The sequence below is a fragment of the Pan paniscus genome, chromosome 14, assembly GCF_029289425.2.
Source record: "Pan paniscus chromosome 14, NHGRI_mPanPan1-v2.0_pri, whole genome shotgun sequence".
NCBI classification, from domain to species: domain Eukaryota; kingdom Metazoa; phylum Chordata; class Mammalia; order Primates; family Hominidae; genus Pan; species Pan paniscus.
The window spans coordinates 7,206,137-7,350,315 of NC_073263.2; positions in this window are offsets into that span (position 1 = coordinate 7,206,137).

Genomic DNA, 144,179 nt, shown 5'->3' on the forward strand with positions numbered 1-144,179 from the left:
ATTCCATTCCATTCCATTCCATTCCATTCCATTTCGTTCCATTCCATTCCATTTCATTCCATTCCATTGCATTCAATCCCATTCCATTTTATTCCATTAAATTCCATTCCATTTCATTCCATTCCATTCCATTCCATTCCATTCCATCCCATCCCATCCCATTCCATTGCATTCCATTCCATTCCATTCCATTCCATTCCATTCCATTCGGGTTGCATTCAATTACATTCTGTTCCATTCCATTCCATTCCATTCTATTCCATTCCATTCCATTCCACTCGGGTTTATTCCATTCCATTCCATTCCATTCCATTCCATTCCATTCCATTCCATACCATTGCAGTCCATTCTGCTCCACTAGGGTTGATTCCTTTCTATTCCATTCCATTCCATTCTATTCCATTCCTTTCCATTCCATTCCACTCGGGATGATTCCATTCCATTCCATTCCATTCTATTCCTTTCCATTCCATTCCATTCCATTTCACTCGGGTTGCTTCAATACCTTTCTATTCCATTCCATTCCATTTCATTCCATTCCATTCCATTCCATTCCATTCCATTCCGCTCGGGTTGATTCAATTCCATTCCATTCCATTCCAGTCCATTCCAGTGGATTCAATTCCATTTTATTCCATTCTATTCCATTCCATTCCATTCGATTCCACTCCATTCTATTCCAATCCATTCCACTCCAATCCATTCCACTTGGGATGATTCCATTCCATTCTATTCCATTCCATTCCATTTCATTGCATTACGTTCGATTCCATTCCATTCCACTTGGGTTGATTCAATTCTATACTATTTCATTCCATTCCATTTCAGTCCATTCCATTCTATTCCATTCCATTCCATTCCATTCCATTCCATTCCATTCCATTTCATTCCATTCCACTCCAGTTGATTCAATTCCATTCTATTGCATTCCAATCCATTCCATTCCATTCCATTCCACTCAGGTTGATTCACTTGCATTCTATTCCATTCCATTCCATTCCACTCGGGTTGATTCATTTCCATTCTATTGGGTTTCACTCCATTCCATTCCATTCCATTCCTTTCCGTTCTATTCCATTCCATTCCATTCCACTCGTTTTGATTCCGTTCCATTCCATTCCATTCTATTCCATTCCTTTCCATTCCACTCGGGTTGATTGAATTCCTTGCATTCCATTCCATTCCATTCCATTCCATTCCATACCATTCCATTCCATTCCGTTTCATTCCATTCCACTCGGGTTGATTCAATTCCATTCTATTTCATTCCATTCCATTCCATTCCATTCTATTCCACTCAGGTTGATTCACTTCCATTCTATTCCATTCCATTCCATTCCATTCCACTCGGGTTGATTCATTTCCATTCTGTTGGGTTTCACTCCATTCCATTCCATTCCATTCCATTCCATTCCATTCATTTCCACTCATGCTGATTCAATTCCATTCTATTGCATTTCACTCCATTCCATTCCATTCTATTCCACTCGAGTGGATTCCATTCAATTCTATTGCATTCCATTTAATTCCATTCCATTTTGCAAGAGTGCATTGCATACCATTCTAATGCATTCCTTTCCATTCCAAACCATTCCATTCCCTTCTATTCCATTCCATTCCACTCGGGTTGATTCAATTACATTCTACTGCATTTCACTCTATTCCATTCCATTCCATTCCATTCCATTCCATTCCATTCCATTCCATTCCATTCCATTCCATTACACTCGGGTTGATTCAATTCCATTGTGTTCCATTCCATTCCATTCCATTTCATTCCATTCCATTCCACTCCGGTTGATTCCATTCCGTTAAATTCCATTCCACTAGGGTTGATTCCATTCCATTCAATTCTATTCAATTCCATTCCATACCATTCGATTTCATTCCATTTCATTCCATACCATTCCATTCCATTCAATTCCATTCCATACCATTCGATTTCATTCCATTTCATTGCATTCCATTCCATTCCATTCAATTCCATTCCATTCTGATTGATTCAGTTCCATTCTATTCCATTTCATTCCATTCCATTCCATTCCACTCGGGTTGATTCATTCCCATTCTATTGGGTTTCTCTCCATTCCATTCCATTCCATTCGATTCATTTCCACTCGGGTTGATTCAATTCCATTCTGTTGCATTTCACTCCATTCCATTCCATTCCACTCCGGTTGATTCCATTCCATTCCATACCATTCCTTTCCATTCCATTCCATTTTAATTGGTTCAATTCCATTCTATTCCATTCCATTCCATTCCATTTCATTCCATTCCATTCCATTCCAATTCTCTTGGATTGATTCAATTCCATTCTTTTCAATTCCATTCAATTCCATTCCATTCCATTACATTCCATTCCACTTGTGTTGATTCCATTCCATTCCATTCCATTCCATTCCATTCAATTCCATTCCATTCCACTCTGGTTGATTCAATTCCATTCCATTCCACTCCATTCCATTTTATTTCATTCCATTCCATGCCATTCCATTCTGTTCCCCATTCCATTCTATTCCATTCCGTTTCATTCAATTCCGTTCCGTTCCATTCCATTCCATTCCACTCCACTACATTCCATTCCATTTCATTCCACTCCACTCCATTCCATTCCATTCCATTCCACTCGGATTGATTCAATTACATCTCATCCCATTCCATTCCATTCCATTCCAATCCACTCCAATAGGGTTGATTCAATTCCATTCGATTCCATTCCATACCATTCCATTCCGTTCCATTCCATTGCATTCCATTCCATTCCTTTCTATTTGGTTCAATTTCATTCTATTCCATTCCATTCCATTCCATTTCATTCCATTCCATTCCAAAACATTACATTCCACTCGGGTTTATTCAATTCCATTCTATTCCATTCCATTCCATTCCATTCCATTCAACTCAGGTTGATTCAATTCCATTCCATTCCATTCCAATCCATTCCATTACATTCGATTCCATTCCATTCCATTCCTGTTGTTTCAATTCCATTGCATTCCATTCCATTCCATTCCATTCCATTCGACTCGGGTTCATTCAATTCCATTCTACTCCATTCAATTCCATTCCATTCCAGTCGGGTTGATACAATTGCATTCTATTCCATTCCATTCCATTCATTCCCATTCAATTCCATTCAATCCAACTCTATTCCACTCAGGTTGATTCAATTCCTTTCCATTCCATTCCATTAAATTCCATTCCATTCTATTCCATTCCTATTGATTAAATTCCATTCTATTCCATTCCATTCCATTCCATTCCAGTTGTTTTCATTACATTCCTTTCCATTCCATTCCATTCCATTCCACTCCAGTTGATTCTATTCCATTCTATTCCATTCCATTCCATTCCAATCCATTCCATTCTATTCCATTCCATTTCATGCCATTTCATTCCATTCTAGTTGATTCAATGCCATTCTTTTCCATGCCATTCCATTCCATTCCATTTCACTCCAGTCCAATCAATTCCACTCCATTGCATTCCATTCTACTAGGGTTTATTCCATTCCATTCCATTCCATTCCATTCCATTCCACTTTATTCAATTCCCTTCTATTCGATTCCATTCAATTCCATTCCAGTTCATTCATTTACATTCTACTCCTTTCCATTCCATTCTATTCCATTCCATTCGGGTTGTTTCAATTACATTCTGTTCCATTCCATTCCATTCCATTCCATTCCATTCCACTCGGGTTTGCTCCATTTCATTTCATTCCATACCATTCCATTCCATTCCACTCCACTCGGGTTGATTCCTTTCCATTCCATTGCATTCTGTTCTTTTTCATTCCTTTCCATTCCATTCCACTCGGGTTGATTCCATTCCATTCCATTCCATTCTATTCCTTTCCATTCCATTCCATTACATTCTGTTCCATTCCACTCAGGTTGTTTCCATTCCATTCCATTCCATTCAATTCCATTCCAATTAATTCCATTCCATTCCATTCCAATCCATTCCATTGCATTCCATTCCATTTCTATTCCATTCCTTTCCATTCCACTCGGGTTGATTGAATTCCATGCATTCCATTCCATTCTATTCCATTCCATTCCATTCCATTCCATTCCACTCGGGTTGATTCAATTCCCTTCTATTTCATTCCAATCCATTCCATTCCATTCCATTCCACTTGGGTTAATTCACTTCCATTCTATTCCATTCCATTCCTTTCCATTCCATTACACTCGGGTTGATTCATTTTCATTCTATCGGGTTTCACTCCATTCCATTCCATTCCATTCCATTCCATTCCATTCATTTCCGCTCGTGCTGATTCAATTCCATTCTATTGCATTTCACTCCATTCCATTCCATTCTATTCCACTCGAGTGGATTCCTTTCCATTCTATTGCATTCTATTTAATTTCATTCCATTTTGCAAGAGTGGATTCCATACCATTCTAATGCCTTCTTTTCCATTCCAATCCAATCCATTCCATTCCATTCCATTCCATTCCATTCCATTCCATTCGGGTTGATTCAATTACATTCTACTGCATTTCACTCTATTCCATTCCATTCCATTCCATTCCATTCAACTCAGGTTGATTCAATTCCATTCCATTCCATTCCAATCCATTCCATTCCATTCCATTCCATTCCATTCCAGTTGTTTCAATTCCATTGCATTCCATTCCCTTCCATTCCATTCGACTCGGTTTCATTCAAGTCCATTCTACTCCATTCAATTCCATTCCATTCCAGTCGGGTTGATTCAATTGCATTCTATTCCATTCCACTCCATTCCATTCCATTCATTCCCATTCAATTCCATTCAATCCCATTCTATTCCACTCAGATTGATTCAATTCCTTTCCATACAATTCCATTAAATTCCATTCCATTCTATTCCGTTCCTATTGATTAAATTCCATTCTATTCCATTCCGTTCGATTCCATTCCAGTTGTTTCCATTACATTCCTTTCCATTCCATTCCATTCCAGTTGATTCTATTCCGTTCTATTCCATTCCATTCCATTCCATTCCATTTCATTCCATTTCATTCCATTCCATTCCATTCCAGTTGATTCAATTCCATTCTTTTCCATTCATTCCATGCCATTCCAATCCAATCAATTCCACTCCATTCCATTCCATTCCACTCGAGTTTATTCGATTCCATTCCATTCCATTCCAATCCATTCCATTCCATTCCACTTCATTCAATTCCATTCTATTCCATTCCATTCAATTCCATTCCAGTTCATTCATTTCCATTCTACTCCATTCCATTCCATTCCATTCCATTCGGGTTGATTCATTTACATTCTGTTCCATTCCATTCCATTCCATTCGGGTTGATTCATTTACATTCTGTTCCATTCCATTCCATTCCATTCTATTCCATTCCATTCCATTCCACTCGGGTTTATTCCATTCCATTCCATTCCATTCCATTCCATGGCAGTCCATTCCATTCCATTCCATTCCATTCCATGGCAGTCCATTCCACTCCACTAGGGTTGATTCCTTTCCATTCCATTCCATTCCGTTCTATTCCATTCCTTTCCATTCCATTCCACTCGGGTTGATTCCATTCCATTCCATTCCATTCTATTCCTTTCCATTCCATTCCATTACATTCCATTCCATTTCACTCGGGTTGCTTCAATACCTTTCTATTCCATTCCATTCCATTTCATTCCATTCCATTCCATTCCATTTCATTCCATTCCATTCCATTCCATTCCGCTCGGGTTGATTCAATTCCATTCCATTCCATTCCAGTCCATTCCAGTGGATTCAATTCCATTTTATTCCATTCCATTCCAATCCATTCCATTCCAATCCATTCCACTTGGGATGATTCCATTCCATTCTATTCCATTCCATTCCATTTCATTCCATCTCATTACATTACATTCGATTCCATTCCATTCCATTTGGGTTGATTCAATTCTATACTATTGCATTCCATTCCATATCAGTCCATTCCATTCTATTCCATTCCATTCCATTCCATTCCATTCCACTCCGTTTCATTCCATTCCATTTCATTCCATTCCATTCCATTCCATTCCATTCCATTCCACTCCACTCCATTTCAATCCATTCCATTCCATTCCACTCCATTTCATTCCATTCCATTCCATTTCATTCCATTCCATTCCACTTCATTCCATTCCATGTCATTCCATTCCATTCCATTCCATTCCATTCCATTTCGTTCCATTCCATTCCATTTCATTCCATTCCATTGCATTCAATCCCATTCCATTTTATTCCATTAAATTCCATTCCATTTCATTCCATTCCATTCCATTCCATTCCATCCCATCCCATCCCATTCCATTGCATTCCATTCCATTCCATTCCATTCCATTCCATTCCATTCCATTCCATTCGGGTTGCATTCAATTACATTCTGTTCCATTCCATTCCATTCCATTCTATTCCATTCCATTCCATTCTATTCCATTCCATTCCATTCCACTCGGGTTTATTCCATTCCATTCCATTCCATTCCATTCCATACCATTGCAGTCCATTCTGCTCCACTAGGGTTGATTCCTTTCTATTCCATTCCATTCCATTCTATTCCATTCCTTTCCATTCCATTCCACTCGGGATGATTCCATTCCATTCCATTCCATTCTATTCCTTTCCATTCCATTCCATTCCATTTCACTCGGGTTGCTTCAATACCTTTCTATTCCATTCCATTCCATTTCATTCCATTCCATTCCATTCCATTCCATTCCATTCCATTCCGCTCGGGTTGATTCAATTCCATTCCATTCCATTCCAGTCCATTCCAGTGGATTCAATTCCATTTTATTCCATTCTATTCCATTCCATTCCATTCGATTCCACTCCATTCTATTCCAATCCATTCCACTCCAATCCATTCCACTTGGGATGATTCCATTCCATTCTATTCCATTCCATTCCATTTCATTACATTACGTTCGATTCCATTCCATTCCACTTGGGTTGATTCAATTCTATACTATTTCATTCCATTCCATTTCAGTCCATTCCATTCTGTTCCATTCCATTCCATTCCATTCCATTCCATTCCATTCCATTCCATTTCATTCCATTCCACTCCAGTTGATTCAATTCCATTCTATTGCATTCCAATCCATTCCATTCCATTCCATTCCACTCAGGTTGATTCACTTGCATTCTATTCCATTCCATTCCATTCCACTCGGGTTGATTCATTTCCATTCTATTGGGTTTCACTCCATTCCATTCCATTCCATTCCTTTCCGTTCTATTCCATTCCATTACATTCCACTCGTTTTGATTCCGTTCCATTCCATTCCATTCTATTCCATTCCTTTCCATTCCACTCGGGTTGATTGAATTCCTTGCATTCCATTCCATTCCATTCCATTCCATTCCATACCATTCCATTCCATTCCGTTTCATTCCATTCCACTCGGGTTGATTCAATTCCATTCTATTTCATTCCATTCCATTCCATTCCATTCTATTCCACTCGGGTTGATTCACTTCCATTCTATTCCATTCCATTCCATTCCATTCCACTCGGGTTGATTCATTTCCATTCTGTTGGGTTTCACTCCATTCCATTCCATTCCATTCCATTCCATTCATTTCCACTCATGCTGATTCAATTCCATTCTATTGCATTTCACTCCATTCCATTCCATTCTATTCCACTCGAGTGGATTCCATTCAATTCTATTGCATTCCATTTAATTCCATTCCATTTTGCAAGAGTGCATTGCATACCATTCTAATGCATTCCTTTCCATTCCAAACCATTCCATTCCCTTCTATTCCATTCCATTCCACTCGGGTTGATTCAATTACATTCTACTGCATTTCACTCTATTCCATTCCATTCCATTCCATTCCATTCCATTCCATTCCATTACACTCGGGTTGATTCAATTCCATTGTGTTCCATTCCATTCCATTCCATTTCATTCCATTCCATTCCACTCCGGTTGATTCCATTCCGTTAAATTCCATTCCACTAGGGTTGATTCCATTCCATTCAATTCTATTCAATTCCATTCCATACCATTCGATTTCATTCCATTTCATTCCATACCATTCCATTCCATTCAATTCCATTCCATACCATTCGATTTCATTCCATTTCATTGCATTCCATTCCATTCCATTCAATTCCATTCCATTCTGATTGATTCAGTTCCATTCTATTCCATTTCATTCCATTCCATTCCATTCCACTCGGGTTGATTCATTCCCATTCTATTGGGTTTCTCTCCATTCCATTCCATTCCATTCGATTCATTTCCACTCGGGTTGATTCAATTCCATTCTGTTGCATTTCACTCCATTCCATTCCATTCCACTCCGGTTGATTCCATTCCATTCCATACCATTCCTTTCCATTCCATTCCATTTTAATTGATTCAATTCCATTCTATTCCATTCCATTCCATTCCATTTCATTCCATTCCATTCCATTCCAATTCTCTTGGATTGATTCAATTCCATTCTTTTCAATTCCATTCAATTCCATTCCATTCCATTACATTCCATTCCACTTGTGTTGATTCAATTCCATTCCATTCCATTCCATTCCATTCAATTCCATTCCATTCCACTCTGGTTGATTCAATTCCATTCCATTCCACTCCATTCCATTTTATTTCATTCCATTCCATGCCATTCCATTCTGTTCCTTTCCATTCCCATTGATTCAATTCCATTCTATTCCATTCCCTTTCATTCAATTCCGTTCCGTTCCATTCCATTCCATTCCACTCCACTACATTCCATTCCATTTCATTCCACTCCACTCCATTCCATTCCATTCCATTCCACTCGGATTGATTCAATTACATCTCATCCCATTCCATTCCATTCCATTCCAATCCACTCCAATAGTGTTGATTCAATTCCATTCGATTCCATTCCATACCATTCCATTCCGTTCCATTCCATTGCATTCCATTCCATTCCTTTCTATTTGGTTCAATTTCATTCTATTCCATTCCATTCCATTCCATTTCATTCCATTCCATTCCAAAACATTACATTCCACTCGGGTTTATTCAATTCCATTCTATTCCATTCCATTCCATTCCATTCCATTCAACTCAGGTTGATTCAATTCCATTCCATTCCATTCCATTCCAATCCATTCCATTACATTCGATTCCATTCCATTCCATTCCTGTTGTTTCAATTCCATTGCATTCCATTCCATTCCATTCCATTCCATTCGACTCGGGTTCATTCAATTCCATTCTACTCCATTCAATTCCATTCCATTCCAGTCAGGTTGATACAATTGCATTCTATTCCATTCCATTCCATTCATTCCCATTCAATTCCATTCAATCCAACTCTATTCCACTCAGGTTGATTCAATTCCTTTCCATTCCATTCCATTAAATTCCATTCCATTCTATTCCATTCCTATTGATTAAATTCCATTCTATTCCATTCCATTCCATTCCATTCCAGTTGTTTTCATTACATTCCTTTCCATTCCATTCCATTCCATTCCACTCCAGTTGATTCTATTCCATTCTATTCCATTCCATTCCATTCCAATCCATTCCATTCCATTCCATTCCATTTCATGCCATTTCATTCCATTCTAGTTGATTCAATTCCATTCTTTTCCATGCCATTCCATTCCATTCCATTTCACTCCAGTCCAATCAATTCCACTCCATTGCATTCCATTCTACTAGGGTTTATTCCCTTCCATTCCATTCCACTTTATTCAATTCCCTTCTATTCGATTCCATTCAATTCCATTCCAGTTCATTCATTTACATTCTACTCCTTTCCATTCCATTCTATTCCATTCCATTCGGGTTGTTTCAATTACATTCTGTTCCATTCCATTCCATTCCATTCCATTCCATTCCACTCGGGTTTGCTCCATTTCATTTCATTCCATACCATTCCATTCCATTCCACTCCACTCGTGTTGATTCCTTTCCATTCCATTGCATTCTGTTCTTTTTCATTCCTTTCCATTCCATTCCACTCGGGTTGATTCCATTCCATTCCATTCCATTCTATTCCTTTCCATTCCATTCCATTACATTCTGTTCCATTCCACTCAGGTTGTTTCCATTCCATTCCATTCCATTCAATTCCATTCCAATTAATTCCATTCCATTCCATTCCATTCCATTCCAATCCATTCCATTGCATTCCATTCCATTTCTATTCCATTCCTTTCCATTCCACTCGGGTTGATTGAATTCCATGCATTCCATTCCATTCTATTCCATTCCATTCCATTCCATTCCATTCCACTCGGGTTGATTCAATTCCCTTCTATTTCATTCCAATCCATTCCATTCCATTCCATTCCACTTGGGTTAATTCACTTCCATTCTATTCCATTCCATTCCTTTCCATTCCATTACACTCGGGTTGATTCATTTTCATTCTATCGGGTTTCACTCCATTCCATTCCATTCCATTCCATTCCATTCCATTCATTTCCGCTCGTGCTGATTCAATTCCATTCTATTGCATTTCACTCCATTCCATTCCATTCTATTCCACTCGAGTGGATTCCTTTCCATTCTATTGCATTCTATTTAATTTCATTCCATTTTGCAAGAGTGGATTCCATACCATTCTAATGCCTTCTTTTCCATTCCAATCCAATCCATTCCATTCCATTCCATTCCATTCCATTCCATTCCATTCGGGTTGATTCAATTACATTCTACTGCATTTCACTCTATTCCATTCCATTCCATTCCATTCCATTCAACTCAGGTTGATTCAATTCCATTCCATTCCATTCCAATCCATTCCATTCCATTCCATTCCATTCCATTCCAGTTGTTTCAATTCCATTGCATTCCATTCCCTTCCATTCCATTCGACTCGGTTTCATTCAAGTCCATTCTACTCCATTCAATTCCATTCCATTCCAGTCGGGTTGATTCAATTGCATTCTATTCCATTCCACTCCATTCCATTCCATTCATTCCCATTCAATTCCATTCAATCCCATTCTATTCCACTCAGATTGATTCAATTCCTTTCCATACAATTCCATTAAATTCCATTCCATTCTATTCCGTTCCTATTGATTAAATTCCATTCTATTCCATTCCGTTCGATTCCATTCCAGTTGTTTCCATTACATTCCTTTCCATTCCATTCCATTCCAGTTGATTCTATTCCGTTCTATTCCATTCCATTCCATTCCATTCCATTTCATTCCATTTCATTCCATTCCATTCCATTCCAGTTGATTCAATTCCATTCTTTTCCATTCATTCCATGCCATTCCAATCCAATCAATTCCACTCCATTCCATTCCATTCCACTCGAGTTTATTCGATTCCATTCCATTCCATTCCAATCCATTCCATTCCATTCCACTTCATTCAATTCCATTCTATTCCATTCCATTCAATTCCATTCCAGTTCATTCATTTCCATTCTACTCCATTCCATTCCATTCCATTCCATTCGGGTTGATTCATTTACATTCTGTTCCATTCCATTCCATTCCATTCGGGTTGATTCATTTACATTCTGTTCCATTCCATTCCATTCCATTCTATTCCATTCCATTCCATTCCACTCGGGTTTATTCCATTCCATTCCATTCCATTCCATTCCATGGCAGTCCATTCCATTCCATTCCATTCCATTCCATGGCAGTCCATTCCACTCCACTAGGGTTGATTCCTTTCCATTCCATTCCATTCCGTTCTATTCCATTCCTTTCCATTCCATTCCACTCGGGTTGATTCCATTCCATTCCATTCCATTCTATTCCTTTCCATTCCATTCCATTACATTCCATTCCATTTCACTCGGGTTGCTTCAATACCTTTCTATTCCATTCCATTCCATTTCATTCCATTCCATTCCATTCCATTTCATTCCATTCCATTCCATTCCATTCCGCTCGGGTTGATTCAATTCCATTCCATTCCATTCCAGTCCATTCCAGTGGATTCAATTCCATTTTATTCCATTCCATTCCAATCCATTCCATTCCAATCCATTCCACTTGGGATGATTCCATTCCATTCTATTCCATTCCATTCCATTTCATTCCATCTCATTACATTACATTCGATTCCATTCCATTCCATTTGGGTTGATTCAATTCTATACTATTGCATTCCATTCCATATCAGTCCATTCCATTCTATTCCATTCCATTCCATTCCATTCCATTCCACTCCGTTTCATTCCATTCCATTTCATTCCATTCCATTCCATTCCATTCCATTCCATTCCACTCCACTCCATTTCAATCCATTCCATTCCATTCCACTCCATTTCATTCCATTCCATTCCATTTCATTCCATTCCATTCCACTTCATTCCATTCCATGTCATTCCATTCCATTCCATTCCATTCCATTCCATTTCGTTCCATTCCATTCCATTTCATTCCATTCCATTGCATTCAATCCCATTCCATTTTATTCCATTAAATTCCATTCCATTTCATTCCATTCCATTCCATTCCATTCCATCCCATCCCATCCCATTCCATTGCATTCCATTCCATTCCATTCCATTCCATTCCATTCCATTCCATTCCATTCGGGTTGCATTCAATTACATTCTGTTCCATTCCATTCCATTCCATTCTATTCCATTCCATTCCATTCTATTCCATTCCATTCCATTCCACTCGGGTTTATTCCATTCCATTCCATTCCATTCCATTCCATACCATTGCAGTCCATTCTGCTCCACTAGGGTTGATTCCTTTCTATTCCATTCCATTCCATTCTATTCCATTCCTTTCCATTCCATTCCACTCGGGATGATTCCATTCCATTCCATTCCATTCTATTCCTTTCCATTCCATTCCATTCCATTTCACTCGGGTTGCTTCAATACCTTTCTATTCCATTCCATTCCATTTCATTCCATTCCATTCCATTCCATTCCATTCCATTCCATTCCGCTCGGGTTGATTCAATTCCATTCCATTCCATTCCAGTCCATTCCAGTGGATTCAATTCCATTTTATTCCATTCTATTCCATTCCATTCCATTCGATTCCACTCCATTCTATTCCAATCCATTCCACTCCAATCCATTCCACTTGGGATGATTCCATTCCATTCTATTCCATTCCATTCCATTTCATTACATTACGTTCGATTCCATTCCATTCCACTTGGGTTGATTCAATTCTATACTATTTCATTCCATTCCATTTCAGTCCATTCCATTCTGTTCCATTCCATTCCATTCCATTCCATTCCATTCCATTCCATTCCATTTCATTCCATTCCACTCCAGTTGATTCAATTCCATTCTATTGCATTCCAATCCATTCCATTCCATTCCATTCCACTCAGGTTGATTCACTTGCATTCTATTCCATTCCATTCCATTCCACTCGGGTTGATTCATTTCCATTCTATTGGGTTTCACTCCATTCCATTCCATTCCATTCCTTTCCGTTCTATTCCATTCCATTACATTCCACTCGTTTTGATTCCGTTCCATTCCATTCCATTCTATTCCATTCCTTTCCATTCCACTCGGGTTGATTGAATTCCTTGCATTCCATTCCATTCCATTCCATTCCATTCCATACCATTCCATTCCATTCCGTTTCATTCCATTCCACTCGGGTTGATTCAATTCCATTCTATTTCATTCCATTCCATTCCATTCCATTCTATTCCACTCGGGTTGATTCACTTCCATTCTATTCCATTCCATTCCATTCCATTCCACTCGGGTTGATTCATTTCCATTCTGTTGGGTTTCACTCCATTCCATTCCATTCCATTCCATTCCATTCATTTCCACTCATGCTGATTCAATTCCATTCTATTGCATTTCACTCCATTCCATTCCATTCTATTCCACTCGAGTGGATTCCATTCAATTCTATTGCATTCCATTTAATTCCATTCCATTTTGCAAGAGTGCATTGCATACCATTCTAATGCATTCCTTTCCATTCCAAACCATTCCATTCCCTTCTATTCCATTCCATTCCACTCGGGTTGATTCAATTACATTCTACTGCATTTCACTCTATTCCATTCCATTCCATTCCATTCCATTCCATTCCATTCCATTACACTCGGGTTGATTCAATTCCATTGTGTTCCATTCCATTCCATTCCATTTCATTCCATTCCATTCCACTCCGGTTGATTCCATTCCGTTAAATTCCATTCCACTAGGGTTGATTCCATTCCATTCAATTCTATTCAATTCCATTCCATACCATTCGATTTCATTCCATTTCATTCCATACCATTCCATTCCATTCAATTCCATTCCATACCATTCGATTTCATTCCATTTCATTGCATTCCATTCCATTCCATTCAATTCCATTCCATTCTGATTGATTCAGTTCCATTCTATTCCATTTCATTCCATTCCATTCCATTCCACTCGGGTTGATTCATTCCCATTCTATTGGGTTTCTCTCCATTCCATTCCATTCCATTCGATTCATTTCCACTCGGGTTGATTCAATTCCATTCTGTTGCATTTCACTCCATTCCATTCCATTCCACTCCGGTTGATTCCATTCCATTCCATACCATTCCTTTCCATTCCATTCCATTTTAATTGATTCAATTCCATTCTATTCCATTCCATTCCATTCCATTTCATTCCATTCCATTCCATTCCAATTCTCTTGGATTGATTCAATTCCATTCTTTTCAATTCCATTCAATTCCATTCCATTCCATTACATTCCATTCCACTTGTGTTGATTCAATTCCATTCCATTCCATTCCATTCCATTCAATTCCATTCCATTCCACTCTGGTTGATTCAATTCCATTCCATTCCACTCCATTCCATTTTATTTCATTCCATTCCATGCCATTCCATTCTGTTCCTTTCCATTCCCATTGATTCAATTCCATTCTATTCCATTCCCTTTCATTCAATTCCGTTCCGTTCCATTCCATTCCATTCCACTCCACTACATTCCATTCCATTTCATTCCACTCCACTCCATTCCATTCCATTCCATTCCACTCGGATTGATTCAATTACATCTCATCCCATTCCATTCCATTCCATTCCAATCCACTCCAATAGTGTTGATTCAATTCCATTCGATTCCATTCCATACCATTCCATTCCGTTCCATTCCATTGCATTCCATTCCATTCCTTTCTATTTGGTTCAATTTCATTCTATTCCATTCCATTCCATTCCATTTCATTCCATTCCATTCCAAAACATTACATTCCACTCGGGTTTATTCAATTCCATTCTATTCCATTCCATTCCATTCCATTCCATTCAACTCAGGTTGATTCAATTCCATTCCATTCCATTCCATTCCAATCCATTCCATTACATTCGATTCCATTCCATTCCATTCCTGTTGTTTCAATTCCATTGCATTCCATTCCATTCCATTCCATTCCATTCGACTCGGGTTCATTCAATTCCATTCTACTCCATTCAATTCCATTCCATTCCAGTCAGGTTGATACAATTGCATTCTATTCCATTCCATTCCATTCATTCCCATTCAATTCCATTCAATCCAACTCTATTCCACTCAGGTTGATTCAATTCCTTTCCATTCCATTCCATTAAATTCCATTCCATTCTATTCCATTCCTATTGATTAAATTCCATTCTATTCCATTCCATTCCATTCCATTCCAGTTGTTTTCATTACATTCCTTTCCATTCCATTCCATTCCATTCCACTCCAGTTGATTCTATTCCATTCTATTCCATTCCATTCCATTCCAATCCATTCCATTCCATTCCATTCCATTTCATGCCATTTCATTCCATTCTAGTTGATTCAATTCCATTCTTTTCCATGCCATTCCATTCCATTCCATTTCACTCCAGTCCAATCAATTCCACTCCATTGCATTCCATTCTACTAGGGTTTATTCCCTTCCATTCCATTCCACTTTATTCAATTCCCTTCTATTCGATTCCATTCAATTCCATTCCAGTTCATTCATTTACATTCTACTCCTTTCCATTCCATTCTATTCCATTCCATTCGGGTTGTTTCAATTACATTCTGTTCCATTCCATTCCATTCCATTCCATTCCATTCCACTCGGGTTTGCTCCATTTCATTTCATTCCATACCATTCCATTCCATTCCACTCCACTCGTGTTGATTCCTTTCCATTCCATTGCATTCTGTTCTTTTTCATTCCTTTCCATTCCATTCCACTCGGGTTGATTCCATTCCATTCCATTCCATTCTATTCCTTTCCATTCCATTCCATTACATTCTGTTCCATTCCACTCAGGTTGTTTCCATTCCATTCCATTCCATTCAATTCCATTCCAATTAATTCCATTCCATTCCATTCCATTCCATTCCAATCCATTCCATTGCATTCCATTCCATTTCTATTCCATTCCTTTCCATTCCACTCGGGTTGATTGAATTCCATGCATTCCATTCCATTCTATTCCATTCCATTCCATTCCATTCCATTCCACTCGGGTTGATTCAATTCCCTTCTATTTCATTCCAATCCATTCCATTCCATTCCATTCCACTTGGGTTAATTCACTTCCATTCTATTCCATTCCATTCCTTTCCATTCCATTACACTCGGGTTGATTCATTTTCATTCTATCGGGTTTCACTCCATTCCATTCCATTCCATTCCATTCCATTCCATTCCATTCCATTCCATTCATTTCCGCTCGTGCTGATTCAATTCCATTCTATTGCATTTCACTCCATTCCATTCCATTCTATTCCACTCGAGTGGATTCCTTTCCATTCTATTGCATTCCATTTAATTTCATTCCATTTTGCAAGAGTGGATTCCATACCATTCTAATGCCTTCTTTTCCATTCCAATCCAATCCATTCCATTCCATTCCATTCCATTCCATTCGGGTTGATTCAATTACATTCTACTGCATTTCACTCTATTCCATTCCATTCCATTCCATTCCATTCAACTCAGGTTGATTCAATTCCATTCCATTCCATTCCAATCCATTCCATTCCATTCCATTCCATTCCATTCCAGTTGTTTCAATTCCATTGCATTCCATTCCCTTCCATTCCATTCGACTCGGTTTCATTCAAGTCCATTCTACTCCATTCAATTCCATTCCATTCCAGTCGGGTTGATTCAATTGCATTCTATTCCATTCCACTCCATTCCATTCCATTCATTCCCATTCAATTCCATTCAATCCCATTCTATTCCACTCAGATTGATTCAATTCCTTTCCATACAATTCCATTAAATTCCATTCCATTCTATTCCGTTCCTATTGATTAAATTCCATTCTATTCCATTCCGTTCGATTCCATTCCAGTTGTTTCCATTACATTCCTTTCCATTCCATTCCATTCCAGTTGATTCTATTCCGTTCTATTCCATTCCATTCCATTCCATTCCATTTCATTCCATTTCATTCCATTTCATTCCATTCCATTCCATTTCATGCCATTTCATTCCATTCCAGTTTATTCAATTCCATTCTTTTCCATTCCATTCCATTCCATTCCATTAAATCCCATTCCATTCCTATCAATTCCATTCCAATCAATTCCACTCCATTCCATTCCATTATAGTAGGGTTTATTCCATTCCATTCCATTCCATTCCATTCCACTTGATTCAATTCCCTTCTATTCGATTCCATTCAATTCCATTCCAGTTCTGTCATTGGCTTTCTACTCCATTCCATTCCATTCGGGTTGATTCAATTACATTCTGTTCCATTCCATTCCATTCCATTCCATTTCATTCCACTCCACTCGGGTTTACTCCATTTCATTCCATTCAATTCCATTCCACTCCACCCGGGTTGATTCCTTTCCATTTCATTGCATTCCGTTCTTTTTCATTCCTTTCCATTCCACTCCACTCGGGTTGATTCCATTCCATTCCATTCCATTCTATTCCTTTCCATTACATTCCATTACATTCTGTTCCATTCTACTTGGGTTGATTCCATTCCATTCCATTCCATTCCATTCCATTCCATTCCATTTAATTCCATTCCATTCCATTCCATTCCATTCCATTCCATTCCATTCCATTCCATTACATTCCCCTCGTGTTTATTCCATTCAATTTGATACCATTCCATTCCATTTCATTCCATTCTATTCCCTTCCTTTCCATTCCACTCGGGTTGATTGAATTCCATGCATTCCATTCCATTCCATTCCATTCCATTCCATTTCATTCGATTCCACTCGGTTTGATTCAATTCCATTCTATTCCATTCCATTCCATTTCATTCCATTCCATTCCATTCCACTCGGGTTGATTCATTTCCATTCTATTGGGTTTCATTCCATTCCATTCCATTCCATTCCATTCCATTCCATTACATTACATTACATTCATTTCCACTCGTGCTGATTCAATTCCATTCTATTGCATTTCACTCCATTCCATTCCATTCTATTCCACTCGAGTGGATTCCATTCCATTCTATTGCATTCCATTTAATTCCATTCCATTTTGCAAGAGTGGATTTCTTACCATTCTAATGCATTCCTTTCCATTCCAATCCATTCCATTCCCTTCTATTCCATTCAATTCCACTCGGGTTGATTCAATTACATTCTACTGCATTTCACTCTATTCCATTCCATTCCATTCCTTTCCATTCCGTTCCACTCGTGTTGATTCAATTCCATTGTGCTCCACTCCATTCCATTCCATTCCATTCCACTCCGGTTGATTCCATTCCGTTAAATTCCGTTCAACTAGGGTTGATTCCATTCCATTCAATTCCATTCGATTCCATTCGATACCATTCCATTTCATTCCATTCCATTCCATTCCATTCCAATTGGTTCAATTTCATTCTATTCCATTGCATTCCATTCTATTTCATTCCATTCCATTCCACATGGCTTTATTCAATTCCATTCTATTCCATTCCATTCCATTCCATTCCATTCCACTCCCTTCCACTCAGGTTGATTCAATTCCTTTCCATTCCATTCCAATCCATTCCTTTCCATTATATTACATTCGATTCCATTCCTTTCCATTCCAGTTGTTTCAATTCCATTGCATTCCATTGCATTCCACTCCATTTCACTCTGGTTTATTCAATTCCATTCAACTCCATTCAATTCCATTCAATTTCAGTCAGGTTGATTCAATTCCATTCCATTCCATACCATTCCATTCCATTCATTCCCATTTCAGTATATTCCATTCCATTCCATTCCATTCATTCCCATTTCATTCTATCCCATCCCCTTCTATTCCACTCGGGTTGACTCAATTCCATTCCATTCCATTCCATTCCATTCCATTTCATTCCTATTGATTAAATGCCATTCTATTCCATTCCATTCCATTCCAGTTGTTTCCATGACATTCCTTTCCATTCCATTCCATTTCATCCCATTCCATTCCCTTCCAGTTGATTCAATTCCATTCTTTTCCATTCCATTCCATTCCACTCCATAACATTCCATTCCAATCAATTCCACTGCATTCGATTCCATTCTACTCGGGTTTATTCCATTCCATTCCATTCCATTCCATTCCATTCCATTCCATTCCATTCCACTTGATTCAACTCCTTTCTATTCCATTCCATTCAATTTCATTCAAGTTCATTATTTCCATTCTTCTCCATTCCATTCCATTCCATTCCTTTCCATTCCATTCCATTCCATTCCATTCGGCTTCATTCAAATACATTGTGTTCCATTCCATTCTATTCCATTCCATTCCATTCCACTCGTGTTTATTCCATTCCATTACATTCTATTCCATTCCATTCCATTCCATACCATTGCAGTACGTTCCACTCCACTTGGGTTGATTCCTTTCCATTCCATTCCATTCCATTCTATTCCATTCGTTTCCTTTCCATTCCAATCGGGTTGATTCCATTCCATTCCATTCCTTTCCATTACATTCCGTTCCATTCCACTCCATTTGCTTCAATACCATTCTATTCCATTCCACTTCATTCCATTCCATTTCATCCCATTCCATTCCATTCTGCTCGTGTTGATTCAATTCCATTCTATTCCATTCCAGTCCATTCCAGTTGATTCAATTCCTTTCTCTTCCCTTCCATTCCATTCCACTCCATTCCATTCCATTCCAATCCATTCCAATTGGGATGATTCCATTCCATTCTATTCCATTCCACTCCGGTTGATTCCATTCCATTCCATACCATTCCTTTCCATTCCATTCCATTCCATTCCAATTGATTCAATTCCATTCTATTCCATTGCATTCCATTCCATTTCATTCCATACCCTTCCATTCCATTCCTCTTGGATTGATTCAATTCCATTCTATTCAATTCCATTCCATTCCATGCGATTTCATTCCATTCCATTCCACTAGTGTTGATTCCATTCAATTCCATTCATTTCAATTCCATTCCTTTCCATTCCACTCCATTCTATCCCATTCCATTCCATACCACTCTGTTAGATTCAACTCCATTCCATTACACTCCATTCTATTCCATTCCCTTCCATTCCATGCCATTCCATTCCATTCCATTCCATTCCAATTGATTAAATTCCATTCTGTTCCATTCCACTCCATTCTATCCCATTCCATTCCATACCACTCTGTTTGATTCAATTCCATTCCATTCCGCTCGGGTTGATTAAATTCCATTCCATTCCATTCCATTCCCTTCCATTCCATTACACTCGGGTTGATTCAATTCCATGGTGTTCCGTTCCATTCCATTCCATTCCACTCCAGTTGATTCCATTCCGTTCCATTCCATTCCACTCAGTTAGATTCCATTCCATTCAATTCCATTCGATTCTTTTCCATACCATTCCATTTCATTCCATTCCATTCCATTCCATTCCAGTTGGAACAATTTCATTCTCTTCCATTGCATTTCATTCCATTTCATTACATTCCATTCCACTTGGGTTTCTTCAATTCCATTCTATTCCATTCCATTCCATTGCATTCCATTCCATTCCATTCCGTTCCAATCAGGTTGATTCAATTCCACTCCAATCCATTCCATTCCATTCCATTCCATTCCAAACCATTCCTTTCCATTGCATTACATTCGATTCAATTCCATTCCATTCCAGTTGTTTCAATTACATTGCAATCCATTCCATTCCATTCCATTCCATTCATTCCCATTCCATTCCATTCCATCCCATTCTATTCCACTCAGGTTGATTCAATTCCTTTCCATTCCATTCCATTCCATTCTATTCCATTCCATTTCATTCTGGTTGTTTCCATGAAATTCCTTTCCATTGCTTCCATTCCATTCTGTTCCATTCCAGTTGATTCTATTCCGTTGTATTCCATTCCATTCCATTCCATTCCATTCCTGTTCATCCCATTCCATTCCATTCCAATCAATTCCACTCCATTCGATTCCATTCTACTCGGGTTTATTCAATTCCATTCCATTCCATTCCATTCCGTTCCATTCCATTCCTTTCCACTTCATTCAATTCCATTCTATTCCATACCATTCAATTCCATTCCAGGTCATTCATTTCCATTCTACTCCCATTCCATTCCATTCCATTCCATTCCATTCCATTCAACTCGGGTTGATTCAATTACATTCTGTTCCATTCCATTCTATTCCATTCCATTGCATTCCACTCGGGTTTATTCCATTCCATTCCATTCTATACCATTGCAGTCCATTCCACTCCACTCGGGTTCATTCCTTTCCATTCCATTCCATTCCGTTCTTTTCCATTCCTTTCCTTTCCATTCCACTCGGGTTTATTCCATTCCATTCCATTCCATTCTATTCCTTTCCATTACAATCCATTACATTCTGTTCCATTCCACTCCGGTTGCTTCAATACCATTCTATTCCACTCCATTGCATTCCATTCCATTCCATTCCACTCGGGTTGATTCAATTCCATTCCATTCCATTACAGTCCATTAGAGTTGATTCAATTTCATTTTATTCCATTCCATTCCACTCCATTCCATTCCATTCCATTCCATTCCATTCCATTCCATTCCACTTGGGATGATTCCATTCCATTCCATTCCATTCCATTTTACTCCACTACATTACATTACTTTTGATTCCATTCCATTCCACTTGGGTTGATTCTATTCTATACTATTCCATTCCATTCCATTTCATTTCATTCCACTCCATTCCATTCCATACCATTCCATTTCATTCCATTTAATTCCATTGCATTCCATTCCATTCCATTCCACTCCATTTAATTCCATTCCATGTCATTCCATTCCATTCCATTCCATTCCATTCCATTCCATTGCATTCCATCCCATTCCATTTCATTCCATTCCATTCCATTCCATTTCATTGCTTTAAATTCCTTTTCATTCCATTCCATTCCTTTCCATTCCATTCCATTCCATTCCAATCCTTTCCATTCCATTCCATTCCATTCCATTCAATTCCATTCCATACCATACCATTACATTCCCCTCGGGTTGATTCCATTCCATTCCATTCAATTCTATTCCATTCCTTTCCATTCCACTTGGGTTGATGGAATTCTATTGCATTCCTTTCCATTCCATACCATTCCATTTCATTCCATTCCATTCCATTTCATTCCATTCTACTGGGGTTGATTCAATTTCTTTCTATTTCATTCCATTCCATTCCATTCCACTCCATTCCATTCCACTCCATTCCATTCGGGTTCATTCAATTCCATTTTATTCCATTCCATTCCATTCCATTCCATTCCATTCCATTCCATTCCATTCCATTCCATTCCATTCCATTCGGGTTCATTCAATTGCATTCTATTCCATTCCATTCCATTCCATTCCATTCCATTCAACTAGTGTTGATTCAATTCAATTCCATTCCATTTCATTCCATTCCTTTCCAGTCGATTCCATTCCATTGCATTCCATTCCATTCCAATCCATACCACTCTGTTTGATTCAATTCCATTCCATTCCACTCCATTCCATTCCATTCCGTTCCATTCCCTTCCATTCCATTCCATTCCGTTCCATTCCAATTGATTCAATTCCATTGTATTCCACTCCATTCCATTCCATTCCACTCCATTCCATTCCATTTCATTCCACTCCATTCCATTCCATTCCATTCCATTGCCCTTGGATTGATTCAATTCCATCTCATTCCATTCCATTCCATTCCATTCCAATCCACTCCGCTCGTGTTGATTCATTTCCATTCTATGCCATTCCATACCATTCCATTCCATTCCATTCAGTTGGTTCAATTTCATTCTACTCCATTCCATTCCATTCCATTCCCCTCCATTTCATTCCCTTCCATTCTATTCCATTCCATTCCATTCCATCAGGTTGATTCAATTCCATTCTATTCGTTTCTATTCCGTTCCATTCGGTTGCACTCCATTCCATTCCATTCCATTCCACTCGCCTTGATTCAATTTCATTCTATTCCATTCCATTCCATGCCATTCCATTCCATTCCATTCCCTTCCATTCCATTCCAATCCATTCCATTCCACTCCACATTACTCCATTCCATTCCAATCCATTCCACTCAGGTTGATTCCATTCCATTCCATTCCATTCTATTCCATTCAATCCCATTCCATTCCACTCCATTCCACTCGGGTTCATTGAATTCCATTCCATTCCACTCGGGTTCATTCAATTCCATTCCATTCCATTCCATTCCATTTCAGTTGATTCAATTCTGTTCTATTCCATTCCATTCCCTTCCATTCCTTTCCATTGCATTACAGTTGATTCAATTCCATCCCATTCCATTCCATTCCACACCATTCCAATCAATTCCACTCCGTTCGATTCCATTCTACTCGGGTTTATTCCATTCCATTCCATTCCATTCCATTCCATTCCGTTCCATTCCATTCCATTCCACTTCATTCAATTCCATTCTATTCCATACCATTCAATTCCATTCCAGTTCATTCATTTCCATTCTACTCCCATTCCATTCCATTCCATTCAAATCGGGTTGATTCAATTACATTCTGTTCCATTCCATTCTATTCCATTCCATTGCATTCCACTTGGGTTTATTCCATTCCATTCCATTCCATACCATTGCAGTCTATTCCACTCCACTCGGGTTCATTCCTTTCCATTCCATTCCATTCCGTTCTTTTCCATTCCTTTCCTTTCCATTCCACTCGGGTTTATTCCATTCCATTCCATTCCATTCTATTCCTTTCCATTACATTCCATTACATTCTGTTCCATTCCACTCCGGTTGCTTCAATACCATTCTATTCCATTCCATTCCATTCCATTGCATTCCATTCCATTCCATTCCATTCCGCTCGGGTTGATTCAATTCCATTCCATTCCATTACAGTCCATTCCAGTCGATTCAATTACATTCTATTCCATTCCGTTCCACTCCATTCCATTCCATTCCATTCCAATCCATTCCACTTGGGATGATTCCATTCCATTTTATTCCATTCCATTCCATTCCATTCCATTCAATTCCATTCCACTATGGTAGATTCCATTCCATTCCATTCTACTCGGGTTTACTCCAATTCATTCCATTCCATACCGTTCCATTCCATTCCACTCCACTCGGGTTGATTCCTTTCCATTCCATTGCATTCCTTTCTTTTTCATTCCTTTCCATTCCATTCCACTCAGGTTGATTCCATTCCATTCTATTCCTTTCCATTCCATTACATTACATTCTGTTCCCTTCCACTCGGGTTGATTCCATTCCATTCCACTCCATTCCATTCCATTACATTCAATTCCATTCCATTCCATTCCATTTCATTCCGTTCTATTTCATTCCATTACATTCCACTCGTGTTGATTCCATTCCATTCCATTGCATTCTATTCCATTACTTTCTATTCCACTCGGGTTGATTGAATTCCCTGCATTCCATTCCATTCCATTCCATACCATTCCATTCCATTCCATTTAATTCCATTACACTCGGGTTGATTCAATTCCATTCTATTGCATTCCAATCCATTCCATTCCATTCCATTCCACTCGGGTTGATTCACTTGCATTCTATTCCATTCCATTCCATTCCACTCGGGTTGATTCATTTCCATTCTATTGGGTTTCACTCCATTCCATTCCATTCCATTCCATTCCATTTCATTCCGTTCTATTCCATTCCTTTACATTCCAGTCGTGTTGATTCCGTTCCATTCCATTCCATTCTATTCCATTCCTTTCCATTCCACTCGGGTTGATTGAATTCCCTGCATTCCATTCCATTCCATTCCATTCCATTCCATTCCATACCATTCCATTCCATTCCGTTTCATTCCATTCCACTCGGGTTGATTCAATTCTATTCTATTTCATTCCAATCCATTCCATTCCATTCTATTCCACTCGTGTTGATTCACTTCCATTCTATTCCATTCCATTCCATTCTATTCCATTCCATTCCATTCCATTCCATTCATTTCCACTCATGCTGATTCAATTCCATTCTATTGCATTTCACTCCATTCCATTCCATTCTATTCCACTCGAGTGGATTCCATTCCATTCTATTGCATTCCATTTAATTCCATTTCATTTTGCAAGAGTGCATTGCATACCTTTCTAATGCATTCCTTTCCATTCCAAACCATTCCATTCCCTTCTATTCCATTCCATTCCACTCGGGTTGATTCAATTACATTCTACTGCATTTCACTCTATTCCATTCCATTCCATTCCATTCCATTCCATTCCATTCCATTCCATTCCACTCCACTCCATTCCATTCCACACGGGTTGATTCAATTCCATTGTGTTCCATTCCATTCCATTCCATTTCATTCCATTCCATTCCACTCCGGTTGATTCCATTTCGTTAAATTCCATTCCACTAGGGTTGATTCCATTCCATTCAGTTCCATTCAATTCCATTCCATACCATTCGATTTCATTCCATTTCATTGCATTCCATTCCATTCCATTCCATTCCATTCCACTCTGATTGATTCAGTTCCATTCTATTCCATTTCATTCCATTCCATTCCATTCCACTCGGGTTGATTCATTCCCATTCTATTGGGTTTCTTTCCATTCCATTCCATTCCATTCCATTCCATTAAATTCCATTCAATTCATTTCCACTCGGGTTGATTCAATTCCATTGTGTTCCATTTCACTCCATTCCATTCCATTCCATTCCACTCTTGTTTATTCCATTGCATTCCATACCATTCCTTTCCATTCCATTCCATTCCATTTCATTTGATTCAATTCCATTCTATTCCATTCCATTCCATTTCATTCCATTCCAATCCTCTTGGATTGATTCAATTCCATTCTTTTCAATTCCATTCCATTCCATTCCATTCAATTCCATTCCATTCCAATCCTCTTGGATTGATTCAATTCCATTCTTTTCAATTCCATTCCATTCCATTCCATTCAATTCCATTCCATTCCACTCTGGTTGATTCAATTCCATTCCATTCCATTCCATTCCATTCAATTCCATTCCACTGTGGTTGATTCAATTCCATTCCATTCCACTGCATTCCATTTCATTTCATTCCATTACATGCCATTCCATTCCGTTCCGTTCCATTCCAATTGATTCAATTCCATTCTATTCCATTCCATTTCATTCAATTACTTTCCGTTCCATTCCATTCCATTCCACTCCACTACATTCCATTCCATTTCATTCCACTCCACTCCATTACATTCCATTCCATTCCACTCGGATTGATTCAATTAAATCTCATTCCATTCCATTACATTCCATTCCAATCCACTCCAATCGGGTTGATTCAATTCCATTCTATTCCATTCCATACCATTCCATTCCGTTCCATTCCATTCCATTCCATTCCATTCCATTCCTTTCTATTTGGTTCAATTTCATTCTATTCCATTGCATTCCATTCCATTCCATTCCATTGCATTCCATTGCATTCCATTCCATTCCAAAACATTGCATTCCACTCGGGTTTATTCAATTCCATTCTATTCCATTTCATTCCATTCCATTCCATTCCATTCCACCCCATTCAACTCAGGTTGATTCAATTCCATTCCATTCCGTTCCGATCCATTCCATAACATTCGATTCCATTCCATTCCATTCCAGTTGTTTCAATTCCATTGCATTCCATTCCATTCCATTCCATTCCATTCCATTCCATTTGATTCGGGTTCATTCAATTCCATTCTACTCCATTCAATTCCATTCCATTCCAGTCGGGTTGATTCAATTGCATTCTATTCCATTCCATTCCATTCCATTCCATTCCATTCCATTCATTCCCATTCAATTCCATTCTATCCAATTCTATTCCACTCAGGTTGATTCAATTCCTTTCCTTTCCATTCCATTAAATTCCATTCCATTCTATTCCATTCCTATTGATTAAATTCCATTCTATTCCATTCCATTCCAGTTGTTTTCATTACATTCCTTTCCATTCCATTCCATTCCATTCCATTCCAGTGGATTCTATTCCATTCTATTCCATTCCATTCCATTCCAATCCATTCCATTCCCTTCCATTTCATGCCATTTCATTCCATTGCAGTTGATTCAATTCCATTCTTTTCCATGCCATTCCATTCCATTCCGTTCCACTCAGGTTGATTCAATTCCATTCCATTAGATTCCATTCCAATCCATTTCTTTCCATTACATTACATTCGATTCCATTCCATTCCATTCCAGTTGTTTCAATTCCATTGCATTGCATTCCATTCCATTCCATTCCATTCCATTCCACTCCACTCGGGTTGATTCATTTCCATTCTACTCCATTCAATTCCATTCCATTCCAGTCAGGTTGATTCAATTCCATTCCATTCCATTCCATTCATTACCATTCCATTCCATTCCATCTCATTCTATTCCACTCCGGTTGATTCAATTACTTTCCATTCCATTCCATTTCATTCCATTCCATTCTTATTGATTAAATTCCATTCCATTCCATTCCATTGCCTTCCAGTTTTTTCCATTACATTCCTTTCCATTGCATTCCATTCCATTCCATTCCATGCCAGTTGATTCTATTCCGTTCTATTCCATTCCATTCCATTCCATTCCATTCCATGCCATTCCATTTCATCCCATTCCATTCCATTCCAGTTGATTCAATTCCATTCTTTTCCATTCATTCCATGCCATTCCAATCCAATCAATTCGACTCCATTCCATTCCATTGCACTCGAGTTCATTCGATTCCATTCCATTCCATTCCAATCCATTCCATTCCATTCCATTCCATTCCATTCCATTCCACTTCATTCATTTCCATTCTACTCCATTCCATTCCATTCCATTTGGGTTGATTCAATTACATTCCTTTCCATTCCATTCCATTCCATTCCATTCTATTCCATTCCATTTCATTCCACTCGGGTTTATTCCATTCCACTCCATTCCATTCCATTCCATACCACTGCAGTCCATTCCACTCCACTAGGGTTGATTCCTCTCCATTCCATTCCATTCCATTCTATTCCATTCCTTTCCATTCCATTCCACTCGGGTTGATTCCATTCCATTCCATTCCATTCTATTCCTTTCCATTCCATTCCATTACATTCCATTCCATTTCACTTGGGTAGCTTCAATACCTTTCTATTCCATTCCATTCCATTTCATTCCATTCCATTCCATTCCATTCCATTCCATTCCATTCTGCTCGGGTTGATTCAATTCCATTCCATTCCATTCCATTCCAGTCCATTCCAGTGTATTGAATTCCATTTTATTCCATTCCATTCCATTCCACTCCATTCCATTCCAATCCATTCCATTCCAATCCATTCCACTTAGGATGATTCCATTCCATTCTATTCCATTCCATTCCATTTCTTTCCATTTCATTACATTACGTTCGATTCCATTCCATTCCACTTGGGTTGATTCAATTCTATACTATTTCAATCCATTCCATTTCAGTCCATTCCATTCTATTCCATTCCATTCCATTCCATTCCATTCCATTCCGTTTCATTCCATTCCATTTCATTCCATTCCATTCCATTCCATTCCATTCCACTCCATTTCAATCCATTCCATTCCATTCCACTCCATTTCATTCCATTCCATTCCATTCCACTCCATTTCATTCCATTCCATTCCATTTCATTCCATTCCATTCCACTGCATTCCATTTCATTCCATTCCACTCCATTTCAATGCATTCCATTCCATTCCACTCCATTTCATTCCATTCCATTCCATTTCATTCCATTCCATTCCATTTCATTCCATTCCATTCCACTGCATTCCATTTCATTCAATTCCATTCCATTCCATTTCATTCCATTCCACTCCATTCCATTCCATTCCATTCCATTCCATTCCATTCCATTTCATTCCATTCCATTCCATTTCATTCCATTCCATTCCATTTCATTCCATTCCATTCCATTCCAATCCATTCCATTTCATTCCATTCCATTCCATTCCATTCCATTCCATTCCATTCCAATCCATTCCATTTCATTCCATTCCATTCCATTCCATTCCATTCCATTCCATTCCATTTCATTCCACTCCATTCCATTCCATTTCATTCCATTTCACTCCATTCCATTTCATTCCATTCCATTGCATTGCATCCCATTCCATTTCATTCCATTAAATTCCCTTCCATTTCATTGCATTCCATTCCATTCCATTGCATTCCATTCCATTCCATTCCATTCCATTGCATTCCATTCCATTCCATTCCATTCCATTGCATTCCATTCCATTCCATTCCATTTCATTCCGTTCCATTCCATTCCATTCCAAACATTCTCCTCGGGTTGATTCCATTCCATTCCATTCCATTGTATTCCATTCCTTTCCATTCCACTTTGGTTGATAGAATTCTATTGCATTCCTTTCAATTCCATTCCAATCCATTCCATTCCATTCCATTCCATTCCACTGGGGTTGATTCAATTCCATTGTATTCCATTCCATTCCTTTGCATTCCATTCCATTCCACTCCATTCCAGTCCATTCCATTCGGGTTCATTCAATTCCATTCCCATCCATTCCATTCAACTAGTGTTGATTCAAATCCATTCCATTCCATTCCATTCCTTTCCAGTCGATTCCATTCCATTCCATTCCATTCCATTCCATACCACTCTGGTTGATTCAATTCCATTCCATTCCACTCCATTGCATTCCATTCCATTCCATTCCATTCCATTCCGTTCCATTCCAGTTGATTCAATTCCATTGTATTCTATTCCATTCCATTCCATTCCACTCCACTTCAATCCATTCCATTCCATTTCATTCCCGTCCACTCCATTCCATTGCACTCAGATTGATTCAATTCCATCCCATTCCATTACCTTCCTTTCCATTCCATTCCATTCCACTCCACTCGTATTGATTCAATTCCATTCTATTCCATTCCATACCATACCATTCCATTCCATTTGTTCAATTTCTTTCTATTCCATTCCATTCCATTTCATTTCATTCCATTTCATTCCATGCCATTCCACTCGGGTTTATTCAATTCCATTCTATTCCATTCCATTCCATTCCATTCCATTCCATTCCATTCCATTCCATTGCATCCCATTCCATGTCGTTCCATTCCATTCCATTCCATTTCATTCCATTCCATTGCATTCCATCCCATTCCATTTCATTCCATTCCATTGCATTCCATTTCATTCCATTCCATTGCATTCCATTCCATTCCATTTCATTCCATTCCGTTGCATTCCATTCCATTCCATTTCATTCCATTCCATTCTATTTCATTCCATTCCATTCCATTCCATTTCATTCCATTGCATTCCAAACATTCTCCTCGGGTTGATTCCATTTTTTTCCATTCCATTCTATTCCGTTCCTTTCCATTGCACTTCTGTTGATTGAATCCTATTGCATTCCTTTCCATTCCATTCCAATCCATGCCATTCCATTCCATTCCATTCCACTGCGGTTGATTCAATTCCATTCTATTCCATTCCATTCCATTCCATTCCATTGCATTCCATTCCACTCCATTCCATTCAGGTTCATTCAATTCCATTGCTTTCCATTCCATTCCATTCAACTAGTGTTGATTCAATTCGATTCCATTCCATTCCATTCCATTCCTTTCCAGTCGATTCAATTCCATTCCATTCCATTCCATTCCATACCACTCTGGTTGATTCAATTCCATTCCATTCCACTCCATTCCCTTCCATTCCATTCCATTCCATTCCATTCCACTCCATTCCGTTCCATTCCAGTTGATTCAATTCCATTGTATTCTATTCCAATCCATTCCATTCCATTCCGTTCCATTCCATTATACTCCACTCCACTCCATTCCATTCCATTTCATTCCCGTCCACTCCATTCCATTGCACTCGGATTGATTCAATTCCATCCGATTCCATTACATTCCTTTCCATTCCATTCCAAACCACTCCGCTCGTATTAATTCAATTCCATTCTATTCCATTCCATACCATACCAAACCATTCCATTCCATTCCATTCCATTCAATTGGTTCAATTTCATTCTATTCCATTCCATTCCATTCCATTTCATTCCATTTCATTCCATGCCATTCCACTCGGGTTTATTCAATTCCATTCTATTCCATTCCATTCCATTTTTTCCATTCCATTCCATTCCATTTCATTCCATTCCACTCAGGTAGATTCAATTCCATTCCATTCCATTCAATTCCATTCCCCTCCATTTCATTCCATTCTATTCTATTCCATTCCATTACATTCCATCGGGTTGATTCAATTCCATTCTATTCCTTTCCATTCCGTTCCATTCAGTTCCACTCTGTTCCATTCCATTCCATTCCACTCGGGTTGATTCAATTTCATTCTATTCCATTCCATTCCATTCCATTCCATTTCCTTCCATTCCATTACAATCCGTTCCATTCCACTCCACATCACTCCATTCCATTCCATTCCAATCCATTCCACTCAGATTGATTCCATTCCATTCCATTCCATTCCATTCCATTCCATTCCATTCAATCCCATTCCATTCCACTCCATTCCACTCGGGTTGATTCCATTCCATTCCATTCCATTTCAGTTGATTCTATTCCGTTCCATTCCATTCCATTCCATTCCATTCCATTCCATTCCATTCCATTCCTCTATGGTAGATTCCATTCCATTCCATTCCATTCCACTCGGGTTTACTCCAATTCATTCCATTCCATGCCGTTCCATTCCATTCCACTCCACTCGGGTTGATTCCTTTCCATTCCATTGCATTCCGTTCTTTTTCATTCCTTTCCATTCCATTCCACTCAGGTTGATTCCATTCCATTCTATTCCTTTCCATTCCATTCCATTACATTCTGTTCCCTTCCACTCGGGTTGATTCCATTCCATTCCATTCCAATCCATTCCATTCCATTCCATTCAATTCCATTCCATTCCATTCCGTTTCATTCCGTTCTATTTCATTCCATTACATTCCTCTCATGTTGATTCCATTCCATTCCATTGCATTCTATTCCATTCCTTTCCATTCCACTCGGGTTGATTGAATTCCCTGCATTCCATTCCATTCCATTCCGTTCCATTCCATTCCAATCCATTGCATTCCATTTCATTCCATTCCACTCGGGTTGATTCAATTCCATTCTATTGCATTCCAATCCATTGCATTCCATTCCATTCCTCTCGGGTTGATTCACTTGCATTCTATTCCATTCCATTCCATTCCATTCCACTCGGGTTGATTCATTTCCATTCTATTGGGTTTCACTCCATTCCATTCCATTCCATTCCGTTCTATTCCATTCCATTACATTCCACTCGTGTTGAATCCGTTCCATTCCATTCCATTCTATTCCATTCCTTTCCATTCCACTCGTGTTGATTGACTTCCCTGCATTCCATTCCATTCCATTCCATTCCATTCCATTCCATTCCATACCATTCCATTCCATTCCGTTTCATTCCATTCCACTCGGGTTGATTCAATTCCATTCTATTTCATTCCAATCCATTCCATTCCATTCTATTCCACTCGGGTTTATTCACTTCCATTCTATTCCATTCCATTCCATTCTATTCCATTCCATTCCATTCCATTCCACTCGGGTTGATTCATTTCCATTCTGTTGGGTTTCACTCCTTTCCATTCCATTCCATTCATTTCCACTCGTGCTGATTCAATTCCGTTCTATTGCATTTCACTCCATTCCATTCCATTCTATTCCACTCGAGTGGATTCCATTCCATTCTATTGCATTCCACTTAATTCCATTCCATTTTGCAAGAGTGGATTTCTTACCATTCTAATGCATTCCTTTCCATTCCAATGCATTCCATTCCCTTCTATTCCATTCCATTCCACTCGGGTTGATTCAATTACATTCTACTGCATTTCACTCTATTCCATTCCTTTCCATTCCATTCCATTCCATTCCATTCCATTCCACTCGGGTTGATTCAATTCCATTGTGTTCCATTCCATTCGACTCCGGTTGATTCCATTCCGTTAAATTCCGTTCAACTAGGGTTGATTCCATTCCATTCAATTCCATTCGATTCCATTCCATACCATTCCATTTCATTCCATTCCATTCCATTCCAATTGGTTCAATTTCATTCTATTCCATTGCATTCCATTCCAGTTCATTCCATTCCATTCCACATGGCTTTATTCAATTCCATTCTATTCCATTCCATTCCATTCCATTCTATTCCATTCCATTCCATTCCATTCCATTCCATTCCATTCCATTCCACTCGCTTCCACTCAGGTTGATTCAATTCCATTCCGTTCCAATCCTTTCCTTTCAATTATATTACATTCGATTCCATTCCATTCCATTCGAGTTGTTTCAATTCCGTTGCATTCCATTGCATTCCATTCCATTTCACTCTGGTTTATTCAATTCCATTCTACTCCATTCAATTCCATTCAATTCCAGTCAGGTTGATTCAATTCCATTCCATTCCATTCCATTCCATTCATTCCCATTTCATTATATTCCATTCCATTCCATTCCATTCCATTCCATTCATTCCCATTTCATTATATTCCATCCCATTCCATTCCATTCCATTCCATTCATTCCCATTTCATTCTATCCCATCCCCTTCTATTCCACTCGGGTTGATTCAATTCCTTTCCATTCCATTCCATTCCATTCCATTCCATTCCTATTGATTAAATGCCATTCTATTCCATTCCATTCTATTCCATTCCATTCCATTCCAGTTGTTTCCATGACATTCCTTTCCATTCCATTCCATTCCATTCCAGTTGCTTCTATTCCGTTCTATTCCATTCCTTTCCATTCCATTCCATTCCATTTCATCCCATTCCATTCCATTCCAGTTGATTCAATTCCATTCTTTTCCATTCCATTCCATTCCACTGCATTACATTCCATTCCAATCAATTCCACTCCATTCGATTCCATTCTACTCGGGTTTATTCCATTCCATTCCACTCCATTCCATTCCATTCCATTCCATTCCATTGCACTTTATTCAACTCCTTTCTATTCCATTCCATTCAATTCCATTCAAGTTCGTTATTTCCACTCTTCTCCATTCCATTCCATTCCATTCCATTCGGGTTCATTCAAATACATTGTGTTCCATTCCATTCTATTCCATTCCATACCATTGCAGTACTTTCCACTCCACTAGGGTTGATTCCTTTCCATTCCATTCCATTCCATTCTATTCCATTCCTTTCCTTTCCATTCCAATCGGGTTGATTCCATTCCATTCCTTTCCATTCCATTCCATTCCATTCCTCTCGAGTTTATTCACTTCCATTCCATTCCATTCCATTCCAATCCATTCCATTCCACTTGATTCAATTTCCTTCTATTTGATTCCATTCAATTCCATTCCAGTTCTTTCATTTGCATTCTACTCCATTCCATTCGGGTTGATTCAATTACATTCTGTTCCATTCCATTCCATTCCATTCCATTCCATTCCATTCCACTTGGGTTTACTCCATTTCATTCCATTCCTAACCACTCCATTCCATTCCACTCCTCTCGGGTTGATTCCTTTCCATTTTTTGCATTCCGTCCTATTTCATTCCTTTCCATTCCATTCCACTCGGGTTGATTCCATTCCATTCCATTCCGTTCCATTTCATTCCATTCTATTCCATTCCATTCCAATCCATTCCATTCCATTCCATTCCATTTCATTCCATTCTATTCCATTCCATTACATTCCCCTCGTGTTGATTCCATTCCATTCCATTCCATTCCATTCCATTCCTTTCCATTCCACTCGGGTTGATTGAATTCCATGCATTCCTTTCCATTTCATTCCATTCCACTTGGGTTAATTCAGTTCCATTCTATTCCATTCCATTCCATTCCATTCCACTCGGGTTGATTCATTTCTATTCTATTGCGTTTCACTCCATTCCACTCCATTCCATTCCATTCCATTCCATTCCATTCCATTCCATTCATTTCCAGTCGTGCTGATTCAATTCCATTCTATTGCGTTTCACTCCATTCCATTCCATTCTATTCCACTCGAGTGGATTCCATTCCATTCTATTGCATTCTATTTAATTCCATTCCATTTTGCAGGAGTGAATTCCATACCATTCTAATGCATTCCTTTCCATTCCAATCCATTCCATTCCCTTCTATTCCATTCCATTCCACTCGGGTTGATTCAATTACATTCTACTGCATTTCACTCTATTCCATTCCATTCCATTCCATTCCATTCCACTTGGGTTGATTCAATTCCATTGTGTTTCATTCCATTCCATTGCATTCCATTCGACTCTGGTTGATTCCATTCCGTTAATTTCCATTCAACTAGGGTTGATTCCATTCCATTCAATTCCATTTGATTCCATTCCATACCGTTCCATTTCATTCCATTCCATTCCATTCCATTCCATTCCATTCCAATTGGTTCAATTTCATTCTATTCCATTGCATTCCATTCCATTCCATTCCATACCATTCCATTCCGTTCCGTTCCACTCAGGTTGATTCAATTCCATTCCATTCCATTCCATTCCAATCCATTCCTTTCCATTATATTACATTCGATGCCATTCCATTCCATTCGAGTTGTTTCAATTCCATTGCATTCCATTGCATTCCATTCCATTCCACTCTGGTTTATTCAATTCCATTCTACTCCATTCAATTCCATTCAATTCCAGTCAGGTTGTTTCAATTCCATTCCATTCCATTCCATTCCATTCATTCCCGTTTCATTATATTCCATCCCATTCCATTCCATTCCATTGCATTCCATTCCATTCATTCCCATTTCATTCTTTTCCATCCCATTCTATTCCACTCGGGTTGATTCAATTCCTTTACATTTCATTCCATTCCATTCCATTCCATTCCATTCCATTCCATTCCATTCCATTTCGTTCCTATTGATTTAATGCCATTCTATTCCATTCCATTCTATTCCATTCCATTCCATTCCAGTTGTTTCCATGTCATTCCATTCCATTCCATTCCATTCCATTCCATTCCAGTTGGCTCTATTCCGTTCTATTCCATTCCATTCTATTCCATTCCAGTTGATTCAATTCCATTCTTTTCCATTCCATTCCGTTCCACTCCATTACATTCCATTCCAATCAATTCCACTCCATTTGATTCCATTCTACTCGGGTTTATTCAATTCCATGTCATTCCATTCCATTCCATTCCATTCCATTCCATTTGATTCAATTCCTTTCTATTTCATTCCATTCAATTCCATTCCAGTTCATTATTTCCATTCTTCTCCATTCCATTCCATTCCATTCCTTTCCATTCCATTCCATTCCATTCCATTCCATTCGGCTTCATTCAAATACATTGTGTTCCATTCCATTCCATTGCATTCTATTCCATTCCATTCCATTCCACTCGGGTTTATTCCATTCCATTACATTCTATTAGATTCCATTCCATTCCATACCATTGCAGTACATTCCACTCCACTCGGGTTGATTCCTTTCCATTCCATTCTATTCCATTCCTTTCCTTTCTATTCCATACCTTTGCAGTACATTCCACTCCACTCGGGTTGATTCCTTTCCATTCCATTCTATTCCATTCCTTTCCTTTCCATTCCAATCGGGTTGATTCCATTCCATTCTATTCCTTTCCATTCCATTCCGTTACATTCCGTTCCATTCCACTCCAGTTGCTTCAATACCATTCTATTCCATTCCATTCCATTTCATTCCAATCCATTCCATTCTGCTCGGGTTGATTCAGTTCCATTCTATTCCATTCCAGTCCATTCCAGTTGATTCAATTCCTTTCTCTTCCATTCCATTCCATTCCACTCCATTCCATTCCATTCCAATCCATTCCAATTTGGATGATTCCATTCCATTCTATTCCATTCCTTTCCATTCCATTCCATTCCATTCCGTTCGATTCCATTCCATTCCACTTTACTTGATTCAATTCTATACTATTCCATTCCATTCCATTCCATTCCATTCCATTCCATTCCATTCCATTTCATTCCATTCCATTCCATTTCATTCCATTCCATTCTTTTCCATTCCATTCTATTCCATTCCGTTCCATTCCAGATGATTCAACTCCATTGTATGCCATTCCATTCCATTCCAATCCATTCCATTCCATTCCATTCCACTCCACTGCATTCCATTCCATTCCATTCTATTCCACTCCACTCCATTCCAATGCATTTCATTCCACTCCACTCCATTCCATTCCATTTCATTCCACTCCACTCAGCTCAATTCCATTCCATTGCCCTCGGATTGATTCAATTCCATCCCATCCCATTCCATTCCATTCCATTACAATCCACTGTGCTCGTGTTGATTCAATTCCATTCTGTGACATTCCATACTATTCGCTTCCATTCCATTGTATTCCAACGGGTTGATTCGATTCCATTCTATTCGTTTAAATTCCGTTCCATCCAGTTCCACACCGTTCCATTCCATTCCATTCCACTCGGGTTGATTCAATTTCATTCTATTCCATTCCATTGCATATCATTCCATTCCATTCCATTCCCTTCCATTCAATTCCAATCCATTCCATTCCACTCCACATCAATCCATTCCATTCCATTCCAATCCATTCCACTCAGGTTGATTCCATTTCATTCCATTCCATCGAATTCCATTCAATCCCATTCCATTCCACTCCATTCCACTCGGGTGGATTCCATTCCATCCATTCCATTCCATTCCATTCCATTCCATTTCAGTTGATTCAATTCCGTTCTATTCCATTCCATTCCATTCCATTCCATTCCACTCCATTCCATTCCATTCCACTCTGGTTGATTCCATTCCATTCCATTCCATTCCTTTCCATTCCATTCCAGTTGATTCAATTCCTTCCTATTCCATTTCATTCCATTCCACTCCATTTCATTCCATTACACTCGAGTTGATTCAATTCCATTCTATGCCATTCCTTTCCATTCCATTCCATTCCATTCCATTCCTCTCTGGTTGATTCAATTCCATTCTTTTCCATTTCATTCCATTCCATTCCATTCCGTTCCACTCGGGTTGATTCATTCCCATTCTGTTGGGTTTCACTCCATCCCACTCCATTCATTTCCATTCCATTCCATTCCATTCCATTCATTTCCACTCGGGTTGATACAATTCCATTCTGTTGAATTTCACTCCATTCCATTCCATTCCATTCCACTCGAGTGGATTCCATTCCATTCTATTGCGTTCCATTCAATTACACTCCATTTTGCAAGAGTGGATTCCATACCATTCTATTGCATTCCTTTCCATTCTACTCCATTCCTTTCCATTCCATTTTCTTCTCTTCCATTCCAGTACACTCGGGTTGATTCAATTACATTCCACTGCATTTCACTCTATTCCATTCCGTTCCGTTCCGTTCCGTTCCATTCCATTCCATTACACTGGGGTTGATTCAATTCCATTGTGTTCCATTCCATTCCATTCCATTCCATTCCACTCCGGATGATTTCATTCCATTCCATACCATTCCTTTCTATTCCATTCCATTCCATTCCATTCCAATTGATTCAATTCCATTCTATTCCATTGCATTCCATTCCATTTCATTCCATACCATTCCATTCCTTTCCTCTTGGATTGATTCATTTCCATTCTATTCAATTCAATTCCATTCCATGCCATTTCATTCCCTTCCATTCCACTAGTGTTTATTCCATTCAATTCCATTCATTTCAATTCCATTCCTTTCCATTCCACTCCATTCTATCCCATTCCATTCCATACCACTCTGTTTGATTCAATTCCATTCCATTACACTCCATTCTATTCCATTCCATTGCATTCCATGCCATTCCATTCCATTGCGTTCCATTCCAATTGATTCAATTCCATTCTGTTCCATTCCATTCCATTCCATTCTATTCCATTCCATTCCATTCCGCTCGGGTTGATTAAATTCCATTCCATTCCCTTCCATTCCATTACACTCGTGTTGATTCAATTCCATGGTCTTCCGTTCCATTCCATTGCATTCCATTCCACTCCAGTTGATTCCATTCCGTTCCATTCCATTCCACTCAGTTTGATTCCTTTCCATTCAATTCCATTAGATTCCTTTCCATACCATTCCATTTCATTCCATTTCATTCCATTCCATTCCAGTTGGTTCAATTTCATTCTATTCCATTGCATTCCATTCCATTTCATTACATTCCATTCCACTTGGGTTTCTTCAATTCCATTCTATTCCATTCCATTCCATTCCATTCCATTCCATTCCATTCCATTCTGTTCCAATCACGTTGATTCAATTCCACTCCAATCCATTCCATTGCATTCCATTCCAAACCATTCCTTTCCATTGCATTACATTCGATTCAATTCCATTCCATTCCAGTTGTTTCAAGTACATTGCATTCCATTCCATTCCATTCCATTCCATTCATTCCCATTCCATTCCATTGCATCCCATTCTATTCCACTCGGGTTGATTCCATTCCTTTCCATTCCATTCCATTCCATTCATTCCCAATCCATTCCATTCCATCCCATTCTATTCCACTCGGGTTGATTCAATTCCTTTCCATTCCATTCTATTCCATTTCATTTCATTCTGGTTGTTTCCATGAAATACCTTTCCATTGCCTTCCATTCCATTCCATTCTATTCCATTCCTTTTCATCCCATTCCATTCCATTCCATTCCATTCCAATCAATTCCACTCCATTCGATTCCATTCTACTCGGGTTTATTCAATTCCATTCCATTCCATTCCATTCCGTTCCATTCCATTCCATTCCACTTCATTCAATTCCATTCTATTCCATACCATTCAATTCCATTCCAGTTCATTCATTTCCATTCTACTCCCATTCCATTCCATTCCATTCCATTCAACTAGGGTTGATTCAATTACATTCTGTTCCATTCCATTCTATTCCATTCCATTGCATTCCATACCATTGCAGTCCATTCCACTCCACTCGGGTTCATTCCTTTCTATTCCATTCCATTCCGTTCTTTTCCATTCCTTTCCTTTCCATTCCATTCGGGTTTATTCCATTCCATTCCATTCCATTCTATTCCTTTCCATTACATTCCATTACATTCTGTTCCATTCCACTCCGGTTGCTTCAATACCATTCTATTCCACTCTATTGCATTCCATTCCATTCCATTCCATTCCGCTCGGGTTGATTCAATTGCATTCCATTCCATTACAGTCCATTACAGTTGATTCAATTACATTCTATTCCATTCCATTCCATTCCACTCCATTCCATTCCATTCCATTCCAATCCATTCCACTTGGGATGATTCCATTCCGTTCTATTCCATTCCATTCCATTCCATTCTACTCCATTACATTACATTACTTTCGATTCCATTCCATTCTACTTGGGTTAATTCCATTCTATAATATTCCATTCCATTCCATTTCATTTCATTCCATTCCATTCCATTCCATTCCATTCCATAACTTTCCATTTCATTCCATTTAATTCCATTGCATTCCATTCCATTCCATTCCACTCCATTTAATTCCATTCCATTTCATTTCATTCCATTCCATTCCATTGCATTCCATTGCATTCCATCCCATTCCATTTCATTCCATTCCATTCCATTCCATTTCATTCCATTCCGTTGCTTTAAATTCCTTTTCATTCCATTCCATTCCATTCCTTTCCATTCCATTTCATTCCATTCCATTCCATTCCATTCAATTCCATTCCATTCCATTCAATTCCATTCCATACCAAACCATTACATTACCCTCGGGTTGATTCCATTCCATTCCATTCCATTCCATTCCATTCCATTCCATTCCACTGGGGTTGATTCAATTTCATTCTATTCCATTCCATTCCATTCCATTCCATTCCATTCCATTCCACTCCATTCCATTTCGTTCCACTCCATTCCATTCCATTCCATTCAGGTTCATTCAATTCCATTTTATTCCATTCCATTCCATTCCATTCCATTCGGGTTCATTCAATTCCATTCTATTCCATTCCATTCCATTCCATTCCATTCCATTCCACTAGTGTTGATTCAATTCAATTCCATTCCATTTCATACCATTCCTTTCCAGTCGATTCCATTCCATTCCATTCCAGTCCATACCACTCTGTTTGATTCAATTCCATTCCATTCCACTCCATTCCATTCCACTCCATTCCATTCCATTCCATTACTTTGCCCTTGGATTGATTCAATTCCATCCCATTCCATTCCATTCCATTCCATTCCAATCCACTCCGCTCGTGTTGATTCATTTCCATTCTGTGCCATTCCATACAATTCCATTGCATTCCATTCAGTTGGTTCAATTTCATTCTACTCCATTCCATTCCATTCCATTCCCCTCCATTTCATTCCATTCCTTTCTATTCCATTCCATTCCATTCCATCGGGTTGATTCAATTCCATTCTATTCGTTTCTATTCCGTTCCATTCAGTTCCACTCCGTTCCATTCCATTCCATTCCACTCGGCTTGATTCAATTTCATTCTATTCCATTCCATTGCATACCATTCCATTCCATTCCCTTCCTTTCCATTCCATTCCATTCAATTCCATTCCATTCTTTCATTCCCATTCCATTCCATTCCATCCCATTCCACTCCAATCGAGTTCATTCTGTTCCTTTCCATTCCATTGCATTCCATTCCATTCCATTCCTACTGATTATATTCCATTCTATTCCATTCCATTCTAGTTGTTTCCATTACATTCCTTTCCTATCCATTCCATTGCCTTCTGTTCCAGTTGACTCTATTCCATTCCATTCCATTCCATTCCATTCCATTCCATTCCAGTTGATTCTATTCCATTCTATTCCATTCCATTGCATTCTATTCCATTCCGGTTGATTCAGTTCCAATCTTTTCCATTCCATTCCATTCCAATCAATTCCACTCCATTCCATTCCATTCTACTCGAGTTGATTCCATTCCATTCCATTCCCTTCCATTCCATACCATTCTGTTCCATTCCACTTGATTCAATTCCATTCTGTTCCATTCCATTCCATTCCATTCCAGTTCATTCAATTCCATTCTATTCCATTCCATTCCATTCCATTCCAATCCATTCCTTTCCATTCGGGTTGATTAAGTTACATTCTGTTCCATTCCATTTTATTCCATTCCATTCCAATCCTTTCCGATCGGGTTGATTCCATTCCATTTCATTCCATTCCATTCCGTTCTATTCCATTCCTTTCTTTTCCATTCCTCTCGGGTTTATTTCATTCCATTCCATTCCATTCCATTCCATTCCATTCCATTCCATTCCTTTCCATTCCATTTCATTCCATTCCATTTTATTCCATTCCATTCCACTCGGTTTGATTCAATATCATTCTATTGCATTCAGTTCCATTCCATTGCATTCCGTTCCATTCCATTACGCTCGGGTTGATTCGATTCCATTCCATTCCATTCCATTCCATTCCAGTTGATTCAATACCATTCTAATCCATTCCATTCCATTCCATCCCATTCCATTCCATTCCTTTCCTTTCCACTGGGGTTGATTCAATTCCATTCTATTCCATTACATTCCATTACTTTCCATTCCTCTCCTTTCCATTCCAATCGATTCCACTCGGTTTGATTCAATTGCATTCTCTTCCATTCTATTCCATTCCATTCCAGTCCTTTCCATTCCACTCCAATTCAATCCATTCCATTCCATTCCATTCAACTCGTGCTGATACCATTCCATTCCCTTCAATTTCACTCGGATTGATTCAATTCCATTCCATTCTATTCCATTTTATTCCATTCCATTCCATTCCATTCTATTCCATTCCATTCCATTCGGGTTGATTCAATTGCATTCCATTCCGTTCCATTCCATTCCATTCCATTCCATTCCATTCGGATTAATTCAATTGCTTTCTGTTCCATTCCATTCCATTCCATTCCAATCCATTCTACTCGGGATTTTTCCATTCCATTCCATACCATTCCATTCTATTCCACTACACTCTGGTTGATTCCATTCCATTCCATTCTGTTCTATTCCATTCCTCTCCATTCCATTCCACTCGGGTTTATTCCATTCCATTCCATTCCATTCCATTCCATTCCATTGCATTCCATTCCTTTCCATTCCATTCCATTCCATTCCAATCCTTTCGGGTTGATTCAATTATATTCCATTCAGTTCCGTTATATTCCATTCCATTGCATTACACTCGGGTTAATTTAATTCCATTGTATACCATTCCATTCCATTTCACTTCATTGTATTCCGTTCTATTCCTTTCCATTCCATTCCATTCCATTACATTGCATTTCATTCCATTCCACTCCATTCCAGTTCATTCAATTCCATTCTTTTACATTCCATTCCATTCCATTCTTTTCCATTCCATTCCATTCCATTCCATTCCATTCTACTCGGGTTGATTCCATTGAAGTCCATTCCCTTCCATTCCATTCCATTCCACTTGATTCAATTCCATTCTCTTCCATTCCATTCCATTCCAGTTCAGTCAATTCCATTCTATTCCCCTCGATTCCATTCCATTCCATTCCGTTCCATTCCATTCCATTCTATTCTATTCCATTCCATTCGGATTAATTCAATTACATTCTGTTCCATTCCATTCCATTCCAATCCATTCCACTCGGGATTTTTCCATTCCATTCCATACCATTCCATTCTATTCCACTACACTCGAGTTGATTACATTCCATTCCATTCAGTTCTATTCCATGACTTTCCTTTCCATTGCACTCGGGTTTATTCCATTCCATTCCATTCCATTCCATTCCATTCCATTCCATTCCTTTCCATTCCATTCCATTCCATTCCATTCATTTCCACTTGGGTAGATTCAATACCATTCTATTCCACTCCATTCCATTCCATTACATTCCATTCCGCTCGGGTTGATTCGGTTCCATTCCATTCCATTCCATTCCATTCCATTCCAGTTGATTCAATTCCATTCTATTCCATTCCATTCCATTTCATTGCATTCCATTCCATTCCGTTCGGGATGATTCCATTCCATTCCATTCCGTTGCATTCCATTCTAGTTTATTCAATTCCATTCTATTCCATTCCATTCCATTCCATTCCATTCCATTCCATTCCACTTGGGTTGATTCAATTCCATTCCATTCCATTCCATTCCATTCCATTTCATTCCATTCCATTCCATGCCATGCCATGCCAGTTCATTCCATTCCATTCCACTCGGGTTGATTCAATTCCATTCTATTCCATTCCTTTCCATTCCATTCCATTCCATTCAACTCGGGTTGATTTGGTTCCATTCTATTGCATTCCATTCCATTCCATTAGATCCCCTTCCATTCTCTTCCATTCCATTCCATTACATTCCACTCGGGTTGATTCCATTCCATTCCATTCCATTCCATTCCATTCCATTCCTTTCCATACCATTCCACTCGGTTTGATTGAATGTCATTCTAATGTATTCCATTCCATTCTATTCCATTCCATTCCGTTCCATTCCATTCCTTTCCATTCCGTTCTGTTCCATTCCGTTGCATTCCATTCCATTCCTTTTCACTTCACTCCATTCCTTTCCATTCCATTCCACTCGGTTTTTATCAATTCCTTTCTATTCCATTCCATTCCATTCCATTCCATTCTATTCCATTCAATTCCATTCCATTCCATTCCACTCGGGATGATTCTATTCCATTCTATTCCATTCCATTCCATTCCTTTCCACTCGCGTTGATTCAATTCTTTCTATTCCATTCCAATCCATTCCATTCCATTCCATTCCACTCGGGTTGCTTCAATTCCATTCTCTTCCCTTCCATTCCATTCCATTCCACTCATGTTGATTCAATTCAATTCCATTACATTGCATTCCATTCCATTCTATTCCATTCCACTCATGTTGATTCAATTCAATTCCATTACATTGCATTCCATTCCATTCTATTCCATTCCACTCCATTCTATTCCATTCTATTCCATTCCATTCCATTCCATTCCTTTCCATTCTACTCGGGTTGATTCAATTCCATTCTATTCCATTCCATTCCATTCCATTTCATTCCATTCCATTACACTCGGGTTGATTCAATTCCATTCCATTCCTTTCCAATCCATTCCATTCCATTCCACTCGGGTTAATTCTATTCCATTCTGTTCAATTCGATGCCATTCCATTTCATTCCATTCCATTTCATTGAACTCGTGTTGATTAAATTCCATTCTATTCCATTCCTTTCCATTCCATTCCATTCCCTTCCACTCCTTTCCACCTGGATTGGTTCAATTCCATTCTATTTTTTCCATTCCAATCCATTCCATTCCATTCCACTGGGGTAGATTTAATTCCCTTCTATTCAATTCCATTCCATTCCATTACATTACATTCTATTCCATTCCATTCCATTTCACTCAGATTGATTCAATTCCGTTTTATTCCATTCCATTCAATTCCATTCGATTCCATTGCATTCCATTCCATTCCAATCCATTCCACTCGGGTCCATTCAATTCCATTCTATTGCGTTTCATTCCATTCCATTCCATTCCATTCGGGTTGATTCCATTCCATTCCATTCCTTTTCATTCCATTCCATTCCATTCCATTCCACTCGGGGTGATTACATTCCATTCTATTCCATTCGATTCCATTCCATTCCTTTCCATTCCATTCCATTCCTCTCCAGTTGATTCCATTCCATTCCATTCCATTCCATTGCATTTCACTCGGGTTAATTCAATTCCATTCTATTCCATTCCATTCCATTCATTTCCATCCCATTCCATTCCGTTCGGTACAGTTCCGTTCAATTCCATTCCATTCCATTCAATTATATTCAATTGCATTCCAATAGGGTTGATTCAACTCCATTCCATTCCATTCCATTCCATTCCATTCCATTCCATTGCATTTCACTCTTGTTGATTCAATTCCATTCTATTACATTGCATTCCATTCCACTCCATTCTACTCGTGTTGATTCAATTCCATTCCATTGCATTCCATACCATTCCATTCCATTCCTCTCCATTCCACTCCATTGCATTCCATTCCATTCCTTTTCATTCCATTTCACTCCATTCCACTCGGGTTGATTCCATTCATTTCTATTCCATTCCTTTCCTTTCCATTCCATGCCATGCCATTCTACTCGCGTTGATTCAATTCCATTCCATTCCTTTCCATTCCATTCCAATACATTCCATTCCATGCCATTCCATTCCACTCGTGTTGATTTAATTCCATTCTATTCCATTCCATTCCGTTCCATTCCATTCGATTCCATACCACTCCATTCCATTCCACTCAGTTTTGTTTCAAATCCATTCTATTCCATTCCATTCCATTCCACTCCATTCCATTCCATTCCAATCCATTCCATTCCACTCGGGTTGAATCAATTCCACTCTATTCCATTCCATTCTATTCCATTTCATTTCATTCCATTCAATTCCTGTCAGGTTAATTCAATTCAATTCTCTTCCATTCCATTCCATTCCATTCCATTCCATTCCTTTCCATTCCATTCCACTCGGGTTGGTTCAATTGCATTCTATTGCATTTCACTTCATTCCATTCCGTTCCATTCTATTCCACTCCATTCCATTTTATTCCATTCCATTCGGGTTGATTCCATTCCATTCCATTCCATTCCATTCCATTCCATTCCTTTCCTTTCCATTCCATTCCATTCCATTCCACTCGGGTTCATTCAATTCCATTCTATTACCTTCCTTTCCATTCCATTCCATTCCATTTCATTCCATTCCTTTCTATTCCGTTCCATTCCGTTCCATTACACTCAGGTTGATTCCATTCCATTCCATTCCATTCCATTCCATTCCATTCCATTCCATTCCATTCCTTCCCCTTCCATTCCATTCCATTCAATTCCATTCCATTCCACTCGGGTTGATTCAATTCCATTCTATTCCATTCCATTCCATTCCATTCCTTTCCTTTCCATACCATTCCACTCAGGTTGATTCATTTTCATTCTAATCCATTCCATTCCATTCCATTCCATTCCATTCCTTTCCATTCCTTTCCATTCCATTCCATTCCATTCCATTCCATTCCATTCCACTCCATTCCATTCCATTCCATTCCACTCGACACCATTCCATTCCATTCCATTCCACTCGGTTTGATTCAATTCCATTCTATTCCATTCCATTCAATTCCGTTCTATTCCATTTCATTCCATTCCATTCGGGTTGATTCAATTCCATTCAATTCCATTCCACTCCATTCCTTTCCATTCCATTCCAGTTGATTCCTTTCCATTCCATTCCATTCCATTCCCGTTGATTCCTTTCCATTCCATTCAAATCCATTCCATTCCTTTCCACTCGTGATGATTCCATACCATTCCATTACATTCCATTCCACTCAGGTTTATTCCAATCCATTCCATTCCATTCCATTCCATTCCATTCCATTCCATTCCATTCCATTCCATTCCATTCTATTCGTGTTGATTCCATTCCATTCCATTCCTTTCCATTCCATTCCATTCCATTCCAATTGATTTCATTCAATTTCATTCCATTCCATTCCATTCCAATCCCCTCGGGTTCATTTGATTCCATTCCATTGCATTCAATTCCATTCCAGGTCATTCCATTCTATTCCATTTCATTCCATTCCAATCCATTCCGTTCCATTCCATTCCATTTCATTCAGTTCCATTCCAATTGATTCTATTCCATTCCATTCCATTCCATTCCGTTCCATTCCATTTCATTAAATTTTTTTCCATTCCACTGCTATCTGGTTGATTCCATTCCTTTCCATTCTATTCCATTCCTTTCCATTCCATTTCATTCCATTCCATTCCACTCAGGTTGATTCTATTTCATTCCATCCCACTCCCTTCCATTCCATTTCATTCCATTCCATTCCATTCCATTCAACATGATTCCATTCCATTCCATTCAATTGCATTCCATTACAGTTGATGCCATTCCTTTCCATTCCATTCTACTTCATTTCACTCTGTTCAATTCCATTCCATTCCATTCCATTCCATTCCAGTTGACTCCATTCTTTTCCATTCCCCTCGGGTTGTTTCAATTCCATTCCATTCCATTCCATTCCACTCAGTTTGATTCCATTCCCTTCCATTCCATTCCATTTTTCTCCATTCCGTTCCAGTTGATTCCATTCCATTCCACTCCATTCCTTTCCATTCCATTACTCTGTGGATGATTCCATTCCATTCCATTCCATTCCATTCTGTTAATTTCCCTTCCAATCCATTTCACTCTGGTTGATTCCATTCCATTCCATTCCATTCCAATCCAATCCATTCCATTCCACTCTTCTTGATTCCATTCCATTCCATTCCATTCCATTCCATTCCATTCCGTTCCATTCCGTTCCATTCCATGTGATTCCATTCCTTTCCATTCCATTGCATTCCGTTCCATTCCATTACACTCATGTTGATTCCCATGCCTTCCCTTCCATTCTATTCTATTCTTTTCCATTCCATTCCATTCCATTCCATTCCATTCCTTTCCACACGGGATGATTCCATTCCATTCCATTACATTACATTCTTTCCCACTCGTGTTGATAACATTCTATTGCATTCCATTCCATTCCATTCCGTTACATTCTTTTGCACTCGGATTGATGCCATTCTATTCCATTCCATTCCATTCCACTTGGGTTAATTCCATTCCATTCCATTCCGTTTCATTCTATTTCATTCCGTTCCTTTCCTCTTCACTGGGGTGGATTTCATTGCATTCCAATCTATTCCATTCGATTCCATTCCATTGCATTGTTTTCCACTCAGGTTTATTCCATTCCCTTCCACTCCATTCCAGTTGATTCCATTCCATTCCTTTCCATTCCATTCCACTCGTGTTGATTCCATTCCATTCCATTCCATTTCATTCTATTCCATTCCATTCCATTGCACTCCACTTGGGATGATTTTATTCCATTCCATTCCATTCCATTCCATTCCGTTGCATTCTATTCCACTCTGGATGATTCCTTTCTATTCCATTCCATTCCATTCCATTCCATTCCATTCCAGTCGGGTTGATTCCAGTCCATTCCATTTCAATCCGTTCCTTTCCATTCCATTCCATTCCACTCCATTCCATTCCATTCCACTCGGGTTGATTCCATTCCATTCCATTTCATTCTATTCCGTGCCATTCCATTTCATTCCATTCCAGTTGATTGCATTCATTTCCACTCCATTCCATTCCATTCCATTCCATTCCATTCCGTTCCATTCCATTTGATTCCATTCCATTCCTTTCCACTCCATTCCATTCCACTCGATTTCATTCCATTCAACTCAGGTTGATTCCATTCCATTCCATTGCATTTCATTCCATTCCACTCTGGTTGATTCCATTCCAATCCATTCCATTCCAATCCATTCCATTCCACTCGGATTAATTTCATTCCATTCCGTTCCATTCCATTCCATTTCATTCCATTTGATTCCGTTCCATTCCATTTGATTCCATTCCATTCCATTCAGTTTCTTCCCTTCCTTTCCACTCGTGTTGATTCCATACCATTCAATTTTATTCCATTCCATTCCATTCTATTCCACTCAGGTTTATTCCATTCCATTCCATTCCATTCCATTTTATTCCATTTTATTCCTCTCGGGTTGATTCCATTCCATTCCATTCCATTCCATTCCACTCGGGTTGATTCCATTCCATTCAATTCCATTCCATTCCATTCCATTAAATTCCATTCCATTCCATTCCATTCCACTTCATTCCCCTCGGGATGATTTGATTCCATTCCATTTCATTCTGTTCCATTCCATTTCATTCCATCCTATTACATTTTATTCCATTCCAATCCATTTCATTCCATTCCATTTCATTCCAATCCATTCCGTTCCATTCCTTTCCATTCCATTTCATTCAATTCCATTCCATTTGATTCTATTCCATTCCATTCCATTCCTTTCCAGTTGATTAAATTCCGTTCCATTGCATTCCTTTAAATTTGTTTCCATTCCATTTCTCTCATGTTGATTCCCTTCCATTGTATTCCATTCCATTTCAATCCATTCCATGTATATATATATATATAATGTATATTTTGTGTACTTGGATATATTATGTACAATATATCATATATAGTTTGTGTGCTTTACTTTCATATTTTATGTAGAATATATAATATATATTTTGTGTACTTTGATATTGTTTGAACAATATATGATACATATTTTTTGTACTTTGATATTTTATGTTCAATAGATGACATATATTTTGTGTATTTTCATATTTTATGTACAATATATGATATATATTTTGTGTACTTTCATATTTTATATGCAATATATTATATATATTTTGTGTATTTTGATATTTCATGTACAATATATAACCTATATTTTGTGTATTTTGGTATTTCATGTACAATATATAGTACATATTTTGTGTACTTTGATATTTTATGTAAATTATACAATATATATTTTGTGTAATTTTATATTTTATGTACAATATATGACACAAATTTTGTGTATTTAGATATTTTATGTACTATATATGATATATATTTTGTGTACTTTGATATTTTATGTACAATATATGATATATATTTAGTGTACTTTGATATTTATGTACTGTATATATTATATATTTTGCTTACTTTGATATTTTATGAACTATGTATATTTTGAGTACTTTGAAATTTTTGTACAATATATAACGTATATTTTGTGTACTTTGATATTGTATGTATAATGTATAATATATATTTTGTGTACTTTGATACTTTATGGCCAATATATAAGTATTTTGTGTACTTTGATATTTTATGTACAATATAAAATATATATTTTGTGTACTGTGATATTTTATGTACAATATATGATATAAATGATATATATTTTGTGTAGTTTGATATGTTATGTACAGGATATGTCATATATTTTGTGTACTTTGATATTTTATATACAATATTTGATATGTATTATGTGTACCTTGATATTTTATGTACAATATATAATACATATTTTGTGTCCTTTGATATTTAATGTACAATATATGATATATATTTTGTGTACTTTGATATTTTATGTACAATATGTGATATATATTTTGTGTATTTTCATATTTTATGTACAATATATAACATATATTTTGTGTACTTTGCTTTGATATTTTATGTACAATATATAATATATATTTTGTGAACTTTGATATTTTATGTACATTATATGATACATATTTTGTGTACTTTGATATTTTATTTACAATATAAGATATTTATTTTGTTTACTTTCATATTTTATGTACAATATATAATATATGTTTTGTGTACTTTGATATTTTACGTGCAATACATAATACATGTTTTGTGTACTTTGATATTTTACGTACAATATATAATATATATTTTGTGTACTTTGATATTTTATGGCCAATATATAATATAAATTTTGTTTACTTTGATATTTTATGTACTATATATAATATATATTTTGTGTAATTTGATATATTATGTACAATATATAATATTAATTTCATGTGATTTGATATTTTATGGCGAATATATAATACATATTTTGTGTATTTTGATATTTTATGTACAATATTAGATATATATTTTGCATATTTTGATATTTTCTCTACAATATATAATACATTTGTTGTGTACTTTGATATTTTATGTACAATTTATGATATATATTTTGTGTTATTTTATGTTTTATGGGCAAAATATGATATATATTTTGTGTACTTTGATATTTTATGTACAGTATATAAGATATATTTTGTGTACTTTGATATTTTATGTGCAATATATGATATATTTTGTGTCCTTTGATACTTTATGTACTATATATAGGATATATTTTGTGTACTTTGATATTTTACGTACAATATAAAAAATATATTTTGTTTTCTTTGATATTTTATGTAAAATCTGTAAGTTATATTTTGTGAACTTTGATGTTTTATGTACAATATACAAGACATATTTTGTATACTTTTATATTTTTGTACAATATATAAGATATATTTTGTGTACATTGATATTTTATGTACAATAAATAGGATATATTTTGTGTACTTTGATATTTTATGTACAATATGTGCCATATATTTTGTGTAGTTTTTGAAATTATATGTACAATATGTAATATTTTTTGTAGTTTGATATTTTATGTACAATATATAATATACATTTTGTGTACTTTGATATTTTATGTGAAATATAGGATATATATTTTCTGTACTTTGATATTTTATGAACAATATATCATATATATTTTGTGTAGTTTGATATTTTATGTAAAATATATGATATACATTTTGTGTAGTTTCATATTTTATGTACAATATATAATATATATTTTCTGTACATCGATATTTTATGTACAATATATGATATATAATTTGAGTAGTTTCATATTTCATGTACAGTGTATAATATATATTTTCTCTAATTTGATATTTTATGGACAATATAAAATATGTAGTTTTTGTACTTTTATATTTTATGTACAATATATGACATATATTTTGTGTACTTTGATATTTAATGTACAATATATGATATATATTTTATCTTCTTTAATATTTTATGTAGAATGTATAATATATATTTTGTGTACTTTCATATATTTGTACAATATGTGATATATAATTTGTGTTCTTTGATATTTTATGTACAATATATAATATATATATTGTGTAGGTTGATATTTTATGTGCAATATATAATACATATTTTGTGTACTTTCGTATTTTTTGTACAATATATAATATATATTTTTTGTGCTTTGATATTTTATGTTCAATATATAATATATATTTTGTGTACTTTGATATTTTATGTACAACATATGATACATATTTTGTGTACCTTGATATTTTGTGCACAATATATGATATATATTTTGTGTAGTTTCATATTTTATGTACAATATATAATATATGTTTTGTGTACTTTGATATTTTATGTACCATATAAACCGTATATTTTGTGTACTTTGATATTTTTTGGAGAATATATGATATACATTGTGTGTACTTAGATAATTTATGTACAATATATAATATATATTTTCTGTACTTTTTGATAGTTCATGTACAATACATAATATATATTTTGTGAACATTACTTTGATATTTTATGTGCAATATAGAATATATAGTTTGTGTACTTTGATATGTAATGTACAATATATAATATATACGTTGAGTACTTTACTTTGATATTTTATGTGCAATATATAACACATATTTTGTATACTTTGATATTTTATGTATAATATATAATGATTATATTGTGTACTTTCATATTTTATGTACAATATATAATACATATTTTGTGTACTTTGATATTTTATGGCAAATATATAATATATATTTTGCAGACTTTATTTTATGTACAATATAGAATATATATTTTGGGTAATTTGATACTATATACACAATATGTAATGTATTCTTTGTGTACTTTGATAGTTTATGTAAAATATGTGATATATATTTTGTGTAATTTGATATTTTATATACAATATATGGTATATATTTTGTGTACTTTGATATTTTATGTACAATATATAATATTTATTTTGTGTACTTTGATATTTTTTGTGCAACATATAACATATATTATGTGTACGTTATTTTGGGTACAATATATAATGCATATTTTCTGAACGTTCATGTTTTATGTACAATACATAACATATATTTTGTGTTTTTGATATTTTATGTACAATATATAATATATATTTTTTGTACTTTGATATTTTATGTGCAATATATAATATATATTTTGTGTAATTTGATATTTTATGTGCAATATATAAAATATATTTTGTTTACTTTGATATTTTATGTACAACATATGATATATATTTCGTGTACTTTGATATTTTATGTACAATACATGATATGTATTTTGTGTTCTTTGATATTTTATGTATAATATATAATGTATAATTTGTGTACTTTGATTTTTTTTTACAATATATAATATGTATTTTGTGTACTTTGATATTTAATGTACAATATATGATATATATTTTGTCTACTTTGATATTTTATGTACAATACATAATATATATCTTGTGTACTTTGATATTTTATGTACAATATACGATATATATTTTGTGTTCTTTGATATTTTATGTACAATATATAAAATATATATGTTTTGTAGGTTGATATTTTATGTGTAATATATGATACATATTCTATGTAATTTGGTATTTTGTGTTCAATATATAATATATATTTTTTGTACTTTGATGTTTTATGTACTATATTATATATATTTTGTGTACTTTGATATTTTATGTACAATATATGATACATATTTTGTGTACTTTGATATTTTGTGTCAATATATCTTATATATTTTGTGTAGTTTCATATTTTATGTACCATATATAATATATATTCTGTGTACTTTGATATTTTATGTGTAATATATAATATATACTTTGTGTAATATCCTCTTTTATGTACAATATATCATATATATTTTTTGTCCTTTGATATTTTCTGTCCAATATATAATATATAGTTTGTGTGCTTTGATATTTTATGTCCAACATATATATTTTGTGTAATTTGATATTTTATGTACAATATATAATATATATTTTGTGTACTTTGATATTTTTTGTACAGTATATAATACATATTATGTGTACTTTGATATTTTATGTACAATATATACTATATATTTTGTGTTGTTTGACAATTTATGTACAAAATATAATATATATTTTGTGTAGTTTGATTTTTTATGTACATTATATGATATATATTTTGTATGCTCTGATATTTTATGTACAATATATGATATGTATTTTGTGTATTTTGATATTTTATGTACAATATGTAATATATATTTTGTGTACTTTGATATTTTATGTAGAATATATGTTATATATTTTTTGTACTTTGATATTTTATGTACAATATATGATATATATTTTCTGTACTTTGATATTTTATATACAATATATGCCATATATTTTCTGTACTTTGATATTTTATGTACAATGTATGATGGATATTTTGTGTACTATGATATTTTATCTAGAATATATGAAATATATTTTGTGAACTTTGATATCTTATGTGCATTATATGAAATATATACTGGGTACTTTGGTATTTTATGTACAATATATGATATATATTTTGTGTACTTTGATATGTTATGTACAATACATGATATATATTTTGTGTACTTTGAAATATTATGTACAATACACAACATATATTTTTTGTACATTTTTTATGTACAATATATAATATATCTTTTGTGTACTTTGATATTTTATGTTCAATACATAATATATATTTTGTTTACTTTGATATTTTATGTCCAATACATAAATATTTTGTTTACTTTTATATTTTATGTACAATATATAACATATATCTTCTGTATTTTGATATTTTATGTGCAATATATAACATATATTTTGTGTGCTTTGATAGTTTATGTACAATAAATGACATATTTTCTGTAATTTGATATTCTATGTACAATATATGATATATATTTTGTGTTCTTTGTTATTTTATGCACAATACATAATATATTATTTCTATACTTTGAAATTTTATGTACAATACATAATATATATTTTGTGTATTTTGATATTTTATGGACAATATATGATATACAATTTAAGAAATTAGATATTTTATGTACAATATATAACATATATTTTCTGTACTTTTTGATATTTTAAGTGCTATTTATTATATATTTTGTGTACTTTGATTTTTTATGTAAAACATATAATATATATAGTGTACTTTGAAATTTTATGTGCAATATATAAGATATATTTTGTGTACATAGATATTTTATGTACAATATATAGTGCATATTTTGTGTACTTTCATATTTTATGTACAATATATAATATATATTTTGTGTCCTTTGATTTTTTTGTACAATACATAATATATATTTTGTGTACTTTGATATTTTATGTGCAATATATAATATATATTTTGTGTAATTTGATATTTTATGTGCAATATATAATATATATTTTGTGTACTTTGATATTTTATCTACAACATATGATACATATTTTGTGTATTTTGATATTTTGTGTACAATATATGATATATATTTTCTGTAGTTTCATATTTTATGTAAAATATATAATATATAATTTGTGTTCTTTGATATTTTATGTACAATATGTATATTGTGTAGGTTGATATTTTATGTGCAATATATAATATACATTTTCTGTAGTTTGTTATGCACAATATATAAAATGTATTTTTTGTACTTTACTTTGATATTATTTGTACAATATATAACATATATTTTGTGTACTTTGATATTTTATATACAATATGTGATGCATATTTTGTTTAGTTTGAATTTTTGTGTACAATATATGATATATATTTTGTGTAGTTTCCTTTTTTATTTACAACATATAATATTTTGTGTACTTGGATATTTTATGTGCAATATAATATATAATGTGTAATTTGCTATTTTATGTAGAATATATAATATATATTTTGATTCCTTCGATACTTTATGTCCAATATGTAATATATGTTTTGTATGCTTTGATATTTTATGTACAATTTATAATATATATTTTGTGAACTTTGATATTTTATGTACAATATATAATACATATTTTGTGTACTTTGATATTTTATACAATATATAATATATATTTTGTGTACTTTCACAATTTATGTACAATATATAAAATATATTTTGTGTAGTTTGATATTTTATATACATTATATGATATATATTTTATGTACTCTCATATTTAATGTACAATATCTGATATATATTTTGTGTACTTTGATATTTTACGTACAATATATAATATATATTTTGTGTACTTTGATATTTTATGTACAATATATGGTATATATTTTGTGTAATTTGGTATTTTATGTACAATATGTGACATATATTTTGTGTACTTTGATATTTTATATACAATATATGCCATATATTTTGTATACTTTGATATTTTATGTACAATGTATCATATATATTTTGTGTAGTTTGATATTTTTTGTAGAATATATGAATTATATTTTGTGAAATTTGAAAGCTTATGTACAATATATCATATATATTTTGTGTAATTTGATATTTTATGTACAATATATGATATATATTTTGTGCACTTTGATATTTTCAGTACAATATATGACATACATTTTGTGTATTTTGATATTTTATGGACAACACATAATGCATATTTTGCATACTTTCATAGTTTATGTACCGTATATAATATATATTTTGGGCACTTTGATATTTTATGTACAATACATAATACATATTTGGTATACTTTGAAATTTTATGTACAATATGTAATATATATTTTATGTACTTTGATATTTTACGTACAATATATAACATATATTTTGCGTATTTTGGTATTTTATGTACAATATATAACCTATATTTTGTGTACTTTTTGATATTTTATGTACAATATATATCACGTATTTTGTGAACTTTGATATTTTGTGTACAATATATAATATATATTTTGTGAACGTTACTTTGATATATTATGTACAATATATAATATATATTTTGTGTAATTTCATGTTTTATGTACATTATATAATATATATTTTGTGTATATTTTTGATATTTTATGTGCAATATATTATATACATTTTGTGTACTTTGATATTTTATGTGCAATATATAGTATATATTTTGTGTAATTGATATTTTATGAACATTATATAATATATATTTTGTGTAATTTGATATTTTATGTACAATATATGATATATATTTTGTGTTCTTTCATATTTTATGTACAATATATAACATACACTTTGTGTACTTTGATATTTTATGTACAATATATAATATATATTTTGTGTACTTTGATATTAAAAGTATAATATATGATATATATTTTGAGAACTTTGATATTTTATGTACAATATGTAATATATATTTTGTGTACATTGATATTTTATGTACAGTATATGATATGTATTTTGTATACTTTGATATGATATGTACAATATATAATATATATATTGTGTAGGTTGATATTTTATGTGCAATATATCGTACATATTTTGTGTACTTTGTCATTTTATGTAAAATATAACATATATTTTGTGTACTTTGATATTTTATGTGCAATATTTCGTACATAATTTGTGTACTTTCGCATTTTATGTAAACATATAATATATATTTTGTGTACTTTGATATTTTATGTGCAATATATGATATATATTTTGTGAAATTTGATATTTTATGTAAAAATTATGATATATATTATGTGTTCTTTGACATTTTATGTTCAATATATAATACATATTTTATATACTTTGATATTTTATGTCCAACATATAACATATGTTTCCTGTTATTTTTGATATTTTAAGTACAATATATAATATATATTTTGTGTACTTTGATATTTTATGTACAATATAAAATACATATTTTGTGTACTTTACTTTGAAATTTTATGTACAATATATAATATATATTTTGTGTACTTTGTATTTCATGTATTATATAACATATATTTTGTGTAATTTGATATTTTATGTACAGCATATAATACATATTTGGTGTACTCTTATATTTTATGTACACTACAAAATATGTTTTTGGTGTACTTTGATATTGTTTGCACAGTACATAATATATATTTGGTGTACTTAGATATTTTATGTACAATACATAATATATGTTTGGTGAACTTTGATATTTTATGTTCAGTATATAATATATATGGTGTACTTTCATATTTTTTGTGCAGTATATAATATATATTTGGTGTTCTTTGATATATTATGTACAGTATATAACATATATTTGGTTTAGTTTGATATTTTATGTACCGTATATGATACATATTTGGTTTACTTTGATATTTTATGTACAGTATATAATATATATTTGGTGTACTTTGATATATTATGTACCACGTATAAGATATATATGGTGTACATAGATATTTTATGTAAAGTATATAATATGTTTTTGGTATACTGTGATATATTATGTACAGTATATAAAATATATTTGTTGTACTTTGATGTTTTATGTACAGTATATAATGTAGATTTGTTGTAGTTTGATATTATATGTATAGAATATAATATATATTTGGGGTACTTTGATATTTTATGTACAGTATACAATATATATTTTGTGTATATTGATATTTTATCTGCAGTTTATAACATATATTTGGTGTACATTGATATTTTCTGTACAGTATATAATGTACATTTGGTGTACTTTGATATTTTATGTGCAGTGTATAATATATTTTTGGTGTACTTTGATATTTTATGTGCATTATAAAAAATATATTTGGTGTACTGTGATGTTTTAAGTAGGGTATATAATATATATTTGTTGTACTTTGATATTTTATGTACAGTATATAATATTCATTTGGTGTACTTTGATATTTCATGTACAGTATATAGTACATATTTCGTGTACTTTGGTATTTTATTTACAGCATATAATATATTGGGTGTACTATGACATTTTATGTACAGTATATAATATATATGGTGTACTTTGATATTTTATGTACAGTATATAATATATAATTGGTTTACTTTGATATTTTATGTACAGCATACAATATATCTTTGGGGTACTTTGATATTTTATGTACAGTATATAACATATATTTGGAGTAGTGTAATATTTTATATACTGTGTATAATATATATTTGGTATACTGTCATATTTTATGTGCAGCATGTAACATATATTTGGTGTACTTTCATATTTGATGTACAGTGTATAATATATATTTGGTGTACTTTGATGTTTTTTGTACAGTATATAATATATATTTTGTGTACTTTTATATTTTATGTATAGTATATAATATATATTTGGTATACATTGAAATTTTATGTACCATATATAATATATTTGGTGTACTTTTATATTTTATGTACAGTATATAATATATTTAGTGTACATTGATATTTTATGTACAGTACATAATATATGTTTTGTGTAGTTTGATATTTTATTTAGAGTATATAATATATATTTGGCATACTTTGATATATTATGTACAGTATATAATATATATTGAGTATACTTTGATATTTTATGTACAGTATATAATACATACTTGGGGTACTTTGATATTTTATGTACAGTATATAATACATATTTGGGTTATTTAAATATTTTATCTACAGTATATAATACAACTTTGGGTACTTTGATATTGTATCTACTGTATATAATATATATTTGGGGTACTTTGATATATTATGTACAGTATATAGTACATATTTTTGGTACTTTGATATATTATGTAGAGTATATAATACATACTTTGGGGACTTTGATATTTCATATGCAGTATTTTATATATATTTGGTGTAATTTGATATTTTATGTAAAGTCTATAATATATATTTGGGTTAATTTGATATTTTATGAAGAGTACATAATACATATTTGGGGTACTTTGGTATTTCATATACAGCATTTAATTTATATTTGGGGAACTTTGATATTTTATATGCAGTATATAATACTTATTTGCGGTACTTTGATATATTATGTACAGAATATAATACATATTTGGGGTACTTTGATATTTCATATAGAGTATTTCATGTATATTTGCTGTACTTTGATATTTTATGTACCGTTTATAATATATATTTGGGTTACTTTGATATTTTCTGAACAGTATATAATACATATTTGGGGTACTTTCATATTTCATATACAGTACTTAATACATATTTGGGGTACTTTGATATTTTATATACAGTATATAATATATGTTTGGGGTACTTTGATATTTTATGTACAGTATATAATGCATATTTGCTATACTTTGATAATTCCTGTGCAGTATCTAATTCATATTTGGTGTACTTTGATATTATATGTTCAGCATATAATACATGTTAGGTTTGCTTTAATATTTTATGTACAGTATATAATACATATTTGGTGTCCTTTGATACTTTATCTACAGAATAAAAGGCATATTTGTTTCACTTTGATATTTTATGTACAGTATAAATTCATATCTGTTTCTCTTTGTTAATTTACCTACAGTATATAATACATATTTGGGGTAGTTTGATATTTTATGTACACTATATAATGCATATTTGGGGTATTTTGATATTTTATGTACAGTATATAATACATATTTGGGGTACTCTGATATTTTATGTATAGTATATAATACACATTTGGGTACTTTGATATTGTACCACCTGTATATAATACATATTTGGGGTACTTTGATATTTTATGTACAGTATATAATACATACTTGGGGTAATTTGATATTTTATGTACAGTATATAATACATATTTGGTTTACTTTGATATGTTGTGTACTGTATATAATACACGTTTGGATACTTTGATATTGTATCTACTGTATATAATATATATTTGGGGTACTTTGATATTTTATGTACAGTATATAATACATGTTTGGGGTACTTTGATATTTTATGTACAGTATATAATACATATTTGGGTACTTTGATTTCTTATGTACAGTATGTAATATTTATTTGTGTTAATTTGTTATTTTATATACAGTATATAATACATATTTTGGGTACTTTGATATTTCATATACACTATTTCATATATATTTATTGTACTTTGATATTTTGTGTACGCTATAAAATATGTATTTGGGTTACTTTGATATTTTATGAACAGTATATAATACATATTTGGGGTACTTTGATATTTCATATACAGTACATAATACATATTTGGGGTAATTTGATATTTTATGTACAGTATACAATACATATTTGAGTACTTTGATATTGTATCAACTGTATATAATAGGTTTTTTGGGTACTTTGATATTTTATGTACAGTATATTATATATATTTGAGTACGTTGATATTTTATCTGCTGTATATAATACCTATTTGGGGTACTTTCATATTTCATGTACAGTATATAATACATACTTGGGGTACTTTGATATTTTATGTACAGTATATAACACATACATGGGGTACTTTGATATTTTCTGTACAGTAATTAATACATATTTGGGTTACTTTGATATGTTATGTACTGTATATAATACACATTTGGGTACTTTGTTATTGTATCTATTGTATGTAATATATATTTGGAGTACTTTGATATTTTATGTACAGTATATAATACATATTTGGGGTACTTTGATTTATTATGTACAGTATGTGATATATATTTGGGTTACTTTGTTATTTCATATACAGTATATAACACTTATTTGGGGTACTTTGATATTTTATGTACAGAATATAATACATATTTGGTGTATTTGATATATTAAGTACAGTATATAATACATATTTGGGGTATTTTGATATTTCATATACAGTATTTCATATATATTTTGTGTACTTTGACATTTTATGTACAGAATATAATACAAATTTGGGTACTTTGATATTTCATATACTGTATTTAATATATATTTGGGGTACTTTGATATTTTATGTACAGTATATAATATACGTTTGGGGTACCTGGATATTTTATGTACAGTATATAATACATATTTGATGTACTTTGATAATTCATGTACAGTATAGAGTACATATTTGGTGTACTTTGATATTTTATGTACAGCATATAATACATATTCGGTTTTCTTTAATATTTTATGTACATTATATAATACATGTTTTGTGTACTTTCATATTTTATCTACAGTATAAAAGGCATATTTGTTTCACTTTGATATTTTATGTAGAGTATAAAATACATATCTGTTTCTCTTTGATAATTTATCTACTGTATATAATACATATGTGGGGTATTCTGATATTTTATGTACACTATATAATGCATATTTGGGGTACTTTGATATTTTATGTACAGCATATAATACATATTGGGTCTACTTTAATATTTTATGTACAGTATATAATACATATTTGGTGTACTTTGATATTTTATCTACAGTATAAAATGCATATTTGTTTCACTTTGATATTTTATGTAGAGTATAAAATACATATCTGTTTCTCTTTGATAATTCATCTACAGTATATTATACATATTTGGGGCACTTTGATACTTTATGTACACTATATAATGCATATTTGGCATAATTTGATATTTTATGTACAGCATATAATACATATTGAGTGTACTTTAATATTTTATGTACAGTATATAATACACATTTGGGTACTTTGACATTGTATCTAGTGTATATAATACATATTTGGGATACTTTGATATTTTGTGTACAGTATATAATACATACTTGGTGTACTTTGATATTTTATGTACAGTATATAATACATATTTGGTTTACTTTGATATGTTGTGCACTGTATGTAGTACACGTTTGGTTACTTTGATATTGTATCTACTCTACCTAATATATATTTGGGGTAATTTGATATTTTATGTACTGTATATTACACATGTTTGGGGTATTTTGATTTCTTATGTACAGTATGTAATATTTATTTGGGTTAATTTGTTATTTTATATAGAGTGTGTAACACATATTTTTGGTACTTTAATATTTCATATATATTATTTCATATATATTTATTGTACTTTGATATTTTATGTACAGTATGTAATATGTACTTGGGTTACATTAATATTTTATGAACAGTATATAATACATGTTTGGGGTACTTTGATATGTCCCATAGAGTATTTAACATTTATTTGAGGTACTTTGATATTTTATATACAGTATATAATACATATTTGTGGTACTTGGATATATTATGTTCAGTATATAATACATATTTGGGGTACTTTCATATTTCATATACAGTATTTCATATATATTTGGTGTACTTTGATATTTTATGTAGAGTATATAATATATTTTTGGGTTACTTTGTTATTTTATGTACCATATATAATACATATTTGGGGTACTTTTATTTTTATGTACAGTATGTAATATTTATTTTGGTTACTTTGTTATTTTATATACAGTATATAATACATATTTGGGGTATTTGATATTTTATGTACGTTATATAATATATATTTGGGGTACTTTGATATATTATGTACAGTATATAATACATTTTGGGGGACTTTGATATTTCATATACAGTATTTCATATATATTTGGTGTTTTTATATTTTATGTATAGTACATAACATGTATTTGGGTTACTTTGATATTTTATGAACAGTATATAATACATATTTGGGGTACTTTGATATTTCATATACAGTGTTTAATATATATTTGGGATACTTTGATATTTTATGTACAGTATGTTATATATGTTTGGGGTAATTTGATATTTTATGTACAGTTTATAATGCATATTTGGTGTACTTTGATAATTCATGCACAGTATATAATACATATTTGGTGTAGTTTGATATTTTATGTACAGCATATAATACATATTAGGTTTAATATTTTATGTACACTATATAAAACATATTTGGTGTTCTTTGATATTTTATCTACAGAATAAAATGCATATTTGTTTCACTTGATATTTTATGTACAGTATAAAATACATATACATTTCTCTTTGAAAATTTATCCTCAGTATATAATACATATTTGGGGTACTTTGATATTATATGTACACTATATAATCCTTTTTTGGGGTACTTTGATGTTTTATGTCACGTATATAATACATATTTGGGGTACTTTGATATTGTATGTATGGTATATAATACATATTTGGGGTACTTTGATATTTTATGTACAGTACATAATACAGATTTGGGAGCTTTGATGTTGTATCTAGTGTATATAATACATATTTGGGGTACTTTGATATTTTATGTACAGTATATAATACATACTTGGGGTACTTTGATATTTTATGTTCAGTATATAATACATATTTGGGTTGCTTTGATAATTGATGTAAAGTACATAATACACGTTTGGGTACTTTGATATTGTATCTACTGTAAATAATACAAATTTGTGGTACTTTGATTTTTTATGTACAGTTTATAATACATATCTTGGGAACTTTGATATTTTATGTACAGTACATAATACACATTTGGGTACTTTGATATTGTATCTAATGTGTACAATACATATTTGGGGTACTTTGATATTTTATGTACAGTATATAATACATATTTGGGGTACTTTGAGATTTTATGTACATTACATAATACATATTAGGGTTACTTAGATATTTTATGTACACTATATAATACACAATTGGGTACTATGATATTGTATCTACTGCATATAATACATATTTGGGTTACTTTGATATTTTATGTTCAGTATATAATACATGTTTATGGTACTTTGATACTTTATGTACAGTATATAATACACATTTGGGTACTTTGATATGGTATCTACTGTATGTAATACATATTTGGGGTACTTTGATATGTTATGTACAGTATATAATACATAATAGGGTACTTTGATATTTTATGTACAGTCTATAATACATATTTGGTATACTTTGATATTTTATCTACAGTATAAGATGCATATTTGTTTCAATTTGATGTTTTATGTACAGTATAAAATACATATCTGTTTCTCTTTGATAATTTATCTACTGTATATAAAGCATGTTTGGGGTACTTTGATATTTTATGTACATGATATAATGCATATTTGGTTTCTTGGATATTTTATGTACAGTATGTAATACATATTTGGGGTACTTTGAGAATTTATGAACAGTATATAATACATATTTGGGGTACTTTGATATTTTATGTACAGTATATAATACACAGTTGGTTACTTTGATATTGTATCTACTGTATATAATACATATTTGGGGTACTTTGATATTTTATGTACAGTACATCATACATACTTCGGGTACTTTCATATTTTCTGTACAGTATATAATACATATTTTGGTTACTTTGATATTTTATGTACAGTATATATTACAAATTTGGGTAATTTGATATTGTATGTACTATATATAATACATATTTGGGGTACTTTGATATTTTATGTACAGTATATAATACATACTTGGGGTACCTTGATATTTTATGTACAGTACATAATACATATTAGGGTTACTTTGATAATTTGTGTACAGTATATAATACACATTTGGGTACTTTGATATTCTGTCTACTGTGTATAATGTATAATTGGGGTTTTTTGAAATTTTATGTACGGTATATAATACATATTTGGGGTAATTTGGTATTTTATGTACAGTATATAATATATATTTGGGTTACTTTGATATTTTGTGAAGAGTATATAATACATATTTGGGGTACTTTGGCATTTTTTGTACAGTATATAGTATATATTTGGGTTACTTTGATATTTTATGAACAGTATATAATACGTATTTGGGGTAATTTGATATTTCATTTACCGTATTTAATATATATTTGGGGTACTTTGATATTTTATGTACAGTATATAGTATAAGTTTTGGTTACTTTGATATTTTATGTACAGTATAAAATACATATTTGGTGTACTTTGATAATTCATGTAGAGTATATAATACATATTTAGTGTACTTTGATATTTTATATACACCACATAATACATATTAGGTTTACTTTAACATTTTATGTACACTATATAACACATATTAGGTGTACTTTCATATTTTATCTACAGTACAAAACGCATATTTATTTCACTGTGATATTTTATGTAATGTATAAAATACATATCTGTTTCTCTTTGATAATTTATCTACTGTATATTGTACATGTTTGGGGTTCTTTGATATTTAATGTTCACTATATTATGCACATATGGTGTACTTTGATATTTTATGTACAGTATGATTCATATTTGGGGTACTTTGATATTTTATGTACAGTATATAATACATTTTTGGATACTTTGTTATTCTATCTACTGTATATAATACATATTTGGGGTACTTTGATATTTTATGTACAGGATGTAATACATATTCGGGGTATTTTGATATTTCATATACATTATTTCATATATATTTGGTGTACTTTGATATCTTATGTACAGTATATAATATATATTTGGGTAACTTTGATATTTTATGTACAGTATATAATACGTATTTGGGGTAATATGATATTTTATGTACAGTATATAATATATATTTGGGGTACTCTTATATTTCATATACAGTATTTCATATACATTTGGCTTTCTTTGATATTTTATGTACAGTATATAATATATATTTGGGTTACTTTGATATTTTATTAACAGTATATAATACATATTTGGGTACTTTGATATTTCATATACTGTAGTTAATACATATATAGGGTACTTTGATGTTTTATGTACAGTATATAATAAATGTTTGGGGTAATTTGATATTTTATCTACAGCATATAATACATATTAAGTTTACTGTAATATTTTATGTACAGTATATAATACATATTTGGTGTATTTTGATATTTTGTCTACAGTACAAAATGCATATTTGTTTCACTTTGATATTTTTTGTATAGTATAAAATACATATCTGTTTCTGTTTTATAATTTATCTACAGTATATAATATATATTTGTGGTACTTTGATATTTTACCTACACTATATAATACATATTTGGATTACTTTGATTTCTTATGTACAGTATGTAATATTTATTTGGTTTACTTTGTTATTTTATAGTCAGTACATAACACATATTTGGGGTACTTTGATATTTTATGTACAGTATATAATACATGTTTGGGTACTTTGATATATTAAGAACAGTACATAATACATATTTGGGGTACTTTCTTATTTCATATGCAGTATTTCATATATATTTGGTGTTGTTTGATATTTTATGTACAGTATATAATACATATTTGGGGTACTTTGATATATTATGTACAGTATATTATACATATTTTGGGTACTTTGATATGTCATATACAGTATTTCACATATATTTGGTGTTCTTTGATTTTTGATATACAGTATATAATATATATTTTGGTTACTTTGATAATTTATGTACAGTATATAATACATATTTTGTGGTACTTTGATATTTTATGTACAGTATATAATACATATTTGGGGTACTTTGATATACTATGTACAGTATGTAATACATGTTTGGGGTCCTTTGATGTTTCATATACAGTATTTCATATATATTTGGTGTACTTTGATATTTTATGTACAGTATATAATATATATTTGGGTTACTTTGATATTTTATGAAAAGTATATAATACATATTTGGGGTACTTTGATATTTCATACACAGTATGTAATATATAATTGTGGTATTTTGATATTTTATGTACAGTGTATAATATATGTTTGGGGTTCTTTGATATTTTAGGTACAGTATATAATACATATTTGGAGTATTTTCATAATTCATGTACTGTATATAATACATATTTGGTGTACTTTGATATTTTATGTACAGCATATAGTACATATTAGGTTTACTTTAATATTTTATATACAGTATAAAATACATATTTGGTGTTCTTTGATATTTTATCTACAGTATAAAATGCATATTTGTTTCAGTTTCATATTTTAAGTACAGTATAAAATACATATCTGTCTCTCTTGGATAATTTATCTACAGTATATAATTCATATTTTGGGTATTTTGATATTTTATGTACACTATATAATGCATATTTGGGATACTTTGATATTTTATGTACAGTATATAATACATATTTGGGGTACTTTGATAATTCATGTACAGTATATAATACATATTTTCGGTACTTTGATATTTTATGTACAGTATAAAATGCATATTTGTTTCACTTGATATTTTATGTACAGTGCAAAATGCACATCTGTTTCTCTTTGAAAATTTATCTACAGTATATAATACATATTTGGGGTACTTTGATATTTTATGTACAGTATATAACACACATTAGAGTACTTTGATATTTTATCTACTGTAGATTATACATATTTGGGGTACTTTGATATTTTATGTCAGTATATAGTACATATTTGTGATACTTTGTTATTTTATGCACAGTATATAATACATATTTGGTGTACTTTGATATTTTGTGTACAGTATAGAATACATATTTGCTGTACTTAGTATTTTATGAACAGTATATAATACATTTTAGGGGTATTTTAAAATTTTATGTACAGTATATAGTACATATTTGGTGTACTTTGATATTTTATGAACAGCATATAATACATATTTGGTGTAATTTTATATTTTATGTACAGTATATAATTCATATTTCGTGTAGTTTGATGTTTTATGTACAGTATGTAATACATATTTGGTGTACTTTGATATAGTATGTACAGTATAAAATACATATTTGTTTCCCATTGAGGATTTATGTACAGTATATAATACATATTTGGGGTGCTTTGATATTTTATGTACAGTATATAACACATATTTCTAAAACTTTTTTATGTAAAATATATAATATATATTTGGTGTAGTTTAATATTTTTATACAGTATAAAATATATATTTGTGGTACTTTGATATTGTATGTATGGTATATAATACATATTTGGGGTACTTTTATATTTCATGTACATTATTTAATATATATTTTGGGTACTTTGATATTTTATGTACACAATAAAATATATATTTGGTGTACTTTGGTATTTTATGTACAGCATATAATACATATTTTGTGTACTTTGATATTTTATTAATAGTATATAATACTTATTTGGTGTAGTTTGATATTTTATGAACAGTATTTAAATCATATTTGGTGTATTTTGATATTTTATGTACGGTTTATAATACATATTTCTTTCACTTTGATATTTTATGAACAGTATATAATACATATTTGATTCACTTTGATACTTTTGTACAGTATGTAAGAGATATTTGGGATAATTTGATATATTCTGTACAGTATTTAAGACATATTTGTGGTTCTTTGATATTTCATGTACTGTATATAATACGTATTTGGAGTATTTTGATATTTTATCTACAGTATATAATCCATATTCGGGGTATTTTATATTTTATGTACAGTATATAATACATGTTTGGGGTACTTTGATATTTCATGTACAGCATATAATATATCTTTAGTGTTCTTTGCTATTTTATGTACACTATATAGTTTATATTTGGGGTATTTTGATATTATATGTAGAGTACATAATCCATATTGGGGACACTTTGATATTTTATGTACAGTGTATAATACATATTTTGTGTACTTTGATATTTTATGTACAGTGTATAATACATATTGTGCATAATTTGATTCTTTATGTACTGTGTATAGTACATATTTTCATAGTTTGATATTTTATGTGCAGTGTAAAATACATATTTTGCTTAGTTTGATATTTTATGTACTGTGTATAGTACATATTTTAGGTGTTTTGATATTTTATCTAGAGACTATAATACATATTTTGCGTAGTTTGATATTTTATCTACAGTGTATAATACATATTTTGTGAAATATAATATTTTATCTAGAGTTTATAATACATATTTTGCATAGTTTGATATTTTATCTTCAGAGTAAAATACATATTTTGCTTACTTTGGTATTATATCTACAGTCTATAATACACATTTTGCGTACTTTCATATTTTATGTACAGTGTAAAATACATATTTTGCGTACTTTGATATTTCATCTACAGTGTGTAATACATATTTTGCGTACTTTGATGTTTTATGTACAGTCTATAATACATATTTTGGGTACTTTGATATTTTATATACTGTATATAATACATATTTTGCATAGTTTTTGATATTTCATCTACAGTATATAATACATGTTTTGCATAGTTTTTCATATTTTATGTACAGTATATAATACATATATTATGTACTTTGATATTTTATGTACTGTATGTGATACACATTTTGCATATATTTTGATATTTTATGTACAGCATATAATACATATTTTGCATTCTTTGATACTTTATGTAGAGTATATATTACATGTTTGGTATATTTTGATATTTCATGTACAGTATATAATATATCATATATTAAAAATGTAACATATATCATATATCATATACTGCATGTAATATACATAATATATTTTATGTTACATTTCATTTATTATATGTTATATGTAATATATTATCAATAATATATATCACAAGATATATATAATATATATCATACATTATAAAATGTATAGCATATGTTATATACTAAATGGCATATATTATATAATATATAACATATCTTATATAATATATATCATATATCATATTATATACCATATATCACATATCATACATCATACATTATATTATATTTATCATATATAATGTATGTCATATGGTATAATTATTATATTTGGTATATATTACCTATAAGTTATTATTTACATATCATATAATATATGATTTATTGACTGTATTCTGTATTATATATTTTATTTAAAATATATTATATATAATATATTTATCATACATTTTATAAATTATGTATTTATTTAATAACATATATAAAATATTATATATAATAGATAGTATATAATGTATATTATATACATGTCACAAAATATAATATATATTATTGTTCATTATATAATTTACATAATATTCTATATCATATATTATATTATATATGATATATTATATATCATGTAATATATATTTTATATATTATATAATATATATTGTATATACAATATATTTTATATAATATGTATAATATATAATATATTTTCCATAATATATTATATATAATATATTTTATATTATATATAATATATATAATCTATTTTATATAATATATATCATATATATAACATATTATATATATTTTATAAATAATACATAATATGTAATATATATTATGTCATATTATATATATTATATATTATATATTATATGTAATAATTATTAGTAATAATGATAGTTTTGAGACGGAGTTTTGTTCTGTTGCACAGGCTGGAGTGCAATGGCGCCAGCATGGCTCACTGCAAACTCTGCCTCACAGGTTCAAGCGATTGTCCTGCCACAGTCTCCCGGGTAGCTAGTACTACACCACACTGGGAGTACACCAGCTGCCAACATACCTGGCTAAGTTTTTTTGTTTTGTAGAGACAGGTTTTCATTCTGTTGGCCAGGTAGGTCTTGATCTGCTCACCTTGTGATCCTCTTGCCTTGGCCTCCCAAAATGCTGGTATTAGAGGCCTGAAGAAAGATACATATTTTTTAAATGAAGAAAAATTTCAAAAGTACTCTGCTTGGTACAATAATCAAATGTATAAATTGAGGAATAAAAAATGACCATGAAACATATAGATAACTGAATATGGAAAATACAGAGGATAATTTTTTAAATAACATATTTGGAAAGCACTAACTAGTAATTTGGAGAGTTTGCATTAGACAGGCCAGTATGAACATAGCTGGAATGAAGAAACACGGTTCCCCATAAGAAAAATCAAAATCAGGGAAAATGAAAACACAAAAGTTCAGTCTGCTCTTACCTTCGAAAAACTCAGCACAGACAGTGGCTCTTAGGACCAAGGGCAGTAGCTCCCTAATCCCACCACCATGGCGATAGGGCATAAATATTCCAGGGTGAAGGCACAATCCACATTGTGAGGTCAAACTACCGCCAGGCAGACAGGAGTGTTTTACATGTACAGGAAGGTCACTGAAGGCTCACTGTTTCTTTCAAAAACTGAATCCCAAGCCCACACATTCCCTTGCTGTACTTCTTAAAATAAGTTATGAGTTGGGAAATAGGGCACCCCCAAATATACATATACATACATATGTGTATATACATATACAATTATCTATAATGTAACATATATAACATATGTAATAATTATAACATATATATAATTTTTTACATACTGCATCCTCACATTATATATAATATATTATGTATAATATAATGTAAAATATTATATAATTATGATATACAATATAATATATATAATATTATATAAATATATATAACATAATATGTAATTATACATATAATTATATAATTATATATGACATAATAATATATAATACATAATGTATAATATATAGTATATTATATAATATATAATATTAAATGTATAATATAGTATATAATTTATAATATCTAATATATAATGTAATATATACTGTATTACATATTACATATTATATGTAATACATTATACATATTATACATTATATTAGATGTTATATATTATATAATATATTATATACTAGATATTTTATATCATATTTTATATTATAGCTTAATATAATATATATTAGAATGTTATATATGACAAAAATTAGATTATATACAACATATATTATCAATAGTAATAATATAATATAATATATAATATATCATGTTATAATACATATTATATATTAAGATATAGCATATATAAAATACAATATAATCATATATAATAGAATATTATATAATTATCTATATTTGATAAAATATATAATATATATCATCTATTATATATAATATATGACATATATTATATATAATATATGTCGTATATTATATATCATATATTATATATAATATGTATCACAAATTATATATATTATATGTTATATATAATATGTACCATATATTATATGTTATATATCATTTATTATGAATAGTATATATCATATGTTATATATAATATATATCACAAATTGTTTAATATGTAGTATATACTATATAATGTATATCATATATTATATAATATATAGCATATATCATATGACATATAGCATATATCATATTATATAGCATATATCATATATACTTCATACATAATATTATATATATCATATATTACATAGTATATTTCATATTTTATATTTATTATATATGGTGTATTTTACATAAAATATATTCTTTACGTATCATATAATATACAATTATCCATATTATAGAATATATTATAAATTTTATTTAATACATATTATATATAATATATTTATCATATATTTTATATGTTATATAATTGATATATAATATATGTAATATATAATATATATTACATAATATATATTATATAATGTCATAAAATATAATACATAGTTCTTTATATAATATACATCATATTATGTATTATAGAATATATATGTTAAATATAATATAACATATAATATATGTTATATATATTATATATAAAACATATTATATATGTTCTATGTAATATATTATGTCACATTATATATATTATGTATTATATGTGATATATGTTACTTATTATATGTACTGTATACAATATGACATAATATATAATATATATTATGATTTATGACATATTATATATTATATATATTACATATAACAAATATAATATATTATATATAACATATATTATATTATATTTAACAAATATAATATATTATATATAACATATATATTATATTATATTTAACAAATATAATATATTATATATAACATATATATTATATTATATTTAACAAATATAATATATTATATATAACATATATATTATATTATATTTAACAAATATAATATATTATATATAACATGTATAATATATTATATAATATATATTACATATGTAATGTATAATATATTATATAATATATATAACCTATGTAAAGTATATTATATATATAATTGTTTTTATTCAGAGTCTTCTTCTTTTGCACAGACTAGGGTGTAATGGCACCATCTTGGCTCACTGCTAACTCTGCCTCATGGGTTCAAAGGATTGTCCTGCCTCAGCCTCCCAGGTAGCTGGGACTACACCATACTGGGACTACTCCAGCTGCCACCATGCCTGGCTAATTTTTTTTAGTTTTAGTAGAGACAGGATTATACTGTATTGGCCAGGATGGTCTTGATCTCCTCAGGTTGTGATCCTCTTGCCTTGGCCTCCCAAATTGCTGGGATTAGAGGCCTGAGCCAAGATACATATATTTTAAATGAAGAAAAATTTCAAAGTTACTCTGCTTGGTCCAATAATCAAATATATAAATTGAGGAATAAAACATAACCATGAAACCTATTGATAACTGCATATGTAAAATACAGAGGATAATATTCTAAATAACATATTTGCAAAGCACTAACTAATAATCTGAAGAGTTTGCATTTGACAGGTCAATATGAAAATACCTTGAATGCAGCAACACAGATTCAACAAGAGAAAAATCAAAATCATGGGAAATGAAACCACAAAGGTTCAATCTGCCCTAAGCTTTGTAAAACTCATCAAAGACAGTGGCACTTAGGACCAAGGGCAGGAGATCCCTAATCAAATCACCACGGCGATAGTGCATACACATTCCAGGGTGAAGGCACAATCCACATTGTGAGGTCCAACTGCTGCCAGGCAGTCAGCAGTGCTTTTCCATGTACAGGAATGTCACTGAAGGCTCAGTGTTTTGTTTAAAAGACTAATCCCAAGCCCACATATTACTACTCTGTACTTCTTAAAATAAGTTAGGAGATGGGAAATAGGGCACCCCCAAATATATATATGTGTGTATATATAAAAATATATAATTTATAAAACGTAATATATATAAATTTTATAATATATATAGCATACATATAATTTTCTTTTACATCCTGCATCCTTATATTTTATATAATATATTATGTATAATATAATATATAATGTTATGTTATTATATAAAATATAACATAAGTAATAATATATAATTTTTACATATAACATCATATATAATTATATATATAATTATACAATTATATATATAATAATATATAATGTTATCATATAGAATATATATAATATATAATATATGATATAATATAGAATATCATATATAACATATTGTATAATATACAATATTTACTAAATAATATAATATATAATGCACTATATATTACATATAATATGTAATATATTATACATAATATATAATATATTAGATATCATAAAATGTACACTATATTATATATTAAAAATTATATATTATAAGACATATTATAAATAATATCATAATATAATATATATTATAATATATATGATATATATTAGATTAAATATGTAATATATTACATTATATATAATAATATTATATGTTATAAAATATGTTATAAGTTAAATATAATATATTATGATATATTATATATAATAAATTATGATGTAATATATACTATGTATTAAGATATTTTTCACAATATATAATAGAATCATATGTTAAAGACTATTATATATTATATATAATATATAACATTTATAATGTATATCATATATCATATATAATATATATCATGTATTCTATATCATATATTATATATAGTATGTATCATATATTACATATATCATACATTATATGTAAGAAATATCTTATATTACATGTTATATATCATATATTATCTGTTATATATCATATATTATCAATAATATGTGTCATATGTTCAATGTAATATATATCATACAGTATATAATATATAGCATAGGTTATAAAATATTTATAATATATTATATAATTTATAGCATATATTATATAATATATATCATATATCATTATATACCATATATCATATAATATACATCATATATTATGTTATATATATCATAAGTTATATAATATATGTCATATATTATATTTATTATACACGGTATATATTACCTATAATGTATTATTTACATATCATATAATTTATAACTTAAATATTATATAATATATTATATGTTTTGTTTAAAGTATAATATATAATATATATTATATATTTTATATAAGATATATTCAATATATGATATATAATATCTAATATATAATATATTATATAATATCTAATATATATTATATATTATATATTATATAATATATAATATATATTATATATTTTAGAATATATATTATATATTATATAATATAGATTATATACATGTCTTAAAATATAATATATATTATAGATCATTATATAAGACACATATTATATATTAAATAAAATACATAATACATATCATATATATTATATATAATATAAATAATATAAATTATATGTAACATATAATGTCATATATCATGTATTATATATTGTATATAATATGTAACACATATTATATATTATATATAATATATAATATTTTTATGTATAATATGAGATATTACATAATATATATTTATATTACAGATGTAATATATTATATAATATATAATGCATATATATTTTATATATTATATATTTAATTGTTTTTAGACAGAATCTTGTTCTGTTGCACAGACTGGGGTGCAATGGCACCATTTTGGCTCAGTGCAACCTCTGCCTCCCGGGTTCAAGCGATTGACCTGCCTCAGCCTCCTAGGTAGCTGGGACTACACCATACTGGGATTACTCCAGCTGCCACCATGCCTGGATAATTTTTTTTAGTTTTAGTAGAGACAGGGTTTCACTGTATTGGCCAGGATGGTCTTGATCTCCTCACGTTGTGATCCTCTTGCCTTTGCCTCCCAAAGTGCTAGAATTGGAGGCCTGAACAAAGATACATATTTTTCAAATGAAGAATAATTTCAAAGGTACTCTGCTTGGTACAGTAATCAAATATATAAATTGAGGAATAAAACATAACCATGAAACATATTGATAACTGCATAGGGAAAATACAGAGGAAAATGTTTTAAATAACATATTTGGAAAGCACTAACTAAGAATTTGAAGAGTTTACATTTGGCTGGCCAGTATGAACATAACTTGAATGCAGCAACACAGGTTCCACATGAGAAAAATCAAAATCAGGGAAAATGAAACCACAAAAGTTCAATCTGCTCTGAGCTTTGAAAAACTCAGCACAGGCAGTTGCACTTAGGACCAAGGGCAGGAGATCCCTAATCCCATCACCATGGCGATAGGGCATACACATTCCAAGGTGAAGGCACAATCCACATTGTGAGGTCCAACTGCTGCCAGGCAGTCAGGAGTGCTTTTACAAGTACAGGAATGTCATTGAAGGCTCAGTGTTTTCTTTCAAAAACTGAAGCCCAAGCCCACACATTACTATGCTGTACGTGTTAAAATAAGATATGAAATGGGAAATAGGGCACCTACAAATATATATATATGTGTGCATATATATATAAAAGTGTATATATATATAATTTATATAATGTAAATATAAAACTTAAATAATATGTATAACATATATATAATTTTCTTTTATACCCTGCATCCTTATATTATTTATAATATATTATGTATAATATAATATATAATGATAAGATAATATATACAATATAATACATGTAATAATATATAATTATTACATATAACATAATATAAAATAATATATATTTATGCAATTATATATATAATTATATATAATATAATATGTAATATATAATATATATTATATAATATATCATATATTATATAATATAGAATATCATATGTATAACATATTGTAAAATATATAATATTTACTATATAATATAATAAAAAATGTATTATGTTACTTATGACATGTAATATACTACACATAATATATAATATATTAGATATTATCAAATATATAATATATAATATATTAGATATTATATATTATATAACATACTATATAATATCATAATAGAATGCATATTATTATATTATATATGATATATTAGATGAAATATTATATAATATATTACTTTATGCATAATAATATAATATAATATAAAATATATTTTTATATATTATATGTAATATATTATGATATAATATATATTATATATTAAGATATTTTATATATAATATATAATATAATCGTACATAATATAATATTATATATTATATATAATATATAACATATATAATATATTTCTTATATCATATATAATACATATCATGTGTTATGCATAATATATTATATATAATATGTATCATATATTACATATATCATTCATTACATGGAATATATATCATATATTATATGTTATATATCATTTTTTATATGTTATATATCAAATATTAGCAATAACATATCATATGTTCAATATAATATATATCACACATTATATAATATGTAGCATGTTATAAAATATTTATAAAATATTATATAATATATACCATATATTACTTAATATATATCATATAACATATTATATACCATATGTAATATGATATACATCATACATTATATGATATGTTATGTAATATATGTCATATATTTTATTTATTATAGATGGTATATATTACCTATAATATATTATTTACATATCATATAATATATGATTTAAATATTATATAATATATTATATGTAATATATGATGTCATATAATATATATCATATATTATATGTTATTTGTAATATATAATACCTATAATATACACAATATATAATATGACATAATGTTTTTTATGTATATTATGAGATATTATATATTATATCTTACAGATATAATATATTATATAATATATAATGCATTTATATAATATATATTATATATATAATTGTTTTTAGATAGAGTCTTGTTCTGTTGCACAGACTGTGGTGCAATGGCACCATCTTGGCTCACTGCAACTTCTGCCTCATTGGTTCAAGCGATTGTCTTGCCTCAGACTCCCAGGTACCTGGGACTACACCATAGTGGGACTCCTCCAGCTGCCACCATGCCTGGCTTATTTTCTTTAGTTTTAGTAGAGACAGGATTTCACTATATTGGCCAGGATGGTCTTGATTTCTTCACGTTGTGATCTTCTTGCCTTGGTCTCCCAAAGTGCTGGGATTAGAAGCCTGAGTCAAGATACATATTTTTTAAATGAAGAAAAATTTCAAAGGTACTCTGCTTGGTCCAATAATCAAATACATAAATTGAGGAATAAAACATAACCACGAAACATATTGATAACTGCATATGAAATATACAAAGGATAATGTTTTAAACAACAAATTTGGAAAGCCCTAACTAATAATTTGAAGAGTTTGCATTTGAAAAGCCAGTATGAACATACCTTGAATGCAGCAATAAAGGTTCAACATGAGAAATATTATTATATGTTTATATATATATAATATATAAATATTTATATGTTTATGCAGGTATCTATATAAATATTTTTATATTTGTACATATATAAATATTTACATATTTATACAGATATTTAAATAAATATTTATATATTTATACAGATATGTATTTATTTATATGTTTATACAGATATCTATATAAATATTTATATATTTATACAGATACATACATAAACATTTATATATTTATACAGATATCTATATAAATGTTTATATGTTTATATAGATACATATATAATATTTATGTATTTATACAGATAACTATAAAAATAGTTATCTATTTATATAGATATCTATATAAATATTTATATATATACAGATATCTATATAAATATTTATATATTTATTCAGATGTTTATATAAATATTTATATATTTATGCAGATATGTATATAAAGATTTATATAATTATACAGATATCTATATAAATATTATTTATTTATTTATATGCATATATAAATATTTATGTATTTATACAGATATCCAAATAAATATTTATATATTTACACAGATATCTATATAAATAATATTTATATATTTAGACAGATATGTACATAAATATTTATATATTATACAGATATCTATATAAATAATATCTATATATTTATACAGATATCTGAAATAATATTTATATATTTATACAGATATCTATATAAACAATATTTCTATATTTATACAGATATCTATATAAATAATATTTATATATTTAGACAGATATCTAAATAAATAATATTTATATATTTAGACAGATATCTATATGAATAATCTTTTTATATTTAGACAGATATCTACATAAATATTTATATATTTATAAAGATATCTATAAATATTTATATATTTAGACAGATATCTATAAAAGCATTTAAATATTTATACAGATAGCTATATAAATATTTATATAATTATAAATATATTTGTATAAATATATATTTATAAATATATCTATAGAAATACTTATATATTCATACAGATATCTATATAAATAATATTTACATATTTATACAGATATCTGCATAAATATTTCTATATTTATACGGATATCTGCACAAATATTTATATATTAATACAGATATCTTCATAAATATTTATATATTTACACAGATAATCTTTATAAATATTTATATATTCATACAGGGATCTATTTAAATAATATTTTTATATTTATACAGATATCTATATAAATACTATTTTCACATTTCTACAGATATCTATATAAATACTTATATATTTCTACAGATATCTATGTAAATATTTATATATTTATTCAGATATGTCTATAAATATTTATATATTCATACAGATATCTATATAAATATTTGTATATTCATACAGATATCTATATAAATAATATTTATATATTTATACACATATACATAAATATGTATATATTTATACAGATAACTATATAAATATTTATATATTAATAGAGATATGTATATAAATAACATTTATGTATTTATAGAGATAACTATATGAAAATTTATATATTTATACAGATATCTATATAAATAATATTCATATATTTATACAGATATCTGTATAAAAATATTTATATGTTTAGAGAGATGACAATATAAAAAATATTTATATATTTAGACAGATATCTATATAAATAATATTTATATATTTAGACAGATATCTATATTAATAATCTTTTTATATTTAGACAGATATCTATGTAAATATTTATATATTTCTAAAGATATCTAAAAAATATTTATATATTTAGACAGATAACTATATAAGCATTTAAATATTTTACAGATATCTATATAAATATTTCTATATTTAAAAATATATTTATATTTATTTATCTATTTCTACTGATATCTTTAGAAATATTTATATATTTATACAGATATGTATACATATATTCATAAAGTTACACAGATACCTATGCAAATATTTATATATTTATACAGAAATGTATATAATTATTAATATATTTCTATAAATATTTATATAAATGTATATATATTTATAGAGATATCTGTATAAATATTTATATATTTCTACCCATATCTGCATACTTATATATATATTTATACAGATATCTACATAAATAATATATATATCTTTATACAGATATCTATATAAATAATATTTATATAATTATACAGATATCTGTATAAATATTTATGTATTCATACATGTATCTATATAAATAATATTTTTATATTTATAGAGATATCTATATAAATACTACTTATATATTTAAACAGATATCTATATAAATACTTATATATTTCTACAGATATCTATGAAAATATTTAATATTTGTACAGATATTTATATAAATATTTATATATTTCTACAGATATCAATGAAAATATTTATATATTTATACAGATATCTATGTAAATATTTATATATTCACACAGATATCTATATAAATATTTATATATTCATACAGCTATCTACATAAATAATACTTTTATATTTATACACATATATAAATATTTATGTATTTATAAAGATAACTATGTAAATAATTATATATTTATACAGTTATGTATATAAATAACATTTATATATTTATACAGATAACTATGTAAATATTTATATATTTATACAAATATCCATATAAATGATATTTATATATTTATACAGATATCTGTATAAAAACTATTTATATATTTAGACAGATATCTATATAAATAATATTTATATATTTAGACAGATATTTATATAAATATTTATACATTAATACAGATATCTACATAAATATTTCTATAGTTATAGAGATATCTATATAAATATTTATATACTTATACAGATATCTATATAAATATTTATATCTTTATACAGATATCAACATAAATATTTATATATTTATACAGATATATATAAATAATATTTATATATTTAAACAGATATCTGTATAAATAACATTTATATATTTATACAGATATCTGTATAAATAATATTTATTTGATAATACAGATATCTGTATAAATAATATTTGTATGTTTAGACAGATATCTGTATAAATAATATTTATATGTTCATACAGATATCTGTATAAATAATATTTATAAGTTTAGACAGATATCTGTATAAATAATATTTAAGTGTTCAGATAGATATCTGTATAAATAATATTTATATGTTCATACAGATATCTGTATAAATAATATTTATATGTTCATACAGATATCTGTATAAATAATATTTATGTGTTTATACAGGTATCTGTAAAAATATTTATGTGTTTATTCAGATATCTGTATAAATATTTATGTGTTTATACAGATATCTGTATAAATATTTATGTGATTATACAGATATCTGTATAAATATTTATGTGTTTATACAGATATCTCTATAAATATTTATATATTCATACAGATATCTGTATAAATATTTATATGTTTAAACAGATATCTCTATAAATACTTATATGTTTAAACAGATATCTGTATAAATACATACATGATAATACAGATATCTTTGTAAATATTTATATGTTTAAACAGATATCTGTATAAATACATACATGATAATACAGATATCTTTGTAAATATTTATATGTTTATACAGATATCTGTATAAATATTTATATGTTTACACAGGTATCTGTTTAAATAATATTTGCATGTTTATACAGATATCTGTAAAAATAATATTTACAGGTTTACAGATATCTGTATAAATAATATTTACATGTTTCTACAAATAACTCTATAAATAATATTTTCATGTTTATAAATATATCGGTTTAAATAGTTACACGTTTAATCAGATATCTGTATAAATATTTCCATGTTCGTACAGATATCTGTATAAATATTTACATGTTTATTTATACAGATATCTGTTAAAACACATAAATGTTTATACAGATATTTGTATAAACACATAAATATTTATAAACATGTCTGTATAAACATAAATATTTATAAAGATATCTGTACAAACACATAAATACTATTTATAAAGATATCTGTATAAACATATAAATATTATTTATACAGATATCTCTATAAACTTGTAAATATTATTTATACAGATATGTATATAAACATGTAAATCTTTATACAGATATCTGTGTAAACACGTAAATATTATTTATACAGATATCTGTATCAACATGTAAATATTATTTTTACAGATATCTGTATAAACTTGTAAATATTATTTCTACAGATATCTGTATAAACATATAAATATTTATACAGATGTCTGTATAAATGTCTAAATATTTTCACAGATATCTGTTTAAACATGTAAATATATACACAGATATCTGTATAAACATGTAAATATTTATACAGATATATGTAAAGACAAATCTGTAAATATTTATAGAGATATCTGTATAAACCTGTAAATATTATTTATTCAGATATCTGTATTAACATGTGAATATTATTTATACAGATATCTGTATAAACAAATAAATGTTTGTAGAGATATCTGTATAAACAAACATGTAAATATTTATACAGACATCTGTATAAACAAACATGTAAATATTTATACAGATATCTGTATAAACATGGAAATATTTATACAGATATCTGTATAAGTATGTAAATATTTATACAGATAACTGTATAATCATGTAAATATTTACACAAATATCTGTACAAGCATGTAAATATTATTTATACAGATATCTGTATAAACATCATATAAATATTATTATACAGATATCTGTATAAACATATAAATATTATTTATATAGATATCTGTATAAACTTATAAATATTATTTATACACATATCTGTATAAACCTATAAATATTATTTATACAGATATCGTTATAAACATAAAAATTATATTATTTATGCTGATATCTGGGTAAACATAAATATTATTTATGCAGATATCTCTTTAAACATATAAATATTTATGCAGATATCTGTATGTACATATAAATATTTATTCAGATATCTGTATAAACATATAATTATTTATACAGATATGTGTATAAACATAAATATTATACAGATGTCAGTATAAACACATAAATATTTATACAGATATCTGTGTAAACACATAAATATTTATACAAGGATCTGTATAAACACATAAGTATTTTCACAGATATGTGTATAAACATATAATTATTATTTATACAAATATCTGTGTAAATATATAAAAATTATTAATTCAGATATCTGTATAAACATATTAATATTATTTATACAAATATATTTATAAGCATGTCAATATTATTTATACACGTATATGTGTAAACATAAATATTATTTATACAGATATCTGTATAAACATAAATATTACTTATACTGATATTGGTATAAACATATAAATACTATTTATAGAGATATCTGTATAAACTTACAAGTATTTATAAAGATATATGTATAAACATATAACTCTTAATAAAGATGTCTGTATAAAGGTAAAAATATTTATACTGTTGTCTGTATAAACATAAATATTTTTGCAGATTTCTTTATAAACACATCAATATTTATAAAGATGTCAGTATGAACACAGAAATATTTATACAGATGTCTGTATAAATATGAATATATTTACACAAATGTCTGTATAAACATGTAAATATATACACAGATGACCGTATAAACATGTAAATATTTCACAGATGTCCATATAAACATGTAAATATTTACAGAGATGTACGTATAAACATGGTAATATTGACACAGATGTCTGAATAAACGTGTGAATATTTAGACTGATGTCTGTATAAACATGTAAATATTTATACAGAAATCTGTATAAACATGTAAATATTTATACAGATATATGTATAAACATGAAAATATTTATACATTTTTCTGTATAAACATGAAAATTTTTATAAAGATATCCGTATAAACATGTAAGTGTTATTTATACAGATATCCATATGAACATGTAAATATTATTTATATAGATATCTCTATAAACATGTAAATATAATTTATACAGATATCTGTGTAAACAAGTAAATATTATTTATACAGACATCTGAATAAACAGATAAATATTATTAACACTGATATCTGTAAACATATATATATAATTTATGTAGATATCTGCATAAACATATAAATATTATTTATACAAATATGTGTATAAACATAGGAATATTATTTATACAGATCTCTGTATAAACACATCAATAATATCTATGCAGATATCTGTAGAAACATATAAATATTATTAACAAAGATATCTGTAGAAACATATAAATAATATTTATGCAGATATCTGTATAAACATATAAAGATTATTTATACAGTTATGTGTATAAATATAAAAATATTATTTATACAGATATCTGTATGAACATATCAATATTATTTTTACAGATATCTGTATAAACAAACATGTACACATTTATACAGATATCTGTGTATATATGTAAATATTTATAAAGATATCTGTATTAACATGTAAATATTCTTTATACATATATCTCTATTAACATGTAAATATTATTTATACAGATATCTGTATGAAATTGTAAATATTATTTATTCAGATATCTGTATGAACTTGTAAATATTATTTATACAAATATCCGTATAAAAATGTAAATATTATTTATAGAGATCTTTGTATAAACATGTAAATATTATTTACATGTATATCGGAATAAACACGTAAATATTTATACAGATGTCTGTATATACATGTAAATATTTACCCAGATATCTGCATAAACATGTAAATATTTATACAGATATCTGTATGAACACGTAAATATTTATACAGATACCTGTATTAACATGTAGATATTATTTATACAGATATCTCTATGAACATGTAGATATTATTTATACAGATATCTCTGTCAACACATAAATATTATTTATACAGATATATGTGAAAACACAAAAATATTATTTATACACATATCTGTATAAACATATAAATATTATTTATACAGATATCGGTATAAACATATAAATATTATTTATACAGATATCTGTGTAAACACATAACTATTCCGTATACAGATATCTGCATGAACGTATAAATATTTATACTGATATCTGTATAAACATAAAATATTTATACAGATATCTGTATAAACACATAAATATTTATACAGATATCTGTATAAACAGATAAATATTTATACAGATATCTCTATAAACACATAACTATTTATACAGATGTCTACATAAACACTTAACTATTTATACATGTATCTGTATACAAACCTAAATAATATTTATACAGATATCTATATGAAAATATAAATCTTATTTATACAGATATCTGTATAAACATATAAATATCACTTCTATGGATGTCTTTAGAAACAGATAAATATTATTTATATGGATATCTGTTTAAACATATAAATATTTTTTATAGTGATAGCTGTATAAACATATAAATATTGTTTATACGGATATCTGTGTAAACATGTAAATATTATTTATACAGATATCTTTATAAACATTCAAATATTATTGATACAGATATCAGTATAAACATATAAATATTATTTATACAGATATCTGTATAAAGGTAAATATTTATACAGTTATCTGTATAAAGATAAATATTTGTACAGATATCAGTATTAACACATAAATATTTATTGAGATATCTGTATAAACATATATTTATACAACTATGTGTATTAACATATAAAATTTGTACTAATGTGTGTACACACCTTTAAATATTTATACAGATGTCTGTATAAACAGAAATATTTATGTAGATGTCTGTATAAACATATAAATATTTATACAGTTGTCTGTATAAACATTTAAATATTTATACAGATATCTGTATAAACATGGAAATATTTATATAGATAGCAGTATGAACATGTAAATATTATTTATACATATATCTGTATGAAATTGTAAATATTATTTATACAGATATCTGTATAAACGTAAATATTATTTATACAGATATGTGTATAGTCATGTAAATATTATTTATACAGATATCTGTATAAACACATAAATATGTATGCAGATATCTGTATAAACATGTAAATATTTATACAGATGTCTGTATATAAATGTAAATATTTATAAAGTTGTCTGTATAAACATATAAATATTTATACAGATGTCTGTATAAACATGTTAATATTTGTACAGATCTCTGTACGAACATGTAAATATTTATACAGATATCCATATAGACATGTAAATATTTACACAGAGGTCTGTAGAAACGTGTAAATATTTACACAGTGGTCTGTATTAACTTGTAAATATTTACAAGGATGTTTGTGTAAACATGTAAATATTTACACAGATATCTGTTTAAACATGCAAACTTTTACACAGATATCTGAATAAACATTTAAATATTATTTACAGAGATATGTGTATAAACATGTAAATATTATTAATACAGATATCTGTATTAACACGTAAATATTTATACAGATGTCAGTATATACACCAAAATATTTAACAGATATCTGAATAAACATGTAAATATCTACAAAGATATCTGTATAAACACGTTAATGTTTATACAAATATTTGTGAAAACATGTAAATATTATTTATACAGCTATCTGTTTTAACATTTAAATATTATTTATACAGATATCTGCATCAACACATAAATAATATTTATACAGATATCTGTATAAACACAAAGATATTATTTATACTGATATCTGTATAAACATATAAATACTATTTATACAGATATCGGTATAAATTTATGAATATGATTTATAAAGATATCTGTATGAACCAATAAATATTGTTTATACAGATATCTGTATAAACATATAAATATTATTTATATATATCTGCATAAACATATAAATATTATTTTTACAGATACCTGTATAAACATATAAATATTATTTATACAGATATCTCTATGAACATATAAATATTTATACTAATATCTGTATAAACATATAAATATTTATACAGATATCTGTATAAACACATAAATATTTATGTAGATATCTCTATATACACATTAATATTTATATAGATATCTGTATAAACAGATAAATCTTTATAGAGATATCTGTATTAACACATAAATATTTATTCGGATATCCGTATAAACACATAAATATTATATGTACAGATGTCTGCATAAACATATAAATATTATTTATACAGATATCTGTATGAAATTTTAAATATTATATATATAGATATCTGTATAAACATGTAAATTTTATTTATACAGATATGTGTATAAACATGTAAATATTATTTGTACAGATATCTGTATAAACACGTAAATATTTATACAGATGTCTGTATATACTTGTAAATATTTACTCAGATATCTGTATAAACATGTAAATATTTATACAGATATTTGTGTAAACACGTAAATATTGATAGAGATATCAGTATAAACATGCAAATATTATTTACACAGATATCAGTATGAATATAGAAATATTATTTATGCAGATATCTGTATCAACATATAAATATTATTTATACAGATAGCTCTATAAACACATAAATATTATTTATACAGATAGCTGTATGAAGATATTAATATTATTTATACAGATATCTGTATGAACATGTAAATATTATTTATACAGATACGTGTATAAACAAATAAATATTACTTATACAATTACCTATATAAACATATAAATATTATTTTTACACATATCGGTATAAACATAAATATTATTTACACAGATATCTTTAAGAAGATAAATATTTATAGACATATCTCTATAAACATATAAATATTTACACTCATATCTGTATAAACATTAATATTTATACAGATGTCTGTATAAACATATGAATATTTATAAAGATGTATGCATAAACATGTAAATATTTATACAAATGACTGTATAAACATGTAAATATTTACACAGATATCCATATAAACATGTAAATATTTACATAGATGTCCGTGTAAACATGTAAATATTTTCACATATTTCTGTATAAACCTGTAAATATTTACAGAGATGTCTGTAGAAACATGTAAATGTTTACACAGATGTCTGTATAAACACATAGTTATGCAGATGTCTGTATATACTTGTAAATATTTACACAGATATCTGTATAAACATGTAAATATTTATACAGATGTCTGTATATACACGTAAATATTTATACAGATATCTGTATATATGTGTAAATATTATTTTTACAGATATCAGTATGAACATGTAAATATTATTTATACAGATATCTCTATCAACACATAAATATTATTTATACATATAGCTGTATAAACATGTAAATAGTATATATGCAGATATCTGTATAAACATAGCAATAATATGTAAAGAGATATGTGTATAAACATATAAATATTATGTACACAGATAACTGTTTAAACATATAAATATTATGTATGCAGATATCGGTATAAAGATAAAAATATTATTTATACATTTATGTGTACATACATATAAATATTATTTATACAGATATCTGCATAAACATATAAATATTGTTCATACAGACACCTTTATAAACATATCAATATTATTTATGCAGATATCTGTATAAACAAACATGTAAATATTTATACAGATATCTGTATATACTTGTAAATATTTATACATATATCTGTATAAACACATAGGTATTATTTATACAGGTATCTGTATTAACATGTAAATGTTATTTATACAGATATCGGTATGAAATTGTAAATATTATTCATACAGATATCTGAATAAACATGTAAATATTATTTATTCAGATATATGTATAAACATGTAAATATTATTTATGCAGATGTGTGTATAAACACATAAATATTTACACAGATGTCTGTATAAACCCGTAAATATTTATACAGATGTCTGTATAAAGATGTAAATATTTACACAGATGTCTGTATACACAAGTAAATATTTACGCACATGTCCGTATAAACAGGTAAATACTTACGCAGATTTCCGTATAAAAATGAAAATATTTACACTGATGTCCGTGTAAACATGTAAATGTTTATACAGAGGTCTGTATAAACATGTAAATATTTACACAGACGTCTGTTTAAGTATGTAAATGTTTACACAGGTATCTGTTTAAACATGTAAATATTTACACAGACATCTGTTTAAACATGCAAATATTTAAACACATATCTGTATAAACATGTAAATATTTATACTGATATCTGTATAAATATGTATATATTTATACTGATATCTGTATAAACAAACATGTAAATATTTATACAGACATCTGTATAAACATTTAAGTATGGATAAACATATCTGTATAAACATGGAAATATTTATACACTTAACTGTATAAACATGTAAATATTTACACAGATATCTGTATGAACATGTAAATATTATTTATAAAGATATCTGTAGAAACATTTAAATATTATTTATACAGATATTTGCATAAACTTTTAAATATTATTTATAGAGATATCTGTATTAACATGTAAATATTTATACAGATGTCTGTATAAACATGTAAATATTATTTATACAGATATCCATATAACCATCATATAAATATTATTTATACAGATATCTGTATAAGCGTATAAATTTTATTTATACAGATATCTGTATTAACATAAATATTTATACAGCTATCTGTATATACATATAAATATTTATACAGATATCTGTATATACATATAAATATTTAGAGAGATGTCTGTATAAACACATAAATATTTATATATTTATCTATATAAACACATAAGTATTTATACAGATATCTGTGTAAACACATAAATATTTATACAGATATCTGCATACACATATAAACATTATTTATACAGATATCTGTATAAACAAATAAATGTTATTTATATAGATATCTGTATAAACATATAAATATTATTTATACAGATATCTGCATAAACATATAAAGATTATTTATACAGATATCTGCATAAACATATAAATATTATTTATACAGATATCTCTATAAACATATAAATATTACTGATACAGGTATCCGTATAAACATATAAATATTGTTTTTACTGATATCTGTATAAACATATAAATATTATTTATACAGATATGTGTATAAACATTTAATGTTTATACAGATATCAGTATAAACATATAAATATTTATTCAGATACCTGTTTAAACATATAATTATACAGACATCTGTATAAACATATAAATATTTATGCTGATGTCTGTATAAACATGTGAATATTTATAAAAATGTCTGCATAAACGTATATTTATGCAGATCTCTGTATAAACATGTAAATATGTACACAGATGTCTGTATAAACATGTAAGTATTTATACAGATGTCTGTATAAACATGTAAGTATTTATACAGATGTCTGTATAAACATGTAAGTATTTATACAGATGTCCGTATAAACACGTAAATATTTATAAAGATATCATATAAACACGTAAATATTTATACAGATGTCCGCATAAACCTGTAAATATTTACACAGATATCCATATAAACATGTAAATATTTGCACAGATATCCGTACAAACATGTTAATATTTACACAGAAGTCTGTATAAACATGTAAATGTTTACAAAGATGTCTGTATAAACATGTAAATATTTACACAGATATCTGTATAAACATGAAAGTGTTTACACAGATCTCTGTATAAATATGTAAGTATTTCTGCAGATATATACACATATCTCTATAAACATGTAAATATTATTTATACAGATATCCGTATAAACATATAGATATTAATTATACCGATATCTGTATAAACATGTAAATATTTACACAGATGTCTGTATAAACATGCAAATATTTACATAGATGTCTGTCGGTATAAACATGTAAATGTTTACACTGAAGTCTGTATAAACATGTAAATATTTACACAGATCTCTGTATAAACATGTAAATATTTACACAGATATCTGTATAAACATGTAATTATTTACAAAGATATCTGCATAAACATGTAAGTATTTATACAGATATCTGTATAAACATGTAAGTATTTATACAGATACCTGTATAAACTGTAAATATTATTTATACAGAAATCCGTATAAACGTATAAAAATTATTTATACCGATATCTCTATAAACATGTAGATATTATTTATACAGATATCTGTATAAACATATAATTATTAATTATACAGTTATCTGTATAAACATAGAAATATTTGTACAGATATCTGTATAAACATATAAATATTTATACAGATATCTGTATAAACATATAAATATCTATACAGATATCTGTATAAACATATAAATATTTATTTAGATGTCTGTATAAACCTAAATATTTATACAGATGTATGTATAAACATATTCATATTTATACAGATATCTGTATAAACATATAAATATTTATTTAGATGTCTGTATAAACATAAATATTTATACAGATGTATGTATAAACATAAATATTTATACAGATGTCTGTATAAACATATAAGTATTTACACAGATGTCTGTATAAAGATGTAAATATTTTCACAGTTGTCTGTGTAAACTTGTAAATATTTACACAGATGTCTGTATAACGATGTACATATTTACACAGATGTCTGTATAAACATGTAAATAGTTACACAGAAGTCTGTATAAACATGTAAATATTTACACAGATGTCTGCATAAACAAGTAAATATTTACACAGATGTCTGTGTAAACATGTATATGTTTACACAGCTGTCTGTAAAAACAAGTAAATATTTACAAAGATGTCTGCATAAACATGTAAATATTTACAGAGATGTCTGTATAAAGATGTACATATTTACACAGATGTCTGTATATAGATGTATTTACTTACCCAGAAGTCCGTATAAACATGTAAATATTACACAGAAGTCTTTATAAACATGTAAATATTTACACAGACGTCTGTAGAAACATGCGAATATTTAAACAGATGTCTGTATAAACATGTAAATATTTACCAAGATGTCTGTATAAACATGTAAATATTTACCAGATATCTGTATAAACGTAAAAATTTACACAGCTATCTGCATAAACATGTTAATATTTACACAGATATGTGAAAAAACATGTAAATATTTACAAAGATATCTGTATAAACATGTAAGTACTTTTACAGATGTCTGTATAAACTTCTAAATATTTACACAGATATCCGTACAATAATGAAAATATTTACACAGAAGTCTGTATAAACATGTAAATATTTACACAGATGTCAGTATATACATGTAAATATTTACACAGATGTCTGTATAAACATGTAAATATTTACACAGATGTCAGTATAAATATGTAGATTTTTACACAGATGTCTGTATAAGGATGTACATATTTACACAGTGGTCTTTATAAATGTGTACATATTTACACAGAAGTCTGTATAAATATGTAAATATTTAGACAGATGTCTGTATAAACATGTAAGTATTTATACAGCTATCTGTATAAACATGTAAGTATTTATACAGATATCTGTATAAACATGTAAATATTATTTATACAGATATCTGTATAAACATATAAATATTATTTATACTGATATCTCTATAAAAATGTTAATATTATTTATACAGATATCTTTATAAACATATAAATATTATTTATAAACATATCTATATAAAGATAAAAATATTTATACAGATATGTGAATAAACATATGAATATTTATACAGATATCTGTATAAACATATAAATATTTATACAGTTATCTATATACACATATTCATATTTATCCAGATATCTGTATAAACATATAAATATTTATTGGATTGTCTGTATAAACATATAAATATTTATACAGATGTATGTATAAACATAAATATTTATACAGATGTCTGTATAAACATGTAATTATTAACTCAGATGTGTGTATAAAAATGTAAATATTTACAAGGATGTCTGTATAAACATTTAAATATTTACACTGTTGTCTGTACAAACATGTAAATATTTACACAGATGTCTGTATAAACATGTAAATATTTACACTGATGTCTGTATAATGATGTACATATTTACACAGATGTCTGTATAAAGATGTACATATTTACATAGAAGTCTGTATAAACATGTAAATATTTACACAGATGTCTATATAAACAAGTAAATATTTAAACAGTTGTCTGTATAAAATTGTATATGTTTACACAGCTGTCTGTACAAACAAGTAAATATTTACACAGGTGTCTGTATAAACATGAAATATTTTCACAGATGTCTGTATAAAGACGTACATTTTTAAACAGATGTCTGTATAAGGATGTACATATTTACCCAGAAGTCTGCATAAACATGTAAATATTTACACAGAAGTCTGTATAAACATGTAAATATTTACACAGATGTCTGTAGATACATGCAAATATTTACACAGTTGTCTGTATAAACATGTAAATATTTACACAGAGGTCTGTAAAAACATATAAATATTTACACAGAAGTCTGTATAAACATGTAAATATTTACACAGAGGTCTGTATTAACATGTAATTATATACACAGATGTCTCTATAAATAGGAAAATATTTTCCAGATGTCTGTATAAACACGTAAATATTTACACAGATATCTGTGTAAACATGTTAATATTTAACAGAAGTCTGTATAAACGTAAATATTTACACAGAGGTCTGTATTAACATGTAATTATTTACACAGGTGTGTGTAAAAACATGTAAATATTTACCAGATGTCTGTATAAACATGTGAATATTTACACAGATATCTGTGTAAACATGTGAATATTTACACAGATATCCGTGTAAACATGTTAATATTTACACAGATATCTGAAAAAGCATGTAAATATTTACATAGATATCTGTATAAACATGTAAGTATTTGTACAGATGTGTGTATAAACATGTAAATATTTAGACAGATATTGGTACAATCATGTAAATATTTACCTAGAAGTCTGTATAAACATGTAAATATTTACACAAATTTCTGTATAAACATGTAAATATTTACACAGATGTCTGTATAAACATGTAGATATTTACACAGATGTCTGTATAAACATGTACATATTTACACAGATGTTTGTATAAAGATGTACATATTTACACAGAGGACTGTATAAATATGTACATATTTACACAGAAGTCTGTATAAATATGTAATATTTACACACTTGTCCGTATAACCATGTAAATATTTACACAGATGTCTGTATAAGGATGTACGTATTTACACAGATATATGTATAAAGATTTACCTATTTACACAGAAGTCTGTATAAACATGTAAACGTTTACACAGAAGTCTGCATAAACATACAAATATTTACACACATGTCTGCATAAACATGCAAATATTTACACAGATGTCTGTATAAACACGTAAGTATTTACACAGATGTCTGTATAACATGTAAATGTTTACACAGATGTATACAAACATGTAAATGTTTACACTGATGTCTGTATAAACATATAAATATTTATACAGATATGTGTATAAACATATAAATATCTATACAGATAGGTGTATAAACATATAAATATTTACACACGTATCTGTATAAACATGTAATTATTTATACACATATCTGAATAAAAATATAAATATTATTTATAAAGATATGTGCATAAACATATAAATAATATTTATACAGATATCTCTATAAACATATAAATATTATTTATACAGATATCTGTATAAACATAAATATTATTTATACAGATATCTATATGAACATACAAATATTATTTATTCAGATATCTGTATAAACATATAAATATTATTTATAAAGATATCTGTATAAACATATAAATATTTATTCAGGTATCTGTATAAACATGTAAATATATATACAGATTTCTGTATAAACATATAAATATATATACTGGTATCTTTATAAACATATAAATATTATTTATCCAGATACTTGAATAAACTTATAAATATTATTTACACAGATAACTCTATAAACATATAAATATTATTTATACAGATATCTGTATAAACATATAAATATTATTTATACTGATATCTGTATGTACATATAAATATTATTTATACAGATATCTCTATAGATATATAAATATGATTTATAAAAATATCTGTATAGACATACAAATATTTATACATTTATCTGTATAGACATATAAATATTATTTATAGAGATATCGGTATAGACATATAAGTATTATTTATACAGATATCTGTATAGAAATATATGTTATTTATACTGATATCTTTATAGACATATAAATATTATTTATACAGATATCTGTATAAACATATTAATATTTATATATATCTCTATAAACATATAAATATTTATACAGATATCTGTATAAACATATACATATTATTTATGCTGATATCTTTATAAACATATAAATATTTTTTATACAAATATCTGTATAAACATATAAATATAATTTCTACAGATATCGGTATAAACATATAAATATCTACACAGGTATCTGTATAAACATATAAATATTTATACAGATATCTGTACAAACAGAAATATTTATACAGAGATCTGTATAAACATATAAATATTATTTATACATATATCTGTATAGACATATAAATATTATTTATAAAGATATCTGTATAAACATACAAATATTTTTACAGATATGTGTATAAACTCATAAATATTTATAAACATCTGTACATATATATACAGATATCTGTATAAACATATAAATATTTATACAGATATCTGTATAAACATATAAATATTTATACAGATATCTGTATAAACATATAAATATTATTTATACAGACACCTGTATAAACATATAAATATTTTTTTACAAATAACTGAATATGCAAATAAATGTTATTTATACAGATAACTGAATAAACATATAAATATTATTTATGCAGACATCTGTATAATCATATAAATGTTTACACAGATATGTGTATAAATATATAATTATTTAAACAGATATCATTATAAACATATAAATATTATTTATAAAAATATCTGTGTAAACATAAATGTTATATATAAGATATCTGTATAAACATATATATATTATTTATACAGATGACTGTATAAACATATACATATTATTTATAGAGATATCTTCATAAACATATAAATATTATTTATACAGTTATCTGTAATATCATATAAATATTATTTATACGGATATCTGTATAAACATATAAATATTCTTTATACAGATATCTGTAAACATATAAATATAAGTTATACAGATATCTGTATCAACATATAAATATATATACAGATATCTGTATATATATATAAAAATTTAAACAGATATCTCTATAAACAGATAAATATTATTTATAAAGATAGCTGTATAAACATATAAATATTATTTATACAGATATCTCTATAAACATAGAAATATTATTTATACAGATATCTGTATAAACATATAAATATTATTTGTACAGATGTCTCTTTAAACTTATAAATATTATTTATGCAGATATCTGTATACACATATAAATATTTATACAGATATCTGCATTAACATATAAATATTTACACAGATATCTGTATAAACATAGAAATATTTATACAGATGTCTGTATAAACAGCAAAATACTTATAGAGATATCTGAATAAATATAAATATTTATAGAGATATCTGTATAAACAGAAATATTTATACAGACATCTGTATAAACAGAAATATTTATACAGACATCTGTATAAACATATTTTATATACTGTACATAGAAATTCAAATAGTACACGAAATATATAATATACTGCAAATAAAATATCGAAAAGTACAGTAAATATATTTTATATACTGTATATAAAATATTATCTAAAAGTACCCCTAATACATACTTTATAGTGTAAATGAAATATCAGAAACTACATTAAATTTATATTACATTCTGTACATAAATTATCAAAAATTACACCAAATGTATATTATACACTGTAAATAAACTATCAAAAAACACAGTACATACATTACATATTGTACATAAAATACTAAAATGTACACAGAATACATATTATATACTGTACATAAAATATCAAACAGTACACCAAATATTTATTATATACTGTACATAAAATATCAAAAATTACAGAAAATATATTTTATATACTGTACATGAAATGTCAAAAAGAACACAAAATGTATATTATATACTGTAAATGAAATATCAAAAAGTACAATAAATATATACTACATACTGTACATAAAATATCAAAATGTACACCTTATATATTATATACAGTAAATGAAATATCAAAAACTACAGTAAATATATTTTCTATAATGTACATAAAATGTCAAAAAGTACACAAAATATATATTATATACAGTAAATAAAATATCAAAAATACAGTAAATATATTTAATATAATGTACATTTAATATTATCAAACAGTACACCAAACACAGATTATATACCGTAAATGAAATATCAAATTTACAGTAAATCTATATTACATACTCTTCATAAAATATCAAAATTACACCAAATATATAGTAAATATTGTAAATAAAATATCAAAACTACAGTAAATATATATTATATACTGTACATAAAATATCAAAAGGTACACAAAATGTATATTATATACTCTAAATAAAATATCGAAATGTACAGTAAATATAATTCATACAATGTACATATAATACTATCTAACAGTACACCAAATACACATTATATATTGTAAATGAAATATCAAAATTTCAGTAAATATATATTACATACGGTACATAAAATAACAAATGTACACCAAATATATATTATATAATGTACATAAAATATCAAAAATACAGTAAATATATTTTATATACTGTACATAAATTATGAAAAAGAACACCAAATATATATTATATACTGTAAATAAAATATAAAATTGTACAGTAAATATATATTACATACTGTACATCAAATATCAAAAAGTACACCAAATATATAATATATACAGTGAATAAAATATCAAAAAGTACAGTAGATATATTTTATATACTGTACATATAATATTATCTAAAAGTACACCAAATACATATTATATACTGTAAATAAAATACCTAAATGTACACAAAATATATATTATATACCGTAAATAAAATATCAAATAGTACAAGAAAGATATAATATATAACGTACTTAAAATATCAAAAAGTACAGTAAATACATTTTATATACTGTACATAAAATATCAAAATGTACACCAAATATATATTATATACAGTAAATAAAATATCAAAAATACAGTAATATATTTTATATAATGTACATAAAATGTCAAAAAGTACACCAAATATATCTCATATACTCCAAATAAAATATCAAAAAGTACAGTAAATATCTTTTATATGCTGTATATATAATATTATCTAAAAGGAAACCAGATACATATTATATGCAGTAGCTAAAACATCAAAATGTACAATGAATATATCTTACATTCTGTACATAAAATAACAAAAATTACACCAAATATATATCATATACTGTAAATGAATTTTCAAACAGTACAGTAAATGTATATTACATATTGTACATAAAATATCAAAAAGTATATCAAATACATATTATATACTGTAAATAATATATCAAAATCTATAGTAAGTATATTTTATATACCATATTTAAAATATCAAAAAGTACACCAAATGTATATTATATACTGTTAATAAAATATGAAAAAGTACAGTAAATATATTTTATATACTATACATATAATATCATCCAACAGTACACCGAATACACATTATATACTGTAAATGAAATATCAAAATTAGAGTAAATATATATTACATATTGTACATAAAATATCAAAATGTACACCAAATATATATTATATACAGTAAATAAAATATCAGAAACTACAGTAAATATATTTTATATACTGTACATATAATGTTATCTAACAGTACACCAAATACAAATTGTATACTGTAAATGAAATATAAAAATTATGGTAAATATATATTACATACTCTACAAAAATATCAAAATTACACCAAATATATATTATATACTGTAAATAAAATATCAAAACTAGAGTAAATATATATTACATAATGTACATAAAATATCAAAATGTACACCTAATGTATATTATATAGTGTAAATAAATATCAAAAAGTACAGTACATGTATATTACAATCTGTACATAAAATACCAAAAGGTACACCCAATATATATTATACACTGTACATAAAATATCAAATAGTACACCAAGTATATATTATTTACTGTACATAAAATATCAAAAAGTACTGTAATTATATTTTGTATACTGTACATGAAGTATCAAAAAGTACACCAAATGTATATTATATATTTTAAATAAAGTATCAAAATGTACATTTCATATATATTACATACTGTACATAAAATATCAAAAAGTGCACCAAATACACATTATATACTGTACATATAGTATCAAAAAGTACAGTAAATATATATTATATACTGTACATAAACTATCAAATAGTACAGTAAATATATTTTAGGTACTGCACATATAATATTATCTAAAAGTTCACCAAATACATATTATATGCTGTTAATAAAATATCAAAAATTACAGTAAATGTATACTGCATACTGTACATAAAATACAAAATGTTCACCAAATATATATTATATACTCTAAATGAAATATCAAAATGTACAGTAAATATATATTACATACAGTACATAAAGTATAAAAAAGTACACCTAATATATATTATATACAGTAAATAATATATGAAAACTGCAGTGAATATATTTTATATACTGTACATAAAATATCAAATAGTACACCAAATATATATTATATACTGTACATAAAATATCATGAAAAGTACACTGAATATATATTACATACTGTAAATAAAATATCAAAAAGTCCAGTAAATATATATTACCTACTGCACATAAACTCTCAAAAAGTACAATAAATATATATTATGTACTGTACATTAAATATCAAAAAGTGCACCAAATATGTATTATATACTCTACGTAAAATATCATGAAAAGTACACGGAATGCATATTATATACTTTATATAAACTATAAAAAATAAACCAAATATATATTATATACTGTAAATGAAATATCAAAAGTACAGTAAATATATTTTATATACTATATATAATATTATCTAAAGGTTCACCAAATATACATTATATACTGTAAATAAAATATCAAAATGTACAGTAAATATATATTTCTTACTGTACACAAATATCAAAATGTACACCTAATATATATTATATACTGTAAATAAAATATAAAATCTACAGTAAATATATTTTATATGCTGTACAAAAAATATCAAATAGTACACCAAATATATACTACATAATATAAATAAAGTATCAAAAATACTGTAAACATATTTTATATACTGTACATATAGTATTATCTATATGTACGCCAAATACATATAATATACTGTAAATAAAATATCAACATACAGTAAATGTATATAACATACTGTACATAAATTATCAAAAAGTGCACCAAATGTATACTATATGCTGTACATATAATATAAAACAGTACACCAAATATATATAATACTCTGTAAATAAAATATCTAAAAGGAGAGTAAATATATATTTTAAACTGTATATAAAATATGTAAAAGTACACCAAATATATATTATATACCATACATAAATTACCAAAAAGTACAGTAAATATATTTTATATACTGTACATCTAATATTATCTGAAATTACACCAAATACATATTATACACTGTGAATGAAATATCAAAAAGTACTGTAAGTATATATTACATACTGTACATAAAAAAACAAAAACTACTCCATATATATGTTATGTACTGTAAATAAAATATCCAAAACTACAGTAAATACAATTTATATACTGTTCAATATCAAAATATATAGTAATTATGTTTTATATACTGCAAATATAATATCATCTAAAAGTACACGAAATACAGGTTATATAGGGTAAAAAAATAAAAAAATTTCTGTAAATATATATTACATACTGTACATAAGATGTCAAAAATTACATCAAATATATATTATATACTGTACTTATAATATCAAAAACTAAAACAAATATATTTTATAGACCGTAAATAAAATATAAAACTACAGTAAATATATATTTTATACTGTACATAAAATATCAAAAAGTACACCAAATACATATTATATACTGTACATTAAATATCAAAATGTACAGTAAATTTATTTTATATACTCTACAAATAATTTTATCTAAAAGTACACCAAATTCCTATTATATTCTGTAAATGAAATATCAAAAAGTACAGTAAATACATATTGCATACCGTACAAAAAATATCAAAAAGTACACCAAATATATATTATATACTCTAAATAATATGTCAAAAAGTACAGCAAACATATTTTATACACTGTACATAAAATATCAAAATGTACACCGTATATATAATATAATGTAAATAAAATATTAAAAAGAACAGTAAATATATTTTATATAATTTACATATAATACTAATAGTACACCAAATACATATCATGTATTGTAAATGAAGTATCAAAAAGTACAAAAATATATATTATATACTGTACATAAAATATCAAAAATTACACCAAATATATATTATATACTGTAAATAAATTAAGAAAACTACAGTAAATATATTTTATATACTGAATATAAAATATCAAAAATTTCAACAAATATATCTTATATACTATAAATAAAATATCAAAATGTACAGTGAACATATTTTATATACTGTAACTAAAATATCAAAAAGTACACAAAATATATATTATATACTGTACATAAAATATCAAAAAGTACATCAAATATATATTATAAACTGTATATAAAATATCAAAAATACACCAATTATATATTATACACTCTACATAAAATAACAAGAAGTACACCAAGTATATATTATGTACCCTACAAAAAATATCAAAAGATTCACCAAATATTTATTACATACTGGACATAAAATATCAAAAATACACCATATGTATTATATACACTACATAATATTTCAAAAAGTATACCTAATATATATTATATACTGCACATAAAATATCAACAATTACACCAAATATATATTATATGCTGTACATAAAATATCAAAAATTGCACCAAAGATATATTATATACTATACATAAAATACCAAAAATTACACCAAATATACATTACATACTGTACATAAAATATCATCAAAAATTACATTCTATATTTATTATATACTGTACAAAAAATATCAAAAATTACACCTAATATATATTAAATACTGTATATAAAATATGAAAAAGTACACCAAATATATATCATATACTGTATATAAAATATCAAATAGTACACCAAATATATATTATACACTGTTCATAAAATATCAAAAATTATACCAAATATATATTATATACTGTACATCAAATATGAGATGTTACACCTAAAATATATTATACAATGTATATAAAATATCAAAAAGTACACCAAATATATATTATATACTGTACATAAAATATTAAAAAGTACAAAAAACATTCATTATATAATGTACATAAAATATCATCATAAATGATACCAAATATATATTAAATACAGTATATAAAATATCAAAAATTACACCTAATATACATTATATAATGTACATAAAATACCAAAAAGTACACCAAATACATATTATATAGTGTACATAAAATATCAAAAAGCAAACCAAATATATATTATATACTGTACATAAAATATCAAATATATACTATATAGTTTACATAAAATATCAAAGTATACCAAATATATACTATATACTCTACGTAAAATATCAAAAAGTACACCAAATATATATTATATACTGTATATAAAATGTCAAAAAATACAGCAAATATATATTATGTACTGAACATAAAATATCAGTATTATATACTGAACATTCACCATCCCCTAGGGCTTCACCACACTCACCTCTGTCATCAACAAAATACGACAAGCTCCCATTTACCTGTCCTCACCGTGGTGGGCAATCAATGAATCCATTGGGCTCTCCCGAGTCCTCCTCTGAGGATTCCTCAGAGTCACCACGTTCATCAGTAATATACCACATGTTCTTACTGCCATCACCCAGCAGCTCACCCCCAGCTCTCGGGGGGTCTCCTGTGTCTCTCAGCTACTCTCCAAACAACCCCAGATTTCAGCGGGAGTCAGTTCCAGGCACCCAGGTATCACCACCAAACTCAGCAGTTTCACTGATTTACTCCCAGTCTCTCTCATGTCTTCACCCCCAGCCCCCTGGAACTCTCCTGTCTGTCCCAGCTACTCTCCCACCATGCCCAGATTTCAGCGAGAGCCAGCCTCCCACACTCCGGAATCACCTAGAGACTCACAGACATCACTGAGGTCCTCCCTGGTCTCTCACAGGTCTTTGCCCTCAGCCCACAGGGACTCTTGTGTCTCTTTCAGCTACTCTCAAAACTTCTCTAGATTCCAGCTGGAGTCAGTTCCAGGCACCTACGATACACCACCGAACTCACGAATTTCTCTGACTTACTCCCCAGTCTCCCTCATGTTCTCACCCCCAGCCCTCAGGGACTCTTCTGTCTCTCTCAGCTACTCTCCGAACATCTCCAGATTTCACCTGGAGTCAGCTTCCCGCACCCAGGAATCACCTACAAACTCACGGACCTTACTGCAACCCTCCCCCATTTCTTTCACATCTTCAGCCCCTGCCCTCAGGGATTCTCCTGGGTCACCCAGCTTCTCTCCAGCCTTCCCCAGATTTCTGCCACAGTCAGCCCCGGGCACACAGGACAACCCTAGACACCCACAGGCCTCATGAAACTATCTCCCTATGACCTGTACCTATACAGGGATGGCTCCCACGCATCCCTCAGTGGCCCCAAACCCATCTCCACTTACACTCAGACACTCCCAGGAACTGACAGCTACTCCCCGTTATTGTCCTTCAGTTCGAAGCCCTGGCCAATCTACTAGCCCACATGACGCAGTTACCTGGCCATTTCTCCATAGTTCCCGTGAGGGACCCACACCCAGTCGCGCAAGAGCCCCTCCTGCATTCCGTCCTCACACGCAGGCCTGTCCATCTACTTGCTACTGTCACACTCTAGCCAGCAGAAGAGGCCCCTGTAATGGCCGATATCACCACCCAGGCTATCCTCACCCCACAGCTGTGCAGCGGGACCCTCCTGCTGGCCCACGTGGCTGCCAGGGCCCACGTGGCTGCCAGAGCCCATGCTGGCACGACGCTCCAGCAGGTCGGCGTCCCTGCGGGGCACACTACCGGTGACATGGCTAGCATGACCCTCCTTCCTGACAGTGACACTGTTGATGTGAACCCCAGTTTCACATCTGTCATTTGTAAATAGGACCATTTTCCCTTTTCGCTCTCCCTTCCATTCACAGGGCTTTGCATTCTCTCTGTTTCTGCCTCCGTTTCAGATATTTACTCACCTTTTTCTCTCTCACTATGTCTGCCGTGGTCTCCATGAGAGTGCGCCACATAAGATTCCCCCATTAAAAGTTATGAATTGAGTGGCTTTTAGTATACCTGTGGCTGTGCACATTCAATATTAATTCGCAATCCATTGTAGAACGTCTTATCACCCACGACCAGAGAAAAACCCTGTAGACACTAGTCACTCCTCATTCTGTCTCAAACCCTCTCCCTGACCCTCAGCCCTAGGTAGCAACTACATAGTGCGATCAATCCCATATGCATAGATTTCCATATTGTGGACATTTCCTATAAACGGAATTGCAAAATAGGTGAGCTGTTATGACTGACATAACACGTAGCACAATATTTTGAAGATTCATCCACATTGTAGGCTTACCCACAAGGGGAAACCATGTTTTTGGCTGGGTTTTAGTAACACCGGTGTTTTCTCCTTCCTTTCGTACTTCTTTCCTCCCTTCCTTCCTTCCTTCCTACCTTCCTTCTTTCCTTCCTTCTTTTCTTCCTTCCTTCCTACCTACCTTCTTTCCTTGCTTCCTTCCTTCCTCCAATTTCTCTCTTACTCCTTCTGCCCTCTCTCTTTCATATCCCTTAGGTGCATCCCACATTCTGCGTTTTTTTGGGGAAATCCTCGACAGGTGCAGGAAAATTGTGTTATTGTAACTATTTACCGCTATCTCTCTTCCAGGGCTCTCCATCAGTTGTGAACATCTATTGGTTTATCCCAAGTCACTAAGCATATTTTTATTAGGTACACCTGTTTTTCCTTATACAGCTGTTTCTGGAGTATAGGGTCGCATACTCATAAACCCAGTGTAACTCAGAAACGCATCTAATAATCCAATAAACCCATCATAACGTTGAAGAATCACAAATCAAACCATCATAAGTCACGGTCTGTCCGTGGATATGGGCGTCATCAATTCCATTCTATTCAGTAATGCTGAACACCAATAACAATGGCAGACTGATTGGGAGTGGATATTGATAGCATTATAAAAGTCAGTCATTAGAGGGCCACTTCTTAAACCTGACTGAAGAACTGATCTAATGGCTTTGGTACAGTACATGATTATGTGAGATCTTTTGAGACAAAGTAGTATATTTGTGAATGAAATTTTATGGCCTTTTTCCATTAGAAGGAACCATTGTGTGTGGAAAAGTGAGAAAATTGCTTTCTGCTGTAAAGTCTGGCATTCATTGTAGATTTAAGCTTATTTTTCCGTGAGCAAATCTTATTCAATAAACTACTACTCTTTATACTAAAAAACAAAAACAGTAGTGATGTGTGGTCATTATCCTCAGCAAACTAATCCAGGGAAAGAAAACCAAACGCCACATTCTCACTTACAAAGGGAACTGAAAAATGAGATCACATGGACACAGCAAGGGCAACAAAACACACTGGGGCATTTCGGGAGGCAGAGCTTTAAGAAAAACAGCTACTGCATGCTGGGCTTAATACCTAGGTGATGGGTTGACAGGTGCAGCAAACCACCATGGCACACGTTTACCTTAGTAACAAATCTGCACATCCTGCACATATACCCCAGAACTTAGAAACGAAACGAAACAAAAGAAAACGAAAAAGCAATAGCAAAACGCTAAAGGCAAAATAAAGTTTCAAACTCAGAAAGTGACCGACCAATGTTTTGTTGAAATCATGGTTCCCAAGCCAGGTGCCATCAGGTCAGGAGAAAGAATTTGATTACATAATGTAAATAAGACATGCAGCAAATGACCAGAAAGATTATACTCAACATATATGTGTCTTCTAATTCAATGGTGACGCTATCTACCGGGACATAGCATTAGATTCCAAAGGGCCGAGTCCCGCCAGACAGGCCTCCCACACTAATAACAATGGGGAGCCCTACGTTGTTTTACCTGTGCTTCTCAGCAACTGGCTATAAATCGGGTTGCCACCACTCCCAGATTTAGTTGCATTCATTTGTTGGAAGAGCTCACAGCACGCAGGGAAACACTTACGCTTGCCTTTGTATTTTAGCGGACATTGCAAAAAGTTGAGAGATAAATGTGGGGCCCTGCATGTGGGGAGGGGCGCACTACTTTCCGGGAAGTGTTATCCAGAAGCTCTCTGAACCCAGTCCTTTTGGGTTTTTATGGAGACCTCATTCTATAGGCATGATGGGTTAAACCATAGGCTATTGGTGATCAACTCCACCTGAGGCTCTCAACCCTCCCTGGAATTTGGGGTTGAGGCTTTGCCATTCTCAGTCTGACTTAAATAATTTACCCAAATGGAATTTTAAAACCAATGAGCATAACTGGAATCTTAATTAGATGATTGGATTATCTGGAGCCACACCTTGATATTCCTCACCCGAGCACCCTCATCCAACGAATGCTCCACCCAACTGGCTCCCAAGTCTCTACGTGGTTCCAGAGCAAAAGAATGTTTATACAACGCATATCTCCACCTTTTCTTCAAAGTCTTTCCGCTTACACGGAAAGACTTCTTAAACTGCCATGCGTCAGGGTCAGGGGGAGGTCTTGTTACAACACAGATCTGTGCATCTCCGGGGTTTGATTGTGGCAAGGGTGCTGCTGGTGTCAAAGCCACAACGTGGGAACCACAGAACCACTAGTTGTTCTTCAGTGTTTCAGTGTATACAATTCCTAATATATCTGGCCAAGAAAACTTGTAAGTTCTTAGATTGTCCCGAAGGTGGCGCATGGAATCAATGCAGGAGAACAGTTTCCTACGAGGTGTAGCCTGGGAAAGTTGGGGGTGACTGATGGAAAGGAGGAGTGAAGCTCCACCCTTTCCACTGCTAGGCTGCGCCCGAGGCAATTTAAACCCACCCTGGCTGGCCTGTACTCAGATCTTCGCGGAGCAGATCAGCGGCCGGAGCGTTTGGCGGACTCTGCGTGGACTTGGAGCTCACAGCGTCTTGCGACTTGGAAGCGGATTCAGAGGACAGGACAGAACACTTGGGAAAGTGAATCTCTGTCTGTCTGTCTGTCTCATTGGTTGGTTGATTTCCATTTTCTTAAGGGGCACATACCTCACACCGCACACACACAAACACACACACACACACACGCACACACACGGACACACACTCCTTCCTTCTGCGAGTTAGAAAACTAGTAGGGGCCCCTGGGAGCTGCAGGGTTCCTAATCATGTCTGCACCTAAGAACACTAGGGTCTTGTCTGGCTCGTCTTATGAATGGTCACCCAGGCCGGACTCCCCAAGGTCCATGCGAGCCTCACCCAGCTTCTCCCTCTCCCCTCTCAGAAACTCAGGCTTCAGGGGAAGCTCCCCACCAGAGATCCGGAGCTACAATTCACCATCGCCTAGGGCTTCACCACACTCACCTCTGTCATCACCAGAATCCCACAAGCTCCCATTTCCCTGTCCTCACCGTGCTGGGTAATCAATGAAGCCATTGGGTTCTCCCGTGTCTTCCTCTGAGGATTCCTCAGAGTCACCACGTTCATCAGTAATATACCACCTGTTCTTACTGCCATCACCCAGCAGCTCACCTCCAGCTCTCGGGGTGTCTCCTGTGTCTCCCAGCTAGTCTCCAAACACGGACCCTCCAGTCTCTCCCAGCTACTCCCCAACCATGCCCACACTTCAGCGGGAGTCGGTTCCAGGCACCCAGGAATCACCATCAAACTCACCAATTTCACTCAATTACTCTCCAGTCTCTCTCACTTCTTCACCAGCCCTCAGGGACTCTCCTGTCTGTCCCAGCTACTCTCCAACCACGCCCACATTTCAGCTGGAGTCAGTTCCAGGCACCCCGGAGTCACCACCAAACTCACCAGTTTCACTCAGTTACTCCCCGGTCTCTCTCATGTCTTCACCCCCAGCCCTCAGGGACTCTCCTGTGTGTCCCAGCTACTCTCCAACCATGCCCAGATTTCAGCGGGAGTCAGTTCCAGGCACCCAGGTATCACCACCAAACTCAGCAGTTTCACTGAGTTACTCCCCGGTCTCTCTCATGTCTACACCCCCAGCCCCCTGGGACTCTCCTGTCTGTCCCAGCTACTCTCCCACCACGCCCAGATTTCAGCGGCACTCAGCCTCCCACACTCCGGAATCACCTACAGACTCACAGACTTCACTGAGGTCCTCCCTGGTCTCTCTCAGGTCTTTGCCCTCAGCCCACAGGGACTCTTGTGTCTCTTTCAGCTACTCTCAAAACTTCTCTAGATTCCAGCTGGAGTCAGTTCCAGGCACCCACGATACACCACCGAACTCACGAATTTCACTGACTTACTCCCCAGTCTCCCTCATGTTCTCACCCCCAGCCCTCAGGGACTCTTCTGTCTCTCTCAGCTACTCTCCGACCATCTCCAGATTTCACCTGGAGTCAGCTTCCCGCACCCAGGAATCACCTACAAACTCACGGACCTTACTGCAACCCTCCCCCATTTCTTTCACCTCTTCGCCCCCTGCCTGCAGGGACTCTCCTGGGTCTCCCAGCTTCTCTCCAGCCTTCCCCAGATCTCTGCCACAGTCAGCCCCAGGCACCCAGGACAACCCTAGACACTCACAGGCCTCACGAGACTATCTCCCTATGACCTGTACCTATACAGGGATGGCTCCCACGCATCCCTCAGTGACCCCAAACCCATCTCCACTTACACTCAGACACTCCCAGGGCCTGACAGCTACTCCCCGTTATTGTCCTTCAGTTCGAAGCCCTGGCCAATCTACTAGCCCACATGACGCAGTTACCTGGCCATTTCTCCACGGTTCCCGTGAGGGCCCCACACCCAGCCGCACAAGAGCCCCTCCTGCATTCCATCCTCACACGCAGGCCTGTCCATCTACTTGCTACTGTCACACTCTTGCCAGCAGAAGAGGCCCCTGTAATGGCCGATATCACCACCCAGGCTATCCTCACCCCACAGCTGTGCAGCGGGACCCTCCTGCTGGCCCACGTGGCTGCCAGAGCCCATGCTGGCACGACGCTCCAGCAGGTCGGCGTCCCTGCGGGCCACACTACCGGTGACATGGCTAGCATGACCCTCCTTCCTGACAGTGACACTGTTGATGTGAACCCCAGTTTCACATCTGTCATTTCTAAATAGGACCATTTTCCCTTTTCGCTCTCCCTACCATTCACAGGGCTTTGCATTCTCTCTGTTTCTGCCTCCGTTTCAGATATTTAATCACCTTTTTCTCTCTCACTATGTCTGCCGTGGTGTCCATGAGAGTGCGCCACGTAAGATTCCCCCATTAAAAGTTATGAATTGAGTGGCTTTTAGTATACCTGTGGCTGTGCACATTCAATTTTCATCCGCAATACATTGTAGAACGTCTTATCACCCCCGACCAGAGAAGAACCCTGTAGACATTAGTCACTCCTCATTCTGTCTCAAACCTTCTCCCTGACCCTCAGCCCTAGGTAGCAACTACATAGTGCGATCAATCCCATATGCATAGATTTCCATATTGTGGACATTTCCTATAAACGGAATTGCACAATAGGTGAGCTGTTATGACTGACATAACACGTAGCACAATATTTTCAAGATTCATCCACATTGTAGGCTTACCCACAGGGGGAATCCATTTTTATGGGGGGGTTTTAGTAACACCGGGTGTTTTCTCCTTCCTTTCGTCCTTCTTTCCTCCCTTTCTTCCTTCCTTCTTTCCTTCCTTCCTTCCTTCCTTCCTTCCTTGCTGCCTCCTATTTCTCTCTTACTCCTTCTGCCCTCTCTCTTTCATATGCCTTAGGTGTATCCCACATTCTGCGTTTTTTTGGGGAAATCCTCGACAGGTGCAGGAAAATTGTGTTATTGTAAATATTTACCGCTATCTCTCTTTCACAGCTCTCCATCAGTTGTGAACTTCTATTGGTTTATCCCAAGTCACAAAGCACATTTTTATTAGGTACACCTGTTTTTCCTTATACAGCTGTTTCTGGAGTATAGGGTCGCATACTCATAAACCCAGTGTAACTCAGAAACGCATCTAATAATCCAAGAAACCCATCATAACGTTGAAGAATCACAAATCAAACCATCATAAGTCACGGTCTGTCCGTGGATATGGGCGTCATCAATTCCATTGTATTCAGTAATGCTGTACACCATTAACAATGGCAGACTGATTGGGAGTGGATATTGACAGCACTATAAAAGTCAGTCATTAGAGGGCTACTTCTTTAACCTGACTGAAGAACTGATCTAATGGCTTTAGTACAGTGCATGATTATGTGAGATGTTTTGGGACAGAGTAGTACATTTGTGAATGAAATGTTATGGCTTTTTTTCAATTAGTAGGAACCATTGTGTGTGGAAAAGTGAGAAAATTGCTTTCTGCTGTAGAGTCTGGCATTCATTGTAGATTTAAGCTTATTTTTCTGTGAGCAAATCTTATTCAATAAAATACTACTCTTTATACTAAAAAACAAAAACAGTGGTGATGTGTGGTCATTATCCTCAGCAAACTAATCCAGGGAAAGAAAACCAAACGCCACATTCTCACTTATAATGGGAGCTGAAAAATGAGATCACATGGACACAGGAAGGGGAACAACACACACTGGGGCCTTTCGGGAGGCAGAGCGTTAGGAAAAACAGCTACTGCATGCTGGGCTTAATACCTCGGTGATGGGTTGACAGGTGCAGCAAACCACCATGGCACACGTTTACCTTAGTAATAAATCTGCACATCCTGCACATATACCCCAGAACTTAGAAACGAAACGAAACAAAAGAAAACGAAAAAGCAATAGCAAAACGCTAAAGGCATAATAAAGTTTCAAACTCAGAAAGTGACCGACCAATGTTTGGTTCAAATCTTGGTTCTCAACCCAGGTGCCATAAGGTCAGGAGAAAGAATTTGATTACATATTGTAAATAAGACATGCAGCAAATGACCAGAAAGATTATTCTCAACATATGTGTGTCTTCTAATTCAATGGTGACGCTATCTACCGGGACATAGCATTAGATTCCAAAGGGCCGAGTCCCGCCAGACAGGCCTCCCACACTAATAACAATGGGGAGCCCTACGTTGTTTTACCTGTGCTTCTCAGCAACTGGCTATAAATCGGGTTGCCACCACTCCCAGATTTAGTTGCATTCATTTGCTGGAAGAGCTCACAGCACGCAGGGAAACACTTACACTTGCCTTTGTATTTTAGCGGACATTGCAAAAAGTTGAGAGATAAATGTGGGGCCCGGCATGTGGGAAGGGGCGCACTACCTTCCGGGAAGTGTTATCCAGAAGCTCTCTGAACCCAGTCCTTTTGGGTTTTTATGGAGACCTCATTCTATAGGCATGATGGGTTAAACCATAGGCTATTGGTGATCAACTCCACCTGAGGCTCTCAACCCTCCCTGGAATTTGGGGTTGAGGCTTTGCCATTCTCAGTCTGACTTAAATAATTTACCCAAATGGAATTTTAAAACCGATGAGCATAACTATAATCTTAATTAGATGATTGGATTATCTGGAGCCACACCTTGATATTCCTCACCCGAGCACCCTCATCCAACGAATGCTCCACCCAACTGGCTCCCAAGTCTCTACGTGGTTCCAGAGCAAAAGAATGTTTATACAACGCATATCTCCACCTTTTCTTCAAAGTCTTTTCGCTTACACGGAAAGACTTCTTAAACTGCCATGCGTCAGGGTCAGGGGGAGGTCTTGTTACAACACAGATCTGTGCATCTCCGGGGTTTGATTGTGGCAAGGGTGCTGCTGGTGTGAAAACCACAACGTGGGAACCACGGAACCGCTAGTTGTTTTTCAGTGTTTCAGTGTATACAATTCCTAATATATCTGGCCAAGAAAACTTGTAAGTTCTTAGATTGACCCCAAGGTGGCTCATGGAATCAATGCAGGAGAACAGTTTCTTAGGAGGTGTAGCCTGGGAAAGTTGGGGGTGACTGATGGAAAGGAGGAGTGAAGCTCCGCCCTTTCCACTGCTACGCTGCGCCCGAGGCTATTGAAACCCACCCTGGCTGGCCTGTACTCAGATCTTCGCGGAGCGGATCAGCGGCCGGAGCGTTTGGCGGACTCTGCGTGGACTTGGAGCTCACAGCGTCTTGCGACTTGGAAGCGGATTCAGAGGACAGGACAGAACACTTGGGCAAGTGAATCTCTGTCTGTCTGTCTGTCTCATTGGTTGGTTGATTTCCATTTTCTTAAGGGGCACATACCTCACACCGCACACACACAAACACACACACACACACACACACACACATGCACGCACACACTCTACTTACTTCTGCGAGTTAGAAAATGAGAAGGGGCCCTGGGAGCTGCAGGGTTCCTAATCATGTCTGCACCTAAGAACAGTAGGGTCTTGTCTGGCTCTTCTTATGAACAGTCCCCCAGCCCGGACTCCCCAAGGTCCATGCGAGCCTCACCCAGCTTCTCCCTCTCCCCTCTCAGAAACTCAGGCTTAAGGGGAAGCTCCCCACCAGGGATCCGGAGCTACCATTCACCATCCCCTAGGGCTTCACCACACTCACCTCTGTCATCACCAGAATCCCACAAGCTCCCATTTCCCTGTCCTCATCGTGATGGGCAATTAATGAAGCCATTGGGCTCTCCCGTGTCCTCCTCTGAGGATTCCTCAGAGTCACCACGTTCATCAGTAATATACCACATGTTCTTACTGCCATCACCCAGCAGCTCACCCCCAGCTCTCGGGGGGTCTCCTGTGTGTCCCAGCTACTCTCCAAACACGGACCCTCCAGTCTGTCCCAGCTACTCTCCAACCACGCCCACATTTCAGCGCGGGTCAGTTCCAGGAACCCAGGGATCACCACCAAGCCCACCACTTTCACTGAGTTACTCCCCAGTCTCTAGCACGTCTTTATCTCCAACCCTCAGGGACTCGCCTGTCTGTCACAGCTACTCTCCAAACACGCCCACACTTCAGCGGGAGTCCGTTGCAGGCACCCAGAAATCACCACCAGACTCACCAATTTCACTGCGTTACTCCCCAGTCTCTCTCATGTCTTCACCATCCCTCAGGGACTCTCCGGTCGGTCCCAGCTACTCTCCAACCACGCCCACATTTCAGCTGGAGTCAGTTCCAGGCACCCCGGAGTCACCACCAAACTCACCAGTTTCACTCAGTTACTCCCCGGTCTCTCTCATGTCTTCACCCCCAGCCCTCAGGGACTCTCCTGTGTGTCCCAGCTACTCTCCAACCATGCCCAGATTTCAGCGGGAGTCAGTTCCAGGCACCCAGGTATCACCACCAAACTCAGCAGTTTCACTGAGTTACTCCCCGGTCTCTCTCATGTCTTCACCCCCAGCTCCCTGGGACTCTCCTGTCTGTCCCAGCTACTCTCCCACCACGCCCAGATTTCAGCGGGAGTCAGCCTCCCACACTCCGGAATCACCTACAGACTCACAGACTTCACTGAGGTCCTCCCTGGTCTCTCTCAGGTCTTTGCCCTCAGCCCACAGGGACTCTTGTGTCTCTTTCAGCTACTCTCAAAACTTCTCTAGATTCCAGCTGGAGTCAGTTCCAGGCACCCACGATACACCACCGAACTCACGAATTTCACTGACTTACTCCCCAGTCTCCCTCATGTTCTCACCCCCAGCCCTCAGGGACTCTTCTGTCTCTCTCAGCTACTCTCCGACCATCTCCAGATTTCACCTGGAGTCAGCTTCCCGCACCCAGGAATCACCTACAAACTCACGGACCTTACTGCAACCCTCCCCCATTTCTTTCACCTCTTCGCCCCCTGCCTGCAGGGACTCTCCTGGGTCTCCCAGCTTCTCTCCAGCCTTCCCCAGATCTCTGCCACAGTCAGCCCCAGGCACCCAGGACAACCCTAGACACTCACAGGCCTCACGAGACTATCTCCCTATGACCTGTACCTATACAGGGATGGCTCCCACGCATCCCTCAGTGACCCCAAACCCATCTCCACTTACACTCAGACACTCCCAGGGCCTGACAGCTACTCCCCGTTATTGTCCTTCAGTTCGAAGCCCTGGCCAATCTACTAGCCCACATGACGCAGTTACCTGGCCATTTCTCCACGGTTCCCGTGAGGGCCCCACACCCAGCCGCACAAGAGCCCCTCCTGCATTCCGTCCTCACACGCAGGCCTGTCCATCTACTTGCTACTGTCACACTCTTGCCAGCAGAAGAGGCCCCTGTAATGGCCGATATCACCACCCAGGCTATCCTCACCCCACAGCTGTGCAGCGGGACCCTCCTGCTGGCCCACGTGGCTGCCAGAGCCCATGCTGGCACGACGCTCCAGCAGGTCGGCGTCCCTGCGGGCCACACTACCGGTGACATGGCTAGCATGACCCTCCTTCCTGACAGTGACACTGTTGATGTGAACCCCAGTTTCACATCTGTCATTTGTAAATAGGACCATTTTCCCTTTTCGCTCTCCCTTCCATTCACAGGGCTTTGCATTCTCTCTGTTTCTGCCTCCGTTTCAGATATTTACTCACCTTTTCCTCTCTCACTATGTCTGCCGTGGTGTCCATGAGAGTGCGCCACGTAAGATTCCCCCATTAAAAGTTATGAATTGAGTGGCTTTTAGTATACCTGTGGCTGTGCACATTCAATTTTAATCCGCAATCCATTGTAGAACGTCTTATCACCCCCGACCAGAGAAGAACCCTGTAGACATTAGTCACTCCTCATTCTGTCTCAAACCCTCTCCCTGACCCTCAGCCCTAGGTAGCAACTACCTAGTGCGATCAATCCCATATGCATAGATTTCCATATTGTGGACATTTCCTATAAACGGAATTGCACAATAGGTGAGCTGTTATGACTGACATAACACGTAGCACAATATTTTCAAGATTCATCCACATTGTAGGCTTACCCACAGGGGGAATCCATTTTTATGGGGGGGTTTTAGTAACACCGGTGTTTTCTCCTTCCTTTCGTCCTTCTTTCCTCCCTTCCTTCCTTCCTTCCTTCCTCCTATTTCTCTCTTACTCCTTCTGCCCTCTCTCTTTCATATGCCTTAGGTGCATCCCACATTCTGCGTTTTTTTGGGGAAATCCTCGACAGGTGCAGGAAAATTGTGTTACTGTAACTATTTACCTCTATCTCGCTTTCACGTCTCTCCATCAGTTGTGAACATCTATTGGTTTATCCCAAGTCACTAAGCATATTTTTATTAGGTACACCTGTTTTTCCTTATACAGCTGTTTCTGGAGTATAGGGTCGCATACTCATAAACCCAGTGTAACTCAGAAACGCATCTAATAATCCAATAAACCCATCATAACGTTGAAGAATCACAAATCAAACCATCATAAGTCACGGTCTGTCCGTGGATATGGGCGTCATCAATTCCATTGTATTCAGTAATGCTGTACACCATTAACAATGGCAGACTGATTGGGAGTGGATATTGATAGCACAATAAATGTCAGTCATTAGAGGGCTACTTCTTTAACCTGACTGAAGAACTGATCTAATGGCTTTAGTACAGTGCATGATTATGTGAGATGTTTTGAGACAGAGTAGTACATTTGTGAATGAAATGTTATGGCTTTTTTTCAATTAGTAGGAACCATTGTGTGTGGAAAAGTGAGAAAATTGCTTTCTGCTGTAGAGTCTGGCATTCATTGTAGATTTAAGCTTATTTTTCTGTGAGCGAATCTTATTCAATAAAATACTACTCTTTATACTAAAAAACAAAAACAGTGGTGATGTGTGGTCATTATCCTCAGCAAACTAATCCAGGGAAAGAAAACCAAACGCCACATTCTCACTTATAATGGGAGCTGAAAAATGAGATCACATGGACACAGGAAGGGGAACAACACACACTGGGGCCTTTCGGGAGGCAGAGCGTTAGGAAAAACAGCTACTGCATGCTGGGCTTAATACCTCGGTGATGGGTTGACAGGTGCAGCAAACCACCATGGCACACGTTTACCTTAGTAATAAATCTGCACATCCTGCACATATACCCCAGAACTTAGAAACGAAACGAAACAAAAGAAAACGAAAAAGCAATAGCAAAACGCTAAAGGCATAATAAAGTTTCAAACTCAGAAAGTGACCGACCAATGTTTGGTTCAAATCTTGGTTCTCAACCCAGGTGCCATAAGGTCAGGAGAAAGAATTTGATTACATATTGTAAATAAGACATGCAGCAAATGACCAGAAAGATTATTCTCAACATATGTGTGTCTTCTAATTCAATGGTGACGCTATCTACCGGGACATAGCATTAGATTCCAAAGGGCCGAGTCCCGCCAGACAGGCCTCCCACACTAATAACAATGGGGAGCCCTACGTTGTTTTACCTGTGCTTCTCAGCAACTGGCTATAAATCGGGTTGCCACCACTCCCAGATTTAGTTGCATTCATTTGCTGGAAGAGCTCACAGCACGCAGGGAAACACTTACACTTGCCTTTGTATTTTAGCGGACATTGCAAAAAGTTGAGAGATAAATGTGGGGCCCGGCATGTGGGAAGGGGCGCACTACCTTCCGGGAAGTGTTATCCAGAAGCTCTCTGAACCCAGTCCTTTTGGGTTTTTATGGAGACCTCATTCTATAGGCATGATGGGTTAAACCATAGGCTATTGGTGATCAACTCCACCTGAGGCTCTCAACCCTCCCTGGAATTTGGGGTTGAGGCTTTGCCATTCTCAGTCTGACTTAAATAATTTACCCAAATGGAATTTTAAAACCGATGAGCATAACTATAATCTTAATTAGATGATTGGATTATCTGGAGCCACACCTTGATATTCCTCACCCGAGCACCCTCATCCAACGAATGCTCCACCCAACTGGCTCCCAAGTCTCTACGTGGTTCCAGAGCAAAAGAATGTTTATACAACGCATATCTCCACCTTTTCTTCAAAGTCTTTTCGCTTACACGGAAAGACTTCTTAAACTGCCATGCGTCAGGGTCAGGGGGAGGTCTTGTTACAACACAGATCTGTGCATCTCCGGGGTTTGATTGTGGCAAGGGTGCTGCTGGTGTGAAAACCACAACGTGGGAACCACGGAACCACTAGTTGTTTTTCAGTGTTTCAGTGTATACAATTCCTAATATATCTGGCCAAGAAAACTTGTAAGTTCTTAGATTGACCCCAAGGTGGCGCATGGAATCAATGCAGGAGAACAGTTTCTTAGGAGGTGTAGCCTGGGAAAGTTGGGGGTGACTGATGGAAAGGAGGAGTGAAGCTCCGCCCTTTCCGCTGCTAGGCTGCGCCCGAGGCTATTGAAACCCACCCTGGCTGGCCTGTACTCAGATCTTCGCGGAGCGGATCAGCGGCCGGAGCGTTTGGCGGACTCTGCGTGGACTTGGAGCTCACAGCGTCTTGCGACTTGGAAGCGGATTCAGAGGACAGGACAGAACACTTGGGCAAGTGAATCTCTGTCTGTCTGTCTGTCTCATTGGTTGGTTGATTTCCATTTTCTTAAGGGGCACATACCTCACACCGCACACACACAAACACACACACACACACACACACACACATGCACGCACACACTCTACTTACTTCTGCGAGTTAGAAAATGAGAAGGGGCCCTGGGAGCTGCAGGGTTCCTAATCATGTCTGCACCTAAGAACAGTAGGGTCTTGTCTGGCTCTTCTTATGAACAGTCCCCCAGCCCGGACTCCCCAAGGTCCATGCGAGCCTCACCCAGCTTCTCCCTCTCCCCTCTCAGAAACTCAGGCTTAAGGGGAAGCTCCCCACCAGGGATCCGGAGCTACCATTCACCATCCCCTAGGGCTTCACCACACTCACCTCTGTCATCACCAGAATCCCACAAGCTCCCATTTCCCTGTCCTCACCGTGATGGGCAATTACTGAAGCCATTTGGCTCTCCCGTGTCCTCCTCTGAGGATTCCTCAGAGTCACCACGTTCATCAGTAATATACCACATGTTCTTACTGCCATCACCCAGCAGCTCACCCCCAGCTCTCGGGGGGTCTCCTGTGTGTCCCAGCTACTCTCCAAACACGGACCCTCCAGTCTGTCCCAGCTACTCTCCAACCACGCCCACATTTCAGCGCGGGTCAGTTCCAGGAACCCAGGGATCACCACCAAGCCCACCACTTTCACTGAGTTACTCCCCAGTCTCTAGCACGTCTTTATCTCCAACCCTCAGGGACTCGCCTGTCTGTCACAGCTACTCTCCAAACACGCCCACACTTCAGCGGGAGTCCGTTGCAGGCACCCAGAAATCACCACCAGACTCACCAATTTCACTGCGTTACTCCCCAGTCTCTCTCATGTCTTCACCATCCCTCAGGGACTCTCCGGTCGGTCCCAGCTACTCTCCAACCACGCCCACATTTCAGCTGGAGTCAGTTCCAGGCACCCCGGAATCACCACCAAACTCACCGATTTCACTCAGTTACTCCTCAGTCTCTAGCACGTCTTTATCTCCAACCCTCAGGGACTCTCCTGTGTGTCCCAGCTACTCTCCAACCACGCCCACACTTCAGCGGGAGTCGGTTCCAGGCACCCAGGAATCACCATCAAACTCACCAATTTCACTCAAGTACACTCCAGTCTCTCTCACGCCTTCACCAGCCCTCAGGGACTCTCCTGTCTGTCCCAGCTACTCTCCAACCACGCCCACATTTCAGCTGGAGTCAGTTCCAGGCACCCCGGAGTCACCACCAAACTCACCAGTTTCACTCAGTTACTCCCCGGTCTCTCTCATGTCTTCACCCCCAGCCCTCAGGGACTCTCCTGTGTGTCCCAGCTACTCTCCAACCATGCCCAGATTTCAGCGGGAGTCAGTTCCAGGCACCCAGGTATCACCACCAAACTCAGCAGTTTCACTGAGTTACTCCCCGGTCTCTCTCATGTCTTCACCCCCAGCTCCCTGGGACTCTCCTGTCTGTCCCAGCTACTCTCCCACCACGCCCAGATTTCAGCGGGAGTCAGCCTCCCACACTCCGGAATCACCTACAGACTCACAGACTTCACTGAGGTCCTCCCTGGTCTCTCTCAGGTCTTTGCCCTCAGCCCACAGGGACTCTTGTGTCTCTTTCAGCTACTCTCAAAACTTCTCTAGATTCCAGCTGGAGTCAGTTCCAGGCACCCACGATACACCACCGAACTCACGAATTTCACTGACTTACTCCCCAGTCTCCCTCATGTTCTCACCCCCAGCCCTCAGGGACTCTTCTGTCTCTCTCAGCTACTCTCCGACCATCTCCAGATTTCACCTGGAGTCAGCTTCCCGCACCCAGGAATCACCTACAAACTCACGGACCTTACTGCAACCCTCCCCCATTTCTTTCACCTCTTCGCCCCCTGCCTGCAGGGACTCTCCTGGGTCTCCCAGCTTCTCTCCAGCCTTCCCCAGATCTCTGCCACAGTCAGCCCCAGGCACCCAGGACAACCCTAGACACTCACAGGCCTCACGAGACTATCTCCCTATGACCTGTACCTATACAGGGATGGCTCCCACGCATCCCTCAGTGACCCCAAACCCATCTCCACTTACACTCAGACACTCCCAGGGCCTGACAGCTACTCCCCGTTATTGTCCTTCAGTTCGAAGCCCTGGCCAATCTACTAGCCCACATGACGCAGTTACCTGGCCATTTCTCCACGGTTCCCGTGAGGGCCCCACACCCAGCCGCACAAGAGCCCCTCCTGCATTCCGTCCTCACACGCAGGCCTGTCCATCTACTTGCTACTGTCACACTCTTGCCAGCAGAAGAGGCCCCTGTAATGGCCGATATCACCACCCAGGCTATCCTCACCCCACAGCTGTGCAGCGGGACCCTCCTGCTGGCCCACGTGGCTGCCAGAGCCCATGCTGGCACGACGCTCCAGCAGGTCGGCGTCCCTGCGGGCCACACTACCGGTGACATGGCTAGCATGACCCTCCTTCCTGACAGTGACACTGTTGATGTGAACCCCAGTTTCACATCTGTCATTTGTAAATAGGACCATTTTCCCTTTTCGCTCTCCCTTCCATTCACAGGGCTTTGCATTCTCTCTGTTTCTGCCTCCGTTTCAGATATTTACTCACCTTTTCCTCTCTCACTATGTCTGCCGTGGTGTCCATGAGAGTGCGCCACGTAAGATTCCCCCATTAAAAGTTATGAATTGAGTGGCTTTTAGTATACCTGTGGCTGTGCACATTCAATTTTAATCCGCAATCCATTGTAGAACGTCTTATCACCCCCGACCAGAGAAGAACCCTGTAGACATTAGTCACTCCTCATTCTGTCTCAAACCCTCTCCCTGACCCTCAGCCCTAGGTAGCAACTACCTAGTGCGATCAATCCCATATGCATAGATTTCCATATTGTGGACATTTCCTATAAACGGAATTGCACAATAGGTGAGCTGTTATGACTGACATAACACGTAGCACAATATTTTCAAGATTCATCCACATTGTAGGCTTACCCACAGGGGGAATCCATTTTTATGGGGGGGTTTTAGTAACACCGGTGTTTTCTCCTTCCTTTCGTCCTTCTTTCCTCCCTTCCTTCCTTCCTTCCTTCCTCCTATTTCTCTCTTACTCCTTCTGCCCTCTCTCTTTCATATGCCTTAGGTGCATCCCACATTCTGCGTTTTTTTGGGGAAATCCTCGACAGGTGCAGGAAAATTGTGTTACTGTAACTATTTACCTCTATCTCGCTTTCACGTCTCTCCATCAGTTGTGAACATCTATTGGTTTATCCCAAGTCACTAAGCATATTTTTATTAGGTACACCTGTTTTTCCTTATACAGCTGTTTCTGGAGTATAGGGTCGCATACTCATAAACCCAGTGTAACTCAGAAACGCATCTAATAATCCAATAAACCCATCATAACGTTGAAGAATCACAAATCAAACCATCATAAGTCACGGTCTGTCCGTGGATATGGGCGTCATCAATTCCATTGTATTCAGTAATGCTGTACACCATTAACAATGGCAGACTGATTGGGAGTGGATATTGATAGCACAATAAATGTCAGTCATTAGAGGGCTACTTCTTTAACCTGACTGAAGAACTGATCTAATGGCTTTAGTACAGTGCATGATTATGTGAGATGTTTTGAGACAGAGTAGTACATTTGTGAATGAAATGTTATGGCTTTTTTTCAATTAGTAGGAACCATTGTGTGTGGAAAAGTGAGAAAATTGCTTTCTGCTGTAGAGTCTGGCATTCATTGTAGATTTAAGCTTATTTTTCTGTGAGCAAATCTTATTCAATAAAATACTACTCTTTATACTAAAAAACAAAAACAGTGGTGATGTGTGGTCATTATCCTCAGCAAACTAATCCAGGGAAAGAAAACCAAACGCCACATTCTCACTTATAATGGGAGCTGAAAAATGAGATCACATGGACACAGGAAGGGGAACAACACACACTGGGGCCTTTCGGGAGGCAGAGCGTTAGGAAAAACAGCTACTGCATGCTGGGCTTAATACCTCGGTGATGGGTTGACAGGTGCAGCAAACCACCATGGCACACGTTTACCTTAGTAATAAATCTGCACATCCTGCACATATACCCCAGAACTTAGAAACGAAACGAAACAAAAGAAAACGAAAAAGCAATAGCAAAACGCTAAAGGCATAATAAAGTTTCAAACTCAGAAAGTGACCGACCAATGTTTGGTTCAAATCTTGGTTCTCAACCCAGGTGCCATAAGGTCAGGAGAAAGAATTTGATTACATATTGTAAATAAGACATGCAGCAAATGACCAGAAAGATTATTCTCAACATATGTGTGTCTTCTAATTCAATGGTGACGCTATCTACCGGGACATAGCATTAGATTCCAAAGGGCCGAGTCCCGCCAGACAGGCCTCCCACACTAATAACAATGGGGAGCCCTACGTTGTTTTACCTGTGCTTCTCAGCAACTGGCTATAAATCGGGTTGCCACCACTCCCAGATTTAGTTGCATTCATTTGCTGGAAGAGCTCACAGCACGCAGGGAAACACTTACACTTGCCTTTGTATTTTAGCGGACATTGCAAAAAGTTGAGAGATAAATGTGGGGCCCTGCATGTGGGGAGGGGCGCACTACTTTCCGGGAAGTGTTATCCAGAAGCTCTCTGAACCCAGTCCTTTTGGGTTTTTATGGAGACCTCATTCTATAGGCATGATGGGTTAAACCATAGGCTATTGGTGATCAACTCCACCTGAGGCTCTCAACCCTCCCTGGAATTTGGGGTTGAGGCTTTGCCATTCTCAGTCTGACTTAAATAATTTACCCAAATGGAATTTTAAAACCAATGAGCATAACTGGAATCTTAATTAGATGATTGGATTATCTGGAGCCACACCTTGATATTCCTCACCCGAGCACCCTCATCCAACGAATGCTCCACCCAACTGGCTCCCAAGTCTCTACGTGGTTCCAGAGCAAAAGAATGTTTATACAACGCATATCTCCACCTTTTCTTCAAAGTCTTTCCGCTTACACGGAAAGACTTCTTAAACTGCCATGCGTCAGGGTCAGGGGGAGGTCTTGTTACAACACAGATCTGTGCATCTCCGGGGTTTGATTGTGGCAAGGGTGCTGCTGGTGTCAAAGCCACAACGTGGGAACCACAGAACCACTAGTTGTTCTTCAGTGTTTCAGTGTATACAATTCCTAATATATCTGGCCAAGAAAACTTGTAAGTTCTTAGATTGTCCCGAAGGTGGCGCATGGAATCAATGCAGGAGAACAGTTTCCTACGAGGTGTAGCCTGGGAAAGTTGGGGGTGACTGATGGAAAGGAGGAGTGAAGCTCCACCCTTTCCACTGCTAGGCTGCGCCCGAGGCAATTTAAACCCACCCTGGCTGGCCTGTACTCAGATCTTCGCGGAGCAGATCAGCGGCCGGAGCGTTTGGCGGACTCTGCGTGGACTTGGAGCTCACAGCGTCTTGCGACTTGGAAGCGGATTCAGAGGACAGGACAGAACACTTGGGAAAGTGAATCTCTGTCTGTCTGTCTGTCTCATTGGTTGGTTGATTTCCATTTTCTTAAGGGGCACATACCTCACACCGCACACACACAAACACACACACACACACACGCACACACACGGACACACACTCCTTCCTTCTGCGAGTTAGAAAACTAGTAGGGGCCCCTGGGAGCTGCAGGGTTCCTAATCATGTCTGCACCTAAGAACACTAGGGTCTTGTCTGGCTCGTCTTATGAATGGTCACCCAGGCCGGACTCCCCAAGGTCCATGCGAGCCTCACCCAGCTTCTCCCTCTCCCCTCTCAGAAACTCAGGCTTCAGGGGAAGCTCCCCACCAGGGATCCGGAGCTACAATTCACCATCGCCTAGGGCTTCACCACACTCACCTCTGTCATCACCAGAATCCCACAAGCTCCCATTTCCCTGTCCTCACCGTGCTGGGTAATCAATGAAGCCATTGGGTTCTCCCGTGTCTTCCTCTGAGGATTCCTCAGAGTCACCACGTTCATCAGTAATATACCACCTGTTCTTACTGCCATCACCCAGCAGCTCACCTCCAGCTCTCGGGGTGTCTCCTGTGTCTCCCAGCTAGTCTCCAAACACGGACCCTCCAGTCTCTCCCAGCTACTCCCCAACCATGCCCACACTTCAGCGGGAGTCGGTTCCAGGCACCCAGGAATCACCATCAAACTCACCAATTTCACTCAATTACTCTCCAGTCTCTCTCACTTCTTCACCAGCCCTCAGGGACTCTCCTGTCTGTCCCAGCTACTCTCCAACCACGCCCACATTTCAGCTGGAGTCAGTTCCAGGCACCCCGGAGTCACCACCAAACTCACCAGTTTCACTCAGTTACTCCCCGGTCTCTCTCATGTCTTCACCCCCAGCCCTCAGGGACTCTCCTGTGTGTCCCAGCTACTCTCCAACCATGCCCAGATTTCAGCGGGAGTCAGTTCCAGGCACCCAGGTATCACCACCAAACTCAGCAGTTTCACTGAGTTACTCCCCGGTCTCTCTCATGTCTTCACCCCCAGCCCCCTGGGACTCTCCTGTCTGTCCCAGCTACTCTCCCACCACGCCCAGATTTCAGCGGCACTCAGCCTCCCACACTCCGGAATCACCTACAGACTCACAGACTTCACTGAGGTCCTCCCTGGTCTCTCTCAGGTCTTTGCCCTCAGCCCACAGGGACTCTTGTGTCTCTTTCAGCTACTCTCAAAACTTCTCTAGATTCCAGCTGGAGTCAGTTCCAGGCACCCACGATACACCACCGAACTCACGAATTTCACTGACTTACTCCCCAGTCTCCCTCATGTTCTCACCCCCAGCCCTCAGGGACTCTTCTGTCTCTCTCAGCTACTCTCCGACCATCTCCAGATTTCACCTGGAGTCAGCTTCCCGCACCCAGGAATCACCTACAAACTCACGGACCTTACTGCAACCCTCCCCCATTTCTTTCACCTCTTCGCCCCCTGCCTGCAGGGACTCTCCTGGGTCTCCCAGCTTCTCTCCAGCCTTCCCCAGATCTCTGCCACAGTCAGCCCCAGGCACCCAGGACAACCCTAGACACTCACAGGCCTCACGAGACTATCTCCCTATGACCTGTACCTATACAGGGATGGCTCCCACGCATCCCTCAGTGACCCCAAACCCATCTCCACTTACACTCAGACACTCCCAGGGCCTGACAGCTACTCCCCGTTATTGTCCTTCAGTTCGAAGCCCTGGCCAATCTACTAGCCCACATGACGCAGTTACCTGGCCATTTCTCCACGGTTCCCGTGAGGGCCCCACACCCAGCCGCACAAGAGCCCCTCCTGCATTCCGTCCTCACACGCAGGCCTGTCCATCTACTTGCTACTGTCACACTCTTGCCAGCAGAAGAGGCCCCTGTAATGGCCGATATCACCACCCAGGCTATCCTCACCCCACAGCTGTGCAGCGGGACCCTCCTGCTGGCCCACGTGGCTGCCAGAGCCCATGCTGGCACGACGCTCCAGCAGGTCGGCGTCCCTGCGGGCCACACTACCGGTGACATGGCTAGCATGACCCTCCTTCCTGACAGTGACACTGTTGATGTGAACCCCAGTTTCACATCTGTCATTTGTAAATAGGACCATTTTCCCTTTTCGCTCTCCCTTCCATTCACAGGGCTTTGCATTCTCTCTGTTTCTGCCTCCGTTTCAGATATTTACTCACCTTTTCCTCTCTCACTATGTCTGCCGTGGTGTCCATGAGAGTGCGCCACGTAAGATTCCCCCATTAAAAGTTATGAATTGAGTGGCTTTTAGTATACCTGTGGCTGTGCACATTCAATTTTAATCCGCAATCCATTGTAGAACGTCTTATCACCCCCGACCAGAGAAGAACCCTGTAGACATTAGTCACTCCTCATTCTGTCTCAAACCCTCTCCCTGACCCTCAGCCCTAGGTAGCAACTACCTAGTGCGATCAATCCCATATGCATAGATTTCCATATTGTGGACATTTCCTATAAACGGAATTGCACAATAGGTGAGCTGTTATGACTGACATAACACGTAGCACAATATTTTCAAGATTCATCCACATTGTAGGCTTACCCACAGGGGGAATCCATTTTTATGGGGGGGTTTTAGTAACACCGGTGTTTTCTCCTTCCTTTCGTCCTTCTTTCCTCCCTTCCTTCCTTCCTTCCTTCCTCCTATTTCTCTCTTACTCCTTCTGCCCTCTCTCTTTCATATGCCTTAGGTGCATCCCACATTCTGCGTTTTTTTGGGGAAATCCTCGACAGGTGCAGGAAAATTGTGTTACTGTAACTATTTACCTCTATCTCGCTTTCACGTCTCTCCATCAGTTGTGAACATCTATTGGTTTATCCCAAGTCACTAAGCATATTTTTATTAGGTACACCTGTTTTTCCTTATACAGCTGTTTCTGGAGTATAGGGTCGCATACTCATAAACCCAGTGTAACTCAGAAACGCATCTAATAATCCAATAAACCCATCATAACGTTGAAGAATCACAAATCAAACCATCATAAGTCACGGTCTGTCCGTGGATATGGGCGTCATCAATTCCATTGTATTCAGTAATGCTGTACACCATTAACAATGGCAGACTGATTGGGAGTGGATATTGATAGCACAATAAATGTCAGTCATTAGAGGGCTACTTCTTTAACCTGACTGAAGAACTGATCTAATGGCTTTAGTACAGTGCATGATTATGTGAGATGTTTTGAGACAGAGTAGTACATTTGTGAATGAAATGTTATGGCTTTTTTTCAATTAGTAGGAACCATTGTGTGTGGAAAAGTGAGAAAATTGCTTTCTGCTGTAGAGTCTGGCATTCATTGTAGATTTAAGCTTATTTTTCTGTGAGCAAATCTTATTCAATAAAATACTACTCTTTATACTAAAAAACAAAAACAGTGGTGATGTGTGGTCATTATCCTCAGCAAACTAATCCAGGGAAAGAAAACCAAACGCCACATTCTCACTTATAATGGGAGCTGAAAAATGAGATCACATGGACACAGGAAGGGGAACAACACACACTGGGGCCTTTCGGGAGGCAGAGCGTTAGGAAAAACAGCTACTGCATGCTGGGCTTAATACCTCGGTGATGGGTTGACAGGTGCAGCAAACCACCATGGCACACGTTTACCTTAGTAATAAATCTGCACATCCTGCACATATACCCCAGAACTTAGAAACGAAACGAAACAAAAGAAAACGAAAAAGCAATAGCAAAACGCTAAAGGCATAATAAAGTTTCAAACTCAGAAAGTGACCGACCAATGTTTGGTTCAAATCTTGGTTCTCAACCCAGGTGCCATAAGGTCAGGAGAAAGAATTTGATTACATATTGTAAATAAGACATGCAGCAAATGACCAGAAAGATTATTCTCAACATATGTGTGTCTTCTAATTCAATGGTGACGCTATCTACCGGGACATAGCATTAGATTCCAAAGGGCCGAGTCCCGCCAGACAGGCCTCCCACACTAATAACAATGGGGAGCCCTACGTTGTTTTACCTGTGCTTCTCAGCAACTGGCTATAAATCGGGTTGCCACCACTCCCAGATTTAGTTGCATTCATTTGCTGGAAGAGCTCACAGCACGCAGGGAAACACTTACACTTGCCTTTGTATTTTAGCGGACATTGCAAAAAGTTGAGAGATAAATGTGGGGCCCGGCATGTGGGAAGGGGCGCACTACCTTCCGGGAAGTGTTATCCAGAAGCTCTCTGAACCCAGTCCTTTTGGGTTTTTATGGAGACCTCATTCTATAGGCATGATGGGTTAAACCATAGGCTATTGGTGATCAACTCCACCTGAGGCTCTCAACCCTCCCTGGAATTTGGGGTTGAGGCTTTGCCATTCTCAGTCTGACTTAAATAATTTACCCAAATGGAATTTTAAAACCGATGAGCATAACTATAATCTTAATTAGATGATTGGATTATCTGGAGCCACACCTTGATATTCCTCACCCGAGCACCCTCATCCAACGAATGCTCCACCCAACTGGCTCCCAAGTCTCTACGTGGTTCCAGAGCAAAAGAATGTTTATACAACGCATATCTCCACCTTTTCTTCAAAGTCTTTTCGCTTACACGGAAAGACTTCTTAAACTGCCATGCGTCAGGGTCAGGGGGAGGTCTTGTTACAACACAGATCTGTGCATCTCCGGGGTTTGATTGTGGCAAGGGTGCTGCTGGTGTGAAAACCACAACGTGGGAACCACGGAACCGCTAGTTGTTTTTCAGTGTTTCAGTGTATACAATTCCTAATATATCTGGCCAAGAAAACTTGTAAGTTCTTAGATTGACCCCAAGGTGGCGCATGGAATCAATGCAGGAGAACAGTTTCTTAGGAGGTGTAGCCTGGGAAAGTTGGGGGTGACTGATGGAAAGGAGGAGTGAAGCTCCGCCCTTTCCGCTGCTAGGCTGCGCCCGAGGCTATTGAAACCCACCCTGGCTGGCCTGTACTCAGATCTTCGCGGAGCGGATCAGCGGCCGGAGCGTTTGGTGGACTCTGCGTGGACTTGGAGCTCACAGCGTCTTGCGACTTGGAAGCAGATTCAGAGGACAGGACAGAACACTTGGGCAAGTGAATCTCTGTCTGTCTGTCTGTCTCATTGGTTGGTTGATTTCCATTTTCTTAAGGGGCACATACCTCACACCGCACACACACAAACACACACACACACACACACACATGCACGCACACACTCTACTTACTTCTGCGAGTTAGAAAATGAGAAGGGGCCCTGGGAGCTGCAGGGTTCCTAATCATGTCTGCACCTAAGAACAGTAGGGTCTTGTCTGGCTCTTCTTATGAACAGTCCCCCAGCCCGGACTCCCCAAGGTCCATGCGAGCCTCACCCAGCTTCTCCCTCTCCCCTCTCAGAAACTCAGGCTTAAGGGGAAGCTCCCCACCAGGGATCCGGAGCTACCATTCACCATCCCCTAGGGCTTCACCACACTCACCTCTGTCATCACCAGAATCCCACAAGCTCCCATTTCCCTGTCCTCACCGTGATGGGCAATTACTGAAGCCATTTGGCTCTCCCGTGTCCTCCTCTGAGGATTCCTCAGAGTCACCACGTTCATCAGTAATATACCACATGTTCTTACTGCCATCACCCAGCAGCTCACCCCCAGCTCTCGGGGGGTCTCCTGTGTCTCCCAGCTACTCTCCAAACACGGACCCTCCAGTCTGTCCCAGCTACTCTCCAACCACGCCCACATTTCAGCGCGGGTCAGTTCCAGGAACCCAGGGATCACCACCAAGCCCACCACTTTCACTGAGTTACTCCCCAGTCTCTAGCACGTCTTTATCTCCAACCCTCAGGGACTCGCCTGTCTGTCACAGCTACTCTCCAAACACGCCCACACTTCAGCGGGAGTCCGTTGCAGGCACCCAGAAATCACCACCAGACTCACCAATTTCACTGCGTTACTCCCCAGTCTCTCTCATGTCTTCACCATCCCTCAGGGACTCTCCGGTCGGTCCCAGCTACTCTCCAACCACGCCCACATTTCAGCTGGAGTCAGTTCCAGGCACCCCGGAATCACCACCAAACTCACCGATTTCACTCAGTTACTCCTCAGTCTCTAGCACGTCTTTATCTCCAACCCTCAGGGACTCTCCTGTGTGTCCCAGCTACTCTCCAACCACGCCCACACTTCAGCGGGAGTCGGTTCCAGGCACCCAGGAATCACCATCAAACTCACCAATTTCACTCAAGTACACTCCAGTCTCTCTCACGCCTTCACCAGCCCTCAGGGACTCTCCTGTCTGTCCCAGCTACTCTCCAACCACGCCCACATTTCAGCTGGAGTCAGTTCCAGGCACCCCGGAGTCACCACCAAACTCACCAGTTTCACTCAGTTACTCCCCGGTCTCTCTCATGTCTTCACCCCCAGCCCTCAGGGACTCTCCTGTGTGTCCCAGCTACTCTCCAACCATGCCCAGATTTCAGCGGGAGTCAGTTCCAGGCACCCAGGTATCACCACCAAACTCAGCAGTTTCACTGAGTTACTCCCCGGTCTCTCTCATGTCTTCACCCCCAGCTCCCTGGGACTCTCCTGTCTGTCCCAGCTACTCTCCCACCACGCCCAGATTTCAGCGGGAGTCAGCCTCCCACACTCCGGAATCACCTACAGACTCACAGACTTCACTGAGGTCCTCCCTGGTCTCTCTCAGGTCTTTGCCCTCAGCCCACAGGGACTCTTGTGTCTCTTTCAGCTACTCTCAAAACTTCTCTAGATTCCAGCTGGAGTCAGTTCCAGGCACCCACGATACACCACCGAACTCACGAATTTCACTGACTTACTCCCCAGTCTCCCTCATGTTCTCACCCCCAGCCCTCAGGGACTCTTCTGTCTCTCTCAGCTACTCTCCGACCATCTCCAGATTTCACCTGGAGTCAGCTTCCCGCACCCAGGAATCACCTACAAACTCACGGACCTTACTGCAACCCTCCCCCATTTCTTTCACCTCTTCGCCCCCTGCCTGCAGGGACTCTCCTGGGTCTCCCAGCTTCTCTCCAGCCTTCCCCAGATCTCTGCCACAGTCAGCCCCAGGCACCCAGGACAACCCTAGACACTCACAGGCCTCACGAGACTATCTCCCTATGACCTGTACCTATACAGGGATGGCTCCCACGCATCCCTCAGTGACCCCAAACCCATCTCCACTTACACTCAGACACTCCCAGGGCCTGACAGCTACTCCCCGTTATTGTCCTTCAGTTCGAAGCCCTGGCCAATCTACTAGCCCACATGACGCAGTTACCTGGCCATTTCTCCACGGTTCCCGTGAGGGCCCCACACCCAGCCGCACAAGAGCCCCTCCTGCATTCCGTCCTCACACGCAGGCCTGTCCATCTACTTGCTACTGTCACACTCTTGCCAGCAGAAGAGGCCCCTGTAATGGCCGATATCACCACCCAGGCTATCCTCACCCCACAGCTGTGCAGCGGGACCCTCCTGCTGGCCCACGTGGCTGCCAGAGCCCATGCTGGCACGACGCTCCAGCAGGTCGGCGTCCCTGCGGGCCACACTACCGGTGACATGGCTAGCATGACCCTCCTTCCTGACAGTGACACTGTTGATGTGAACCCCAGTTTCACATCTGTCATTTGTAAATAGGACCATTTTCCCTTTTCGCTCTCCCTTCCATTCACAGGGCTTTGCATTCTCTCTGTTTCTGCCTCCGTTTCAGATATTTACTCACCTTTTCCTCTCTCACTATGTCTGCCGTGGTGTCCATGAGAGTGCGCCACGTAAGATTCCCCCATTAAAAGTTATGAATTGAGTGGCTTTTAGTATACCTGTGGCTGTGCACATTCAATTTTAATCCGCAATCCATTGTAGAACGTCTTATCACCCCCGACCAGAGAAGAACCCTGTAGACATTAGTCACTCCTCATTCTGTCTCAAACCCTCTCCCTGACCCTCAGCCCTAGGTAGCAACTACCTAGTGCGATCAATCCCATATGCATAGATTTCCATATTGTGGACATTTCCTATAAACGGAATTGCACAATAGGTGAGCTGTTATGACTGACATAACACGTAGCACAATATTTTCAAGATTCATCCACATTGTAGGCTTACCCACAGGGGGAATCCATTTTTATGGGGGGGTTTTAGTAACACCGGTGTTTTCTTCTTCCTTTCGTCCTTCTTTCCTCCCTTCCTTCCTTCCTTCCTTCCTCCTATTTCTCTCTTACTCCTTCTGCCCTCTCTCTTTCATATGCCTTAGGTGCATCCCACATTCTGCGTTTTTTTGGGGAAATCCTCGACAGGTGCAGGAAAATTGTGTTACTGTAACTATTTACCTCTATCTCGCTTTCACGGCTCTCCATCAGTTGTGAACATCTATTGGTTTATCCCAAGTCACTAAGCATGTTTTTATTAGGTACACCTGTTTTTCCTTATACAGCTGTTTCTGGAGTATAGGGTCGCATACTCATAAACCCAGTGTAACTCAGAAACGCATCTAATAATCCAATAAACCCATCATAACGTTGAAGAATCACAAATCAAACCATCATAAGTCACGGTCTGTCCGTGGATATGGGCGTCATCAATTCCATTGTATTCAGTAATGCTGTACACCATTAACAATGGCAGACTGATTGGGAGTGGATATTGATAGCACAATAAATGTCAGTCATTAGAGGGCTACTTCTTTAACCTGACTGAAGAACTGATCTAATGGCTTTAGTACAGTGCATGATTATGTGAGATGTTTTGAGACAGAGTAGTACATTTGTGAATGAAATGTTATGGCTTTTTTTCAATTAGTAGGAACCATTGTGTGTGGAAAAGTGAGAAAATTGCTTTCTGCTGTAGAGTCTGGCATTCATTGTAGATTTAAGCTTATTTTTCTGTGAGCAAATCTTATTCAATAAAATACTACTCTTTATACTAAAAAACAAAAACAGTGGTGATGTGTGGTCATTATCCTCAGCAAACTAATCCAGGGAAAGAAAACCAAACGCCACATTCTCACTTATAATGGGAGCTGAAAAATGAGATCACATGGACACAGGAAGGGGAACAACACACACTGGGGCCTTTCGGGAGGCAGAGCGTTAGGAAAAACAGCTACTGCATGCTGGGCTTAATACCTCGGTGATGGGTTGACAGGTGCAGCAAACCACCATGGCACACGTTTACCTTAGTAATAAATCTGCACATCCTGCACATATACCCCAGAACTTAGAAACGAAACGAAACAAAAGAAAACGAAAAAGCAATAGCAAAACGCTAAAGGCATAATAAAGTTTCAAACTCAGAAAGTGACCGACCAATGTTTGGTTCAAATCTTGGTTCTCAACCCAGGTGCCATAAGGTCAGGAGAAAGAATTTGATTACATATTGTAAATAAGACATGCAGCAAATGACCAGAAAGATTATTCTCAACATATGTGTGTCTTCTAATTCAATGGTGACGCTATCTACCGGGACATAGCATTAGATTCCAAAGGGCCGAGTCCCGCCAGACAGGCCTCCCACACTAATAACAATGGGGAGCCCTACGTTGTTTTACCTGTGCTTCTCAGCAACTGGCTATAAATCGGGTTGCCACCACTCCCAGATTTAGTTGCATTCATTTGCTGGAAGAGCTCACAGCACGCAGGGAAACACTTACACTTGCCTTTGTATTTTAGCGGACATTGCAAAAAGTTGAGAGATAAATGTGGGGCCCGGCATGTGGGAAGGGGCGCACTACCTTCCGGGAAGTGTTATCCAGAAGCTCTCTGAACCCAGTCCTTTTGGGTTTTTATGGAGACCTCATTCTATAGGCATGATGGGTTAAACCATAGGCTATTGGTGATCAACTCCACCTGAGGCTCTCAACCCTCCCTGGAATTTGGGGTTGAGGCTTTGCCATTCTCAGTCTGACTTAAATAATTTACCCAAATGGAATTTTAAAACCGATGAGCATAACTATAATCTTAATTAGATGATTGGATTATCTGGAGCCACACCTTGATATTCCTCACCCGAGCACCCTCATCCAACGAATGCTCCACCCAACTGGCTCCCAAGTCTCTACGTGGTTCCAGAGCAAAAGAATGTTTATACAACGCATATCTCCACCTTTTCTTCAAAGTCTTTTCGCTTACACGGAAAGACTTCTTAAACTGCCATGCGTCAGGGTCAGGGGGAGGTCTTGTTACAACACAGATCTGTGCATCTCCGGGGTTTGATTGTGGCAAGGGTGCTGCTGGTGTGAAAACCACAACGTGGGAACCACGGAACCACTAGTTGTTTTTCAGTGTTTCAGTGTATACAATTCCTAATATATCTGGCCAAGAAAACTTGTAAGTTCTTAGATTGACCCCAAGGTGGCGCATGGAATCAATGCAGGAGAACAGTTTCTTAGGAGGTGTAGCCTGGGAAAGTTGGGGGTGACTGATGGAAAGGAGGAGTGAAGCTCCGCCCTTTCCGCTGCTAGGCTGCACCCGAGGCTATTGAAACCCACCCTGGCTGGCCTGTACTCAGATCTTCGCGGAGCGGATCAGCGGCCGGAGCGTTTGGCGGACTCTGCGTGGACTTGGAGCTCACAGCGTCTTGCGACTTGGAAGCGGATTCAGAGGACAGGACAGAACACTTGGGCAAGTGAATCTCTGTCTGTCTGTCTGTCTCATTGGTTGGTTGATTTCCATTTTCTTAAGGGGCACATACCTCACACCGCACACACACAAACACACACACACACACACACACACACATGCACGCACACACTCTACTTACTTCTGCGAGTTAGAAAATGAGAAGGGGCCCTGGGAGCTGCAGGGTTCCTAATCATGTCTGCACCTAAGAACAGTAGGGTCTTGTCTGGCTCTTCTTATGAACAGTCCCCCAGCCCGGACTCCCCAAGGTCCATGCGAGCCTCACCCAGCTTCTCCCTCTCCCCTCTCAGAAACTCAGGCTTAAGGGGAAGCTCCCCACCAGGGATCCGGAGCTACCATTCACCATCCCCTAGGGCTTCACCACACTCACCTCTGTCATCACCAGAATCCCACAAGCTCCCATTTCCCTGTCCTCACCGTGATGGGCAATTACTGAAGCCATTTGGCTCTCCCGTGTCCTCCTCTGAGGATTCCTCAGAGTCACCACGTTCATCAGTAATATACCACATGTTCTTACTGCCATCACCCAGCAGCTCACCCCCAGCTCTCGGGGGGTCTCCTGTGTCTCCCAGCTACTCTCCAAACACGGACCCTCCAGTCTGTCCCAGCTACTCTCCAACCACGCCCACATTTCAGCGCGGGTCAGTTCCAGGAACCCAGGGATCACCACCAAGCCCACCACTTTCACTGAGTTACTCCCCAGTCTCTAGCACGTCTTTATCTCCAACCCTCAGGGACTCGCCTGTCTGTCACAGCTACTCTCCAAACACGCCCACACTTCAGCGGGAGTCCGTTGCAGGCACCCAGAAATCACCACCAGACTCACCAATTTCACTGCGTTACTCCCCAGTCTCTCTCATGTCTTCACCATCCCTCAGGGACTCTCCGGTCGGTCCCAGCTACTCTCCAACCACGCCCACATTTCAGCTGGAGTCAGTTCCAGGCACCCCGGAATCACCACCAAACTCACCGATTTCACTCAGTTACTCCTCAGTCTCTAGCACGTCTTTATCTCCAACCCTCAGGGACTCGCCTGTGTGTCCCAGCTACTCTCCAACCACGCCCACACTTCAGCGGGAGTCGGTTCCAGGCACCCAGGAATCACCATCAAACTCACCAATTTCACTCAAGTACACTCCAGTCTCTCTCACGCCTTCACCAGCCCTCAGGGACTCTCCTGTCTGTCCCAGCTACTCTCCAACCACGCCCACATTTCAGCTGGAGTCAGTTCCAGGCACCCCGGAGTCACCACCAAACTCACCAGTTTCACTCAGTTACTCCCCGGTCTCTCTCATGTCTTCACCCCCAGCCCTCAGGGACTCTCCTGTGTGTCCCAGCTACTCTCCAACCATGCCCAGATTTCAGCGGGAGTCAGTTCCAGGCACCCAGGTATCACCACCAAACTCAGCAGTTTCACTGAGTTACTCCCCGGTCTCTCTCATGTCTTCACCCCCAGCTCCCTGGGACTCTCCTGTCTGTCCCAGCTACTCTCCCACCACGCCCAGATTTCAGCGGGAGTCAGCCTCCCACACTCCGGAATCACCTACAGACTCACAGACTTCACTGAGGTCCTCCCTGGTCTCTCTCAGGTCTTTGCCCTCAGCCCACAGGGACTCTTGTGTCTCTTTCAGCTACTCTCAAAACTTCTCTAGATTCCAGCTGGAGTCAGTTCCAGGCACCCACGATACACCACCGAACTCACGAATTTCACTGACTTACTCCCCAGTCTCCCTCATGTTCTCACCCCCAGCCCTCAGGGACTCTTCTGTCTCTCTCAGCTACTCTCCGACCATCTCCAGATTTCACCTGGAGTCAGCTTCCCGCACCCAGGAATCACCTACAAACTCACGGACCTTACTGCAACCCTCCCCCATTTCTTTCACCTCTTCGCCCCCTGCCTGCAGGGACTCTCCTGGGTCTCCCAGCTTCTCTCCAGCCTTCCCCAGATCTCTGCCACAGTCAGCCCCAGGCACCCAGGACAACCCTAGACACTCACAGGCCTCACGAGACTATCACCCTATGACCTGTACCTATACAGGGATGGCTCCCACGCATCCCTCAGTGACCCCAAACCCATCTCCACTTACACTCAGACACTCCCAGGGCCTGACAGCTACTCCCCGTTATTGTCCTTCAGTTCGAAGCCCTGGCCAATCTACTAGCCCACATGACGCAGTTACCTGGCCATTTCTCCACGGTTCCCGTGAGGGCCCCACACCCAGCCGCACAAGAGCCCCTCCTGCATTCCGTCCTCACACGCAGGCCTGTCCATCTACTTGCTACTGTCACACTCTTGCCAGCAGAAGAGGCCCCTGTAATGGCCGATATCACCACCCAGGCTATCCTCACCCCACAGCTGTGCAGCGGGACCCTCCTGCTGGCCCACGTGGCTGCCAGAGCCCATGCTGGCACGACGCTCCAGCAGGTCGGCGTCCCTGCGGGCCACACTACCGGTGACATGGCTAGCATGACCCTCCTTCCTGACAGTGACACTGTTGATGTGAACCCCAGTTTCACATCTGTCATTTGTAAATAGGACCATTTTCCCTTTTCGCTCTCCCTTCCATTCACAGGGCTTTGCATTCTCTCTGTTTCTGCCTCCGTTTCAGATATTTACTCACCTTTTCCTCTCTCACTATGTCTGCCGTGGTGTCCATGAGAGTGCGCCACGTAAGATTCCCCCATTAAAAGTTATGAATTGAGTGGCTTTTAGTATACCTGTGGCTGTGCACATTCAATTTTAATCCGCAATCCATTGTAGAACGTCTTATCACCCCCGACCAGAGAAGAACCCTGTAGACATTAGTCACTCCTCATTCTGTCTCAAACCCTCTCCCTGACCCTCAGCCCTAGGTAGCAACTACCTAGTGCGATCAATCCCATATGCATAGATTTCCATATTGTGGACATTTCCTATAAACGGAATTGCACAATAGGTGAGCTGTTATGACTGACATAACACGTAGCACAATATTTTCAAGATTCATCCACATTGTAGGCTTACCCACAGGGGGAATCCATTTTTATGGGGGGGTTTTAGTAACACCGGTGTTTTCTTCTTCCTTTCGTCCTTCTTTCCTCCCTTCCTTCCTTCCTTCCTTCCTTCCTACCTTCCTACCTTCCTTCCTTCCTTCCTTCCTTCCTTCCTTCCTTCCTTTCTTCCTTCCTTCCTCCTATTTCTCTCTTACTCCTTCTGCCCTCTCTCTTTCATATGCCTTAGGTGCATCCCACATTCTGCGTTTTTTTGGGGAAATCCTCGACAGGTGCAGGAAAATTGTGTTACTGTAACTATTTACCTCTATCTCGCTTTCACGGCTCTCCATCAGTTGTGAACATCTATTGGTTTATCCCAAGTCACTAAGCATATTTTTATTAGGTACACCTGTTTTTCCTTATACAGCTGTTTCTGGAGTATAGGGTCGCATACTCATAAACCCAGTGTAACTCAGAAACGCATCTAATAATCCAATAAACCCATCATAAAGTTGAAGAATCACAAATCAAACCATCATAAGTCACGGTCTGTCCGTGGATATGGGCGTCATCAATTCCATTGTATTCAGTAATGCTGTACACCATTAACAATGGCAGACTGATTGGGAGTGGATATTGATAGCACAATAAATGTCAGTCATTAGAGGGCTACTTCTTTAACCTGACTGAAGAACTGATCTAATGGCTTTAGTACAGTGCATGATTATGTGAGATGTTTTGAGACAGAGTAGTACATTTGTGAATGAAATGTTATGGCTTTTTTTCAATTAGTAGGAACCATTGTGTGTGGAAAAGTGAGAAAATTGCTTTCTGCTGTAGAGTCTGGCATTCATTGTAGATTTAAGCTTATTTTTCTGTGAGCAAATCTTATTCAATAAAATACTACTCTTTATACTAAAAAACAAAAACAGTGGTGATGTGTGGTCATTATCCTCAGCAAACTAATCCAGGGAAAGAAAACCAAACGCCACATTCTCACTTATAATGGGAGCTGAAAAATGAGATCACATGGACACAGGAAGGGGAACAACACACACTGGGGCCTTTCGGGAGGCAGAGCGTTAGGAAAAACAGCTACTGCATGCTGGGCTTAATACCTCGGTGATGGGTTGACAGGTGCAGCAAACCACCATGGCACACGTTTACCTTAGTAATAAATCTGCACATCCTGCACATATACCCCAGAACTTAGAAACGAAACGAAACAAAAGAAAACGAAAAAGCAATAGCAAAACGCTAAAGGCATAATAAAGTTTCAAACTCAGAAAGTGACCGACCAATGTTTGGTTCAAATCTTGGTTCTCAACCCAGGTGCCATAAGGTCAGGAGAAAGAATTTGATTACATATTGTAAATAAGACATGCAGCAAATGACCAGAAAGATTATTCTCAACATATGTGTGTCTTCTAATTCAATGGTGACGCTATCTACCGGGACATAGCATTAGATTCCAAAGGGCCGAGTCCCGCCAGACAGGCCTCCCACACTAATAACAATGGGGAGCCCTACGTTGTTTTACCTGTGCTTCTCAGCAACTGGCTATAAATCGGGTTGCCACCACTCCCAGATTTAGTTGCATTCATTTGCTGGAAGAGCTCACAGCACGCAGGGAAACACTTACACTTGCCTTTGTATTTTAGCGGACATTGCAAAAAGTTGAGAGATAAATGTGGGGCCCGGCATGTGGGAAGGGGCGCACTACCTTCCGGGAAGTGTTATCCAGAAGCTCTCTGAACCCAGTCCTTTTGGGTTTTTATGGAGACCTCATTCTATAGGCATGATGGGTTAAACCATAGGCTATTGGTGATCAACTCCACCTGAGGCTCTCAACCCTCCCTGGAATTTGGGGTTGAGGCTTTGCCATTCTCAGTCTGACTTAAATAATTTACCCAAATGGAATTTTAAAACCGATGAGCATAACTATAATCTTAATTAGATGATTGGATTATCTGGAGCCACACCTTGATATTCCTCACCCGAGCACCCTCATCCAACGAATGCTCCACCCAACTGGCTCCCAAGTCTCTACGTGGTTCCAGAGCAAAAGAATGTTTATACAACGCATATCTCCACCTTTTCTTCAAAGTCTTTTCGCTTACACGGAAAGACTTCTTAAACTGCCATGCGTCAGGGTCAGGGGGAGGTCTTGTTACAACACAGATCTGTGCATCTCCGGGGTTTGATTGTGGCAAGGGTGCTGCTGGTGTGAAAACCACAACGTGGGAACCACGGAACCGCTAGTTGTTTTTCAGTGTTTCAGTGTATACAATTCCTAATATATCTGGCCAAGAAAACTTGTAAGTTCTTAGATTGACCCCAAGGTGGCTCATGGAATCAATGCAGGAGAACAGTTTCTTAGGAGGTGTAGCCTGGGAAAGTTGGGGGTGACTGATGGAAAGGAGGAGTGAAGCTCCGCCCTTTCCGCTGCTAGGCTGCGCCCGAGGCTATTGAAACCCACCCTGGCTGGCCTGTACTCAGATCTTCGCGGAGCGGATCAGCGGCCGGAGCGTTTGGCGGACTCTGCGTGGACTTGGAGCTCACAGCGTCTTGCGACTTGGAAGCGGATTCAGAGGACAGGACAGAACACTTGGGCAAGTGAATCTCTGTCTGTCTGTCTGTCTCATTGGTTGGTTGATTTCCATTTTCTTAAGGGGCACATACCTCACACCGCACACACACAAACACACACACACACACACACACACATGCACGCACACACTCTACTTACTTCTGCGAGTTAGAAAATGAGAAGGGGCCCTGGGAGCTGCAGGGTTCCTAATCATGTCTGCACCTAAGAACAGTAGGGTCTTGTCTGGCTCTTCTTATGAACAGTCCCCCAGCCCGGACTCCCCAAGGTCCATGCGAGCCTCACCCAGCTTCTCCCTCTCCCCTCTCAGAAACTCAGGCTTAAGGGGAAGCTCCCCACCAGGGATCCGGAGCTACCATTCACCATCCCCTAGGGCTTCACCACACTCACCTCTGTCATCACCAGAATCCCACAAGCTCCCATTTCCCTGTCCTCATCGTGATGGGCAATTAATGAAGCCATTGGGCTCTCCCGTGTCCTCCTCTGAGGATTCCTCAGAGTCACCACGTTCATCAGTAATATACCACATGTTCTTACTGCCATCACCCAGCAGCTCACCCCCAGCTCTCGGGGGGTCTCCTGTGTGTCCCAGCTACTCTCCAAACACGGACCCTCCAGTCTGTCCCAGCTACTCTCCAACCACGCCCACATTTCAGCGCGGGTCAGTTCCAGGAACCCAGGGATCACCACCAAGCCCACCACTTTCACTGAGTTACTCCCCAGTCTCTAGCACGTCTTTATCTCCAACCCTCAGGGACTCGCCTGTCTGTCACAGCTACTCTCCAAACACGCCCACACTTCAGCGGGAGTCCGTTGCAGGCACCCAGAAATCACCACCAGACTCACCAATTTCACTGCGTTACTCCCCAGTCTCTCTCATGTCTTCACCATCCCTCAGGGACTCTCCGGTCGGTCCCAGCTACTCTCCAACCACGCCCACATTTCAGCTGGAGTCAGTTCCAGGCACCCCGGAGTCACCACCAAACTCACCAGTTTCACTCAGTTACTCCCCGGTCTCTCTCATGTCTTCACCCCCAGCCCTCAGGGACTCTCCTGTGTGTCCCAGCTACTCTCCAACCATGCCCAGATTTCAGCGGGAGTCAGTTCCAGGCACCCAGGTATCACCACCAAACTCAGCAGTTTCACTGAGTTACTCCCCGGTCTCTCTCATGTCTTCACCCCCAGCTCCCTGGGACTCTCCTGTCTGTCCCAGCTACTCTCCCACCACGCCCAGATTTCAGCGGGAGTCAGCCTCCCACACTCCGGAATCACCTACAGACTCACAGACTTCACTGAGGTCCTCCCTGGTCTCTCTCAGGTCTTTGCCCTCAGCCCACAGGGACTCTTGTGTCTCTTTCAGCTACTCTCAAAACTTCTCTAGATTCCAGCTGGAGTCAGTTCCAGGCACCCACGATACACCACCGAACTCACGAATTTCACTGACTTACTCCCCAGTCTCCCTCATGTTCTCACCCCCAGCCCTCAGGGACTCTTCTGTCTCTCTCAGCTACTCTCCGACCATCTCCAGATTTCACCTGGAGTCAGCTTCCCGCACCCAGGAATCACCTACAAACTCACGGACCTTACTGCAACCCTCCCCCATTTCTTTCACCTCTTCGCCCCCTGCCTGCAGGGACTCTCCTGGGTCTCCCAGCTTCTCTCCAGCCTTCCCCAGATCTCTGCCACAGTCAGCCCCAGGCACCCAGGACAACCCTAGACACTCACAGGCCTCACGAGACTATCTCCCTATGACCTGTACCTATACAGGGATGGCTCCCACGCATCCCTCAGTGACCCCAAACCCATCTCCACTTACACTCAGACACTCCCAGGGCCTGACAGCTACTCCCCGTTATTGTCCTTCAGTTCGAAGCCCTGGCCAATCTACTAGCCCACATGACGCAGTTACCTGGCCATTTCTCCACGGTTCCCGTGAGGGCCCCACACCCAGCCGCACAAGAGCCCCTCCTGCATTCCGTCCTCACACGCAGGCCTGTCCATCTACTTGCTACTGTCACACTCTTGCCAGCAGAAGAGGCCCCTGTAATGGCCGATATCACCACCCAGGCTATCCTCACCCCACAGCTGTGCAGCGGGACCCTCCTGCTGGCCCACGTGGCTGCCAGAGCCCATGCTGGCACGACGCTCCAGCAGGTCGGCGTCCCTGCGGGCCACACTACCGGTGACATGGCTAGCATGACCCTCCTTCCTGACAGTGACACTGTTGATGTGAACCCCAGTTTCACATCTGTCATTTGTAAATAGGACCATTTTCCCTTTTCGCTCTCCCTTCCATTCACAGGGCTTTGCATTCTCTCTGTTTCTGCCTCCGTTTCAGATATTTACTCACCTTTTCCTCTCTCACTATGTCTGCCGTGGTGTCCATGAGAGTGCGCCACGTAAGATTCCCCCATTAAAAGTTATGAATTGAGTGGCTTTTAGTATACCTGTGGCTGTGCACATTCAATTTTAATCCGCAATCCATTGTAGAACGTCTTATCACCCCCGACCAGAGAAGAACCCTGTAGACATTAGTCACTCCTCATTCTGTCTCAAACCCTCTCCCTGACCCTCAGCCCTAGGTAGCAACTACCTAGTGCGATCAATCCCATATGCATAGATTTCCATATTGTGGACATTTCCTATAAACGGAATTGCACAATAGGTGAGCTGTTATGACTGACATAACACGTAGCACAATATTTTCAAGATTCATCCACATTGTA